Genomic DNA, 144,179 nt, shown 5'->3' with positions numbered 1-144,179 from the left:
AAAGGTCCATTTGTGATTGGTCTGTAGTTGTTGGGGTCTTGCAGGTCTAGGTTTGTTTTCTTTAATAACGGTCGTATGTATGCCTTTTTCAGGTCTACAGGAAACATTCCTGTAGTTAAAGAGTAGTTGATGATTCTTCTTACAGGTGTGGCAGCAGAAGTAGATAGAAGAATGTTCTTGAAGATTTGTGGTGGACAAGGGTCCGAAGGGCAACCAGAAGGCCTGCTTGCTTTGACCAAATTGATCAATTCACCTTGGGATATTTGTTTGAAGGACTGTAGAGGCTGGGTTGGTTAATTCTTTGAGGATATTTTAGGAAAGGGGTTGGTGCTGATGGTTTTCTTCTGTTTTAAATATGAGTCCCCTGTGTCTGCCTTTGTTGTGTAGTGAGTTGCCAATTTGTTTGTGAAATCTTGAGTAGTGGGATGACTTCCTTCCATGCATGTAGGTTTTCGAAATTCATTGAGAATTTTATAAAATTCCTTGGTTGTAGATTTAGCATTTTGAATTCTGTCTGAGTAGTACCCTTTTTTTAGCTTTTTTGATTGGTGATTCGTATATTCTGTTAAGTTTGTGTAGCTGCAGTTTGTCTTGACTGCTCGTTGTTTTGAGCCAGGTCCGCTGCAACTTTCTGATATGTTGCTTTATCTTTTTAAGTTCTGTGTTTCTCCAAGGTGTTGGTTTTCTTTTGTCGTGTTTAGTTTTTCTGAGTGGTATTAGGGTATCAAAAGCTTCCTGTAGCCACTCATAAAGGTTTGGCGCAGAATTAATTGTATCTAGATCTGTGTTGACTGTTATTTGTGTTTCCAAGTCATCCAAATTGAGTTTGCTCCATGGCCGATAGGTGCATGTATGTAAGTAGTTGTGGGGTGTGTTGATGTGTGGAGTTTTATGTCAGAAAGTTATCAGATGGTGATCTGACCAAGTGATTGGTGTGATGCTATGAACGGTAACTAGTTCAGGTTTAGCAAAAATGACATCTAGGATGTGTCCTGCAATGTGTGTGGGATTGTGTACAATCTGATGTAGGTTAAATGCAACTAGGCCAGTGGTGATAGCTTTTGGATGGGGCATATTGGGTTTGTCAAACCAAATGTTTAGATCCCCAAGAATACATAGGTTGGAGTATAGTGTAATAAGGTTTGAGCATGTATCTGGAAAAGCATCTGGGAATGTGGAGTTGTTAGGTGGAGGTCTGTAAAGGAGGAGAAAGTTACAGGAGGAAGTTGGAGTAGGGTGGCATCTGGTGAGGAGGGCTTCACAACCTTGTATGGAAATGTCTGTTTTTCAGAGCTTTATTGCATGTTTGAAAACAATAGCTAGTCCACCTCCTCTCTTGCCTATACGGTTTTGTGTCATGGTTTGATAGCCCGGAGGAAGGGCTTCGTGCAACACTGGGGCCATGTCATCTCCCAACCAGGATTCAGTTATGAATAGTAAGTCAGGTTGTGTGTCTGTGAGCAGGTCGTAGATGTGGTGCTTGTTTTTTTAGAGTGATCGAGCATTCATGACCTGGCAGTTTAGAAAAGGTGTGTTAGTGGTAGTGTTGTTTTGTTTAGGAGAAGGGTTACTAGTATGATATGAGCTTGAAGCAGGAGTGTTGTTAGTTGTGATAACTGTGTGAGGCTCACCATAGTCTTGCTTTTCAATATAGTGCTCCTCTTCCAGCAGGTTAAGGAGGCATTTTGTTGGGTCTGTGTGTGTGGGTGGTGGACTTGGTGGCTGAGAGAGACATGAAGAGTGTACTGTTTTTTTAGGGTAGACTTATTATGTAACAGACAAGGGGATGCAAGGTTGTTAAGAGTGACATGTTGTTTATTTTGTTTGCGTCTGTTTAGTGTGGATGGAGTATGGGTTAGGGGTGGTGGAGGAGCATGTGGATCATGATGTAAGGCTCTAAATTGTGCAATGGAGGAGAGGCGAGTGAATTAAAGTTGCTGGGTTGGGGTGCTTGTGGTAGGTGTTTGTGAGGAGTGAGAAAGCAGGGGTAAAGATAGGATGGGACTTGTATTCTTTGTGTAGTCCTGAGGGTGGGAGTGGGTGTGACGATAAGTATATTGAGAGTTTGTGTTGATTTGATGTGCTGATGTATGTGGTCTGTATTGTTTTGTGGAATAGTGAGAGGGGATATTGATGTAGATGTTTTTGGTGAGGGATTTGTATGTGATTTAGTGCTAGTGAGTGGAATTAGAGTGTTAGATGGGGTGTTGATGTGTTTTGGAGATAAATGTATGAGGTGTGTAAGAGGTGATAGATGTGTGTCAGGGGATTTAGTGTTAGTTGTGATGACTAGAAAAGGTAATATGTGTGCTGGAGTGAAGTGTGGGGATTGTATGGTTGAGTGCAATTGGTAAATGATGTTCCAACTTAAAAAGAGGTGAAAAGAATCCCCAAATAATTTAAGGTTTTTATTTTTACAAGCTGTCCACCCCCATACAATACGTTTTGGACTTAGTTTTAGGGTGCCCATAGGTCATAACATATGACTTAGAATAATTCATTTTCAAGTCCAGGTCTTCCATTAAGGCTAAAAAAGAATCATTCACTTCATGGGCCATAATGGATCACTATTGATGTATCCTGATGCAGGCATCATGTTAGGGTAAGCTGTTCTTTGTCCACCCATCTATTCCCTTAAGGCCCAGAGTTTTGAATGATTTACTAAATCAAATGCAATGGAAAGATACATGAAAGGCAGGTGCAGGGCGCCCACCTTACCGTCAGTGTATTTCCTGCCGTAAGATAGAGGTTAAGGCACTGCTCTACAGTATGAATGAAAGGTCCGCTTTATAGGTCAAGAGCATTTCAATTAGGTTGAGTAGATTATTCACCTTATTACATCTACAGGTCTAACTGTTTCATGAATTTTCAAGGCCTGCTATGGCCAGCTAGGGAAGCAAAGGGACTTCCTTAGTTCTAGCGGGGGGCAAATAAAAAAAGGTACTTATGTTGTCGACCTGTTAGATGCCTTTCAACTCCTCTATGAAATTGCTATCATAAAGTGTGCAGTCCACCGGCCTCCATATGATGAAGTTATTTGTGAAAATGTCCTAACTAATTCAACAGCCAGAGATGCAGCCCTTTCATGCCCCCAAGGGCTACTCTGATGTTTCCTCTCCTCCCCCATTGTGAGTCCCCAAAACGTTTAAGAAGTAAGAACTACACTACAAGTTAACACATCAAGAACAGGAGGAACAACAGGGGAGGCAGAGCAGATATAGGTTATATTTGGGCCACTTACAGCATACCTAAGACAGCAGCATAGTAGTCCCAGGGTCCTGCTCCCATACCTTAGTCACGTACATCATGGACCGGCTCCTTTTAGCGAGGGGTAGTGATTGTTGTTGTAAAAATGGGAATGACATTGTTTTGGAATACTGCTGTGCTTTAATAAGTTGTGTAAAGACCTTCCATTCACAGGTATCAAGGGTTTTGCCCAAGGAACCCAGTCAACCCTTCGATCAACTTCAACCAGGAGACTGGGTGCATGTGAAAGTGCACCAGGGAGAAACAGCTTTCCAGCCTTGGTGGAAAGGACCCCTCTTGTTCCTACTCACCACCAATAGAGCGGTCAGGTGTCAAGGCCTCCCATCATGGGTGCACACCAACTGTAAAAAACCTTGTGATCTGGCTGAAAAGTAGAGAAAATCTTAGGAGGCAAGTGCTGGAAGCCTCTCCCCTACAGAAGAGGATGATTTGCCATTACATGCCAAAGAGGATGTGCTGTTACAAAAATTAAAGTGTTGTGCGGACTCAGCCGTACCAACTCCGACTGAGTAAAACAAGCGCGTTAGTAGGGCCAGGATGGAGCTGGGTAGAATGGCTGTTCTAGTGGAATGTTTCTATAAAAGAATAATGTTCATTGTAAATAGGTGGGTGTATAAATGTTGGGAGCCATATACGTGTAAACAATAATACTTCTGTTAATCATTCTGTCATTATCTTTTATGATGATACACGTAATGATGATGTAGTTAAGTCAAGGTTGAAAGTAGATGTTAAAGATCTGGTAAATGCTGCTGAATTGGTACAATGCTTTTAAGCCCGAAACACTTCAAGCAGGGTTCCTGAGTATTGGAGAAAAAAGGTTCCCTGGTCACACGATATCTGATCATTAATTTTCCCACACTGTAGCAGCAAGGACAAAAACATACTTGCCCCTCCATCACAGAACCCCCATCCTGTGGCATTGTATCCATCTCCTAGCCCTACACAGTATTTTTCTCTGCAACAAAAACAGACATGTACTTGGTGGCCTACACTGGTAGACAAAGGAATAATTCACATTGTGCGTATCATGCTTATTTAATAACTGGTGTACAAAAGATACTGAAGGGGACTGTAAAGTAAATGAACATGACTAGCTATCTTTGAGTGTGAAGACATATATTGGGAGATGTGGGAGGAGTTTTTGGCAGTACAACTTCACTGGTTAACACTAATGCACTGGGTGAGGAAGTGAATATATGGCAAAGAAATGAGGACAGGCTAGCCGAGGGAGAAATTTAGGGAGGGGAAGGTGAGAGGGAGTTAGTAAATTATGACAAGATAAATCTAGGGTTGCTCCATTTGTTTGAAGAAACTGATCAACTGCACTTACAATTCACCTCGGAAATAGCAGACACCATTGTAGAGAGCATTAGAAGAACATTTAACACAACTACATACCGATTAAGCTGTACTTTGCCTTTTAGAATTGCCTTCTCTTTAGCAAAGGACACTGAATTTACCAATGGCCATGTGCCTCATGGCCTGGTCAAAAGTGTGCATTCTGCTGCAATAAAAAGGTTACCTGTGATTCAATCAGGCTCTTGGCTTAATTCAGTCCCCTCACACCTTGCCATCATCAATGATCAATGCCCTACCTGGAAATAGGCATGGAAGTGGGCAATTAATTTTCCTGGTCACAGTGCCCAAGGCAGCTTCTGTTGATGTCCCCATTGCGGTTTGGAAATTGTACCCACATGGTCACCTCCAGGGTGCCGCAACACTGTCATCCATCTACTGCACCCTGGAGACCACACAGGGTGTGGATGTGCAGTTACCCCTGGAGCAAGCTTCCTGGATCCAGAAGCCACCACAACTTCCCTATATGATTCGGAAATTACACATCTTGTGGGAATACACCTAAGAGGGCAGTGTGTTCTCAACAGGGAGTGTGAGGTCCCAGAGAATTTCTGTCTGACGCCCTACTCCCTTATGTATTGAGGCACTCTTTTTCCCTTGGTACCCAGGTGAATGGCGTGACTACATGGCAGCTTCCCTTAGACACCCTTTTGTACAATGATGGTGAAATAATGAACACAGAGAAAGAAGTTAGGAAAGATGTAAAAACGATAAGCACTAAACTAGGTGCCAGTATGAAAGCCATGGCCCTTAACCACCAGTCCACGAGTCAATCATTAAATGTGTCTATGGGACACTTTTCAAAGCAATTAAAAAAACAGATGGTCATTAACACAATTCAGAAGGAAATGTTGTGAATTCCTTCTTATCCTGGGAGGATTTGGGGTTTGTGTTTGTCCTAAAAATGTGTTTCTTCATAATGCTCTGCACAAGCCCTGTGATTTGGGTAGTAAAACTACATATATGCTATATAACAAAAATAAATTTTCAGGAGGCGAGGTGAGCACTTTATTGAAGAAACAGCGGACAGGATGTGGAAGGAAAAAGAGGGGTATAATAAACCGATATAGAGACTAAGGGCCTCATTATGAACATGGCGGTCCAGACCGCCATGCCGGCGGCGGCGGTAATTACCGCCACAGGAATGGTGGTCTGGACTGCTATATAATAAACAAGGGAAGACCGCCACAGACGGCCCTCTGCCACCGCCAGGCTTCAGTCGACAGGCAGGCTGACAATGGCGGATTTCTCTATTCGACAGGGCAGCGCTGCTAGCAACGCTGCCCTCCGGATAGAGAACCCTTGTTCCTCCAGCCTTCACTGGTGGTTTCCCCCGCCAGTGAAAGGCTGGCGGAATGGGTGCTCCAGGGCCCCCGTGCACAGCCCCGTCGCACAGGTCACTTCCTGATTTACAGGCAGTGATCTGCGCGACGGGTGCTGCTGCACCTGCCGCTCTGCAGCATTGACGACGACTCCATGTGGAGCTATCTGCAATGTCCAGGCCCATCATACTGCTGGGCTGGCTGGCGGAAACACTGTTTCCGCCTGCTGACCCAGCGGAATGTTGGTTATACGGCCGGCGGGGTCCTCAACAGGCTGGGATTCCCGCCGTGTTCATAATGAGGGCCTAATTGCCCTTGAGGAGGATTTTAATTGTGCTTGAAGAAGCAGAAAAGAGAGAAATTGTAGAAGTTAAATGAAAATCAGGACAGTTCATATGATAACACAACAGTGGCCATGATGGGAAAACAAAAATAAAATGTGTGTGTGTGAATGTGTGAAGATGACCTCCTAACCAGTGCTCCTGTCATCAACATGAACAATATCTGTGCAGGTCATCTTTTATCTTGTGGACCCTGGAAGAATGCAAAATATCAGTTTCTGTTCTAAGACGAATACTATCCTGCACATTGCTTACCATATATCACTGCACAATGCTGTACTGTTAAGCATTTTGCTTACTATTGTGCTTTGAGAAGCTGGATCCATTTCTAATTGCAGTAAGCCTTGCTTACATTATAATGCACGCCTGTTAAGGCTGTAAGACGTTATTTTTGTACAGACCTATGGGGAACCAGATGAGCCTTGGTCATGAAGATGTATACATATACTGCCTCTGTTTTCATTCTCAGGAGGAATCTGGTGGCTGGTGAGCTCTATCAATCAACACACTACCTAGTAGCATGTAAATAAATGTGTATTCTGGTATTACCTGAGGAAAGTGTTTTTTCTCCATTCTGCAAGATTACTCTGGAAACTTGCAATAAGTTTATTAATTTAACACTAATTTATTAAGGGAAACAACTTTAGGAGAATGCAGCTTTTTGCATCACAAATAGCTTATTCCTATCACAGTGCATAAATGCAGTCAGGACATAATTGATCAGTGTCCCAGATGCCAAGGATTAGTGGACTGAAACACATGGTATGCCCATGTCTGGAAATACAGGTGGCAGTTGCTTTCCATACAATCAATTACGTCAAAACAGATGTAACTCTTGATGCCCTTGCCACATTATTGGTGAGCACTAGACACCTGGGGATTATTCCCCCTGGAGACACCAAGTGGTGGTGCACCACAATATTAGTTGCTTGGTCTAAATTCACAAGCTTTTGAAAAGCTACGGAACCCACGTCCGCAGAGTCATGGCTAAAAAAACAGAAGAAAGTTCGCTTTTTGGAAAAACTGTATTTTGAAACAACAGCACTACACAAGTTTGAAAAAAATGGGCTTGGGCCACAACTTACATAGATTTCAAATTGGGTAACTATTCAAGTTTAACCTTCTCCCTCAGAATCTTCTTGAGCTTTGGGACGGGAAAGACAGGATGAGAGGCATTCTGGACACCTACGATCCATACAAAGGATACAGTGACCATACCACAGGCCTCCCAACCCCACACCTTTGAGCAAAATCAAGTGAAAAGACCATCTAACTTGGACAAAAGGCGGTCCAGATGGAAGAACTACAACAGAGGCACCAGAACCTTAAACCGATCTGGGAGAAGAAAAAGCACATTAATTTCAAATGATCTGCCTGTGTGTTACTGTGATCCCCCAGATAAGCTGTTAAGGTCGCTGTAGCCTAAACCTACCAGGAGTCGGTGTTCAGCTCCTGTGGGTTGCACTGTATCCCTCACCTGTAGAAAGAATAAAACAAACAGTGTTACAAATAGAAGACAAACTAGACAAAGGAGAAAGTAAGGAAAGCAGAAAGAGGTTACAAAAGAAACAATCAACAGGGAAAAAGACTATTACAAACTAGCACAAGCCGGCCTAAGGAATGATTCCAAACAGTAGGAGGAGCAACAAAACATCAAGGAGGAAGAAGACAGACTCTCTAGGACAATGCTGCATTCCTTGCTAAGCATCCAGAAGAAGCTGAGCAGGACCACCACAGATTAGAGAGTAGAATCCATGGATGCCATCACAGGGAGAGTGGATTGCCATTTATATCACCATCACCAAACAAGACATAGAGGAAGGGAGCGCCAGAAAGCTGGCTGCAAAGATGGTTGGCTAAGTCAATAGTTCTGGCAGCCTGTCATTAATACAGCAGCATATGCGCCATCATCTGGCCTTAAAGTGACCCCATAGTGAGACTTCACTTACAGGGGCAGCGGGGCTACCAAATGAGGTCCTTCTGAGACCTGCTGAGGCTGTAACAGTCAAGTAGTGAAGAGACAGTTTGTCCTGGGTGGGCACTGTGGGTCTTGTTCTGGTTGGGGCACTGCCCTGAAAAGGGTGGAGGTCCGTCAGGGCTCTCGCTGCAATCGAGTGGCTGAGCTGGTTATGGTGGAATTGTGTGAGAGAACGGTGTGACATTCTGACCCTTTATTCTACTGGGTGCCTACACATCGGGCCTCCGTGTATGTGAGGAGTGCGGCAGCAGGAACCCAACGCTCTTGATTTCCTGCACCTGCCTACTGAAATGACAGTGCTGATGCTGACATGCTGGTTCCGGGGCAGGTTGAGGCCTGTGACTGATGCCAGGTGGTAGACCTGGTGTGCTTGCGCTCCAACTGGAGTCCTAACCCGAATCCTGTCCAGTCTCCTGCGGCCTCGCAGCACTGCAATTGCGAAGGTGATAGGGGAGACACTGCTCTCTGCTGCTGCCCCTGCGGCCCCTGCGGCCCCTACAGAGCTATGATATTATCAGAGACCCGCCGAGGAGCCTGGAGACAGCTGAATAATATGTTGGATTCCTCCAGTTCTCTGTTGCCAGCTCTGGATGGAAGACTCTGGGACTGCTGCTATCCTGCCTGTCGTAGCTCATGGCATTTACCCTTGCCCTTGTGTGTGGAACTTAGGATTGGTGTCCCTGCAGGAGTGGTGAACATTGGTTGTGAATTATGCCATAGCTGACATTTTTGGATTGCCTCCTAGCCCAGTTCCTGGCTCTTGATGGGGTGAGGTTCCCAGAGTTTTTTTATTTGCCAACCTTTGGGCTCTAGAACCTGTCTGGGTAATTGCAGCCACTATCACCTCTATCACCTCTTCTGTGTTTGCTGCTACCATTGTGTGGCCTCTAATTGCTGCCCTCCAGTGTTAAATTTGTAAATAAAAAGTGCTGGTGCCCAAAGACCTCCTCTGGAACTTGCGGCTGCTGCAATTACATGTGCGAGCACAGAATACTGAGGCAGCGTAACCCTGAAGCCATCTGGGCCTTGTTCATCCATTTAAAGACACTCCGTGCTAATTTAGCTCACTCTTGCAGCTTACTTCTTTCTCCCTTTGTGGTGCTTTTTCATTTTTCTCTTCCTCCATCTTTCCCATATGTGTCTTTTGCCCGCAATGCTTGAAGCTGAAAAATAAGTGCCGGCCGTCAAAAATAAGTGCTGGTGCTCCACACCGAAAAAAAACAAGCACAAATTAAGCACTGCTGCCCTCCTAGTGTGGGGTGATCAATAATATTAACCTCTTGCAGTGCCTGGGTGGAGAGCACAATGGGGGAAAATGACCACTGCCAAGCTTAAAGATTTTGAAAAAAAACCAAAACTATGACACATGCAGAGGGTCTCCAACAGTCCCTCTCAGAAAATGATACCGTAGACATTGCAGCTATCTTGATGAAGGAGAGCCTACGATCCATACATGGTAAAATAGACACCCTCACCTTCAGGATGGATTGCTTCCAGGAGCATACCTATAAACAAGAAGCCAGACTTAACCAAGTGTAAACATGAATATCTGATATTGAGGGCTCACTATAGCACTCTGAGACCACACTCACCTCATTCATGCATGCATTTATGGTGCTTGAAAGCAAATAATGACGATTAGGGGGAATGTTCATACTGCAATATTATTAGAATTCTAGGCATCCCTGAAACCAGTCAGATTACAGACATGGAGCTCTTCGTAGAGGGCCTACTGGAATCCCTTTTTGGTCAGAGTGCCTTGTCTGAGGTTTGTGGTGGAAGGAGCTCATTACTCCCTGAACTTCTGGGCTCTAACGGGCAAAACCATAGTCCAATCATTGCACATCGCAAGCTATAAGGATCAGGACCAATATGAGGGTTCCTCCTTCTTCTATCCTTACTTCTCCCCTGTGGTGCGGGAGACAAGGAATTCATTTCAAGAAGTTAAGCAACTACTTCGATTGATATCTGTTAAACACTCTATGCACTTTCCTGCAAAACTGTGGGTGGAACATGGTGGAAAAACGTTTTCCTTCACTCAGCCGGTGCTGTTGCTGGAATTTATTGAACTTCATCTGAAACATCCCTATGCACCTTGACTGGGCTGGGCTAGGCTGTGGCAGTCCTGCCTTTGTGGCCTGTCCGATCTTAGTGACAGATAACAGCTAACCTTCTGTCCATGGTATTTTTTGCACTTTCTAAGTGTGCATTACTGTCTCCTGGCCATGCCTCCTTCTGATCAATGCATGCTTCTGAGGATCAGTAGTGATGCTGAATGCCCCTGTTGAAATAGTCAGTGAGTGAACTGATCTATTTTCAGGTATCATCTAGGTGTTGCGATTGTATTGTACTAAGCTTCTACAATACCATCCATGTGCCTTCATAGTTGTCCCACACATATTTTACATTGAAGCCAATATTGTTGTTGTGTTAGTTGGATGGCTGGTGGTTTACAATATAGTTTCCTTGTTCAGAAATGTGCTTCAGAGTGGTTATGCGTCGAGGATTTGCTGGCACAGCACCCTGTTTTTCGGCAGTTGTCCCAGCAGATTTCGGGAAATTTAGCTCATGACCTGTTTTTTAAGCAGGGTGAACCTAAAACGGTGGAAGGTGCCTTTTCGTCTTTTCCAAAGCAGCGGTAGTTAGCAGCAGTGATAAGAAAGGAATTTAATAAGAATCATGATACTGGCATTAAATATTGCACTTTATTTGTGTCCTTAGGCCCTGATTTATACTTTTTTGGTGCAAAACTGCACTAACACAGTTTTGCACTAAAATGTTTAGCACCGGCTTGCACGATTTCTGTGCACCAGCCGAGCACCATATTTATGGAATGGTGCAAGCCGGTGCAAAGGGTAGGCTAGCGTAAAAAAAAAATTGACATTAGTTGGGTGGGGCTGGCAGTATGGAAGAAGGGAGTTTTGCACCAAAAAAATAACGTTAGGCAGGTTAGAGTAAAAAAAAAAAGACTCTAACCTGCCTAGAGTCATTTTCTGATACAAAACCATTCATACCACATGACTCCTGCCTTAGAAAAGACAGGAGTCATGCCCACCATCTCAATGGCCAGCACAGGGGACCTGGGTGCCCTAGGCATGGTCAGTGCACCCAGTGTCATGTAGGGGGCCCCATTTCAGGGCCTCCAATGGCACCTAAAACAAAATACTTACCTGTACTTACCTATACCCACCTGGGAAGGGGTCCCCCATCCTTCGCTGTCCCTCTGCTGTGGGTGGGAGTGTCCCTGGGGCCTGGGGAGGGCACCTGTGGGCTTATTACATGGTGTTCCACCATGGAAATAGGCCCACAGGTCCCCTAGTGCCTGGCCTGACCCACGCATTAAAAAATGGTGCAAAGCACCCCTTCTCCCTCCCGTGCGTGATTTTAGCACAGGGCGATAAATATGGCGCTAAGGCCATAGAGTTATTTTTTGGACGGGAACGCCTACTTTGCATCTCATTGACGCAAAGTAGGTTTCCACGCCAAAAAAATGACTTTAACTCCATAAATGTGGTGCTAGACAGGTCTAGCGCCAAAGTATCAATATAGAGTTAGTTTTGCACCAAATTTGCGTTAAAAAACATGATGCAAATTTGTCGCAAAACAAGTATAAATATGCCCCTTAGTGCCTCTTCTATAATTCTATGCTGATGATTGCCTTCATTCTGTGTGCTCCATTGAAGTAAAATTCTAGTCCTCTTATTTTTGTGAAATGTCCTGATTTTTGGCCTTAAACTTCTGGTCACCCTATTCATTGTCCTTGGCACCCCCATGCGTAGTACACACGCATGGCGTGTTATTCATGCGCCATCACTGCGGAAATACCCTATTTTCTTGTCGACACATGGAAACTCACTGACAATTGGGATTGGCCTGGTGAGGGGCAGGGGGTGTGAATGTTGATGTGCTCCTTGGTGTGTTTTTTTTATATTATTTTGCACAGCAGTAATTTGTTTTCAATTGATTCAGCCAGAGCTACCTGCAGTGACTTTGGGAGCAGCACTGAGACTCAGGCCAATAAAGTGCCCACATTGTATGCTTTGTCCGACGAACGGTGCAACTATTTAACTGGATTGTGCGTAGCATTAAAAAAAACTCATAAGGCGAGGCATGTGTTAACTTATCTTAACATGCATAATACTGATATCGCAATGCTGCAAGAAACTACTGCTCATCATTAAGCCCATCTACGTTTGCCTCCTCGTGGGACCGCCGTCAACACTTTTCCTCTTATTCAGCCTACTGTACAGAAGTTGTCACTATTATTAGGAATTAACTCAATTTCGGTTAAATAGAATTCCTACTTGATGTTTCTGGTGAGCCGCTATAATTGTGGACATTTTGGAGGAGCCACAATTGCTACTCATGGGCCTAACATAGATGTTCTTGATTTTTCTGATGAAGTACTGCGCATGTGTGGGTGTAATTTAAAGACTGGGCATTTTAGGCGGGAGTGGGGCGTTTAACATCGCATTGGCTGTTCAAGAACGTCCACATCTACACATAGGGCTATATTTATACTTTTTGACGCAAAACTGCGCTAACGCAGTTTTGCGCCAAAAAAATTAGCGCCGGCTAACGCCATTCTGAAGCGCCATGCGGGCGCCGTATTTATTGAATGGCGTTAGCCGGCGTTAGCCGACCGGCGCTGCCTGGTGTGCGTGAAAAAAAAACACGTACACCAGGCAGCGCAGGCGTAGGGAAAAATGGCGTTTGGGCGTCCAAAAATGGGGCAAGTCAGGCTGAGGCAAAAAAATCGTCTTAACCCGATTTGCGCCATTTTCTTTTGGCGCCCAGACGCCATTAACATGACTCCTGTCTTAGCAAAGACAGGAGTCATGCCCCCTTGCCCAATGGCCATGCCCAGGGGACTTCTGTCCCCTGGGCATGGTCATTGGGCATAGTGGCATGTAGGGGGGCACAAATCAGGCCCCCCTATGCCACAATTTTTTTAAAAAAAAAATACTTACCACAACTTACCTTTTCTTCCCTGGGATGGGTCCCTCCATCCTTGGGTGTCCTCCTGGGGTGGGCAAGGGTGGCAGGGGGTGTCCCTGGGGGCTTGGGAGGGCACCTCTGGGCTCATTCTGAGCCCACGGGTCCCTCAACGCCTGGCCTGACCCAGGCGCTAAAATCTGGCGCAAATGCGGGTTTTTTAGTCCCGCCCACTCCCGGGCGTCATTTTTGCCCGGGAGTATAAATCCGACGCAATAGCATCGGAGTCATTTTTTAAGACGGGAACGCCTACCTTGCATATCATTAACGCAAGGAAGGTGTTCACGCAAAAAAATGATGCTAACTTCATGAACTTTGGCGCTAGACGCGTCTAACGCCAAAGTATAAATATGGAGTTAGTTTTGCGTCGAATTTGCGTCGAAAAAAACGACGCAAATTCGGCGCAAACGGAGTATAAATATGCCCCATAGTCCTTCCACAGCTAGTATTGCACTCACCCACATTACGCAGCATTATGATCTAGTGGACACCTGGCGCACATTACATCTACAAGTGACCGAATTCACATTTTATCCGCCTGTGCACGATATGTGCTTCTGTATTGATAAGTGGCTACTCTCCCGGCAGCTGATGCTGCTGGTGGAAGATGTAAACATTCCTCCAATACATTTTTATCATTCACCAGTCTCTTTGGCTTTGGAAACTCCTGCACATCCACCGTAGTTAATTATTTGGCAGCTGAAAGGCGCAGAATTACTTGATTCATTGTTTGGTACAGAAGTGTTCAAAGCCATTGTTGATTATTATAAGCTGAATGACCCCTCTGTATCAGAAAATGCCATACTGTTGAAAGTATTTAAAGCATATGTTAGGGGAGTTTGTATTTCTAAATGCTTAGGTATACTTAGGTTGCTGCACTAGGCTGAAAAGTCGTGAAAGGGAACTTAAGTAGTTGGAGCCCACCTTTTCATCCCCCAAAAGCACAACCGTTCTTGCTAAGCTACAGGAAACTCTGAGAGAGCTTGGTGAGGTAGCGGATAGGGAATTCCTCTATCTTGGTAAACAGGCACAGGTGCGGCTTTTTGGGATGGAGACAGACCAGGCAGGACTCTAGCATGGGTGACCCCAGCTACTAGGAACCAGGAACAGATCTCTTGTGTCCGCACTGGGGAAACCAAAATTACTCGGCACCTCTGGACATTCTGGATACTTTTCAAAAGTTTTATGTTCACCTCGGCTCTCAGGTGGGAATGCAAATGCAGCAGATATATTGTCATATGAAAGCACACGTTTGAAAATGGTCACAGCAATGAAATGAAATAATATACAAATGATTCTCCACTGCAATATACCCAGCAAATATATGTATCTATATTCTAATGCAAAGCAAATAAGGAATTAAAAAATATGCATCACCATGAGAAAAGGGCATCACTGCTTCATCTCCCTCCTATTCAGCATCAGATTGCCAGATCCCAGAATCGATCAAGGAGAGAGAGATCAATTATTCCCAAGGGAAGGATGGCACACTCCAGCGTCATGGATGTGCCTGAGATCTGCAAACACTCTCTGTCCCTGGTCCATCTGGTCTTGGCCTCTTACACTTTGAACAAACAAGAAAGGAAAAGTCTAGAACTTCCCTTTCCTTGCAGAAGTTTATTTATTCAAAAAATGCTGATTGATTTAGGTTTGCTTTGAAAATAACATAACAGGTCGGGACGTGGCCCCAATCCCAAGGTGCCATACCAAAACAAGTCTGTTCCCTGCCGTCTGAGTACATTCTTATCAACCTATGCCCTTGGTGGGAAAAAAAAACACGAAGAATACAAACATGTGCACATTGTACAATGTGGAAAACTACTTGCAGCTTTTAACGTAGCAGTGTCTAATGCTAAGATAAAGTCCATAGTCAAAATGAAGCTGGTGGTCACTAATGTGACAGTGTAGTGCTGGCCTAAGTGCACCATGGAGTCAGTGGTCAAAATTCACATATCAGTACAGATGGCAAGGCCAAGGAGCTGCTGAATTCACTCATGTCCCTGGAAGATGTCAAAATTGCCATCATGAGTCTCCCTAATGGGAAGAATCTTTGAGGTCACGACCTCACAGTGGAATATCACAAAGTATATATAGACCTGTTGGCACCAAGATTATTACATCTTTATATATAATATTAGAGGTTGTTTGACACCTTCCACGATAGAGGCTACACTCACTGTCTTACTGAAGCCCTGGAGAGATCCCACTGCCTGTTGCTCAGGCAATCTTGCTATTGAATTTGGGCAACAAAATATTAGCTAAAATACTGATGCAATGCTTATTTCACCTCATACAGTTTGTTGTCTTACCAGAACAATCTTATTTTATATTCCAGAGGTCAACAGCCTTTAACTTGCATATGTTTATGGCTGTCCTGCACAGGGTGGATCCACAACTTCTATTCATAGCAACATTTGTAAATGCTGAAAAGCCTTTTGACACACTTGTAGGAAAGTACCATCTTTCCTGGAATGTTGCCCCCAATTTTTGCTTGTTTGTCAGTGTGTTTTTACTGTCTCACTGGGATCCTGCTAGTCAGGACACCAGTGCTAATAGTTTGTGGCCTATACCTGTTGTCAGTATGCTTGACTGTGTCACTGGAGTTCTGCTAACCAGAATTCCAGTGCTTATGCTCTCTCTGTTTACCAAATTTGTCACGAAAGTTTAGTGACTCCATATTTCAATTCCGACTGGCACACTGGAACCCCGCCTCATGGGTCCCTAGTATATGGTACCTAGGTACCCAGGGCATTGGGGTTCCAGGACATCCTTATGGGCTGCAGCATTTCTTTTACCACCCATAAGGAACTCATACAAACACTCTTTCACAGCCATTTTCACTGCACCAGGTAATGTATAAGTCACCTATATGTCTAACCTTCAGTTACTGAAGGCTAGTTGCAAAGTTACTGTGTGTGAGGGCACCCTTGCACTAGCAAAGGTGCCCCCACGTTGTCCAGGACCAATTTCCCGGACTTCGTGAGTGCAGGGACTCCATTATAAGCGTGCACTACATATATGTCAATACATATATGTAGCTTCACAATGATAACTTTGAATATGGCCATGTGAGGTGTCTAAGATTGTGAAATTGAACCCCCAATCCAAATCTGGTATTGGGGGGCCAATTCAATGCAGCCTGGGGGCTCCACCATTGACCCCCCAGTACTGCCAAACCAGCTCCGGGAGGTTTCCACTGCAGCCCCAGCTGCTGCCACCTCACAGACAGGTTTCTGCCCTCCTGGGGATTGAGCAGCTCAATCCCAGGAAGGCAGAACAATGCATTTCCTTTAGGAGAGGGGTGTTACACCCTCTCCCATTGGAAATAGTTGTTACAGGCATGGGAGGGGTATCCTCCCAGGGCCTCTGGAAATGCTTTGAAGGGCACAAACCATGCCCTCCTTACATAATCCAGTCTACACCGGTTCAGAGACCCCCAGTCCCTGCTCTGCCACAAAACTGGCCAAAGGAAAGGGGAGTGACCACTCCCCTGTCCATCACCATGCCACAGGTGGTGCCCAAAACTCCTGCAGAGTGCCCCTGGGGTTAGCAATCTTGGATTCCAAGGTGTGGGGACCCTCTGGGAGCATCTGAGTGGCCAGTGCCAGCCAGTGACATCAGAGACCCCTCCTGATAGGTGCATACCTGGGTAGGTAGCAAATCCCCCTCCCAGGGCTATTTAGGGTCTCTTCTCTGGGTCTTTCCTCAGATTCGATTTGCAAGACTCCACCAGGACTCCTCTGCTTCAGCATCTGACTGTCGGATAAACTGCAGACTGCTCCAGGAACCGCTGTAACTGCAACAAAGTATCCAGAACTGCTACTGTGACCCTGCAACTTCAGCTCCAGCCAGCAACTGCAACATTTTCCAGGTTGTGCATGTTAGGAGGACTGCACCAGAAGGACCAAAGGAATCTCGCGTGGAGTGACGGGGTCACTTCCCTGCTTCAGCAGGCACCTCTCTGCAACGACAATGGTAGTCTGGGACTCCTCTCCAGTCGACGAGTGTGATCCCTGGAACACAGGAGGTGGACCGAAGTGATCCTGACTGTTCAAAGGTCCAGCTATCCCAATTTGTGGAGGTAAGAGCTTGCCTCCCCCTGCAAGCCAGTACCCCTCTGCACCGTGTCTTCTGCTGCTCCTTGCACTTCTATGCACTTCTTCTAAGAGTTCTTAGTGCACAGCGTTGCTCAGGTCCCCAGCACTCTATCCTGTGATGCTCAGCTCTCTGAGTTGTTCTCCGGCGACGTGGGATCCCTTTGTGTAGTGCTGCAATGACCGCACTTTGCAACTTCTTTGTCCCTGTGTCCTGGGACTCTTGTGGGTGATGCCTCTTGCACCAAGCAGGAACCCGCAGCTGTCTTCTTTGTTGCATTTCTGTACTTTTCTTCTAACCAGAGGATCCACTTTTGCACCTTCATCCAGGTTGGCAGGGGCTCCTGTTCTTCCTGGACTCTTCAACGACTTCTGGACTTAGGGGGTTATTACAACTTTGGAGGAGGTGTTAATCCGTCCCAAAAATGACGGTAAAGTGACGGATATACCACCAGCTGTATTACAAGTCCATTATATCCTATGGAACTCGTAATACGGCTGGTGGTATATCCGTCACTTTACCGTCACTTTTGGGACAGATTAACACCTCCTCCAAAGTTGTAATAACCCCCTTAGTCTCCTCTCTCCACAGGTTTTCAGGTCCAGGAATGCATCATTAGTTTCTTGCAGTCTTGCTTGGTTCTTGCGTGGTCCTTTACCACGCCTTCTAGTCTGATGAAACTTGCTGTACTTTACTCCTGTTTTCCTGGGCTCTGGGTGGGTTATTTTACTCACCTTTGGTGTTTTCCCACAATCCCAGTGCCCCTCTACACACTGCACTTGCCTAGAGGGGAAACCGACATTTGTATTCCACTATTTTAGTATATGGTCTGTGTTGCCCATAGGTCCATTGCAATCTATTGTGTTTTTCACTGTTTGCACTATTTCCTGACTGTTAACTTACCTGATTTTGGTTACTAGTGTATAAATTGTGTATAATACTTACCTCCAGTAGGAGTATTGCCTCTAAGATATTTTTGGCCTTGTGTCACTAAAATAAAGTACCTTTATTTTTGGTAACACTGAGTATTGTCTTTTATTGTGTATAAGTACTGTGTGACTATAGTGGTATTGCAGGAGCTTTACATGTCTCTTAATTCAGCCTTGGCTGTTCTGCTACAGCTACCCCTAGGCAGCCTAAGCTGCTAGACACTGACTACATTTCACGAAGGCGGATCACTGGACCTTGTATAAGGTGTAAGTACCTCTGGTACCCACTACAAACCAGGTCAGCTTCTCACAACACTGGATTTGCCATTCTTGATGGAGGTTCTCCAGCTAAGTATTTCTTGAAGTTAATCTCTCTTTTACAAATTACACCAGTGGCCAGGATCAAGATTCATGGGATGTACTCTGGGCAGATTTCAATGGGCAAGCAAACACAACTAGGGTGTCCCCTGTTGTTGCTCATTTTTGCATTAGCTATTGAACCACTGGCCTCTTTTGTTCAGGAATTTCACCCTATCCGAGGCCTACAAAGAGGGGGTAAGCCTTTTGTTTTTTTTCTCTACAAGCAGGCACCCTTGTATTGTCCCCAGTTATCAGCGAAGTCATGCATTTTGGAGGCCACTTGGGTTTACAAATATACTGGAACGGAACAAGTTGAAAAATTACCTCTCACACACTGCCTTGCTGAACTCGCAATCTAATATTCTCTCAGACGGTTCCCTGGTGGCATCAAATACTTGTGCATGTTTGTTACCCTTGATGTCCCTGAACTAATTAGGAGTAACTTTAGGTTGGTGCTGGACTAGCTTAAAGGCCACACGGACCGCAGGTTACATCTCCCACTATCCATGATGCGGATAATGTCGCTCATTAAGATTATTGTATTATCACAGTTACTGTATCTATTTGCTGATATTCCACGGGGCTTCTCCATGGGGTACTTTCGGCAAGTAAGGCAAGCGCTCCTTCAAGTGATCTGTTAGCGGGCAGCCTTGGGTGAAATGGGAGGTTCTAACACACCCTGTGAGAAATGGAGGCTTTGCTCTATCGGACCTTTGTGTTTATTACCTGGTTGCCCAGGGACTCTATTTATAACACTGGGGTGTACCTAATTCTGTCCCATTGCATGTCAGGGTTGAACATGCAATAGTTAGCTCTTAGTCAGTTCTGGACTATGTAGTCCCACAACCTGTCATTGTGGTCAATGATGTCAATGTCATTGGCACAACCCACTGAGCTTGGTGGTGTCTTGCATGCCACTTGAGGCTCGTCATGCCCTAGTCACTACTGCTCTCCATAGTCCAAACTCCACTTTTAACTCCTACAGTGGAAAATGTCCCTGAAACAGCTATACAGGTTGGACCTCACAACTATTGGCGATCATTTTGCAGGATGTTTCTTTTTGTCCTGCCAGACCTTTAAGAAAAAGGGAGGGCATTCAGCATTAGCTATCTTACTCTACCATGGGCTACGCTTGCCAGCCAAATCTGCTTTTAGGGATTTCCCCTCACCCCCTACTTTGAGGATACTAAAGTCCTCTACTGTACAGCACTGAGATACAGGAAAATCCATTTCCATTCTGTACTCATGTTGATCACCAGCATATCTACTTTAATATTTGAAGCTAGACAGAAATGGGAAGACAACATGGGATAACAGATTTCGGATAGGAGCTCAGTGTACTGCTGTGTGCAGGTCAAGGAGACCCCATTTAACTACAAACACAAATTCATACCGTTTAAATTCCTTCATAGATATTATAGTACTCTGAAAAAATTGGCCAAGATCATGCGGAGAAGCCCAGTTGTATGTGAGTGGTGTGGTCTCCCAAATGCTGCCTTTTTCCACTTAGCATGGGAATGCCCCAAGGTCTTGCAGTACAGGGACAATGTGTTTGCTTTATTAGGCGTAGCAGTTGAGGATGTAGCGCAGCGGTCAGAACAGCCGGCTCGGGAGCTGGAGACCTGGGTTCAAGCCTTGGGCGGTCATTATGAATACAGCGGAAACAACCGCCATGTTGATGCTGGCGGTCAAAACACTGACCGCCAGGGTCCCTGGAACCCCGCCGGCCAGATAATTAACTTTTCTGTGAGCCGGCAGGCGGAAACCTTGTTTCCGCCCGCCGGCTCACAGAAAGGATCAGCCAGGACATTGACGGCGGTTCCACATGGAGCTGGCGTCAATGCATCTGTGTGGCAGGTGCAGTTGCACCTGTCGCGCAGATCACTGCCCGAAAATCGGGCAGTGATCTGCGTGACAGGGCTTTGCACCGGGGCCCCTGCACTGCCCATGCAAAGTGCACCCCCTCCGCCAGCCTTTTCCTGGCGGGATAGGTAAGGCCTGGCAGTGGGTGACGGCTGCCACTGATCATAAGGAGGGCCTTGGTGCAATGTCCTGTGACTCTGGGTAAATCACTTAGGCCCTCATTACAACCCTGGCGGTTGGTGTTAACGTGGTGGTAATACAGCCAACGGGCTGGCGGTCACTACTGCCAAATTATGACCATGGCAGAAAGATCTCTGATAGACAGCCAAAATACCACAGAGACTGCCAGGGTGCAAACAACAGCCACCAAGGCCGTAGCTGCCTACAGCCAGGTGGAAGTCAATGTTCCACCCACCAAATTAAGACATTTCAATCTACCACCTGTCCCGGGGCGGTACCAACAACATGAAAAGCCTGGCGGAAACTGAGCTCAGAAGGGAAAGAACTCACCATTGGAGACACAGGGAACATCCACACCGCCATGGAGTCTGAACTGCGTGTCTTCCCCATAACCTTCTATGTGTTGCTCCACCACAAACACCAACGCTGGTGAAGACGACGATGATGGTGAGTACAGACACCTAGCACACAAGGGAGGGAGGAAAAAGAGAGAGACACGCACACCCCCAACACCATACACACAATCAGCTGCATTACTAAAACATTTTTACCCCGTAACTCGGATGAATAATGCAAGGACAAAGTAATTTTGAAAAAGTGAATGTAATGAGATCAACACATCAAGAAAAATAAGTTAGGCAAGATAATAGATATATACATATGTGCAGAAAAAGGGACACAGCCCAGTCCACAATGTTCTAGGCCACATGGCCACAGGCCAAAGTCCAAGGCCACACATGTCACCTGCCTCAACACTGAGAGAACACTCAATCAGTTAGTAAATAGGCAGGCACCTCAGGGGACGGGGGCACCTCAGCCGGGAGATGGAACAAGACCACTGGTTTTGGAGGGGCCAACATGCCCTGTGCTTGGTCCTGGGTAGTGCAAGGCCACAGTCTCTCGAGTGGGTGACTTTCCCACTTGCTCTGGAGAGGGCAACGTGCCCTGTGCTTGGTCCTGGGGAGTGCAAGGCCACAATCTCTTGAGTGGTTGACTTGCCCACTTGCTCTGGAGGGGGCAACGTGCCCTGTGCTTGGTCCTGGCGAGTGCAAGGCCACAGTCTCTTGAGTGGGTGACTTGCCCACTGGTTCTGGAGGGGGCCTTGTGCCCTGTACTCTTGATCCTGGGGAGTTTTGGATATGTGGGTGTCTTCCCCACTGGTTCTGGAGGGGGCCTCGTGCCCTGTGCTCTTGATCCTGGGGAGTCTTGGGTATGTTGGTGTCTTACCGACTGTTTCTGAAGGGGGCCTTGTGCCCTGTGCTCTTCATCCTGGGGAGTCTTGGGTATGTTGGTGTCTTTCCCACTGGTTCTGGAGGGGGCGTCCTGCCCTGTGCTCTTGATCCTGGGGAGTGCAAGGTCACCGTCTCTCAGGCAGGTGTCATACCCACTGGATTTGCAGGGGCAAGGCCGCACAGCAGCCCATGGAGGCAGGATTGTATACCGTCCGCTGGCAGTGCCGGCTGCTCACTGGAGGTGGTGGTGCTGCTGGTGGGGGGGCCTCCTGCCCATCCCCTGCAACCTCGGATGACTGCACAACCATGGTTGGTGGTGGGGGCTCCGTCACAGTTCCTACCCCAGGCCCCTTGCTCTTCCTGCCTGCTGGTGCAGGCTCCTTGCTCTTCCTGGCAGCTGGGGAAGGCTCCTTTCTCTTCTTAGCAGCTGCTGCAGGCCCCTTTGTCTTCCTGGCAGCTGGGGCAGGCTCCTTTCCCTTCTTACCTGTTTCGGCAGGTTCCTTGCTCTTTCTGGCAGCTGGGGAAAGCTACTTTCCCTTGAGGCTGACTGGTGCAGACTCCTTCACCTTCAGGCCATGCTACAGAGGTGAGCTAAAAAGGGTTGTGGAAGTGTTGGTTCAAACTCTACCTTCAGTGGAATTAGCTGCATGCCCACTCATAGATGTGCATCATTAGAGAAACACACAGGTGTTGCACCAGTGCTTCCTTACAACAAAGGGCTACATGATTCCCTATTGGGAGCTTAGGTTAAGCCTGATACAGGGGCCCCTGTTGACGGGCTATATCCCATAGGACCAGACCTGCCCCTGGTGATCCGCTGTGTCTAATAAGACATCCAACTCATCGAAATTTGGAGGCATAGGCTGCATTAGCTTTCCATGATATTGAGTCTCTTCTGCATGTTGCGCTTGATAGAGAGTCCAGGAGTCTAGACATCTGTGGTGGGAATATATTTTTCTCCACAAGTTCTGCTCTGCACTTTGGGAACACATCTTGTGTTCTTGGGCATTTCTCTCATTCTTTATGAGACTCATTAGTGACCATTTTACTTTCGCTTCCAGAAGACATCAGGAGTACTATTACTCCTATTGTTCAGGACGGACGGCACGCAACTAAATTAATCATTTTTTTCGGCATGAATACCACTGACTCTGTGGGTCGAGTTGTGGCTTCCTCAATTGCCCTGCTTTGCTGTGTCTGGTTACATACCTCAGGGTTTTCTGAACCAATCTAATCTACATTGATTGACATGCTATTTGATGGTGCCCATTAATATGGTGCACAAGTTGATTCAGCTTTAATGCTTTTTCGAGACAGTAGGGGTAGAGCACCAACTTAGTTGGTTCCTCTCTATCTTTTGGTAGTTCATAACTTCTGAATGGAGTTATGGTGTTCCTTGTTCTTACAAAATTCCTCAAAAGAGTCTTCCTTCCGCAGGGCCGTGAGACTTTTCACTGATATGTCTGTTATAACCTACTTGGTACGCCTGGTGGGTATTTTGTTATTGGAGTAAGTATTACCACAGAAACATATGGAGCTTTCCAAGCCTGATATTCAAACTACTTGATGTACAGTAATGACTTTCTACTTCAAGTTTGTCAATAATACCCTCTTAGAGGGTTATTACGTTTTCCTACCCCTGAATCAAGGTGATATCATTTACTTTGAAGAAAAGCTTGTGCTTAAGAGCTGTTACCTTTATGGTATATACTATAATTTAGGTGGAGTGTTTGAATGTTTGCTAATATGCTAGAGAGCATTTATTTATGATGTGCAACCCTTAACTTGTGAGCTATTACGCCTTCAATGGAGAGTACAGAATTGCTCTCTTTGCACAGAGTTAGTTTTTCTAACTTATGAGAGTATGGAATATACTAGTTTCCTTTATAGAGAACTGGAAATATTACCAGCTCTTTGGGATTGTCAGTATATTGTTTATTCTCTAATCAGGGACATTTCTTAAAATGATTCTATAACACTAAAGGTGTTTGTTTACTAAGTACCCTTTGTACTATCATTAACTTAGCTGTTGATCTACACTAATTGAAGGGTACATGCACTTCTACCTGTAATATTGTGATATCAGTTTTGGTAAATTAGATACTGTATAAGCAGAAAGTATCTTCTTGAGGGCTTTAAGACTTTCCTTATTTAGTCTTAAAGGGTTCATAATAGATACTTATCACTGTTTATGCATTTTATACACATAGTGTAGATTTTTCTATGGTGCAACATGTTCTTTAAACATCATTATTTCTTTTCACGACTTACTTCAGTTGATAATGGGCCTCCATGGCAAAGTATCTCTTTGTAGATTTTCTTTAGCCATTTGTATAGACTAATTTATATATGGACTGTTTAGGAGTTGTCCTACATTTTTGCAATTGCATTCAAGACTTCCTTCTTTTCGGAAGGGTTTTACCCGTTTCAGGGGTACTTCTTCTTCTTTTCTATAAAGATATTTATATCTGTTTTGTTTGATAATGTTCATTATTGATATCTTATATAGAAACACCTGTTCATCTTTATATGACTCTACTGTTGTAAGTTGGGTTCACACTTGGAGAAGTGTTTTCATAGGATGGATTCATCAAACTCGGACAGATTCTTTTTGTTTACTAATCTGGTCAATTTTCTAGCTATTTCCTCATTTATACCCTTCCTAGTCATCACTAGATGAGTCTTATTTATTATTAGAGTCATACATTTACCTTTGTTTCTGCTACTCAACCAAGGCCCTTTTTACAGTAAAAAAAACACAAAGTTTTGTGTATGTATATATATATATATATGTGTGTGTGTGTGTGTATATATATATATATATATATAGAGAGAGAGATATATATATATAATCAGTTTCCTCTTTACTGCCAAAGGAGTAACTGCGCCTCTAACACAGCGCGCACAGCGAATGTGAGGGAGGTCTCACGATATTTCACGATATTTCATTTTATCCAAACCAAGGGTCGGACACCCTGGAGAGATTGTAACAAAGTATTTATTGGGTTATACAACAGAAAACAGGCTTTGACTGATGTGTTTTGGCATAGGGCCTTCTTCCATGTCAAAAAATGGCTACATCTCTGTCATTTAAATAAAGAAAACATGGTCAGCTTCTTCTGGCAGCTTGCTCCTGGAAATGGAAGATGCACTATTGCTGCAAGGTACTGCTGCCCTGCAATCACACCTTGGCGGCCATATTATTAGAACAAAATGCCTGTATTAGATCATCCCACTGTGGTAGATAATATCCAAAGAACATGTAATGCTAATTATACAGTCCCCACAATTTTCACCCTTCATAATTCTCGGGTCATACCAATCTTCATTGTGAATAACTAATGAAATTACGAAAACAAAATCTGGCCGCCATGGCGAATCATTCCATTGTGCAAGTAAGCACCAGCAACATCAGATATGCATAAACAAATGACTATCCAAAATACATATTCTATTACTACACAATTGAATAATTCATCACCGTCCCTGCCAGATTTCCCTGGTTAAATCAGTCAAGCCCTGAATATGCATAATGGTTACATTATCTACTGCTGGGCAACAGTCAGTCCTCAAAAGACGTCCCCGTTCACCTGACACTATCCATTATGTGTCCACATCTCCTCATCAATGTTTAACCCCCTTGCGGTTTTAGTTTGCATTTCAACATATATTGTGATTCAAGTTGTCTTAATTTGCTTGTTCTGTCCCCCTCCCCGCTCATCTTTAAGGACCTGATCCACACAAAAAAGCGAAACAAATTCCTGTTACTCTTATGTGTCGTTGTCTCGCCACTGCGCGTGGCAAAAGCTGTACATTCGGCTGGGGCTGTGCCATGCAAGACGTGCCGCATCCCCAGCCTTCTCTGCACCTTACGAGGCCCCAAATTGGGCATGGGGCCTCGTTCTTTTTTAGTGCACCGCTTTCAGGCAGGTCTGGCCTCCCCCACTCACCTGTTCTTCTTTTCTTCTTCTTCTTGTTCCTGTTGTCTTATTGTGCCTTCCTTTATGTTTTCTCCCTTTCCCATATTACCCCTCTCTTCCCAGCATTCCTTGTTTCCCTACTCTCTATGGCTCCTAGTCCATTCTGTTCTATGTGTTTTTCCCTATCTAATATGGTGTCCTTGTACTTCCTGTTGGTCACTTCCTGTTTGTTGGTATTTAAGGGCTGTGATTCTTTCTCTCCTTGCACTGCAACTCTTTCTGATTGGATGGTGTCTTTGCTCCTGCTTCCTTGCATCCTGTGCTGGTTCTCGTTTGTTCCAGTGTTTTTTTCCTGTATTTTGCTCCTGTTGTTACCTATTCATTTTTTTCCTGTTGCAGGAACCTATCTTTTTGGAGGTTTTTTTCCCCTTTCAGGGGTTTTACCCTCTGGCACTACTTCTGAGAGACACGGCCTGCTCTTGGCGTACCCATTGCCTGCAGCACCGTGGCTACCAGAAAGTGTCGCCCCTACCTGGGCCAAGGCCGAGCATTCAGAAACAAGATCCTAGCCACTCGTTCTGCGGACTCCAGGTTAAAGCAGCACGTAAGTCGTGACAGATTGCAGCGCCAAATACTCCCGACGTCGTCTAATACCATGGATGATTCAGTGGCATCTGCTGCAGATCTTGATCAATCTCTTCTGGCAACCATTCAGCAACAGGCTCAGGAACTGCAACAATTACGCAATGAGAATGCTGCTTTACGACAGGCTTTGGCTTTCTGCAATGCAGATGTTCCCGCCATCTCCACCTCTACTCCTCGTTTCTCCGGTGAACCAACTAAACTGCGAGAGTTCCTCGTTGCATTAACTATGTATTTCGCCTTCCGACCTACCCAATTCTCCCACGACAAAGCAACGGTGGGATATCTTATCAGTGCGCTGTCCGGTCCTGCCTTGTCCTGGGCAACCCCAATGGTATCATCCAATGACTCAGTATTGTCGGACTATCCCACCTTCGGTAATCGGTTTAAACAGATGTTTAGTCGTCCAGGATTGGAGGCCTCTGCGGAAGAAGATTTATGTGACATCCAACAAGGCTCACAAGATGTCCTCCAATATATTATCCGCTTTCGACAGCTAGCGGCTGAGACCACCTGGGTGGAACGAACTCTGGTGACTTTATTCCGTAGAGGGCTTAAAGAGGAGATTAAAGATGAGTTTGTACACTCCACCCGAGTTGAAGATCTTCGTGGTCTGATGGATCAAGCTCCTTCCATCGAATACCGTCTCCAAGAACGACATATGGAGAAGAGAAAGAATAGAGGATCTTCCCAGGCAAGCACTTCACGTTTCTTTTTGCATCGTCCCGAGGAACCTCGTCCTCCAGCCAGAGACACAGAAAGTGAACCTATGCAGGTGGATACCACTCGAGGCCCACTTTCCGTTAGCAAGCGGGAAGACAGACGTAAGAAAGGATTGTGTCTGTATTGTGGTGCTGCGGGCCACATACTTCGTACCTGCCCCGTTGGTCCTCAAAGGCCATCGGGAAACATCACTTCCCGTCCTCAGTAAGAAGGGAGGGGACGGGATCATCTGCTATACCTTCCATCAGTTCATCAAGGACAATGCCACAACTTTGTTTATGTTACCTGTGACATTGCAGTTACCGGACGGCCGTCAAGAAAGAACAATGGCTTTACTTGATTGTGGTGCTAGGGGCATATATGTGGATAAGACTTGGGCCACAACTCAACAAATACCAACACGAACCAAAGAAGTCCCGGAACATGTTCACACAGTGGATGGATCCTTAATATCCTCTGGTCCAGTTGATACTACCACCCTGACACTAAGTTTACAATTTGAGAACCATCAAGAACACATCTCATTTGATCTAATATCATCCCCCAATCATACTATCATTTTAGGAATTCTGTGGTTCATAAGACATAACCCTTATATAAATTGGGAAGCCCAGACTATTTCCTTGTCCTCACAGTTTTGCCATGAGAACTGCTTTGCTTCAGACACTTATTGGTCACCCAAGAGGTTGATGCCTACTGAAATTACTTCTGGATGTTCCATCAATACAGTCCAAGGAGTCCCCGCTCACTATCTAGAATTTCAAGATGTGTTCCAAAAACCATCCAGAGCTGTGTTACCCCCACATCAAGATTACGATAGTGCTATTCCCTTGGAACCTGGAGCGATCGTTCCCTTTGGGAGGATGTATTCACTCACGGAGCCCGAAAGGGAAGTTCTCAAGGAGTATCTGCAAGAAAACTTACATAGCGGTCTTATTGTACCATCATCCTCTCCAGCAGGGACTCCCCTCTTTTTTGTACCCAAGAAGATGAAGGATCTTCGTCCCTGTCTGGATTTTCGAGGTCTAAATAAGATAACTATAAAAGACTGTTATCCTTTGCCCCTCATCAAGGATATACTAGAGGCAGTCAGAGAGGCTCAACAATTTACCAAAAAAGATCTTCGTAGAGCCTACCACCTTCTGTGTATTAAAGAAGGAGGCGAGTGGAAGACTGCTTTCTGGACCCCATTTGGTCATTATGAGTACAGAGTTATGCCCTTTGGTCTCACTAATGCCCCCTCAATTTTCCAAAGATTTATGGACTCTGTGTTCTCTGATCTCTTGAAACATACGGTCGTCATCTACTTAGACGATATCCTTATTTATTCTAGACGTCCTGAACTTCATTTCTCTCACGTGAAACAAGTCCTCCAAAGACTCCAGGAATATCAACTGTCCTGTAAACCAGAAAAGTGTGAGTTTGACAAGACCAAAGCCAAATATTTGGGATATCACCTTAGTCCCACTGGAATACAGTAGCAATGGACCAGGAAAAGGTACATGCCATCCTAGACTGGCCTTCCCCTTCCTCTATTAAAGAAACGCAATGTTTTCTAGGATTGGCAAATTTTTATCAGCAGTTTATCTTAGACTTTGCAGAACAAACCAGTCACATAACTCAAACATTAAAGAAAGAGAATTTAAAGAAAGGCTTTGTCTGGACAAGGGCGGCTGAAATAGCTTTTCAGAGTCTAAAAAAGGCCTTCACTCAAGCACCGACATTGAGACACCCAGATACCAACAAACATTTTATAGTTGTTACTGATGCTTCCGAAAGAGCCATCGGAGCTGCCTTACTCCAACAACAAGAAGATGATGATCTTGAACATCCTGTTTTCTAATAGTCCCATGTACTCTCTGCGTCGGAACAACATTACTCAGTACTAGAAAGGGAGTTATTAGCTCTGAAAACAGCCTGCCTAGAGTGGAGACAGTTTCTTATGGTTTCCAAAGAGCCCTTTGAGGTGAGAACAGACCATCGTAATCTACAATGTTTACGTAATTGTTTATGCCAGAACAGTCGTCAGGCTCGTTGGGCCTTTTCCTTCAGTCAGTATGACTTTTATGTCACCTATATTCCTGGATCCCAAAACATTCTGGCCAATGCTCTGTCTCGCCGGTATCCAGATGGGACTCCTACCCCATCACAATATCTACTTGAGCCCAGTAAAATTATCGATGTAGCTCAATCTTTCCTGGATGAGGTACAACTGGAATATTCCAACCTGTTTTATCAAGAGTTAAAGAACCTAAACCCCCTAATACGTAAACAGAAGGGGTATTATTATTATAAGAACCTGTTGTTCCTCCCTACTAATGGAGTAAGAGAAAAGGCACTACAAATGTGCCATGATTCTCCGGTTGCTCATCATAGAGGCATCAAGGCCACACAAGAACTACTCTTGCGGTCTTTCTGGTGGCCTACCTGGAAATTGGATGTCGAAAGATACGTTCAGGCTTGACCCATATGTGCTCAAGTAAAAATACCCTGTACCAGACCTGGAGGATTACTACAACCATTACCTGTTCCACCGGCTCCCTGGCACACCATTTCTACTGATTACATGTGTTTACTACCTCCATCAGTAGGAAACTGGGTTATCATGGTCACCATAGATTCCTTTACTAAGATGGCTCACTTCACTGCCCTGAAAAAATTACCTACTTCCCAAGAACTAAGTCAGATATTTATCCATCATATTTTCCGTCTCCATGGACTTCCACACAGCATTGTATCTGACAGGGGACCTCAGTATATCTCCCGGTTTTGGAAACATTTCTGTAGGACACTGAATATCAATATAGCACTATCATCGGGTTTCCATCTTCAAACCAATGGACAGACTGAGCGTCTCAACCAAGGGTTGGAGCAATACCTTCGCTGCTTTTGTAATTCTACCCAGAGCAACTGGAACACTTACCTTACTATCGCTGAATTCTCTTACAATAACACTGTGCATAGTGCCTCTAAGGTCACTCCTTTTTTCTGTTCTTATGGTTATCATCCTACCTCTTTTCCTACTACTCCTGAGTCTACCTCTTCTCTTCCTGCTGTTACTTCATTTTCCAGATGACTTTTACAGATCCATAGATTGATTCGATCTAACTTGTTGAACACCAAGAGATACATGAAGAGAATAGCAGACAAAAAGCGTAGGGATGCTCCAGAATATCACCTTCAGGATAAAGTCTGGCTTTCGTCAAAATTTTGTCCTTTACGCCTTTCTCAGAATAAGTTCACACCTCGTTACTACGGTCCTTTCCATATCCTTCAGCTGAATAATCCTGTCACTGTCCGTCTTCACTTGTCTCGTACCTGGAGGATTAATCCGGTCTTTCATGTTTCCCAGCTCAAACCCCATGTACCTGATCCTTACTCTCGACAGTTTCCTTGTCCTCCTCCTTTATTAGTGGATGATGTACCTGAATATGAGGCACAAGAGATTTGTGACCCTCGTATCTTTCACAAACGTCTTCAGTATCTCATTCATTGGAAGGGTTACCCTCTCAGTGAATGCTCTTGGGAAGATGCATCTTCTGTTCACGCACCTCTTCTGATTCGTCATTTTCACCGCTGATTTCCGCACAAACCTGGACCTTCGGGGGGGCTACTGTCACGCCGCTGCGTGTGGCACGAGCCGTAAATTCGGCTCGGGCCGCCGCATGCTGTTTAAAGACACGCCGCATCCCCAGCCTGCTCTGCACCTTACGAGGCCCCAAATTGGGCATGGGGCCTCGTTCTGTTTTAGCGCACCACGCTCCCAGGCAGGTCTGACCTCCCCCACTCACCTGTTCTTCTTCTTCTTCTTTTTCCTGTTGTCTTATTGTGCCTTCTTTTATGTTTTCTCCCTTTCCCATATTAACCCTCTCTTCCCAGCATTCCTTGTTTCCCTACTCTCTATGGCTCCTAGTCCATTCTGTTCTATGTGTTTTTCCCTATCTAATATGGTGTCCTTGTACTTCCTGTTGGTCACTTCCTGTTTGTTGGTATTTAAGGGCTGTGATTCTTTCTCTCCTTGCGCTGCAACACTTTCTGTTTGGATGGTGTCTTCGCTCCTGCTTCCTTGTATCCTGTGCTGGTTTTCGTCTGTTCCAGTGTTGTTTCCTGTATTTTGCTCCTGTTGTTACCTATTCATTTTGTTCCTGTTGCAGGAACCTATCTTTTTGGAGGTTTTTTCCCCTTTCAAGGGTTTTTTCCCTCTGGCACTACTTCTGAGGGATACGGCCTGCTCCTGCGTACCCATTGCCTGCAGCACCGTGGCTACCAGAAAGAGTCGCCACTACCTGGGCCTAGGCCGAACATTCAGAAACAAGATCCTCGCCACTCGTTCTGCGGACTCCAGGTTAAAGCAGCACGTAAGTCGTGACAGTCGTTTGGAAATGTCCTGCCATGGGGTATGTTGGATCCCCCTTCACTATTGCGTGCATATGCTCCAAAATTCTCTTCTTGACTGCATTTACTGTGCTGTCTATGGATTTCTTGCTGCAAGAGCAAATTAGGCCACATAGTCAGAATTTCAATTCAGCAGCTTGGTAATGTGTTTCTGCCCTTTTATCCCTGGCACATAATCCTTCACTTTGCTACAGTATTCACATGCCTTACAACACATGCATAGATAAAAACCAATCACCTTAGGTCTGTCAATCTTGGTCTCAGCATAATGACTGTGGACTAACACATCCTTCATGAAGGTGCTCCTCCTATAGGTCACCTGTGGGGTAGATGATAAACTTGCACCAGTGACCTGTTCTGTCTTTAAGATTTTCCAATGCTTTCTTAGTACCCCATAGAGATGTGTAGCTTCAGCGGAAAAGTTAATAATTAACCTCACTGTATCATCATTCTTCTCAGGCTTTCATAGTGCCAAGGTATAGGATCACCTCAGGAAAGGATTTGCCACTACAGAAAAGTTGGGTATCCACTGGCCCCAGTAGCCCACCTTTCGCAAAAACATCCTGACTTCCCTCTGTGTAATTGAAGGTTCATTTTCAGAATAGCAGATTTCTTTTGTGACACCTTCCTTGATCCTTTCTCAATATGATGTCCTAGACATGGGACTTCCTTCTGACAGTATCATAACTTGATTAGGGACACATCATGTCCAGTCTCAGCCACATTATTTAACAGAGCAGTAGTCTCTTGTTTGCATGCTTCCTATGAGATTGACACCACTAATAGGTCACTGATACACTGGATTAGAACTGAACTGCACAGTACCTTCAAGGTCTACAGGTAATTTTTCAAGATCTGGTTGAAGATTGAGAGGCTGTTTGTGTACACTTGTGGAACTCAGCGCCATGCCAGAATTCTATTTTGGAACCGCAACGCAAAGTGAAATTACATCTCTTTGTGCAGTGGAGTGGAAAGGAATGCTTCACATAATTCAATCACTGTGTCCCACTCGCCTTCACAGGGTATCTGAAACAGTATTACACCAGGATTCAGCAACATCAGAATTACAGCAGGATTTGGCACCAGAGGACAACATGGGACAACAGTATTATTTGTTTTTCTTAAATCCTGAACTAGTTGATATTTGCCATTGGGTTTAAGCAGGCTCATGCTCAGGGAATACCATGGACTTTCCAAACTATTATTAAAAATTCCCTGCTCTATCATGGACTCAATCACTGGGGTGATTTCAGCCACCATCTCTGGTGAGAGCTTATACCGGGGCATTAAAGGATAGTCTGAATTTTGTTTGACTGTGATTTGCCCTAGTTCTACACCCTTTATAGCACCAATATCTTTACCAGCGAAGTCCCTAGCCTCAGGTTTAACAGAATATTTCACATCAAGGAGCAAATCATCTGTGGTCATCAGAAGAAACGAACCAACAGCTGTTCCTTTTTTGGTCAGTTTAAAGTCAGCATCTTCATTCTGTCTGAAGCTCAACACCATCCAGTGTACAGTAGATCACATAATTAATTTTGCAGAGTAGATCCCTGACCGGTAGATTCAATTTGCTTGAGTCATACATCAAGAACTGGTGATCCGCTGCAAATGGACCTATCTTTTTGGGAGCCTTAGCTGACACTGTGTTTACAATCAACAATGTCTACAACTTGGAATTGTTTCCTGAGCTGGGTAGGTTTGGAACTTTCACTGATCTTATAGCAAAACAAGTAACACTGGTGTTGATTAAAATGACACTTGGTGCCCCTTTACTTATCCATCTACAAATGGCCCAATCTGGTCTACCTCCAAAACAACACCAAGCATGCATTCCTACTCCCATCTCAGGCACCATCATTGTAACTTGTCAGACCCATAGTCTCTGGAAATGTCAAAGATTGGGAACTGTTGGAAGTTGCCAAGAATTTCAAAGGAATGCAAGTTAGATCGAGGAGCTGAGCGTGCATTGGATCTTGGGTTCCCCAAGCTTTGTGGAGCCACTGGGGCATGGGATACCTGCATTATTGGGAATTGGGACATACGAGGGTTCTGAGGTCTCTGCATTTGCTTATTTTTAGCTGGCATCAAATTTACATTTTGCATTCGACCATCACTTGATATTCTATATGGATTAAGCTGACATTCCCTTTTTCAGTGTCCTAGCTTATTAGAATGATGATACGCATTAGACCTCTTGAGAGTCGCCCCATCTATTCCAGTATCTGGATCAAAGGGCACACCACAACCTCTACCCTTCTGAACAACATTCCCATTATGCATCATCTGTCCTCCACCTTGAAACCCGACTTCTGCATTCCACCAGCAACACTGTGACTTGCATTACCCACGTATGGACCATTCTGGAATCTTTTCTGTGCTTACTTTGTTTGCACCAACATTCATTTTTTGATCCTTTTCTGTTTCATTTCAAATTCATCGTTCCAGTACTTCACATAACAAAGTGTTTCATCTGATGGTTTACAGTGCCAACAGATAAAAACATTTGAATATGGGAACTAATCTCCAGACACAACCCAAGACCAAACTGGGACACACAGTTGCTCAAATATCTTCTCTCTGGATTTTTGACACCACCTTCCTGCCAGAGCACCTGTATAAGACCTTCATGGTAGGCATTCACTGAATCTTTAGTCCCTGTGTGGTTCGATTTATCTTTAACTGATCAATCTCTTTCAGCTGGACCTTAGTTTAAAAAAAACACTTGGTCATACTTTTGCATAACCTCAGGAGCTGAAGCCTTTGTTTGAGGTTACCTTGGGGGATTCTGCATTTGTCCAAAGTATTGGCGCTTTACATTCAGCCCACAGATCACTAGGAACCACAGTGTTGAAAAAGGTCTTCAAGTCTTCCCACAACACTTTTGAAATCTTCACATATCGCTCAACCTGTGTGTACTGCTAATCAGGATTCTCTCTAAATTTCGGAAATTTATTTGTAAATGTACCAGGATCACTGTGACTCCAGAGCACATGCACATACCCCTTCGTGCACCTCTTTCAGAGGATAAGCACCGATTCCAAAGTCATTATAGTTACTCTTTTGTCTGTCCCCCCATTGTGAATCCTCTGTCTTTTTTCCTCTTTTCTCTTTGAGCCCACTTATCTGTAATTTTCTCCAGAGTCCTACATTTCTCTACACTAATCACTAACTCCCTCAAGTGTGCTTTCAACCCAGCAGTTCTCATGAAATTTAGCATATCATGCTTTATGTGCACCTTAAAATTATTTCACAAGGTCTGATTCTTAGGTAACTGGGCATTACATTCAGCAGTTTCCCCTTCTAGCATTGCATAGGCTTCAATAGTACTTTGAGTAACTTCTTTACAAAGGGACAAAAGTTGTTCCTCTTGATATCCATCTACATATGCCTCAACCAGATTTTATTTGATGAACTGATTCAATTCTACATTTAGCCTGCCAACATCTAGGGGCCTTGTGACGGCTTGCCCTATGGGCTATCATTAGTCTCCTCTGCTGTTACACTTCCACTTGTTGTCCTCTCTGACTGAAGTTGTGCTCCCAGTTCTAGAAGTCTAGTAACACCCAGAGTGCCAGGCATTGAAAATAGTATGGATGAATCTGGTGTTGTATCACCTCCTTGTGTAATTGGAACCCATACAATTCTTTGTGATTCTGGGCTGTGTGACAGTAGTGATAACTGGGGCCCCTCATTGTTACCAGGACAATATTCCTCAAAAGAGTCCTCCGTCCGCAGGCCCGTGAGACTTTTCACTGATATGTCTGTTATAACCTACTTGGTACGCTTGGTGGGTATTTTGTTATTGGAGTAAATATTACCACAGAAATATATGGAGCTTTCCAAGCCTGATATTCAAACTACTTGATGTACAGTAATGACTTTCTACTTCAAGTTTGTCAATAATACCCTCTTAGAGGGTTGTTACGTTTTCCTACCCCTGAATCAAGGTGATATCATTTACTTTGAAGAAAAGCTTGTGCTTAAGAGTTGTTACCTTTATGGTATATACTATAATTTAGGTGGAGTGTTTGAATGTTTGCTAATATGCTAGAGAGCATTTATTTATGATGTGCAACCCTTAACTTGTGAGCTTTTATGCCTTCAATGGAGAGTACAGAATTGCTCTCTTTGCACAGAGTTAGTTTTTCTAACTTATGACAGTATGGAATATACTAGTTTCCTTTATAGAGAACTGGAAATATTACCAGCTCTTTGGGATTGTCAGTATATTGTTTATTCTCTAATCAGGGACATTTCTTAAAATGATTCTATAACACTAAAGGTGTTTGTTTACTAAGTACCCTTTGTACTATCATTAACTTAGCTGTTGATCTACACTAATTGAAGGGTACATACACTTCTACCTGTAATATCGTGATATCAGTTCCCTCTAATTTTGGTAAATTAGATACTGTATAAGCAGAAAGTATCTTCTTGAGGGCTTTAAGACTTTCCTTTTTTAGTCTTAAAGGGTTCATAATAGATCACTGTTTATGCATTTTATACACATAGTGTAGATTTTTCTATGGTGCAACATGTTCTTTAAACATCATTATTTCTTTTCACGACTTACTTCAGTTGATAATGGGCCTCCATGGCAATGTATCTCTTTGTAGATTTTCTTTAGCCATTTGTATAGACTAATTTATATATGGACTGTTTAGGAGTTGTCCTACATTTTTGCAATTGCATTCAAGACTTCCTTCTTTTCGGGAGGGTTTTACCCTTTTCAGGGGTACTTCTTCTTCTTTTCTATAAATATATTTATATCTGTTTTGTTTGATAATGTTCATTATTGATACCTTATATAGATACACCTGTTCATCTTTATATGACTCTACTGTTGTAAGTTGGGTTCACACTTGGAGAAGTGTTTTCATAGGATGGATTCATCAAACTCGGACAGATTCTTTTTGTTTACTAAACTGGTCAATTTTCTAGCTATTTCCTCATTTATACCCTTCCTAGTCATCACTAGATGAGTCTTATTTATTATTAGAGTCATACATTTACCTTTGTTTCTGCTACTCAACCAAGGCCCTTTTTACAGTAAAAAAAAACACAAAGTATTGTGTATGTATATATATATATATATATATACACTGGAAGATGCAGGATCACAAGAAAACAACAGCCAGCCAGGGCAAAAATCTGGATCCCAAAGGATACAAAGAGCCACAAGAAAATGTAATATCCAAGAAAGAAGTGACTCAAACAGATGATCTCATTAAAGAACAAAAATATATTTCTACTACAACGTTTCAGCTTCCGCCTTCCTCAGGTAGTACAAGATGGTTTGCTCAGTGGCTGCACAGCTGACACTGGTGGATTTTCAAAAAGCATCATGAGTGAAGATTCCAATTGGAATGTGGAATCAATGCAGTCCTGAGAACTCTTCAGATATGTAGAAATCAAGTGGTATTGTCAGTGATGTTCAGTCCATCTGGATGCAGAGATTTTAAACAGTACATCCAGAAATTTTCTCTGATGTCCAGTAGTTCTTCCTTTAAAACATGCTCCACAAGGAAAATCTTCAAATCTGATAGTAAATGGTCCACAAGGTTAAAATGGTTGGCTACAGGCTGGTCAAGTTTCTTGTTAATTATTGACGATTTGTGGTTCCTGAATCGTGTACGGAGGTCATTCACAGTTTGACCTACATATTGTTTTTTACAGCTTTGACGTTGGCACTCCATTCCAAAAGGTGCATCACATGTGAATACCTTTTACAAACATCATCAGTAACTAGCTCTGTAACAAAAAGGACCTATGGAATAAGACAGCATCTCACATGTCGCTCTAGATGCATTATTTATGTGATTCAGTGCCAACGTCAAAGCTGTAAAAAACAATATGTAGGTCAAACTGTGAATGACCTCCGTACACGATTCAGGAACCACAAATCGGCAATAATTAACAAGAAACTTGACCAGCCTGTAGCCAACCATTTTAACCTTGTGGACCATTTACTATCAGATTTGAAGATTTTCCCTGTGGAGCATGTTTTAAAGGAAGAACTACTGGACATCAGAGAAAATTTCTGGATGTACCGTTTAAAATCTCTGTATCCAGATGGACTGAACATCACTGACAATACCACTTGATTTCTGCATATCTGAAGAGTTCTCAGGACTGCATTGATTCCACATTCCAATTGGAATCTTCACTCATGATGCTTTTTGAAAATCCACCAGTGTCAGCTGTGCAGCCACTGAGCAAACCATCTTGTACTACCTGAGGAAGGCGGAAGCTGAAACGTTGTAGTAGAAATATATTTTTGTTCTTTAATGAGATCATCTGTTTGAGTCACTTCTTTCTTGGATATATATATATATACATATATATATATATATATATATATATATATATATATATATATATATATATATATATAAGTTTCCTCTTTACTGCCAAAGGAGTAACTGCGCCTCTAACAAAGCGCGCACAGCGAATGTGAGGCAGGTCTCACAATATTTAATTTTATCCAAACCAAGGGTCGGGCACCCTGGAGAGATTGTAACAAAGTATTTATTGGGTTATACAACAGAAAACAGGCTTTGACTGATGTGTTTTGGCACAGGGCCTTCTTCCATGTCAAAAAATGGCTACATCTCTGTCATTTAAATAAAGAAAACATGGTCAGCTTCTTCTGGCAGCTTGCTCCTGGAAATGGAAGATGCACTGTTGCTGCAAGGTACTGCTGCCCTGCAATCACACCGTGGCGGCCATATTATTAGAAAAAAATGCCTGTATTAGATCATCCCACTGTGGTGGATAATATCCAAAGAACATGTAATGCTAATTATACAGTCCCCACAATTTTAACCCCTCGTAATTCTCGGATCATACCAATCTTCATTGTGAATAACTAATGAAATTACGAAAACAAAATCTGGCCGCCATGGCGAATCATTCCATTGTGCAAATAAGCACCAGCAACATTAGATATGCATCAAAAAATGACTATCCAAAATACATATTCTATTACTACACAATTGAATAATTCATCACCGTCCCTGCCAGATTTCCCTGGTTAAATCAGTCAAGCTCTGAATCTGCATAATGGTTACATTATCTACTGCTGGGCAACAGTCAGTCCTCAAAAGACGTCCCCGTTCACCTGACACTAGCCATTATGTGTCCACATCTCCTCATCAATGTTTAACCCCCATGCGGTTTTAGTTTGCATTTCAACATATATTGTGATTCAAGTTGTCTTAATTTGCGTGTTCTGTCCCCTCCCGCTCATCTTTAAGGACCTGATCCACACAAAAAAGCAAAACAAATTCCTGTTACTCTCATGTGTCGATGTCGCGCCACTGCGCGTGGCACAAGCTGTACATTCGGCTGGGGCTGTGGCATGTGGTTTAAAGACGTGCCGCATCCCCAGCCTTCTCTGCACCTTACGAGGCCCCAAATTGGGCATGGGGCCTCGTTCTTTTTTAGCGCACCGCGCTCCCAGGCAGGTCTGACCTCCCCCACTCACCTGTTCTTCTTTTCTTCTTCTTGTTCCTGTTGTCTTATTGTGCCTTCCTTTATGTTTTCTCCCTTTCCCATATTACCCCTCTCTTTCCAGCATTCCTTGTTTCCCTACTCTCTATGGCTCCTAGTCCATTCTGTTCTATGTGTTTTTCCCTATCTAATATGGTGTCCTTGTACTTCCTGTTGGTCACTTCCTGTTTGTTGGTATTTAAGGGCTGTGATTCTTTCTCTCCTTGCACTGCAACACTTTCTGTTTGGATGGTGTCTTTGCTTCTGCTTCCTTGCATCCTGTGCTGGTTCTCGTTTGTTGCAGTGTTTTTTTCCTGTATTTTGCTCCTGTTGTTACCTATTCATTTTGTTACTGTTGCAGGAACCTATCTTTTTGGAGGTTTTTTTCCCCTTTCAGGGGTTTTTCCCTCTGGCACTACTTCTGAGAGACACGGCCTGCTCTTGGCGTACCCATTGCCTGCAGCACCGTGGCTACCAGAAAGAGTCACCCCTACCTGGGACAAGGCCGAGCATTCAGAAACAAGATCCGTGCCACTTGTTCTACGGACTCCAGGTTAAAGCAGCACGTAAGTCGTGACAGATTGCAGCGCCAAATACTCCCGACGTCGTCTAACACCATGGATGATTCAGTGGCATCTGCTGCAGATCTTGATCAATCTCTTCTGGCAACCATTCAGCAACAGGCTCAGGAACTGCAACAATTACGCAATGAGAATGCTGCTTTACGACAGGCTTTGGCTTTCTGCAGTGCAGATGTTCCCGCCGTCTCCACCTCTACTCCTCGTTTCTCCGGTGAACCAACTAAACTGCGAGAGTTTCTCGATGCATTAACTGTGTATTTCGCCTTCCGACCTACCCAATTCTCCCACGACAAAGCAAAGGTGGGATATCTTATCAGTGCGCTATCCGGTCCTGCCTTGTCCTGGGCAACCCCGATGGTATCATCCAATGACTCAGTATTGTCAGACTATCCCACCTTCGGGAATCGGTTTAAACAGATGTTTAGTCGTCCAGGATTGGAGGCCTCTGCGGAAGAAGCCTTATGTGACATCCAACAAGGCTCACAAGATGTCCTCCCATATATTACCCGCTTTTGACAGCTAGCGGCTGAGACCACCTGGGTGGAACGAACTCTGGTGACTTTATTCCGTAGAGGGCTTAAAGAGGAGATTAAAGATGAGTTTGTACACTCCACCCGAGTTGAAGATCTTCGTGGTCTGATGGATCAAGCTCTTTCCTTCGAATACCGTCTCCAAGAACGACAAATGGAGAAGAGAAAGAATAGAGGATCTTCCCAGGCAAGCACTTCACGTGTCTTTTTGCATCGTCCCGAGGAACCTCGTCCTCCAGCCAGAGACAAAGAAAGTGAACCTATGCAGGTGGATACCACTCGAGGCCCACTTTCCGTTAGCAAGCGGGAAGACAGACGTAAGAAAGGATTGTGTCTGTATTGTGGTGCTGCCGGCCACATACTTCGTACCTGCCCCGTTGGTCCTCAAATGCCATCGGGAAACGTCACTTCCCGTCCTCAGTAAGAAGGGAGGGGACGGGATCATCTGCTATACCTTCCATCAGTTCATCAAGGACAATGCCACAACTTTGTTTATGTTACCTGTGACATTACAGTTACCGGACGGCCGTCAAGAAAGAACAATGGCTTTACTTGATTGTGGTGCTAGTGGCATATATGTGGATAAGACTTGGGCCACAACTCAAAAAATACCAACACGATCCAAAGAAGTCCCGGAAAATGTTCACACAGTGGATGGATCCTTAATATCCTCTGGTCCAGTTGATACTACCACCCTGACACTAAGTTTACAATTTGAGAACCATCAAGAACACATCTCATTTGATCTAATATCATCCCCCAATCATACTATCATTTTAGGAATTCTGTGGTTCATAAGACATAACCCTTATATAAATTGGGAAGCCCGGACTATTTCCTTGTCCTCACAGTTTTGCCATGAGAACTGCTTTGCTTCAGACACTTATTGGTCACCCAAGAGGTTGATGCCTACTGAAATTACTTCCGGATGTTCCATCAATACAGTCCAAGGAGTCCCCGATCACTATCTAGAATTTCAAGATGTGTTCCAAAAACCATCCAGAGCTGTGTTACCCCCACATCAAGATTACGATTGTGCTATTCCCTTGGAACCTGGAGCGATCGTTCCCTTTGGGAGGATGTATTCACTCACGGAGCCCGAAAGGGAAGTTCTCAAGGAGTATCTGCAAGAAAACTTACATAGCGGTCTTATTGTACCATCATCCTCTCCAGCAAGGGCTCCCCTCTTTTTTGTACCCAAGAAGATGAAGGATCTTCATCCCTGCCTGGATTTTCAAGGTCTAAATAAGATAACTATAAAAGACTGTTATCCTTTGCCCCTCATCAAGGATATACTAGAGGCAGTCAGAGGGGCTCAACAATTTACCAAAAAAGATCTTCGTGGAGCCTACCACCTTCTGTGTATTAAAGAAGGAGGCGAGTGGAAGACTGCTTTCTGGACCCCATTTGGTCATTATGAGAACAGAGTTATGCCCTTTGGTCTCACTAATGCCCCCTCAATTTTCCAAAGATTTATGGACTCTGTGTTCTCTGATCTCTTGAAACATACGGTCGTCATCTACTTAGACAATATCCTTATTTATTCTAGACGTCCTGAACTTCATTCCTCTCATGTGAAACAAGTCCTCCAAAGACTCCAGGAACATCAACTGTCCTGTAAACCAGAAAAGTGTGAGTTTGACAAGACCAAAGCCAAATATTTGGGATATCACCTTAGTCCCACTGGAATACAGTAGCAATGGACCAGGAAAAGGTACAGGCCATCCTAGACTGGCCTTCCCCTTCCTCTATTAAAGAAACGCAATGTTTTCTAGGATTGGCTAATTTTTATCGGCAGTTTATCTTAGACTTTGCAGAACAAACCAGTCACATAACTCAAACATTAAAGAAAGAGAATTTAAAGAAAGGCTTTGTCTGGACAAGGGCGGCTGAAATAGCTTTTCAGAGTCTAAAAAAGGCCTTCACTCAAGCACCGACATTGAGACACCCAGATACCAACAAACAATTTATTGTTGTTACTGATGCTTCCGAAAGAGCCATCGGAGCTGCCTTACTCCAACAACAAGAAGATGACGATCTTGAACATCCTGTTTTCTAATAGTCCCATGTACTCTCTGCGTCGGAACAACATTATTCAGTACTAGAAAGGGAGTTATTAGCTCTGAAAACAGCCTGCCTAGAGTGGAGACAGTTTCTTATGGTTTCCAAAGAGCCCTTTGAGGTGAGAACAGACCATCGTAATCTACAATGTTTACGTAATTGTTTATGCCAGAACAGTCGTCAGGCTCGTTGGGCCTTTTCCTTCAGTCAGTATGACTTTTATGTCACCTATATTCCTGGATCCCAAAACATTCTGGCCAATGCTCTGTCTCGCCGGTATCCAGATGGTACTCCTCCCCCATCACAATATCTACTTGAGCCCAGTAAAATTATCGATGTAGCTCAATCTTTCCTGGATGAGGTACAACTGGAATATTCCAACCTGTCTTATCAAGAGTTAAAGAACCTAAACACCCTAATACATAAACAGAAGGGGTATTATTATTATTATAAGAACCTGTTGTTCCTCCCTACTAATGGAGTAAGAGAAAAGGCACTACAAATGTGCCATGATTCTCCGGTTGCTCGCCATAGAGGCATCAAGGCCACAAAAGAACTACTCTTGCGGTCTTTCTGGTGGCCTACCTGGAAATTGGATGTCGAAAGATACGTTCAGGCTTGACCCATATGTGCTCAAGTAAAAATACCCTGTACCAGACCTGGAGGATTACTACAACCATTAAATGTTCCACCGGCTCCCTGGCACACCATTTCTACTGATTACATGTGTTTACTACCTCCATCAGTAGGAAACTGGGTTATCATGGTCACCATAGATTCCTTTACTAAGATGGCTCACTTCACTGCCCTGAAAAAATTACCTACTTCCCAAGAACTAAGTCAGATATTTATCCATCATATTTTCCGTCTCCATGGACTTCCACACAGCATTGTATCTGACAGGGGACCTCAGTACATCTCCCGGTTTTGGAAACATTTCTGTAGGACACTGAATATCAATATAGCACTATCATCGGGTTTCCATCCTCAAACCAATTGTCAGACTGAGCGTCTCAACCAAGGGTTGGAGCAGTACCTTCGCTGCTTTTGTAATTCTACCCAGAGCAACTGGAACACTTACCTTACTATCGCTGAATTCTCTTACAATAACACTGTGCATAGTGCCTCTAAGGTCACTCCTTTTTTCTGTTCTTATGGTTATCATCCTACCTCTTTTCCTACTACTCCTCAGTCTACCTCTTCTCTTCCTGCTGTTACTTCATTTTCCAGACGACTTTTACAGATCCATAGATTGATTCGATCTAACTTGTTGAACACCAAGAGATACATGAAGAGAATAGGAGACAAAAAGCGTAGGGATGCTCCAGAACATCACCTTCAGGATAAAGTCTGGCTTTCTTCAAAATTTTGTCCTTTACACCTTTCTCAGAATAAGTTCACACCTCGTTACTACGGTCCTTTCCATATCCTTCAGCTGAATAATCCTGTCACTGTCCGTCTTCACTTGCCTCGTACCTGGAGGATTAATCCGGTCTTTCATGTTTCCCAGCTCAAACCCCATGTACCTGATCCTTACTCTCGACAGTTTCCTTGTCCTCCTCCTTTATTAGTGGATGATGTACCTGAATATGAGGCACAAGAGATTTGTGACCCTCGTATCTTTCACAAACGTCTTCAGTATCTCATTCATTGGAAGGGTTACCCTCTCAGTGAATGCTCTTGGGAAGATGCATCTTCTGTTCACACACCTCTTCTGATTCGTCATTTTCACTGCTTATTTCCGCACAAACCTGGACCTTCGGGGGGTGCCTACTGTCACGCCGCTGCGTGCGTCACGAGCCGTAAATTCGGCTCAGGCCGCGGCATGCTGTTTAAAGACGCGCCACATCCCCAGCCTGCTCTGCACCTTACGAGGCCCCAAATTGGGCATGGGGCCTCGTTCTGTTTTAGCGCACCACGCTCCCAGGCAGGTCTGACCTCCCCCACTCACCTGTTCTTCTTCTTCTTCTTTTTCCTGTTGTCTTATTGTGCCTTCCTTTATGTTTTCTCCCTTTCCCATATTACCCCTCTCTTCCCAGCATTTCTTGTTTCCCTACTCTCTATGGCTCCTAGTCCATTCTGTTCTATGTGTTTTTCCCTATCTAATATGGTGTCCTTGTACTTCCTGTTGGTCACTTCCTGTTTGTTGGTATTTAAGGGCTGTGATTCTTTCTCTCCTTGCGCTGCAACACTTTCTGTTTGGATGGTGTCTTCGCTCCTGCTTCCTTGTATCCTGTGCTGGTTTTCGTCTGTTCCAGTGTTGTTTCCTGTATTTTGCTCCTGTTGTTACCTATTCATTTTGTTCCTGTTGCAGGAACCTATCTTTTTGGAGGTTTCTTCCCCTTTCAGGGTTTTTTTTCCCTCTGGCACTACTTCTGAGGGATACGGCCTGCTCTTGGCGTACCCATTGCCTGCAGCACTGTGGCTACCAGAAAGAGTCGCCCCTACCTGGGCCTAGGCCGAACGTTCAGAAACAAGATCCTCGCCACTCGTTCTGCGGACTCCAGGTTAAAGCAGCACGTAAGTCGTGACAGTCGCTTGGAAATGTCCTGCCACGGGGTATGTTGGATCCCCCTTCACTATTGCGTGCATATGCTCCAAAATTCCCTTCTTGACTGCATTTACTGTGCTTTCTATGGATTTCTTGCAGCAAGAGCAAATTAGGCCACATAGTCAGAATTTCAATTCAGCTGCTTTGTAATGTGTTTCCGCCCTTTTATCCCTGGCACATAATCCTTCACTTTGCTACAGTATTCACATGCCTTACAACACATGCATAGATAAAAACCAATCACCTTAGGTCTGTCAATCTTGGTCTCAGCATAATGACTGTGGACTAACACATCCTTCATGAAGGTGCTCCTCCTATAGGTCACCTGTGGGGTAGATGATAAACTTGCACCAGTGACCTGTTCTGTCTTTAAGATTTTCCAATGCTTTCTTAGTACCCCATAGAGATGTGTAGCTTCAGCGGAAAAGTTAATAATTAACCTCACTGTATCATCAGTCTTCTCAGGCTTTCATAGTGCCAAGGTATAGGATCACCTCAGGAAAGGATTTGCCACTACAGAAAAGTTGGGTATCCACTGGCCCCAGTAGCCCACCTTTCCCAGAAACATCCTGACTTCCCTCTGTGTAATTGAAGGTTCATTTTCAGAATAGCAGATTTCTGTTGTGACACCTTCCTTGATCCTTTCTCAATATGATGTCCTAGACATGGGACTTCCTTCTGACAGTATCATAACTTGATTAGGGACACATCATGTCCATTCTCAGCCACATTATTTAACAGAGCAGTAGTCTCTTGTTTGCATGCTTCCTATGAGATTGACACCACTAATAGGTCACTGATACAGTGTATTAGGACTGAACTGCACAGTACCTTCAAGGTCTACAGGTAATTTTTCAAGATCTGGTTGAAGATTGAGAGGCTGTTTGTGTACACTTGTGGAACTCAGCGCCATGCCAGAATTCTATTTTGGAACCGCAACGCGAAGTAAAATTACATCTCTTTGTGCAGTGGAGTGGAAATGAATGCTTGACATATTTCAATCACTGTGTCCCACTCGCCTTCACAGGGTATCTGAAACAGTATTACAGCAGGATTCAGTAACATCAGAATTACAGCAGGATTTGGCACCAGAGGACAACATGGAACAACAGTATTATTTATTTTTCTTAAATCCTGAACTAGTTGATATTTGCCATTGGGTTTAAGCAGGCTCATGCTCAGGGAATACCATGGACTTCCCAAACTATTATTCAAAATTCCCTGCTCTATCATGGACTCAATCACTGGGGTGATTTCAGCCACCATCTCTGGTGAGAGATTATAATGGGGCATTAAAGGATAGTCTGAATTTTGTTTGACTGTGATTTGCCCTAGTTCTACACCCTTTATAGCACCAATATCCTTACCAGCGAAGTCCCTGGCCTCGGGTTTAACAGAATATTTCACATCAAGGAGCAAATCATCTGTGGTCATCAGAAGAAACGAACCAACAGCTGTTCCTTTTTTGGTCAGTTTAAAGTCAGCATCTTCATTCTGTCTGAAGCTCAACACCATCCAGTGTACAGTAGATCACATAATTAATTTTGCAGAGTAGATCCCTGACCGGTAGATTCAATTTGCTTGAGTCATACATCAAGAACTGGTGGTCCGCCGCAAATTGACCTATCTTTTTTGGAGCCTTAGCTGACACTGTGTTTACAATCAACAATGTCTACAACTTGGAATTGTTTCCTGAGCTGGGTAGGTTTGGAACTTTCACTGATCTTATAGCAAAACAAGTAACACTGGTGTTGATTAAAATGACACTTGGTGCCCCTTTACTTATCCATCTACAAATGGCCCAATCTGGTCTACCTCCAAAACAACACCAAGCATGCATTCCTACTCCCATCTCAGGCACCATCATTATAACTTGTCAGACCCATAGTCTCTGGAAATGTAAAAGATTGGGAACTGTTGGAAGTTGCCAAGAATTTCAAAGGAATGCAAGTTAGATCGAGGAGCTGAGTGCGCATTGGATCTTGGGTTCCCCAAGCTTTGTGGAGCCACTGGGGCATGGGATACCTGCATTATGGGGAATTGGGACATACTAGGGTTCTGAGGTCTCTGCATTTGCATATTTTTAGCTGGCATCAAATTTACAGTTTGCATTCGACCATCACTTGATATTCTATATGGATTAAGCTGACATTCCCTTTTTCAGTGTCCCAGCTTATTAGAATGATGATACGCATTAGACCTCTTGAGAGTCGCCCCATCTATTCCAGTATCTGGATCAAAGGGCACACCACAACCTCTACCCTTCTGAACAACATTCCCATTATGCATCATCTGTCCTCCACCTTGAAACCCGACTTCTGCATTCCACCAGCAACACTGTGACTTGCATTACCCACGTATGGACCATTCTGGAATCTTTTCTGTGCTTACTTTGTTTGCACCAACATTAATTTTTTGATCCTTTTCTGTTTCATTTCAAATTCATCGTTCCAGTACTTCACATAACAAAGTGTTTCATCTGATGGTTTACAGTGCCAACAGATAAAAAAATTTGAATATGGGAACTAATCTCCAGACACAACCCAAGACCAAACTGGGACACACAGTTGCTCAAATATCTTCTCTCTGGATTTTTGACACCACCTTCCTGCCAGAGCACCTGTATAAGACCTTCATGGTAGGCATTCACTGAATCTTTAGTCCCTGTGTGGTTCGATTTATCTTTAACTGATCAATCTCTTTCAGCTGGACTTTAGTTTAAAAAAAACACTTGGTCATACTTTTGCATAACCTCAGGAGCTGAAGCCTTTGTTTGAGGTTACCTTGGGGGATTCTGCATTTGTCCAAAGTATTGCCGCTTTACATTCAGCCCACAGATCACTAGGAACCACAGTGTTGAAAAAGGTCTTCAAGTCTTCCCACAACACTTTTGAAATCTTCACATACCGCTCAACCTGTGTGTACTGCTAATCAGGATTCTCTCTGAATTTCGGAAATTGATTTGTAAATGTACCAGGATCACTGTGACTCCAGAGCACATGCACATACCCCTTCGTGCACCTCTTTCAGAGGATAAGCACCGATACAAAATTCATTATAGTTACTCTTTTGTCTGTCCCCCCATTGTGAATCCTCTGTCTTTTTTCCTCTTTTCTCTTTGAGCCCACTTATCTGTAATTTTCTCCGGAGTCCTACATTTCTCTACACTAATCACTAACTCCCTCAAGTGTGCTTTCAACCCAGGAGTTCTCATGCAATTTAGCATATCATGCTTTATGTGCACCTTAAAATTATTTCACAAGGTCTGATTCTTAGGTAACTGGACATTACATTCAGCAGTTTCCCCTTCTAGCATTGCATAGGCTTCAATAGTACTTTGAGTAACTTCTTTACAAAGGGACAAAAGTTGTTCCTGTTGATATCCATCTACATATGCCTCAACCAGATTTTATTTGATGAACTGATTCAATTCTACATTTAGCCTGCCAACATCTAGGGGCCTTGTGACGGCTTGCCCTATGGGCTATCATTAGTCTCCTCTGCTGTTACACTTCCACTTGTTGTCCTCTCTGACTGAAGTTGTGCTCCCAGTTCTAGAAGTCTAGTAACACCCAGCGTGCCAGGCATTGAAAATAGTATGGATGAATCTGGTGTTGTATCACCTCCTTGTGTAATTGGAACCCATACAATTCTTTGTGAACCTGGGCTGTGGTGACAGTAGTGATAACTGGGGCCCCTCATTGTTACCAGGACAATATTCCTCAAAAGAGTCTTCCTTCCGCAGGGCCGTGAGACTTTTCACTGATATGTCTGTTATAACTTACTTGGTACGCTTGGTGGGTATTTTGTTATTGGAGTAAATATTACCACAGAAACATATGGAGCTTTCCAAGCCTGATATTCAAACTATTTGATGTACAGTAAATGACTTTCTACTTCAAGTTTGTCAATAATACCCTCTTAGAGGGTTATTACGTTTTCCTACCCCTGAATCAAGGTGATATCATTTACTTTGAAGAAAAGCTTGTGCTTAAGAGTTGTTACCTTTATGGTATATACTATAATTTAGGTGGAGTGTTTGAATGTTTGCTAATATGCTAGAGAACATTTATTTATGATGTGCAACCCTTAACTTGTGAGCTATTATGCCTTCAATGGAGAGTACAGAATTGCTCTCTTTGCACAGAGTTAGTTTTTCTAACTTATGACAGTATGGAATATACTAGTTTCCTTTATAGAGAACTGGAAATATTACCAGCTCTTTGGGATTGTCAGTATATTGTTTATTCTCTAATCAGGGACATTTCTTAAAATGATTCTATAACACTAAAGGTGTTTGTTTACTAAGTACCCTTTGTACTATCATTAACTTAGCTGTTGATCTACACTAATTGAAGGGTACATACACTTCTACCTGTAATATCGTGATATCAGTTCCCTCTAATTTTGGTAAATTAGATACTGTATAAGCAGAAAGTATCTTCTTGAGGGCTTTAAGACTTTCCTTATTTAGTCTTAAAGGGTTCATAATAGATACTTATCACTGTTTATGCATTTTATACACATAGTGTAGATTTTTCTATGGTGCAACATGTTCTTTAAACATCATTATTTCTTTTCACGACTTTCTTCAGTTGATAATGGGCCTCCATGGCAATGTATCTCTTTGTAGATTTTCTTTAGCCATTTTGTAATAGACTAATGTATATATGGACTGTTTAGGAGTTGTCCTACATTTTTGCAATTGCATTCAAGACTTCCTTCTTTTCGGAAGGGTTTTACCCTTTTCAGGGGTACTTCTTCTTCTTTTCTATAAAGATATTTATATCTGTTTTGTTTGATAATGTTCATTATTGATACCTTATATAGATACACCTGTTCATCTTTATATGACTCTACTGTTGTAAATTGGGTTCACACTTGGAGAAGTGTTTTCATAGGATGGATTCATCAAACTCGGACAGATTCTTTTTGTTTACTAAACTGGTCAATTTTCTAGCTATTTCCTCATTTATACCCTTCCTAGTCATCACTAGATGAGTCTTATTTATTATTAGAGTCATACATTTACCTTTGTTTCTGCTACTCAACCAAGGCCCTTTTTACAGTAAAAAAAAACACAAAGTATTGTGTATGTATATATATATATATATATATATATATATATCAGTTTCCTCTTTACTGCCAAAGGAGTAACTGCGCCTCTAGCACAGCGCGCACAGCGAATGTGAGGGAGGTCTCACGATATTTCATTTTATCCAAACCAAGGATCGGGCACCCTGGAGAGATTGTAACAAAGTATTTATTGGGTTATACAACAGAAAACAGGCTTTGACTGATGTGTTTTGGCATAGGGCCTTCTTCCATGTCAAAAAATGGCTACATCTCTGTCATTTAAATAAAGAAAACATGGTCAGCTTCTTCTGGCAGCTTGCTCCTGGAAATGGAAGATGCACTATTGCTGCAAGGTACTGCTGCCCTGCAATCACACCGTGGCGGCCATATTATTAGAAAAAAATGCCTGTATTAGATCATCCCACTGTGGTAGATAATATCCAAAGAACATGTAATGCTAATTATACAGTCCCCACAATTTTCACCCTTCATAATTCTCGGGTCATACCAATCTTCATTGTGAATAACTAATGAAATTCCGAAAACAAAATCTGGCCGCCATGGCGAATCATTCCATTGTGCAAATAAGCACCAGCAACATTAGATATGCATCAAAAAATGACTATCCAAAATACATATTTGTGACGGGTTCTTTATCCCGAGTTGAAGAGATATTGGAAGAAGGCGACAGACTCGGCTTTTATGGGGTTAGTGAGTTTATTTCTGTTCGTTTGCGCTAGACAACTATATTACTTTTCAAAGTTGTCTTGTGGTCAGACTCCAAAGAAATTAATATGAATCCCTTAATTCTTTTTCAGGGTTCGGTGGTGCTCCGGGAATAGCCTGGTCCGGTTTGGAGAGAGGTCTCGTTCTCCCGACTCTCAGTGACACCGGGTTTCCCAAAACAAAGAATGAGAAAGGAACAGGTAAGTGGGGGAAAAAGTAATTAAACACAGTTAATTAAGGTTAGTAGGGTGTGGAGGGGGGGGGGTTGTGAGAGTGGAGGTAGGTGGGGGCTACTTTTCCTTCGTGGTTTATTCTTTGTGAACTCTTCGTGCTCCCCTTTTATTCTATCCCACTGCTTCCTGTTTGCGGCACTTTGTGCTATTATAGTCAGTTAGTCTCGGTCTTATTTACACCGTCTCCCCTTCTCTGCAGGATCTCAGCCCTTTCCCCTTAACGCCCCGTAATCCAGCTAGCCACCCGGAACCCCAGTCCCACTGTCGGTACGCGCGTACCTTGGTTGGCCACGCCCCTCCAGGGACGTGGCCGGCTTCCAGGTGATCTCCCGACTTCTCTCGAGCAGGGGCGGGAGGCTCCCTGAGCTTTCAGCTCCTCAGCAATGCTTCTTCCTTCGTGGCGGGGTTTCCCTTCCCGGTCGGCGGCCCGCGGCGTTCCTCCTCTCGGCTCCTCGTCGATCCAGCGTCTCTCTCTCTCCTCCTCGCGTCGTCGTCTCCTGGTCCGTTTTCTCTGTCGGGTATTTCTTCCTGACAGGTGGCGTTGGACGTCATCACGTCCGGAGTTTCTCGGGTGCCCCCGGGGTATCCCTCGGCGGTTGTCCTATCTGCATATGAACCGGCGTCAGGAGGCACCCGGTTACACATCCCCTCACATGAATGGGGCTGGTCGAGCCCCACAAGACCCGGAAACCGGGATAAATAGTCAGCCTGACCCATAAGGTCACCAGGGAGATGGCAAACCTGGAAGGAGAAAGGTTGGAGCTCTATAAACCATCTCAATATACGATTGTTGGTATTCTTATATCTTGAGAGCCAGGTAAGGGGTGCATGGTCTGTATACAACAGGAAGGGCCTGCCCAAAAGGTAATATTGGAGACTTTCGATTGCCCACTTAATGGCAAGACACTCCCGCTCTATAATGGGATACTTCTGTTCTCTGGGAAACAGTTTACGACTGATGAAGACGATGGGATGGCTTATTTCGTTTTCATCTTTTTGAAAAAGGACGGCTCCCACTCCGACGTCGGAGGCATCAGTCTGGAGATGAAAGGGTTTATCAAACTCAGGGCATTTTAAAATCAGTTCAGTAGTGAGACACCTTTGTAAGGTATGGTAACTATGAAGTTGAGTCGGGTTTAGTTTCGTGATATTGTTGGGCTGCCCTTTTCTTAAAAGGTCGGTTAGGGGGGCAGCCAAACTGGAATAGTGTGGGATGAACCTTCGATAGTAACCTACTAGGCCTAAAAAGGAACGAACCTCCTTTTTCGTGGTGGGAGCATTGGTGTGCAGGATGGCTTCGATTTTATTCATTTGGGGTCGAAGTATGCCTTTCCCAATGTGATATCCCAGGTAGGAGATATCATTAAAGGCCAGTCGGCTTTTGGCGGGGTTGGCTGTCAGTCCAGCCTTCCGTAAAGCCGAAAAGATTTCGTCTAGGTGTACCAAATGGTCTTCCCAGGTCTCACTGAAAATAACGATGTCATCCAGATAGGCCGCCGCATATCTGTTATGAGGTCGTAATATAGTGTCAATGAGACGTTGGAAGGTGGCGGGTGCCCCGTGTAACCCGAAAGGGAGAACATTAAAGTGATACAATCCTGAGGGAGTAGAGAAAGCCGTTTTTTCTTTGTCTTCGGGGGCCAGCGGGATCTGCCAGTATCCTTTGGTCAAGTCGAGGGTAGACATATATTTAGCCTTTCCCAACTTTTCTAGGAGTTAGTCTATCCTCGGAAGGGGATACGTATCAAATTGCGATATGGAATTGACCTGTCTAAAGTCAATACAAAAGCGTATAGACCCATCAGGTTTGGGCACCAATACAACTGGCGAGCACCAGGGACTTTGGGAAGGTTCTATGATGTCGAGGTCTAACATTTTCTCGATTTCATTTTCTACCAGGGCTTTCCTAGCTTCAGGGATACGATAAGGCCTTAATCGTACTATCTTCCCAGGTGGTGTGATGATTTGATGATGTACCAGTCGTGTTCTACCGGGCATCGAGGAGAACACCCGGATATGATTATCGAAGAGTTTGTTTAACCGTCTATTTTGGTGAATTGAGATATCTGCATTTATGGTAGGAACTTCCCTCCCGCCAGGGGGATCAGTGGGACACCACCCTATCTCTAATTCCTTAACGGTGTTAACTAGACAGCCTTGTCTCTGGTCACTCAGAGGTTCTTCCCATCGCTTTAATAAATTAACATGGAAGATCTGTGACCTATTGGGATTATCTTTGAGCTGAACTTTATAGGCTACGGGGTTTACAATTCCTATTACGGGGTATGGTCCTTGCCATTTTGCTAACAGTTTGTTGTCTGAACTGGGAAGAAGCACTAACACCTTATCTCCTATGGAAAAAGATCTTAATTGGGTATTCCGATCATAATTCCTCTTCTGTTTGTCTTGGGCCCTCTCCATGTGTTCCCTTACGCTTTCCCATACTGTGTGTAGGTGGGTTTTTAACTCACCGGCATATTTCAGAATGGTCTTTTCTCCGTCTTCCTCTTCCCATATTTCAGCTGCCATATCTAGTAGGGTCCGGGGTTGTCGCCCAAACAACAACTCAAACGGACTATGGCCCGTAGAGGCTTGTTCATGGGTCCTAATTGCGTATAATACTAAGGGAAGTTTTCTATCCCAGTCTTTACCTGTCTCAGAGATAGATTTCTTTAGTAGTGTCTTTAGGGTACGGTTGTACCTCTCCACCAAACCATCGGTTTGTGGATGATAAACCGACGTCCGCAATTGTTTAATCCCTAATAACTGACATATTTGTGTCATCAAGTTGGACATGAATTGGGTACCTTGGTCCGTTAAGATTTCCCGAGGAAACCCGATTCGGGAGAAGAACCCTATCATGGCGTGGGCAACACTCTTGGTGTTAATACTAGAGAGGGGGATAGCCTCAGGGTATCTCGTGGCGTAATCAACTAATACTAATATATAACGATAGCCTCTAGAAGAGGGCAGAAGGGGCCCAACCAGATCCATCCCTATTCTGGAGAAGGGAACATCAATGATGGGAAGGGGTTGTAAAGGGGCCTTTCTCCGCGAGCCTGGATCAATCAATTGGCATTTAGGACACTGTTGACAGAATCTCCTAATCTGGGAAAAAAAAACCGGCCAATAGAATTTCCTCAACAAATACTCTTCTGTTTTCTCCCTTCCATAGTAGCCACCCCCTGGCTGGCTGTGCGCTAAGTGTAGGACTTGTTGCCTATAAGGTTCGGGAACTATCAATTGTTTCTTTTCTTCTTGGTCTTTGTTAGTGACTCGATATAATAGGTCCTTAACTATGGTGAACGAGGGACCCTTATCCTGGAGGGTCCGGGGTCGTGCACTCTTCCAGGCATGAACCAAACTGGGGTCTTCTCTTTGGGAGGTCCGGAAAGGGGGAAGGGTAGTGAGGGCAAGAACCTTTGTAATTACCCTCGCGGGACTTGAGTTCTCTTGTGTGTAGGCTTTCTTAATTTTTCTTTTCTCATTCCGGGAGGGTTTAGGTCGTACCCTCGGAGGTGACAGAGGTATGTTGGAAAAGGGGGCGTCTTTCCACCAGGTATTCGTCTCTTCGACCTGTCGAACACTATCCAAGAGTTTCGAGAATTCCGAAAAGTCAGTTCCTATTATGGCTTCTTCAACTAGCCGTTCTACTAAACCCACCCTTATGGGGGTTTCTTTTCCTTCCCATGTGAGGGTTGTCCAGATTAGGGGATATTCTCTGGTTTCCCCATGGATACAACAGATTGATACCGTAAGTCCTGAAGTGAAGTGAGGTTTATCGAATAAACCAGCCCTGACTACAGATTGACTGCACCCTGAGTCGATGAGGGCCACTGTGGTTTTCCCATTGATAACCAGTCTCTTTTTATAAGGGGTTTCTCTTTTCCCAGTATAAAAGACTCTCCCCCTAGTAACTCCTATTTCCATGGGTTCTGTTTTTTCTGTTTTCAGGGGGCAACCGCGAGCTATGTGCCCCCATTCTCCGCAGCTATAACACTGAGGTTGTTGTATGTATGGCCGTTCAAGTCCTCGTGTCTTCCCTATGTCCTCATTGATTCTTCGCCCCACTGACGAGGATGCCCCAGAACCCTGACGCAGGGGACTAGGTGCTGATCGAGGAGGTGGGATCTTGAATTCGAGGGAGCGATGAAAGGCACAGGCTAACTCGATGGTGGTGTTGGTATCTGGGTTTGGATGTTGTTTGATCCAGTTGCGCGTAGTAGGGGGTAGAGCGTCTAGGTATTGTTCCAAGAGCACGATCTCAATGATGTCTTCCCGGTTAGTCCCTATGGGACCTAACCATTTGAGACCCAGATCTTTAATCCGGAAGTATAGGGCCCGGGGATTTTCGGAGGGCCCCCACTTGGCTTTTCTAAACCGGACACGATAATGTTCAGAATCAAAACCCACCCGTTCTAAGATGCTCTTTTTAATATCCCTATACGGGGTTGTTCCGCCTGGGTTTACCGCTTGATAAGCAGATTGGAGAGTTCCTGTTAATAAGGGGGCGATATATTGGCCCCATCGCTCCAGAGGCCAGGTTGCGGAAGTAGGGACCCGTTCAAAATTGGTGAAAAAGGCATCAGGGTCTTCACCTTCTTGATATCGTTGTAAGACCGAACTGGGCACATTCGGGTGTACTCGGGTGGCAGCGATTGTATCCGTGAGATTTTTGATGGCGGTCTCATGAACCAACTGGTTGTTGGCCATGATGGTGGCCTGACTTTTAAGGGCATTTTGTAGGGCCTCTCTTTCCAACCTAGCCTCTTTCTGTTGCTCTTCCCACACTATTTGCAGGTGCCTCTGTCCTGCGGCCAACTGTTGCATCATATCGGACATTGTTGGCTTTTCTTCCATGGTCTAGAAGTCCCTGTCGCCTGTTCCAATATCCCACTTCTGACACCACTGTGACAGGTTCTTTATCCCGAGTTGAAGAGATATTGGAAGAAGGCGACAGACTCGGCTTTTATGGGGTTAGTGAGTTTATTTCTGTTTGTTTGCGCTAGACAACTATATTACTTTTCAAAGTTGTCTTGTGGTCAGACTCCAAAGAAATTAATATGAATCCCTTTATTCTTTTTCAGGGTTCGGTGGTGCTCCGGGAATAGCCTGGTCCGGTTTGGAGAGAGGTCTCGTTCTCCCGACTCTCAGTGACACCGGGTTTCCCAAAACAAAGAATGAGAAAGGAACAGGTAAGTGGGGGAAAAAGTAATTAAACACAGTTAATTAAGGTTAGTAGGGCATGGAGGGGGGGGTTGTGAGAGTGGAGGTAGGTGGGGGCTACTTTTCCTTCGTGGTTTATTCTTTGTGAACTCTTCGTGCTCCCCTTTTATTCTATCCCACTGCTTCCTGTTTGCGGCACTTTGTGCTATTATAGTCAGTTAGTCTCGGTCTTATTTACACCGTCTCCCCTTCTCTGCAGGATCTCAGCCCTTTCCCCTTAACGCCCCGTAATCCAGCTAGCCACCCGGAACCCCAGTCCCACTGTCGGTACGCGCGTACCTTGGTTGGCCACGCCCCTCCAGGGACGTGGCCGGCTTCCAGGTGATCTCCCGACTTCTCTCGAGCAGGGGCGGGAGGCTCCCTGAGCTTTCCGCTCCTCAGCAATGCCTCTTCCTTCGTGGCGGGGTTTCCCTTCCCGGTCGGCGGCCCGCGGCGTTCCTCCTCTCGGCTCCTCGTCGATCCAGCGTCTCTCTCTCTCCTCCTCGCGTCGTCGTCTCCTGGTCCGTTTTCTCTGTCGGGTATTTCTTCCTGACAGGTGGCGTTGGACGTCATCACGTCCGGAGTTTCTCGGGTGCCCCCGGGGTATCCCTCGGCGGTTGTCCTATCTGCATATGAACCGGCGTCAGGAGGCGCCCGGTTACAATATTCTATTACTACACAATTGAATAATTCATCACCGTCCCTGCCAGATTTCCCTGGTTAAATCAGTCAAGCCCTGAATATGCATAATGGTTACATTATCTATTGCTGGGCAACAGTCAGTCCTCAAAAGACGTCCCCGTTCACCTGACACTATCCATTATGTGTCCACATCTCCTCATCAATGTTTAACCCCCTTGCAGTCTTAGTTTGCATTTCAACATATATTGTGATTCAAGTTGTCTTAATTTGCGTGTTCTGTCCCCTCCCCGCTCATCTTTAAGGACCTGATCCACACAAAAAAGCAAAACAAATTCCTGTTACTCTCATGTGTCGTTGTCGCGCCACTGCGCGTGGCACGAGCCGTACATTCGGCTGGGGCTGTGGCATGCGGTTTAAAGACGTGCCGCATCCACAGCCTTCTCTGCACCTTACGAGGCCCCAAATTGGGCATTGGGCCTCGTTCTTTTTTAGCACACCACGCTCCCAGGCAGGTCTGACCTCCCCCACTCACCTGTTCTTCTTTTCTTCTTCTTCTTGTTCCTGTTGTCTTATTGTGCCTTCCTTTATGTTTTCTCCCTTTCCCATATTACCCCTCTCTTCCCAGCATTCCTCGTTTCCCTACTCTCTATGGCTCCTAGTCCATTCTGTTCTATGTGTTTTTCCCTATCTAATATGGTGTCCTTGTACTTCCTGTTGGTCACTTCCTGTTTGTTGGTATTTAAGGGCTGTGATTCTTTCTCTCCTTGCACTGCAACACTTTCTGTTTGGATGGTGTCTTTGCTCCTGCTTCCTTGCATCCTGTGCTGGTTCTCGTTTGTTCCAGTGTTTTTTTCCTGTATTTTGCTCCTGTTGTTACCTATTCATTTTGTTCCTGTTGCAGGAACCTATCTTTTTGGAGGTTTTTTTCCCCTTTCAGGGGTTTTTCCCTCTGGCACTACTTCTGAGAGACACGGCCTGCTCTTGGCGTACCCATTGCCTGCAGCACCGTGGCTACCAGAAAGAGTTGCCCCTACCTGGGCCAAGGCCGAGCATTCAGAAACAAGATCCTAGCCACTCGTTCTGCGGACTCCAGGTTAAAGCAGCATGTAAGTCGTGACAGAATGCAGCGCCAAATACTCCCGACATCGTCTAACACCATGGATGATTCAGTGGCATCTGCTGCAGATCTTGATCAATCTCTTCTGGCAACCATTCAGCAACAGGCTCAGGAACTGCAACAATTACGCAATGAGAATGCTGCTTTACGACAGGCTTTGGCTTTCTGCAGTGCAGATGTTCCCGCCATCTCCACCTCTACTCCTCGTTTCTCCGGTGAACCAACTAAACTGCGAGAGTTCCTCGATGCATTAACAGTGTATTTCGCTTTCCGACCTACCCAATTCTCCCACGACAAAGCAAAGGTGGGATATCTTATCAGTGCGCTATCCGGTCCTGCCTTGTCCTGGGCAACCCCGATGGTATCATCCAATGACTCAGTATTGTCGGACTAACCCACCTTCGGGAATCGGTTTAAACAGATGGTTAGTCGTCCAGGATTGGAGGCCTCTGCGGAAGAAGCCTTATGTGACATCCAACAAGGCTCACAAGATGTCCTCCAATATATTACCCGCTTTCGACATCTAGCGGCTGAGACCACCTGGGTGGAACGAACTCTGGTGACTTTATTCCGTAGAGGGCTTAAAGAGGAGATTAAAGATGAGTTTGTACACTCCACCCGAGTTGAAGATCTTCGTGGTCTGATGGATAAAGCTCTTTCCATCGAATACCGTCTCCAAGAACGACATATGGAGAAGAGAAAGAATAGAGGATCTTCCCAGGCAAGCACTTCACGTGTCTTTTTGCATCGTTCCGAGGAACCTGGTCCTCCAGCCAGAGACACAGAAAGTGAACCTATGCAGGTGGATACCACTCGAGGCCCACTTTCCGTTAGCAAGCGGGAAGACAGACGTAAGAAAGGATTGTGTCTGTATTGTGGTGCTGCCGGCCACATACTTCGTACCTGCCCCGTTGGTCCTCAAAGGCCATCGGGAAACGTCACTTCCCGTCCTCAGTAAGAAGGGAGGGGACGGGATCATCTGCTATACCTTCCATCAGTTCATCAAGGACAATGCCACAACTTGGTTTATGTTACCTGTGACATTACAGTTACCGGACGGCCGTCAAGAAAGAACACTTGATTGTGGTGCTAGTGGCATATATGTGGATAAGACTTGGGCCACAACTCAACAAATACCAACACGACCCAAAGAAGTCCCGGAACATGTTCACACGGTGGATGGATCCTTAATATCCTCTGGTCCAGTTGATACTACCACCCTGACACTAAGTTTACAATTTGAGAACCATCAAGAACACATTTCATTTGATCTAATATCATCCCCCAATCATACTATCATTTTAGGAATTCTGTGGTTCATAAGACATAACCCTTATATAAATTGGGAAGCCCGGACTATTTCCTTGTCCTCACAGTTTTGCCATGAGAACTGCTTTGCTTCAGACACTTATTGGTCACCCAAGAGGTTGATGCCTACTGAAATTACTTCCGGGTGTTCCATCAATACAGTCCAAGGAGTCCCCGATCACTATCTAGAATTTCAAGATGTGTTCCAAAAACCATCCAGAGCTGTGTTACCCCCACATCAAGATTACGATTGTGCTATTCCCTTGGAACCTGGAGCGATCGTTCCCTTTGGGAGGATGTATTCACTCACGGAGCCCGAAAGGGAAGTTCTCAAGGAGTATCTGCAAAAAAACGTACATAGCGGTCTTACTGTACCATCATCCTCTCCAGCAGGGGCTCCCCTCTTTTTTGTACCCAAGAAGATGAAGGATCTTCGTCCCTGCCTGGATTTTCGAGGTCTAAATAAGATAACTATAAAAGACTGTTATCCTTTGCCCCTCATCAAGGATATACTAGAGGCAGTCAGAGGGGCTCAACAATTTACCAAAAAAGATCTTCGTGGAGCCTACCACCTTCTGTGTATTAAAGAAGGAGGCGAGTGGAAGACTGCTTTCTGGACCCCATTTGGTCATTATGAGTACAGAGTTATGCCCTTTGGTCTCACTAATGCCCCCTCAATTTTCCAAAGATTTATGGACTCTGGCCCTCATTCTGACCTTGGCGGGCGGCGGAGGCCGCCCGCCAAAGTCCCGCCGTCAGGTTACCGTTCCGCGGTCGAAAGACCGCGGCGGTAATTCTGACTTTCCCGCTGGGCTGGCGGGCGGTCTCCTTCAGACCGCCAGCCAGCCCAGCGGGAAAGAGGCTTCCACGATGAAGCCGGCTCGGAATCGAGCCGGCGGAGTGGAAGCTGTGCGACGGGTGCAGTTGCACCCGTCGCGTATTTCACTGTCTGCGCAGCAGACAGTGAAATACATTTAGGGGCCCTCTTACGGGGGCCCCTGCAATGCCCATGCCAGTGGCATGGGCACTGCAGGGGCCCCCAGGGGCCCCGCGACCCCCCCTACCGCCATCCGGATCTCGGCGGTCCGACCGCCGGGATCTGGATGGCGGTAGGGGGGGTCAGAATCCCCGCGGCGGTGCAGCAAGCTGCGCCGCCGCGGAGGATTCAATGGGGCCGCGGTACACTGGCGGGACCCCGCCAGTGGTGCCGGTCCGACCGCGGCTTTACCGCCGCGGTCGGAATCCCCATTGAAGCACCGCCGGCTTGTCGGCGGTGCTCCCGCGGTCCTCCGCCCTGGCGGTCAAAGACCGCCAGGGTCAGAATGAGGGCCTCTGTGTTCTCTGATCTCTTGAAACATACGGTCGTCATCTACTTAGACGATTTCCTTATTTATTCTAGACGTCCTGAACTTCATTCCTCTCACGTGAAACAAGTCCTCCAAAGACTCCAGGAACATCAACTGTCCTGTAAACCAGAAAAGTGTGAGTTTGACAAGACCAAAGCCAAATATTTGGGATATCACCTTAGTCCCACTGGAATAGCAATGGACCAGGAAAAGGTACAAGCCATCCTAGACTGGCCTTCCCCTTCCTCTATTAAAGAAACGCAATGTTTTCTAGGATTGGCAAATTTTTATCGGCAGTTTATCTTAGACTTTGCAGAACAAACCAGTCACATAACTCAAACATTAAAGAAAGAGAATTTAAAGAAAGGCTTTGTCTGGACAAGGGCGGCTGAAATAGCTTTTCAGAGTCTAAAAAAGGCCTTCACTCAAGCACCGACATTGAGACACCCAGATACCAACAAACAAATTATTGTTGTTACTGATGCTTCCGAAAGAGCCATCAGAGCTGCCTTACTCCAACAACAAGAAGATGACGATCTTGAACATCCTGTTTTCTAATAGTCCCATGTACTCTCCACGTCGGAACAACATTACTCAGTACTAGAAAGGGAGTTATTAGCTCTGAAAACAGCCTGCCTAGAGTGGAGACAGTTTCTTATGGTTTCCAAAGAGCCATTTGAGGTGAGAACAGACCATCGTAATCTACAATGTTTACGTAATTGTTTATGCCAGAACAGTCGTCAGGCTCGTTGGGCCTTTTCCTTCAGTCAGTATGACTTTTATGTCACCTATATTCCTGGATCCCAAAACATTCTGGCCAATGCTCTGTCTCGCCGGTATCCAGATTGTACTCCTACCCCATCACAATATCTACTTGAGCCCAGTAAAATGATCGATGTAGCTCAATCTTTCCTGGATGAGGTACAACTGGAATATTCCAACCTGTCTTATCAAGAGTTAAAGAACCTAAACCCCCTAATACATAAACAGAAGGGGTATTATTATTATAAGAACCTGTTGTTCCTCCCTACTAATGGAGTAAGAGAAAAGGCACTACAAATGTGCCATGATTCTCCGGTTGCTCGTCATAGAGGCATCAAGGCCACACAAGAACTACTCTTGCAGTCTTTCTGGTGGCCTACCTGGAAATTGGATGTCGAAAGATACGTTTAGGCTTGACCCATATGTGCTCAAGTAAAAATACCCCGTACCAGACCTGGAGGATTACTACAACCATTACCGGTTCCACCGGCTCCCTGGCACACCATTTCTTCTGATTACATGTGTTTACTACCTCCATCAGTAGGAAACTGGGTTATCATGGTCACCATAGATTCCTTTACTAAGATGGCTCACTTCACTGCCCTGAAAAAATTACCTACTTCCCAAGAACTAAGTCAGATATTTATCCATCATATTTTCCGTCTCCATGGACTTCCACACAGCATTGTATCTGACAGGGGACCTCAGTACATCTCCCGGTTTTGGAAACATTTCTGTAGGACACTGAATATCAATATAGCTCTATCATCGGGTTTTCATCCTCAAACCAATGGACAGACTGAGCGTCTCAACCAAGGGTTGGAGCAGTACCTTCGCTGCTTTTGTAATTCTACCCAGAGCAACTGGAACACTTACCTTACTATCGCTGAATTCTCTTACAATAACACTGTGCATAGTGCCTGTAAGGTCACTCCTTTTTTCTGTTCTTATGGTTATCATCCTACCTCTTTTCCTACTACTCCTCAGTCTACCTCTTCTCTTCCTGCTGTTACTTCATTTTCCAGACGACTTTTACAGATCCATAAATTGATTTGATCTAACTTGTTGAACACCAAGAGATACATGAAGAGAATAGCAGACAAAAAGCGTAGGGATGCTCCAGAATATCACCTTCAGGATAAAGTCTGGCTTTTGTCAAAATTTTGTCCTTTACGCCTTTCTCAGAATAAGTTCACACCTCGTTACTACGGTCCTTTCCATATCCTTCAGCTGAATAATCCTGTCACTGTCCGTCTTCACTTGCCTCGTACCTGGAGGATTAATCCGGTCTTTCATGTTTCCCAGCTCAAACCCCATGTACCTGATCCTTACTCTCGACAGTTTCCTTGTCCTCCTCCTTTATTAGTGGATGATGTACCTGAATATGAGGCACAAGAGATTTGTGACCCTCGTATCTTTCACAAACGTCTTCAGTATCTCATTCATTGGAAGGGTTACCCTCTCAGTGAATGCTCTTGGGAAGATGCATCTTCCGTTCACGCACCTCTTCTGATTCGTCATTTTCACCGCTTATTTCCGCACAAACCTGGACCTTCGGGGGGGTGCCTACTGTCACGCCGCTGCGTGCGGCACGAGCCGTTAATTCGGCTCAGGGCGCGGCATGCTGTTTAAAGACGCGCGCATCCCCAGCCTGCTCTGCACCTTACGAGGCCCCAAATTGGGCATGGGGCCTCGTTCTGTTTTAGCGCACCACGCTCCCAGGCAGGTCTGACCTCCCCCACTCACCTGTTCTTCTTCTTATTATTTTTCCTGTTGTCTTATTGTGCCTTCATTTATGTTTTCTCCCTTTCCCATATTACCCCTATCTTCCCAGCATTCCTTGTTTCCCTACTCTCTATGGCTCCTAGTCCATTCTGTTCTATGTGTTTTTCCCTATCTAATATGGTATCCTTGTACTTCCTGTTGGTCACTTCCTGTTTGTTGGTATTTAAGGGCTGTGATTCTTTCTCTCCTTGCGCTGCAACACTTTCTGTTTGGATGGTGTCTTCGCTCCTGCTTCCTTGTATCCTGTGCTGGTTTTCGTCTGTTCCAGTGTTGTTTCCTGTATTTTGCTCCTGTTGTTACCTATTCATTTTGTTCCTGTTGCAGGAACCTATCTTTTTGGAGTTTTTTTCCCCTTTCAGGGTTTTTTTCCCTCTGGCACTACTTCTGAGGGATACGGCCTGCTCTTGGCGTACCCATTGCCTGCAGCACCGTGGCTACCAGAAAGAGTCGCCCCTACCTGGGCCTAGGCCGAACATTCAGAAACAAGATCCTCGCCACTCGTTCTGCTGACTCCAGGTTAAAGCAGCACGTAAGTCGTGACAGTCGTTTGGAAATGTCCTGCCATGGGGTATGTTGGATCCCCCTTCACTATTGCGTGCATATGCTCCAAAATTCTCTTCTTGACTGCATTTACTGTGCTGTCTATGGATTTCTTGCTGCAAGAGCAAATTAGGCCACATAGTCAGAATTTCAATTCAGCAGCTTGGTAATGTGTTTCCGCCCTTTTATCCCTGGCACATAATCCTTCACTTTGCTACAGTATTCACATGCCTTACAACACATGCATAGATAAAAACCAATCACCTTAGGTCTGTCAATCTTGGTCTCATCATAATGACTGTGGACTAACACATCCTTCATGAAGGTGCTCCTCCTATAGGTCACCTGTGGGGTAGATGATAAACTTGCACCAGTGACCTGTTCTGTCTTTAAGATTTTCCAATGCTTTCTTAGTACCCCATAGAGATGTGTAGCTTCAGCGGAAAAGTTAATAATTAACCTCACTGTATCATCATTCTTCTCAGGCTTTCATAGTGCCAAGGTATAGGATCACCTCTGGAAAGGATTTGCCACTACAGAAAAGTTGGGTATCCACTGGCCCCAGTAGCCCACCTTTCCCAGAAACATCCTGACTTCCCTCTGTGTAATTGAAGGTTCATTTTCAGAATAGCAGATTTCTTTTGTGACACCTTCCTTGATCCTTTCTCAATATGATGTCCTAGACATGGGACTTCCTTCTGACAGTATCATAACTTGATTAGGGACACATTATGTCCATTCTCAGCCACATTATTTAACAGAGCAGTAGTCTCTTGTTTGCATTCTTCCTATGAGATTGACACCACTAATAGGTCACTGATACACTGGATTAGGACTGAACTGCACAGTACCTTAAAGGTCTACAGGTAATTTTTCAAGATCTGGTTGAAGATTGAGAGGCTGTTTGTGTACACTTGTGGAACTCAGCCCCATGCCAGAATTCTATTTTGGAACCGCAACGCGAAGTGAAATTACATCTCTTTGTGCAGTGGAGTGGAAAGGAATGCTTGACATAATTAAATCACTGTGTCCCACTCGCCTTCACAGAGTACCTGAAACAGTATTACAGCAGGATTCAGCAACATCAGAATTACAGCAGGATTTGGCACCAGAGGACAACATGGGACAACAGTATTATTTGTTTTTCTTAAATCCTGAACTAGTTGATATTTGCCATTGGGTTTAAGCAGGCTCATGCTCAGGGAATACCATGGACTTTCCAAACTATTATTCAAAATTCCCTGCTCTATCATGGACTCAATCACTGGGGTGATTTCAGCCACCATCTCTGGTGAGAGCTTATACCGGGGCATTAAAGGATAGTCTGAATTTTGTTTGACTGTGATTTGCCCTAGTTCTACACCCTTTATAGCACCAATATCCTTACCAGCGAAGTCCCTGGCCTCAGGTTTAACAGAATATTTCACATCAAGGAGCAAATCATCTGTGGTCATCAGAAGAAACTAACCAACAGCTGTTCCTTTTTTGGTCAGTTTAAAGTCAGCATCTTCATTCTGTCTGAAGCTCAACACCATCCAGTGTACAGTAGATCACATAATTAATTTTGCAGAGTAGATCCCTGACCGGTAGATTCAATTTGCTTGAGTCATACATCAAGAACTGGTGGTCCGCCGCAAATGGACCTATCTTTTTTGGAGCCTTAGCTGACACTGTGTTTACAATCAACAATGTCTACAACTTGGAATTGTTTCCTGAGCTGGGTAGGTTTGGAACTTTCACTGATCTTATAGCAAAACAAGTAACACTGGTGTTGATTAAAATGACACTTGGTGCCCCTTTACTTATCCATCTACAAATGGCCCAATCTGGTCTACCTCCAAAACAACACCAAGCATGCATTCCTACTCCCATCTCAGGCACCATCATTGTAACTTGTCAGACCCATAGTCTCTGGAAATGTCAAAGATTGGGAACTGTTGGAAGTTGCCAAGAATTTCAAAGGAATGCAAGTTAGATCGAGGAGCTGAGCGCGCATTGGATCTTGGGTTCCCCAAGCTTTGTAGAGCCACTGGGGCATGGGATACCTGCATTATTGGGAATTGGGACATACTAGGGTTCTGAGGTCTCTGCATTTGCTTATTTTTAGCTGGCATCAAATTTACATTTTGCATTCGACCATCACTTGATATTCTATATGGATTAAGCTGACATTCCCTTTTTCAGTGTCCCAGCTTATTAGAATGATGATACGCATTAGACCTCTTGAGAGTCGCCCCATCTATTCCAGTATCTGGATCAAAGGGCACACCACAACCTCTACCCTTCTGAACAACATTCCCATTATGCATCATCTGTCCTCCACCTTGAAACCCGACTTCTGCATTCCACCAGCAACACTGTGACTTGCATTACCCACGTATGGACCATTCTGGAATCTTTTCTGTGCTTACTTTGTTTGCACCAACATTCATTTTTTGATCCTTTTCTGTTTCATTTCAAATTCATCGTTCCAGTACTTCACATAACAAAGTGTTTCATCTGATGGTTTACAGTGCCAACAGATAAAAACATTTGAATATGGGAACTAATCTCCAGACACAACCCAAGACCAAACTGGGACACACAGTTGCTCAAATATCTTCTCTCTGGATTTTTGACACCACCTTCCTGCCAGAGCACCTGTATAAGACCTTCATGGTAGGCATTCACTGAATCTTTAGTACCTGTGTGGTTCGATTTATCTTTAACTGATCAATCTCTTTCCGCTGGACCTTAGTTTAAAAAAAACACTTGGTCATACTTTTGCATAACCTCGGGAGCTGAAGCGTTTGTTTGAGGTTACCTTGGGGGATTCTGCATTTGTCCAAAGTATTGCCGCTTTACATTCAGCCCACAGATCACTAGGAACCACAGTGTTGAAAAAGGTCTTCAAGTCTTCCCACAACACTTTTGAAATCTTCACATATCGCTCAACCTGTGTGTACTGCTAATCAGGATTCTCTCTGAATTTCGGAAATTGATTTGTAAATGTACCAGGATCACTGTGACTCCAGAGCACATGCACATACCCCTTCGTGCACCTCTTTCAGAGGATAAGCACTGATTCCAAAGTCATTATAGTTACTCTTTTGTCTGTCCCCCCATTGTGAATCCTCTGTCTTTTTTCCTCTTTTCTCTTTGAGCCCACTTATCTGTAATTTTCTCCAGAGTCCTACATTTCTCTACACTAATCACTAACTCCCTCAAGTGTGCTTTCAACCCAGGAGTTCTCATGCAATTTAGCATATGATGCTTTATGTGCACCTTAAAATTCTTTCACAAGGTCTGATTCTTAGGTAGCTGGACATTACATTCAGCAGTTTCCCCTTCTAGCATTGCATAGGCTTCAATAGTACTTTGAGTAACTTCTTTACAAAGGGACAAAAGTTGTTCCTCTTGATATCCATCTACATATGCCTCAACCAGATTTTATTTGATGAACTGATTCAATTCTACATTTAGCCTGCCAACATCTAGGGGCCTTGTGACGGCTTGCCCTATGGGCTATTATTAGTCTCCTCTGCTGTTACACTTCCACTTGTTGTCCTCTGTGACTGAAGTTGTGCTCCCAGTTCTAGAAGTCTAGTAACACCCAGCGTGCCAGGCATTGAAAATAGTATGGATGAATCTGGTGTTGTATCAACTCCTTGTGTAATTGGAACCCATACAATTCTTTGTGAACCTGGGCTGTGGTGACAGTAGTGATAACTGGGGCCCCTCATTGTTACCAGGACAATATTGGTTGTCCCATTATGAAGCATTCACTTTTCGCATCTCTAAAAGCAACAGAAAGTGCCCCAAATAACTAACCTCAAATATCCAACTGGGGTTGAAATTCCAGGTAGCAGGTATTACTGGTTCAGAATGTAGATCAGAAAATGCGTTTTGTTTTGGTTTTCTTGCAGGAGATTCCAGCCATTAAAAATAGCAAAATCTTTACACAGTGCAGGTTGGGGGCAATAGTATTGCTGGTCCTACAGCTGGAGACTCCAACCCACATGGTAAGGACTGTAACAAGGATGACTGTTGAGGAGGTAATTGCAGAATCCCCAGATACATTGAATTTTTATAGCCCAGGCACAATCTTATACTGGCAATAACCACAGCCTTTTTTGACATAATAGAAAAAATGAAAATATTTTACTTAGAAAACATAATTTAACAGCCATTGGCAAAGCTAATAGGTATTGCCCTTTTGTAAAAAAAAAAAAAAGAAAAAGCCAACCAGTGGTATGGAATGTGATGGCCGAAAGTCCAATGTTAGTCTTGGTATTGTCCACAATAGATCTAAAACCTGTCAAGACCAATAAAGCATGACACTTCAGCGTGGTGCTTCAGCAATTAATTGGTCATTCATATAAATTCCGTGTTCCAATTTAGCCAATGAAAATGAGTCTTGATAGAGCGGTCCGTACTAATAATTTACCTGTATTCGGACGCTCTTTAGGCCGATGAATCTTTTGACTAAGTGGGACTCTCCGTACTCTATATCGGTCAATTTAATAAAATCAATAATCAATAACGAACATAAGCAATACCTTGATCGACATAACACTTAACAATTAATCCAGAATAAATTTCGGCGAACCCTGACCTTTCAGTCAGGAATAACCACACCAGTTTATTCAAAGTTAGTGAATTTTATTTCCCTATATTAACAAAGCTAGCACAATATAAATGTGTCTCAACACCAAATGATAAACGTAAATGAACATTAATAGCTGTCCATAGCGGCGAAACAAGTGCAATCTATGCAGCATTTGAATAACAAGGCATTTGATCATAGCAATGCAAATCACTAATACGATAATCTGTAATGAACTAATTGCATACATTTAGTCAGCATAACAAGATCTCAAATTGCATCGTGCGACATAAGGAATCCTCGTCTAACCTCAAATTAGCATCGGCATGTGGGACTTCATGCAAAAACAATTTAGCAACATTAATTTAGAAAACTCCTAACTAGGGCTCTTATCAAAATCAGCAGTTGGTTACCTAAAAGAAACACAATGCAATTTTAAAATGTACTTTCATATTTACCAATTGCGATCAGCATACAAGGAAGTCTTCGTCTCACAGGTACCGCTTTTCGGTCAGCATGGGTACTGTTTCGATCAGCATGCAACGGGGCAAAGGGGCAGGGGTGGACGGGGCAATTGCCTCACGGCGGCAATATAAAACTACTACTTCATGCAAAGGGACAGTTCAAAGTTAAAGTCTCTAGGGCCAGAATCATTAAAGTCTCTTCCTCTCGATTAGAGAAAGCATCAAAGTCTCTTTCAAAATGGCGTCGCAGCAAAGTGGGCCATAATAGCTGCAAAGTCTACAAAATGGCGGGATGTCCAATAATGGCTGCTTTCCTCTCGTGCACCTGATTTTTATAGACACGAGTTCGAATCCAGTAGGGTCTTCCATTGGAGGGTTCATAGGTTAGCTTCAAATTGTCCAATCAAAAACGACAGTTCTCAAGCTTTTACTTAAGCATACATTATCCTTGGAGATGGGTACGCAAGTTGCAACATTTTATACCAATTAACTCACTTTCAGAGCTTCCATTGTCCGCACCTGCAGATTGACCTTGGAGTAAAGAGAAAATATGCCAGGCTGGTACGAAACCTTAAGATAAGCATGTGAACGATCTCAGTGGAAAAGTACAGCTTCAAGCAAAATACACGTTTATTAGCACATTGGAAAAATACAAGCATCTAAACCGTGAGACCAGGCAACTAGGCCAAAGCCTCCATTAAAGTTATGCTAAGCTAAACATTTCAAACAAGCAAATCATAGCACACGTTTATGATTATGTCGGATTAGTGCAATTCTAATACATCACGTTATATAAAGCACGCTTATAAATGTTGGCAAACTACTCTGAGGGCACATTTTGTCCCCGTACAATCTTTATTAGTTCGGTTAAAGTCACACATGATTATTTCACTCTACGTTTATGCGCTAATAAATGTAAAACCTTCATTTTCTGCTTCATCAGTCTCATAGCCAGTAAGTGCGGTCTTTGTTTATTTAATCAATGGTTCAAGTAATATGTATTGGTCAATGGTTCATACTTAATATTGCCAATGATGAATTGCTGTGTCTTCACGTGAAAATATCACCTTTGGTCATTGGTCAATGGTGAATAACTCGTGTGCTTATTGATCAATAAGCAGTGTGTCCACTCACCGATACCCATCAATCTAGTTCAGATACATTGCAATAACCATTGCACAATAGCTGCCGAATATGTGTGAATTGACAACAGTTCCTGTTTTAATTAATATACTTACCGGTAAGATTAGCCATTTAATTTCAATCCCTTCATGTTTTACTAATAATGAGCCTTTAGTGGCACTGTTTATGGCATCAACGTGTAATAAAATGCCTTATCTTACATTATGCCTTGACTGGCGAGCGGTTTCTAGGCTGCTTGAACCCCCCACTCCCTTTACCCTTTGATCATAAACTAATGCGCCCTTTGGTTCAGTCCACTGTCTAGGTCTGCGAAAACGGTATTTTCACGCTTGCGGCATATTTTCTGTTACATTCAGTTCTGCAAATTCCTTCCGCCCCAACCCCTCTGAGGATTAGGGATGACTCACTGCTTTTGGCAGGACAAACATTAAGCATTGCAAAAATATGTAAGTATTAGAGCAAAGAATCGTGTAACCCAGTGGGGAGCATGAAGGGAGAAGGCCAGTGCTTGCTGTGTAACGATATCGAAAGAAAACCCGGTTTAAGGGCGTCGGACGGTCATTTCTGGGGAAAGAGGCATCGCAGGACCAGCTGTACCGGAGAACAGAAAATAAAACCATGGGTCAGTAAAACTACCCAATGACACTTTCTGACAGTCGTCCTCAGGGTTGCACTTTTTCACAGGGTGCTGAGTGTCACATCCTGAGAAACACTTTCAGGGTATCACTGACACAATGCCACTCTGTGAGAAACTCTCAGGCTTCAACCCTGCAAAACGGCCCTCATTGTCAGAAACTCGCGGGTTTCAACCCTGCCAAATGTCCCTCGTGGTGTAGTAATCCTGGTGTCACACCACTTCCATAGTTCGTCACACCACTTCCATAGTTCGTCACACCACTTCCTTAGTTCGTTTCGCCCACATGTTGTCACTGATGAGAGATGCTTGTTATTTCCCTGTGCCCAAGTGATCGTCATATACTGGCAAAAACACAGCCTTTATAAGGGAAGTTCAAGGTTCATCACTGCTAAAGACCTTCTCTGCTCAGTGCTCAGTTTCAGCCCTGCCCAATGGGTCTCAGTGGGTGGCGGGGCAGAGTGCAGGGGGACGGGACAGGGCGGGTTGGAGGTGGGGAACGGAGTGAAAATAAAACATTATTTAAAAAAAAAGCTTACCTGTGGGGGGAAATGCGTTCGTCTCCTCTTCGTCCTTGGCCTCTTCCTGTTCCCAAGCTCCTAGCCAATCATGAGGCTGCTGTCAACAGCAACAGCAGCGTCGTGATTGGTTTGAGCAGCCTGTTTCGCCGCTCAGACTGGAAGTGGGAGCCTGGGCATGTTCTCCACTAGGCTGTGCAATACAGTTGGGTAGAGAACATGCAAAGTGTGCATGTCTGTTTATTTTTCCTTTCCTCACAATCCAGTGGGGCAACGCTCCTCCGCCTTAGCGGAGGGGCTGCTCCTAATGGGCCCTACTTTGACAGTGGAGTAGCAAGAGTTCCCTGGGCAGGAATATGAATAGGGAAAATAAAGCCACTGCCTCATAACAGGGCAGGAAACAACAGTCAGAAGTGGAGGCTGAGTATCTCAGATCCCCTGGACTTGGGTGCCTCTGCACCTGCTGCACTTGTGGTAGCTACATCTTGTATTGTGAGAAACTCTTTGTGGCATATTTATACTCTGTCTGCACCAAATTTGCGTCAAAATGTTTGATGCAAATTCAGCGCAAACCCAACACCATATTTATACCTTGACTCCCGAGCCAACGAACGCCAAAAATTCCTCTGTGTGCATCATTTTCTGGATGCATGAAACCGCCTTGCGTCAATGACATGCAAGGTAGGCGTTCCTGTCTAAAAAATGACTTAACCACCTGTGCGCCATATATAACCTACCATGCAAAAATCCTGCACAGGTGGGAGGCAGAGTCGGAAAATGTCGCACAGCCCAATTTGCGTAAAAAATTAACGCCTGGGTCAGGACAGGCATTAAAATGGGGCAAACACACCAGTACTTAAGGAAAACACACAGAAGCAACATCAGAGCTCCAAAAGGAAGACATGGAGGTGCTATTCATCCAGTATGCACGGTGACACAGAGCACAGGAGCAACACTAGCAGCTTCCACCACACCAGCAGGGACCCCAAGGGCAACGCAGAAGGCAGGAGAGGATATTCCAGACCAGGACAATCCTTCTGGGCCTCAGGGAACATGACATCATCCAGAGGTACAGACTAAACTGGCAAGCCATACAGCAGCTGCTGCGCCACATTGAGCCACAGTTGGCACCCAGCTTGCAGACACCCCATATCATTTCACCAGAGACCAAGCTGCTAGCTGTCCTCCACATGTTGGCAAGTGGCTCTTTTCAAACCACTGGTGCCCTGGTTGCCAGGATCTCACAGCCCTCAATCTCTGCCTTCCTACCCAAGGTACTGGATGCCACCATCTCTCTCACACCCCGCCACATCAGCTTCCCCAACAAACAGCAGAAGCAGCAGGAGACCAAACAGGGCTTCTACCAAATCAACGGCTTCCCACACGTGCTTGGTGCCATTGACTGCACACATGTACAGATTGTGCCACCTGCTGCAACTGAGCATCTATACCGCAACAGGAAGCACACACACTCCATCAATGTGCAGGCTATTGTGGATCACTGGGGTTTGATCACCAACATCATGGCAAAGTATCCTGGGAGTGTACATGATTCATTTACCTTCCGCCACTGCACCATCAATCAACATTTCCAGGATGGACGATAAGGAAATGGTCTACTTGTTGGTAAGTACAGAAACCCAGGGCCAGATGTAGCAAATTTGGAAATTGCGACTTGCAATTTGCGAGTCGGAGCGACTCGCAAATTGCAAGTCGCAATTTCCAATGCAGAACGGTGTCTCAGACACCGTCTGCGAGTCGGTATGGGGTCGCAGAGACCCACCTCATTAATATTATTGAGGTGGGTCGCAAATTGCGGCCCCATACCGACTATAGGCACTCGCAAACATGGAGGCCAGCTGTAGTCAGCAGACCTCCATGTTCGTGACTGCTTTTAAATAAAGCAGATTTTTTTTTTTTAAGTGTAGCCCGTTTTCCTTAAAGGAAAACGAGCTGCACTTAAAAAAAAAAACGAAACCTTTAGTTTCGGTATTTTTTCAGGGCAGGCAGTGGTCCCTTGGACCACTACCTGCCCTGAATTTTTTTTTTTGGGTCCATTCACAAAGTGGAAGGGGTCCCATGGGGACCCCTTCCTATTTGCGAGTGGGTTACCATCCACTTGAAGTGGATGGTAACTGCGACACCATTTGCGACCGCATATGCGGTCGCAAATGGTATTGCATACCACTCCGAATCGCAAATAGGAAGGGAACACCCCTTCCTATTTGCGATTCTGAAATGCATATTGCGAGTCGGTCCCGACTCGCAATATGCATTTCTGCATGGCAAAGAGGCATTTACACCTCGCAAACGGCGATTTTCGCTGTTTGCGACGCGCAAATCCTTTGCTACATCTGGCCCCCAGTTACATACACACAGCACAGCAACCCTGTAGGACACACAACACATACACCACTACATTGACACGTGACCAGGAAGACACTGAGGTTGTGACACTGCTAGTCATGTTTGATATCCTGACCCAATGGGATACACACCTATGGACACATGACAGATGCAAATAACAACAGATGCCACTCCAGAGACACAAGGGAACAATTTTAAACCACACAGTGACAATGACATGGCCTTAACTGGCAGTACAACTTGGAAGCTGAATCTTCCAACATCACATCAATAACACTAAATCACACACCCTTCCAACCAATACTGTTGCAAGGGGTGTGCAATGTGTTTCGCTGCAGGTCAAACTCCATGAGACACATAGCATGATGATGATGACTCTAATGAATGAGACATGAAATCATTGAGGCTGTACCAACATCTCACACCAATCATGGGCTGACATTGCCCACCACCAATAAGCAAGTGGACTGTGCAAAGAACACATATTGATGAGACAATATTGCAAAGTGCACATTGCTACACATACGGATTGAGACAATTATACATACACACAACAGATGTACCAGCATATGGACCTTCTTACAATTAAACCTTCACCCCCACAACCAAGTTAGCCACATTACGTGGACCAGGTTCAGTAGGGTAGGTACAAGTTTGAACATGAGCCAACTCGGTGAGGGCAGAAAAATAGGACCAGGTTCAGTAGTGTAGGTACACGTTTGAACATGAGCCAACTCGGTGAGGGCAGAAAAATAGGTTTGCATAGAACTTGTCACACATGGGATATTTGTGCCTTGTCAAATGTCAACACTTCAGTGCTGCCAACGTATGGAGATGTGTTGTACATTGTCACCTAGCCAAATCAAAGGGCCTCACTGATGTTTAACAAATTCTATTGCATATGTTAAATTGGATGGGATGTTCAGGCCATATAGATGCAACCATGTTACCGCCACTGTGGAATTGATTCTGTGTATGGGAGTATCATGTCACCCCCAATTAAGACACATGGACACCTCTTTCATACGACATAATGCATGGGAGTACACAATGTACTGCAACTGTACAAAAATAACGCTGACATCCGGTCAATCAGCCAAATACCAGTTCAGATAATGAAACAACCCAATGCTGATGGTACATCCTTGAATCCTAGGATTCCACACAATAACACAAACACAAGTTGAGTCACAGACAACACAAGATAACAACTGCCATGCAAAGTGATAATCATGGTGCAACTCCATCAAACTTTTTCACTCATTTTCTCTTTCAGCTGATCAGGGGTATCGGATCCAGCCATTGATCATGACCCCATTTGCAAACCCAAACTGCAGCAGAGCGTGCCTATAATGAGGCACATCGGAGGACACGCACCATAGTAGAGAGGACCTTTGGCATCCTTAAGTCCCATTTAACCATTTAACCATTAAGTCAAGAGTTAGGTGCCTCAACATCACCGGAGGCAGCCTCTAATATTCACCAGAAATGGTCTGCAAGATCATTCTGACCTGTGCCATCCTGCACAATATAAGTGTAAGGAGGAACATTCCCCTCTATGAACCAGACCCACAAATGCCTGAAGAGGAGGAAGAGGAGGATACTGTCCTTTATCATGAGGGGGACCATCCAAACACTGCTGCAGGATTGCGTCGGAGACAACACATTGTACAAAACTTCTTTTAACTATAGTCAACATCACCACTTTCTTACCATATCTCATTAAACACCTAATCTAATCACTAAATCACGGTCTGGGTAATTATTTATGCATCACATGATCCCTAGGAATCACAATCAGAGTTTAGCCTCATGGAGCAGTGCAGTAATACAAATTAGGATACTGAAAAAGCCATATCACAGTTGTTGGGTATGAAAGTACACCCAACTTCACATACAGTGTAAATTACATATATGGTGTTCATTTCACATTTGAAGGGCAATGTCAGAGTAGCACAACTATGGGACACATCCATGTTGGCAACATGGTTCATTGCAGCATATGGCACACAACTAAGACACCATCATTCACAAGTAAAAAACCTTCTTCACACATGAGGCAGTGGATTTGCTATTCCATTAGTAACAGGAATGTATGACCACACCCTTGATAGCAGTAAGTGTGACATCAGCTATCTCTACAAGGAGCATGTGTGACAAGAAGTCCATGTAAGCTGCAAATGGATAGCACGAGTGCCCCAAGTATGACAAGCATTGCTCACAAGACATGCCCTGTACATGCCATCCCAGGTTATAAGTTCTGTCACAGGCATTTATTCAGTTTATCCCCACCCTTCTCTAGGTGGCCCTGTAACAGGACTAATTGTACCCTGATAATCCATCATCTACACACACCCAGACTCAAATTCCGACTCCAGTGTGCTTCTTTAGAATGGCATGCCATAGTCCTAGTTCATCTGACTGCATGTACTGCAGGTCCAAAAATGCCCTGCCTGGTAGTCTGTAGTACCTGTAATCACATGTCCATTGTCTCCCATGTGAAAGGTACAGTTGGTCCTTTGAGCTCGATTCACACCTACAGGACTTCTGAGAGACTGAAGCTGCACACACATGTGAGCACTTCCATGATTACCAGCCATTTGAACCTGCACTGCCATTGCTGCTGCCTTGAACTGCTTAGAAGCTGCCATTTTCTGAATATCCTTGCTGTGCATTGCCATATAAACCACTTGTGTAAAGCAGCCCTTGGGTTATTGTGTAATGTTGCAGCTGACAGCACAAATCCAGTTTTAATTTTCCTCAGTGTTGTTCAGGCTTTTCCCAGTCTGAGTCTGCTCACTGTGCATTTGCCTTGTTTATGTTAGTTCCTGACAGAGCGTGTATCATGTTAGCCTGATTGTTACCTGTCTTTGTGTTACCATAGAGGTTCCCTGTGGCTACATTTCTCTCATAGTTGCTTTCCATGCCCTAACTTTCATCCTGGGGTATTGTGTCTGGTAGGTCTACGATGAATCCACAAATATATTGTATAGTTTAATCAGTTTACATATGGTATCAAGGTCGGGGACATGTATTCAAATAGCCTAATCCCGGCACTATCCCTTGCCTGTGTTTCATGTATGCATGAGTGACAAACAGTGACAGTGTGCTATGGCTGTATGCATGGATTGGGAATGGTGCCTCCAGCACAAAAAACAACGTTTGCTAATGTGCATGAATGGAAAAAAACATGTTTGTGCCCTCACTGTCCACACACAGATTCACATTGGCTGCAACCCAGTGATGGTGGTTGCATGGTGACTAGCTGTGGGATTAATCTGCACAGAGGCACTGATGTTCCCTGTTGCAGTCCTGTGTACAAATGTTGTGATGAAAGCTGCTGGGTTCTATTTACTGATCCATTACGTTTGTGAGCACACCAAGGTTGCCCTGTTGTCAGCCTCATAAAACTTCTGCAGTGCCATAGCTCAAATATCCCCATGTGTGTTGTCGATTCCCCTTTGGCTTTCGGTCAATTCTGCTTTGAAGGATACTCAATTAATGCAGGGAATGGATTTACAGACTCATGAGTAGACATGCACGTAACAGTGACAACATGGAGGACAATAATGACACAGGGTACACATGGCCACACACTTGAACTGGGCACCTTTGTGCTATTAACTACTGAAAATATGTGAACACATGCAGCTTGGTCTGCTGGTCCTCCACTGCCACATGAGAAACATAGGTCAAATTATAGGACTCAAAATGTGGAGAGACATTACATTTTTGGATTGTTTTCTGATTCTGTGCCACAAACACTGTACATACATAGTATTTTCAAATGACTGGCTCATGGCTAGTATACAAACAAGTTACCAGGATGTGGTGTCCAACATTCCTGTACATGTGATGGCTTACTCATTGCCATTACCAACCGTCCTCTATCTATCCTGTGCATAGTTTGTCATGGGAGATGTATTGTCCCAGAAAGTCAGTGCAGTTCACACAGCATTAAATGCTACGTGTATGACAAACACATATCCTGACTCATATCGACACTGAATAGTTTCTGATGGTTATCCACATTTACAACACATGCATGCAAGCACATTAATGAAAGCACGTCTTGTGACGTTGTAGGAGGCTGGACTGGCTTGTAGTGGGTACCAAGAGGTACTTACACCTTGCACCAGGCCCAGGTATCCCTTATTAGTGTAGAGGGGTGCCTAGCAGCTTAGGCTGATAGAAAAGGTAGCTTAGCAGAGCAGCTTAGGCTGAACTAGGAGACAAGTGAAGCTCCTACAGTACCACTAGTGTCACTTGCACAATATCATAAGAAAACACAATACACAGATATACTAAAAATAAAGGTACTTTATTTTTATGACAATATGCCAAAGTATATCAGTGAGTACCCTCAGTATGAGGATAGCAAATATACACAAGATATATGTACACAATACCAAAATATGCAGTCATAGCAATAGAAAACAGTGCAAACAATGTATAGTCACAATAGAATGCAATTGGGGCACATAGGGATAGGGGCAACACAAACCATATACTCTAGAAGTGGAATGCGAACCACAAATGGACCCCAAACCTATGTGACCTTGTAGAGGGTCGCTGGGACTGTAAGAAAACAGTGAGGGTTAGAAAAATAGCCCACCCCAAGACCCTGAAAAGTGGGTGCAAAGTGCACCTAAGTTCCCCAAAGAGCACAGAAGTAGTGATAGGGGAATTCTGCAAGGAAGACCAACACCAGCAATGCAACAACGATGGATTTCCTGACGAGAGTACCTGTGGAACCAGGGGACCAAGTCCAAGAGTCAAGATCAAGTCGGGAGTGGGCAGATGCCCAGGAAATGCCAGCTGTGGGTGCAAAGAAGCTGCCACCGGATGGTAGAAGCTGTGGATTCTGGAAGAACGACAAGAGCTAGAAACTTTCCCTTTGGAGGATGGATGTCCCACGTCGTGAAGAGTTGTGCAGAGGTATTTCCGTGCAGAAAGACCGCAAACAAGCCTTGCTAGCTGCAAGGGTCGCGGTTAGGGTTTTTGGACACTGCTGTGGCCCAGGAGGGACCAGGATATCGCCAATTGCGTGAGGAGACAGAGGAGGCATCCAGCAAGACAAAGAGTCCACTCAGAAGCAAGCAGCACCCGCAGAAGTGCCAGAACAGGCACTACGAAGTGGAGTGAACCGGAGCTCACCCGAAGTCACAAAAGAGGGTCCCACGACGCCGGAGGACAACTCAGGAGGTCGTGCACTGCAGGTTAGAGACCTGGGGACCTAGGCTTGGCTGTGCACAAAGGAAATCCTGGAAGAGTGCACAGGAGCCGGAGTAGCTGCAAAACACGCAGTTCCCAGCAATGCAGTCTAGCGTGGGGAGGCAAGGACTTACCTCCACCAAACTTGGACTGAAGAGTCACTGGACTGTGGGTGTCACTTGGACAGAGTTGCTGAGTTCAAGGGACCTCGCTCGTCGTGCTGAGAGGAGACCCAGAGGACCGGTGATGCAGTTCTTTGGTGCCTGCGGTTGCAGGGGGAAGATTCCGTTGACCCACGGGAGATTTCTTAGGAGCTTCTAGTGCAGAGAGGAGGAAGACTAACCCCACAGCATGCACCACCAGGAAACCAGTCGAGAAGGCGGCAGGATCAGCGTTACAAGGTCGCAGTAGTCGTCTTTGCTACTTTGTTGCAGTTTTGCAGGCTTCTAGCGCGGTCAGCAGTCGATTCCTTGGCAGAAGGTGAAGAGAGAGATGCAGAGGAACTCTGATGAGCTCTTGCATTCATTATCTAAGGACTTCCCAAAAGCAGAGACCCTAAATAGCCAGAAAAGGAGGTTAGGCTACCTAGGAGAGAGGATAGACTAGCAACACCTGGAGGAGCCTATCAGAAGGAGTCTCTGACCTCACCTGTTGGCACTGGCCAGTGTGCCAGCAGCACCTCTGTTTCCAAGATGGCAGAGGTCTGGAGCACACTGGAGGATCTCTGGGCACCTCCCAGGGGAGGTGCAGGTCAGGGGAGTGGTCACTCCCCTTTCCTTTTTCCAGTTTCGCGCCAGAGCAGGGCTGGGGGATCCCTGAACCGGTGTAGACTGGCTTATGCAGAAATGGGCACCATCTGTGCCCATGAAAACATTTCCAGAGGCTGGGGGAGGCTACTCCTCCCAAGCCCTAACACCTTTTTCTAAAGGGAGAGGGTGTAACACCCTCTCTCTGAGGAAGTCCTTTGTTCTGCCTTCCTGGGCCAAGCCTGGCTGGACCCCAGGAGGGCAGAAACCTGTCTTAGGGGTTGGCAGCAGCAGCTGCAGTGAAACCCCGGGAAAGGTAGTTTGGCAGTACCCGGGTCTGAGCTAGAGACTCGGGGGATCATGGAATTGTCTCCCCAATGCCAGAATGGCATTGGGGTGACAATTCCATGATCTTAGACATGTTACATGGCCATGTTCGGAGTTACCATTGTGACGCTATACATATGTTGTGACATATGTATAGTGCACGCGTGTAATGGTGTCCCCCACTCACAAAGTCCGGGGAATTTGCCCTGAACAATGTGGGAGCACCTTGGCTAGTGCCAGGGTGCCCACACACTAAGTAACTTAGCACCCAACCTTTACCAGGTAAAGGTTAGACATATAGGTGACTTATAAGTTACTTAAGTGCAGTGGTAAATGGCTGTGAAATAAGGTGGACGTTATTTCACTCAGGCTGCACCGGCAGGCCTGTGTAAGAATTGTCAGATCTCCCTATGGGTGGCACAAGAAATGCTGCAGCCCATAGGGATCTCCTGGAACCCCAATACCCTGGGTACCTCAGTACCATATACTAGGGAATTATAAGGGTGTTCCAGTATGCCAATGTAAATTGGTGAAATTGGTCACTAGCCTGTTAGTGACAATTTGGAAAGAAATGAGAGAGCATAACCACTGAGGTTCTGGATTGCAGAGCCTCAGTGAGACAGTTAGTCATAACACAAGTAACACATACAGGGCACACTTATGAGCACTGGGGCCCTGGCTGGCAGGGTCCCAGTGACACATACAACTAAAACAACATATATACAGTGAAATATGGGGGTAACATGCCAGGCAAGATGGTACTTTCCTACACAACCGCCCCCCCCAAACGAAGGACAATAAGACTAGCCATGCCTTGATGAGTCTTCATTGTCTAAGTGGAAATATCTGGAGAGTCCATCTGCATTGGAGTGGGTACTCCCAGGTCTATGTTCCACTGTATAGTCCATTCCCTGTAGGGATATGGACCACCTCAACAATTTGGGGTTTTCACCTTTCATTTGTTTTAGCCAAAGTAGAGGTTTGTGGTCTGTCTGAACAATGAAGTGAGTGCCAAAAAGGTATGGCCTCAACTTCTTCAGTGCCCAGACCACAGCAAAGGCCTCCCTCTCTATGGCAGGCCAACGCTTTTCTCTAGGGGTCAACCTCCTGCTGATAAAAGCAACAGGTTGATCCTGGCCCTCAGAATTAAGTTGTGATAAGACTGCCCCTACCCCTAATTCAGATGCATCAGTTTGGACAATGAATTTTTTTGGAGTAACAGGGGCTTTTCAGGACAGGTGCAGAGCACATGGCCTGCTTCAGCTCCTCAAAAACTTTCTGACAGTTTGCTGTCCACAATACCTTTTTAGGCATTTTCTTAGATGTGAGGTCATTAAGAGGGGCTGCAATGGAGCCATAGTTCTTTATGAACCTCCTGTAATACCCAGTGAGGCCTAAAAAGGCTCTCACCTGAGTCTGAGTTGTAGGGGGAACCCAATCTATAATAGTTTGGATTTTCCCCTGAAGTGGTGCAATCTGTTCTCCACCTACAAGGTGTCCCAGATAAACCACTTTCCCCTGCCTTATCTGGCACTTTGAAGCCTTGATAGTGAGGCTTGCCTTTTGCAGGGCCTCCAAAACTTTCCATAGGTGGACCAGGTGATCATCCCAGCTGGAGCTAAAGACAGCTATATCATCTAGATATGCTGCACTAAAGGCTTCCAGCCCTTGCAGGACTGTATTCACCAACCTTTGAAAAGTGGCAGGTGCATTTTCCAATCCAAAAGGCATTACCGTGAATTGGTAATGGCCTCCAATGGTTGAAAATGCAGTTTTTGCTTTTGCATCGTCTGATAACTTGATCTGCCAATACCCTGCAGTCAAATCAAAGGTGCTTAGATACTTGGCAGATGCCAGTGTATCTATTAGCTCATCTGCCCTCGGTATAGGGTGAGCATCAGTTTTGGTTACCTGGTTGAGACCTCTGTAGTCAACACAAAATCCCATTTCCCTTTTACCATCTTTGGAATGAGGTTTTGGTACAAGTACCACAGGAGAGGCCCATGGACTTTCAGAGTGCTCAACCACTCCCAGTTCAAACATTTTCTGCACCTCTTGTTTTATGCAGTCTCTGACATGGTCAGGCTGCCTATAGATCTTACTTTTGACAGGCAAGCTGTCTCCAGTATCTATAGTGTGCTCACACCAAGAAGTGGTGCCTGGCACAGTAGAGGAGTTCAGAAAACTGACCCAGGAGATTTATGCAGTGGTCTTTGTGCTCAGCAGTAAGACAATCTGCCAACACTACACCTTCCACTAGAGCATCTTGTTCTGTGGAAGAGAAGAGATAAGGGAGAGGGTCACTCTCTTCTTCCTGTCCTTCATTTGTTGCCATGAGCAGGGTGAGATCAGCCCTGTCATAGCAGGGTTTCAGGCGATTGACATGGAGCACCCTAAGGGGACTCCTGGCAGTGCCTAAGTCAACTAAGTAGGTGACTTCACCCTTTTTTTCAACAATAATGTGGGGTCCACTCCATTTGTCTTGGAGTGCTCTTGGGGCCACAGGCTCCAAGACCCACACTTTCTGCTCTGGTTGGTACTGAATCAGAACAGCCTTCTGGTCATGCCATTGCTTTTGGAGCTCTTGGCTGGCCTGAAGGTTTTTACTGGCCTTTTTCATGTACTCAGCCATCCTACATCTTAGGCCAAGTACATAGTCCACTATGTCTTGCTTAGAAGCTTTTAAAGGTTGTTCCCAACCCTCCTTTACAAGTGTTAAAGGACCTCTCACAGGGTGTCCAAATAGGAGTTCAAAGGGGCTGAAGCCCACTCCTTTTTGGGGTACCTCCCTGTAAGCAAAAAGGAGGCAAGGTAATAGGACATCCCATCTCCTGCGGAGTTTTTCAGGGAGTCCCATTATCATTCCTTTGAGAGTTTTATTAAACCTCTCAACCAGTCCATTTGTTTGTGGATGATAGGGTGTGGTGAACTTGTATGTCACACCACATTCCTTCCACATGGCCTTTAAGTAAGCAGATATGAAATTGCTTCCCCTGTCTGATACCACCTCTTTTGGGAAGCCCACCCTGGAAAAGATTCCCAGGAGGGCCTTTGCCACTGCAGGAGCTGTAGTGGTCCTTAGAGGAATTGCTTCAGGATATCCGGTGGCATGGTCCACTACCACCAAGATAATCCTATTGCCTGAAGCAGTAGGAGGGTCAAGGGGGCCAACTATGTCAACCCCTACCCTTTCAAAGGGAACCCCAACCACAGGCAGTGGAATAAGGGGTGCCTTTGGGGTGCCACCTGTCTTGCCACTGGCTTGACAGGTTTCACAGGACTTACAAAATTCCTTTGTGTCCTCTGACATTCTAGGCCAATTGAACAAGGGGACATGCCTGTCCCAAGTTTTCATTTGCCCCAAATGTCCAGCTAAGGGAATGTCGTGGGCTAGAGTTAGGAGGAACTTTCTGTATTGCTGAGGAATCACCAATCTCCTGGCAGCTCCATGTTTTGGATCCCTAGCCTCAGTATACAAGAGATTGTCCTCCCAGTAAACTCTGTGAGAGTCACTGACATCCCCATTTGCTTGTTTGACAGCTTGCTGCCTTAGACCCTCTAGTGTGGGACAGGTATGCTGTGCCACACTCAGCTCCTCCCTGGCAGGCCCCCCTTCACCCAAAAGCTCAGCAGTGTCTGCTTCCAGCTCCTCTGGTGTAGGTTCTGCACAGGGTGGAAATTCTTCTTCCTCAGAAGTTGAATCCACTGTAGAGGGAGGGATAGTAGGTAGTGTTTTACCTTCACTAACCCTAGCTTTAGGGAGCACTTGGTCCATTCTTCCAGGATCCAAGTCACCCTGTCCTTTTTGCTTTTTGGCCTGAGCCCTGGTTAAAGCAAAAATATGCCCTGGAATGCACAGCATTGCTGCATGAGCCTCCAACTCCACTTCTGCCCAAGCTGATGTCTCTAAATCGTTCCCTAGTAGACAGTCTACAGGTAAATCTGAGGCAACCACAACTTTCTTTGGACCAGTAACCCCCCCCACCCCCCAGTTGAGATTCACAACAGCCATGGGGTGGCTAAGAGTGTTGTTATGAGCATCAGTCACTTGGTACTGGTGACCAAGTAGGTGTTGTTCAGGGTGGACCAGTTTCTCTATTACCATTGTAACACTGGCACCTGTGTCCCTGTAGGCCTGAACCTCAACACCATTTATTAGGGGAAGTTGCTTGTACTTATCCATATTAAGGGGACAAGCAACCAAGGTGGCCAAATCAATGGCCCCCTCAGAGACTAACACAGCCTCTGTGGTCTCCCTAACAAGACCAACCCCAACTAAATTACCAAACGTGAGCCCAGCTACTCCCTTGGATTGGCTATTAGTAGGTTTGCTCCCACCACCACTGCTATTACTAGGGGCACTAGGTGTAGCAGCAGGGGTTGTAGTGGTAGGAGGCTTGGTGCTTTTCTTTGGGCAACTGGGATCAGTTGTCCAATGGCCTTTTATTTTACATAAATAGCACCATGGTTTCTTTTCTTTGTTTTGATTTAAAGAGGATTTGGGCCCACCACCCCCACCAGAGTGTTTTTGTGGGCCTGATGAAGACTCATTTTTAGATTTGTCCCCACCCTTGTCAGAAGTCTTACCATCCTTCTTCTTGCCATCCTTGTCACCCCCTGTATGAACTTTTCTGTTCACCCTTGTTCTGAACCATTTGTCTGCCTTCTTTCCCAATTCTTGGGGAGAGGTCAGATCAGAGTCTACCAGGTACTGGTGTAACAAATCAGACACACAATTATTAAGAATATGCTCTCTCAGGATTAAGTTATACAGGCTTTCATAGTCAGAAACTTTACTGCCATGTAACCACCCCTCCAAGGCCTTCACTGAATGGTCAACAAAGTCTACCCAGTCTTGTGAAGACTCCTTTTTGGTTTCTCTGAACTTGATCCTGTACTGTTCAATGGTTAAGCCATAACCATCAAGGAGTGCATTCTTAAGAACTGTAAAAGTATTGGCATCACTTTCCTTTACAGTAAGGAGCCTATCCCTACCCTTTCCACTGAAATATAGCCATAGGATAGCAGCCCACTGCCTTTGAGGGACCTCCTGTACAACACAGGCCCTCTCAAGTGCAGCAAACCACTTGTTAATGTCATCCCCCTCCTTGTAAGGGGTAACTATCTTGTGCAGATTCCTAGAATCATGCTTTTTTGCAGGATGACTATTTGGAATACTGCTGCTGCCACCATGGGGTCCTAACCCCAACCTCTGTCTTTCTCTTTCTAAATCAAATGCTTGCCTATCTAAATCCAACTGTTGCTTCTTGAGCTTCAGCTTGGATTCTTCCACTCTCAATCTATTGAGCTCCCTTTCTAACATTCTGTCTTCAGGGTGGGTGGGTTGGGCATGCCTTGACACAGAAGAATGGTGAGAATGAACAGAGGGAGACCTGTCCCTAACAGATGGCACTCTAACAACCTGGCTAACAGAAATAACACTCCTACTGTGATGAGAACTCACATTAGTACCAGCAAGGCTAGGTGGTCTGCTAATGGGCAGGTTGGGAAGGTTCCCTTCTAAATCCTTTACTGGGGGTTCCCCAGAATCAGAGTGGGAACCATCAGCTAATTTCTCAACAGAAGTGCCAACTAAGGTCTTATCTTGTTCAACGAGCATGTTAACTAATAGTTCTCTAGAGGGATTCTTCCCTACCCCTAAACCTCTTTCAATGCAGAGACTCCTTGCTCCTTTCCAGGTAAGGTGATCATAAGCAAGTTTGGTCAGATCAACAGTTTGGCCTGTACCAGACATTATAGAAAAGGTTTAAGGGACAGAAAAAGAAAGAAAAAGTTTTCAGAACTTTTTAAAGGACAGAAAAAAAAACATTTTTAACTTTTTAAGAACTTTTTGAAAGTTTTAGAGGTACTTTTCAGCACTTAGCAAAGAAGTGAGAGGAGAAAAGCAAAACTTTTTGGTTAGGTGTACATACACTGAGCTTGTTTTGTATATTTTTCTCTTATGAAAAGTACAAAATGACAAAGTAGTAAGCAGTTGCAAGTACTTATCCCACCACTGCACAACCAATGTAGGAGGCTGGACTGGTTTGTAGTGGGTACCAAGAGGTACTTACACCTTGCACCAGGCCCAGGTATCCCTTATTAGTGTTGAGCGGTGTCTAGCAGCTTAGGCTGATAGAAAAGGTAGCTTAGCAGAGCAGCTTAGGCTGAACTAGGAGACGAGTGAAGCTCCTACAGTACCACTAGTGTCACTTGCACAATATCATAGGAAAACACAATACACAGATATACTACAAATAAAGGTACTTTATTTTTATGACAATATGTCAAAGTATCTCAGTGAGTACCCTCAGTATGAGGATAGCAAATATACACAAGATATATGTACACAATACCAAAATATGCAGTAATAGCAATAGAAAACAGTGCAAACAATGTATAGTCACAGTAGAATGCAATGGGGGCACATAGGGATAGGGGCAACACAAACCATATACTCTAGAAGTAGAATGCGAACCACAAATGGACCCCAAACCTATGTGACCTTGTAGAGGGTCGCTGGGACTGTAAGAAAACAGTGAGGGTTAGAAAAATAGCCCACCCCAAGACCCTGAAAAGTGGGTGCAAAGTGCACCTAAGTTCCCCAAAGAGCACAGAAGTAGTGATAGGGGAATTCTGCAAGGAAGACCAACACCAGCAATGCAACCACGATGGATTTCCTGACGAGAGTACCTGTGGAACAAGGGGACCAAGTTCAAGAGTCACGATCAAGTCGGGAGTGGGCAGATGCCCAGGAAATGCCAGCTGTGGGTGCAAAGAAGCTGCCACCGGATGGTAGAAGCTGTGGATTCTGCAAGAACTACAAGGGCTAGAAGCTTCCCCTTTGGAGGTTGGATGTCCCACGTCGTGAAGAGTCATATGTACAAAGTTCTTCCTAACCTCAGGTAATATCTTAGGCAGATATTTTTCTTGGTTTGTGCCGCAATTAAATTAGGAATGGATGCCAAAGTAATGCACAAGGGTTCATATCTAAATATTTGGTGCTACTTCCCATAGCTGTAGCGTAAAACATGAAGCAAATGTTACAAATTGAGGAATAACAAATATCTCTTTTGTTCCACATTGTTCCTGTGTGTTTTAAATTGGCTTTCGGCACAATAGCGGGAACTGAGCTGATGCATTTGCCATCTGTGTTACTTCATAGCCATGCACTTCTCATAAGTTATTGGGTCATCATGGGATACCTGAAGTTGGGGAATGCATGGTCACAGTGTACTACTTGCATGATGTTGTGCAAGGGACCCCTGACCAATTTCATCATACATATAAAGTCCCCAAATACTTTGCTACTTTACATTTGGCACACCCCTGCTGATCTAGTGCAGTATATATACAATAGCTAACTTCCATCAGAAGACCAGCATTCCTGTGACTGCTGCCATTCCCAAGGTACATACAAATTCAAACCTACATCATCATGATTGACACAGTAGGACATTTGCTAAACCATGTTTCAATAATGGGACAGTGTCAGTTTGCTGTATACCCACTGATCTCCCAACTTGGCTAATGTAAGATGCTGAATGTGGCTAGAGTCACCAGATCCTCGGGGTCTGCGCATGTTCCCAACACGTCCACCACTGAACAGCTCCAAGACTCTGATAGATAAATCACAGAGGCTGAGAGAGTTCAAGAGGGGAAGAGGGGATTAGGAAGGGAACAGCTGGGAAGGAGACCTATAGTAAGAAAACAGGTTAGAACACACAATATGACCTGAAATCAAAACTAGACTAAGGTTTTAAGCATAGTCATTCTGAAAACATGAGCAATCTAAGAATGAAGTTTAAAATGACTTGTTTTCAAGATGGTCAGATACCTGTAATGGAATCAAGATGAATTAAATGAAAACTTTCTTATTCAAGCATAAATCAGAAAAAAGAACATGCATAATAGAAGCATACAATATTACATTTAGAAACTCTGACCATTTGTGTTTTCTTGAAATGTTTTCAGCACAGATTACACTCTTTACAGATATATATATATATTTATATATAGTAAACACTATGGAAGAATTGTGTTTCAATGACTTAATACTATATGAGTTCAAGAAATAAATCACACACTTGTCAACTCGAATACCACCAAACAAATGTCCTAGAATGGTAGTATACAATGAACAACATAAAATAAACTCAAGGAGAAAATCGCACGTCCTACTGACTCGAATGCCACTATGCAAAATGTCAAGAAATGGTAGCGCGTGATAAACAACAAGGTTTAAATCATCATGAAATTAATCGTGTGTTTTTCCGATTTGCAAACCTTCATGTAAATGTCAAGAAATGGTTGCGCACAATAAACAACAAGCTTTAAAATTATCTTGAATCGAATCGCACGCCTTGCCGTTTCGTAGCCTCCATGTAAATGTCAATAGATGGTATCGCGTAATGAAACACAAGTTTTAAAGCTTCATAAAACGAATCGCGCTTCTTGCCGATTCGTAAGCGTCCATGTATATGCTAAAAAATGACAGCGCGCAATGAAACACAGGTTCCAAACGTCCACAAAACTAATTGCGCGTCTTGCTGATTCACAAACTCCCCTGTAAACACTACAAAACACTCAAGTGCACTTTTTCTGAGCTCAAAACAATATGTTAATCAAATAAATAATTAGACCCTAGAATACGATAGCTCTGAAAATAAACGGTGTTGGGAATAAACCTAACTACCGTCTTTCTGCCCAAGAACAAGATTCACCAATGAAGCATGAAAAGCAGAGGACTGGAAAATCAAATAGGCCACTGGGATAGGAACTCTGGAAATAGCTGCTGTTCTGCACCGGGACCTCTGAATAGTGAGCACTGGGATTTGGGCTGGCTCTTCTTTTATAAAGTCTTGGCCCAGCCCACAACCACGCCCAGGCATGCTGCAGGGAAAGTCTCTGGAAGACCCTGGAAAGGGCCACACCCTAACACACTTTGAAAACCTGCAACAATACATTGCAAAGGAACAGTATTTGTAAGCATATTCACAATCAGTCTTCAGGATTGAACTCTGCAATGCAAAAGGTTAAACCACAACATATCAGCAAAATGCATAAATTAAGGTGTTTTGAGAGTGCTGGGTTTTTGCTTTCTAGTCGCCAATAGAGCGCGCAATGCTCTGGTGTTGACAGTACTCCCCTCTCCCAGGAGCGCTCTAGGGCCTGGTTTGCCTGGATTAAGATGATGAAAACGTCTCACAAGTACTGGAGCATGAACATCAGAGGTGGAAACCCATGAGTTACTTTCAGGACCATAACCTTTCCATGAGATTAAGTACCATAGATTACGCCCTCTCAGTTTGGAATCCAACACTTTCTTGACTTTGTATTCTTCTTCCCCTTGTACTAGAACAGGAGCTGGATGAAGGTGGATCTTTTGGACTGCCTTTTTCAAGAGGGAAGTGTGGAACACTGGATGAATCCGAAGTGATCTGGGTAATTGTAGTTTATAGGTCACCGGATTGATTTGCTGAAGGACAGTATAAGGACCTATGAATTTGGGGTTAAACATGTGCTTCTTTTTGAAGTCTATATGTTTTGTGGAAAGCCACACTTAGTCAACTGGTTGATATTGCGGTCCCTCACAATGTTTCTTGTCATAATGCCTTTTGTATTTTTGTTTGGCTTTTTCTAAATGCTGTTGAATCAGTTTCTGGGTTTGATGCAAATGCTGAATGGTTTCTGACACAGCTGGAGTAAGAGAACTTTCTTTAGGAATTGTGATGGGCAAAGTGTCAGGATGATAGCCAAATAAACTAAAAATGGGTGTAACGCCAATAGAAGTGTGGAATGAATTGCTAAAGGTGGGACGCGCATTGCTACAAAAGAAAATAAGACGGGACGCGCATTGCTGGTGCCGGGGGCGGAGCCACTTGCTACAGGGCAGGATCCCTTTAAAATCTTCATCGCGACGCGAGCTCCCGCCATCGCGAGACGCGCATTGCTGGTGCCGCGGGCGGAGCCACTTGCTACAGGGTAGGAGCCCTTTAAAATCTTCATCGCGCTCCCGCCGTCGCGTGACGCGTATTGCTGGTGCCGGGGGCGGAGCCACTTGCTACAGGGCAGGAGCCCTTTAAAATCTTCATCGCGCTCCCGCCGTCGCGGGACGTGCGCGGGCGGTGCCCGGGCAAAGCCCGGGCCAAGTGCGGCCCCGTCCTTCGCCCTTCAGCGCCCGGAAGAGGCTGGGCTGGGCCATACCCCTTAATCTCTCGGTTTTTGTGTTTTGCGTTGTCCAGCGGTGACCTGCGGTGCTGAGTAAGTTTCCTTCTTTTTTCTCTTCCCCATTCTCTATTCAGCATGGGAAAGCGCAAGGTTCGTTCTAACCCTGACCTGGCTATAGCCAAATCCAAAAGCTCTAAATCTAGCAGAGCAACGCAATTCCACACCAATTGCGTTTCTAGAGAAATTGGTAACTTAATTGAGGAAGTGGAATCCATCCTCAAGGAAAAAGAGGGCAACGCCTGTAAGAAACTGAAATCAGGATCCTTACTTCCATTTCTAACGACTAGTTCCACTAAATCTACTGACACTTAGCCTCAGAAAACTTTAGTCCAGGTTGCTGTACCTCCCAGCTCGACTGGCCTGGCTAATTCCTCGCTTTCGCCTGGCACTAGTTCTAATTTGGATGTAATCCGTTCTGTTCCCATTGTCAATGGGATTCCATGCACAAATCGGTTTTCGGTCTTGGGTCAACCAGAATTAGCAAGTGCCATACAGCCTTGGCTCCCTGTGCCTGTGCCTTTTAAACCCACTTTTGATCCTCCTAGTGATGATGTCTTAGCTCTGGTATCTAGTCTAAAGCGTGAAGTCGGGGAATTGAAGAGTCTCTTACTTGAGGTCCTTAAATTACTCAAAAAACCTGACCTAACTCCTCAGCTTATTCCGAATCCAGCCACTGCACAAGCTTCTCGGCCATTGGCTCCTGTTGCTCTGCCAGTTGATTCCCCACTGCCACGGGAAACGGTCAAGGGTTCCAGTTATAGTCATCATCATGGAAATCACTCGACTTCTGCTCAAGCGAATTCGACATTCTTTTCTCTTAATCCGGGCCAATCTGTGGCCCATTCTACTCATGCGCCCAACCGAAACTGCATCGACATGTGTAACGTCCCTCGACTTCCATCTCATACGAGGGAAGACACTTCTTCTCTTATTAACAAGGTGTCATATTGGATTCGCCACACTAGGGGCTGTGGCTCTATCATCCACGCGGACATTGCCTTTGCTTCTCGTGTGCGAGGCCCTGGTGGGCGGGACACTATCAAACTTCATCTTGCCAGCCCCGCTTTAGTTAAAGGGATCTTGCAGATGGAAGCTCGTAATTTATCAAGATCTGACTCTGACATTTTTTTTAGAGAAAGTTTGCCTGCTATGGGTCTTAAGATCACGTCCTTGCGTCCACCCGGAGCCAACCCAATTCCTCGAAATGGCTCTGTTTCAACTGTCTCCCCTGGCTTGTTGCCTTTTCCAGGCGACGGGGCTGCTTTGGTTTGCAACAATAAAGGTACCCTCATACAAGACCCCGTCACCTCAGGGGATACATCTGATGTGGATTGACTATGTCATTCTAATTCTTGCAAACATAATGTTCCACATGTCTGGGCAACGACACTTACAAGATCTTCGCTCGCTTTGGGTGACAATACTATAAGGGCTTTACCCTGCTCCACTAATGGGACTTCTAATTCTGCTCTCGATGCCGACTCTTGTATGTCAGCTTGTAGCATTACAAAAAGGAAAATATTGTCTTGGAATGTGGCTGGCATCAAGAACAAATTATCTGATCCGGACTGGGGGGCTTATGTTGAATCTTTTTCCATATGTATGTTTCAGGAAACTTGGGCTATGGATTATGCGTATAGGCAAGGCTATTGCTGTTTCACTAAAAAGGCGACTCCGTCCACTAGGGGAAGGGCGATTGGGGGTCTGTGTACGTGGGTCAAGTTGACTGACGTGGGTAGGGTAAAGGAAATCACTATTGACTCTTGTGACATCCTTGCAATAGCAATATGGCCTATCACAGGCACTCCGGTGTTATGTATTAATATTTATAATAGGCCAGGTCCATCTAACCGCCAGTCTGGTACTATTCATCTGTTGCACAAATTTTTATCCGATCTTAACTCTAAATATTGTGTTATTATTGCAGGTGACCTCAATGCCCAAATTGAATTCGATTCAGCTTTTGTCGAGTCTATCCAGGCCGAAGATGAAGTATGGAATCTTCCCCCGCTTTCAATCCAACCAGTGTCATGTACTCCTCCCCTTAGGGTCATGCAGATAATAGACCTTGTAGTAACTTATGGCCTGCGTTTGGGAAATGGTTGTTTTTTAAATGACAATTCTAGATCCACCTTCTATAGAGGCCACTATAGTAGCACTCTGGATTACGTTATTTTTGATCTGCGAGTCTGGCATTTTATAATCAATGTTGAGGTTGGTTCTCGGTACACTGGCGACCATGCCCCCTTACAAATTGAATATAATGCAACTCTTTTTTCAGGGCTCACTCCACCTTCTGTTCTGGATGCTCCCAATGATTGGCTGGAATTATCCAGCAATAGGCGTGTGGTGAGATGGTCTTCGTTTTTGAAATCCAACCTGCTTAATGATAAGCTTTATGACCTAGTCTCTTGCCAACAGCTTTTTGATGACTCTATTGTCTTATCTCCCTCAGAAGTTATGTCCTCTCATGCGACTCCTTTTATGGATCTCAAGGAGTTTTTTACTAAACCCCCCTCAACCCAAAACAATTCCTCCTTGTCCAATTGTAAGTGGTTTGATAAGGAGTGTCAGAAGGCTAAGAGCCTTTTTTCCAAAGCTCTAAAGCTAAAGAGCCGGGATGCTATCATACATGCAAGAAGGAACTATGCTTCTACTTGTAAGTCATCTAAACTCAAACACAAAGAAAAATTGTGTGAGCGTCTGCTGGAGGCAGCTAGTGCCTGTGACCTTAAAAAATTTTGGACCCTGGTCTCACGTAGAGAACCCGCCCTTTCACCTACTCCTGAATGTCACATTGATGCAGAATCCTGGCTCTCCCATTTTCGGGAACTTTATGGGTCTTGCCCCAATCCGAACAACTCTCCTATTGATTCTTCACTGTGCTTTTCCCCTCTGCCACCCTTTACCCTAAAAGAAACTGAGCTGGCAAATCCGTGCTCAAAGAACAGGGAAGGCTCCTGGCTTAGACAGTGTCCCATCGGACCTGTATAAATCAGATTTATCTGTTTGGACCCGGTACATTAATAGGCTATCGAATATTGTTCTGATAACTCGTTCTTACCCAGATACGTGGAAGGTGGCTATTATCGTCCCCATACACAAAAAGGAGATAAGAGCTCCCCTGGGAACTACAGACCGATTAGTCTATTAGATAACCTGCAAAAAATATTCTCTTTCCAGTTGTTATCCAGATTAAAACACTGGATAACAAAAAATAAGGTTTTAAGCCATCTCCAGGCTGGTTTCCGGGACAAGGTCAGTACCATCGATCAGGTCTTCCGATTTACTACCATCAAGTGGAAGACAGTAGATGCAGACAAAGGCCATTTATTTGTGGCCTTTGTCGATTTGAAATCTGCGTTTGACCTTGTCCCGCGTGCTAAACTCTGGGAGGTCTTGAGCAACATTGGAGTTCCGGGTTCTTTGATTAATGTTATCCAAGATCTTTACTCTGACAATTACGCCAGAGTGCGCTGGGGTTCGGCTGGTGACTTGACCCCAGCTTTTTCTACAACGCGAGGTGTGAGGCAGGGGTGCGTCCTTGCACCCACCCTATTCCTATTGTTTATTAACGCTTGCATCCCATACCTCTTAGATTGTTATGGTGATGCCCCGAATTTGGGTGGCCAGAAGTTCCCCTGTCTACTGTTCGCAGACGACACCCTGTTACTCTCGCGAACTGCCGTGGGCCTTTCCAGATTGCTATCACGATTTTTGGAGTTTTGCAAAGACCATGGGTTGGAAATCAACTCAGCAAAAACAAAGTATATGGTCTTTGGGGACAGTAGGTGCAAAATGAAGAGACCAGTATACCTAGATGGTGCTCCCGTGGAAAGAGTGGGCACTTTTGACTATTTAGGTATCAAACTGGAAGACTCACACCTTTGGCATGCACACCACCAGAAATCCTTGTTGTGCTTGAAGCAAAGGGCGGGTGGCATTGTAAGATTTGCTCCTAGATCTCCCAAGTTTGCAATGTCTCCCGCCCTTGAAATATATAAATTCCAAGCCCGCGGGGGGGCTTATATGGTGCTGAACTTTGGGGGCATTGTAACCTGGTGGATTTGGAAAGGGCGGAAAATCAATTTTTGAAATCATTGTTAAAAGTTCCTTCTAGCACTCCTTCTCTGCCCATCCGTATGGATCTAAATCTTTTTTCTATTTAGCAGATTGCTGCTTTAAGGCCCTTGCTATATTGGATCCGGCTCTGGATAACAGATGCCCTTTCTCCATTTCGTTGTGGGCTTCTCAAATTGGTGGGCAGTAACACTATCAGTAAAACAAAATGGTGTACTTATGTCAAAGAATCCTTATTCCATCTAGGTTTTGGGTCCTATTGGTTGGACCCTTCTTCTATTCCTAAAAATGCTGTGCAGCTACTGAAGGATGCTTTTTGGCACAACGCTCAGATTGTGCAATTTACTAAGATTGTTCCGCTGTCAATGTCTGATAATTATTTATTACTCAAATTCCACTATGAATTTGAGCCTTATATGGATATAGCATTATCTCCATTTACGCGAGCTCTTTTTGTTAGATTCAGAATAGGGTCCCTCCCTTTGTGTTCCCTAACGTGCAATTGGCATTGTTCCACTAATAGTTCCAATCTCTGCCCGATGGGCTGCCAACGTGAACAGTCTATTTCACATGTTCTCTTTTATTGTCATGCATATCACAAACAAAGAGTTTGTTGGATTATCCCGCTCTGCAAATCTATAGGCGCCAAGTCTCATTTGTATGCTGAGAGAATTTTTAAATCTGATCCATCTGCCGAGGTAGTTTTACCAGTGGCAAAATTCCTCGAATCAATCTGGCGCCTCAGACTAGCAACTTTAAAGAATAAGACTGGGTAGCTAGGGGCATATTTATACTCCGTTTGTGCCGCATTTGCGTCATTTTTTTCGACGCAAATTCGACGCAAAACTAACTCCATATTTATACTTTGGCGTTAGACGCGTCTAGCGCCAAAGTTCATGGAATTAGCGTCATTTTTTTGCGTGAACACCTTCCTTGCGTTAATGATATGCAAGGTAGGCGTTCCCGTCTTAAAAAATGACTCCGATGCTATTGCGTCGGATTTATACTCCCGGGCAAAAATGACGCCCGGGAGTGGGCGGGTCTAAAAAACCCGCATTTGCGCCGGATTTTAGCACCTGGGTCAGGGCAGGCGTTAAGGGACCTGTGGGCTCAGAATGAGCCCAGAGGTGCCCTCCCCTGCCCCCAGGGACACCCCCTGCCACCCTTGCCCACCCCAGGAGGACACCCAAGGCTGGAGGGACCCATCCCAGGGACATTAAGGTAAGTTCAGGTAAGTATTATATATATTTTTTTTTGTGGCATAGGGGGGCCTGATTTGTGCCCCCCTACATGCCACTATGCCCAATGACCATGCCCAGGGGACAGAAGTCCCCTGGGCATGGCCATTGGGCAAGGGGGCATGACTCCTGTCTTTGCTAAGACAGGAGTCATTGCAATGGGGGATGGGCGTCGTAAAAAAATGGCGCTAATCGGGTTAAGACGATTTTTTTGCCTCAGCCTGACTTGCCCCATTTTTGGACGCCCAAACGCCATTTTTCCCTACGCCGGCGCTGCCTGGTGTAAGTGTTTTTTTTTCACGCACACCAGGCAGCGCCGGTCGGCTAACGCCGGCTAACGCCATTCAATAAATACGGCGCCCGCATGGCGCTTCAGAATGGCGTTAGCCGGCGCTAATTTTTTGGGCGCAAAACTGCGTTAGCGCAGTTTTGCGTCAAAAAGTATAAATATGGGCCCTAATTTTTAGATCTATGTATGCACTTTAATTGACCTTTTTATGTCTGATTTTAGTATTTAACTTTTAATACTAAGACACTGTTTTATTGCATCATTGAACACCCATGGCCATAGGGAATAGGGTCCTTGTTGTGTGGAACACTCTAAATTTAGGGGATATATATTGTGATCATTCTGTTCGAATTTTAACTCTTTATTATCTCTTTTATATTTTTACTGTGCTTATATTTTTTAGTGTTTTACCAATTTCAAAAATCAACAATTTATGATGCTTGTATTGTACTTTTATGGTATGTTTTTACTTACCGAAATAAAGTTAAATGATGATGATGATGAATTATTATAAGCTAACTCAGCTAACCAGAGCATAGATGTCCAAGAATGAGGTGCCTTTTCAGCGTAGGCACGTAGGTATTGTTTCAAAGTCTGATTTAGTCTCTCCGTTTGGCCATCTGTTTGAGGATGGTGACTAGTAGATAGCGTAGATGTCACTTGGAGTGTTTTACACCATGTCTTCCAGAAATTGGAGGTAAATTGCGACCCTCTATCAGAGAGGATAACCTTTGGCAGTCCATGATAACGAATTACTCTGTTCAGTAAAATAGTTGCCAGTTCACTAGAAGTGGGCAGTTTTTTACAGGCAATGAAATGTCCATATTTTGTGAGACTATCTACTACCACCAGAATTACTGAATGCTGTTGAACCACTGGCAAACTGGTAATAAAGTCTAAAGAAATGTGCTCCCATGGACAACTTGGGGTTGGAAGTGGATGTAACAACCCTTTTGGTTTTGAATGACTTGTTTTAATGCGAGCACAAACTTTGCAGTTGTTTACCATTGCTTTTAAACCTTTTGTTAGGGTAGGCCACCAAAAATAACATTGGATCAGTTCAAGAGTTTTAGGAGTACCTAGGTGTAGGAAGTTGGCTCTGTATGCACTATTTCAAAGTAAGGAATAGCATGCACAGAGTCCAAGGGTTCCCCTTAGAGGTGAGATAGTGGCAAAAAGAGATAATACTAATGCTCGATTTTGTGGTAGAGTGGTCGAGCAGTAGGCTTATCAAAGGAGTAGTGTTAAGCATTTGTTGTACATACACACAGGCAATAAATGAGGAACACACACTCAGAGACAAATTCAGCCAATAGGTTTTGTTATAGAAAAATATATTTTCTGAGTTTATTTTAAGAACCACAGGTTCAAATTCTACATGTAATATCTCATTTGAAAGGTATTGCAGGTAAGTACTTTAGGAACTTTGAATCATTACAGTAGCATTTATACTTTTTACATTAAACACAATAAGCTGTTTTAAAAGTGGACACAGTGCAATTTTCACAGTTCCTGGGGGAGGTAAAGTATTGTTAGTTTTCACAGGTAAGTAAGTCACTTACAGGTTTCAGTTTTGGGTCCAAGGTAGCCCACCGTTGGGGGTTCAGAGCAACCCCAAAGTTACCACACCAGCAGCTCAGGGCCGGTCAGGTGCAGAGGTCAAAGAGGTGCCCAAAATACATAGGCTTCAATGGAGAGAAGGGGGTGCCCCGTTTCCAGTCTGCCAGCAGGTAAGTACCCGCGTCTTCGGAGGGCAGACCAGGGGGGTTTTGTAGGGCACCGGGGGGGACACATGTCAGCACAAAAAGTACACCCTCAGCAGCGCGGGGGCGGCCGGGTGCAGTGTGCAAACACGCGTCGGGTTTCCAATGGTTTTCAATGAGAGACCTAGGGGTCTCTTCAGCGGTGCAGGCAGGCATGGGGGGGGCTCCTCGGGGTAGCCACGACCTGGGCAAGGGAAAGGGCTTCCTGGGGGTCACTCCTGCACAGAAGTTCCGTTCCTTCAGGTGCTGGGGGCTGCGGGTGCAGGGTCTTTTCCAGCCGTCGGGACTTTAGGTTCAGGCAGTCGCGGTCAGGGGGAGCCTCGGGATTCCCTCTGCAGGCGTCGCTGTGGGGGCTCAGGGGGGACAACTTTGGTTACTCACGGTCTTGGAGTCGCCGGAGGGTCCTCCCTGAGGTGTTGGTTCTCCACCAGTCGAGTCGGGTTCGCCGGGTGCAGTGTTGCAAGTCTCACGCTTCTTGCGGGGAGTTGCAGGGGTCTTTAAATCTGCTCCTCTGTAACAAAGTTGCAGTTCTTTTGGAGCAGTGCCACTGTCCTCAGGAGTTTCTTGTCTTTCTTGAAGCAGGGCAGTCCTCAGAGGATTCAGAGGTCGCTGGTCCCTTGGAAAGCGTCACTGGAGCAGGTTTCTTTGGAAGGCAGGAGACAGGCCGGTAAGTCTGGGGCCAAAGCAGTTGGTGTCTTCTGTTCTTCCTCTGCAGGGGTTTTTCAGCTCAGCAGTCTTCTTCTTCTTGTAGTTTCAGGAATCTAAAGTTTTAGGTTCAGGGAAGCCCTTAAATACTAAATTTAAGGGCGTGTTTAGGTCTGGGGGGTTAGTAGCCAATGGCTACTAGCCCTGAGAGTGAGTACACCCTCTTTGTGCCTCCTCCCAAGGGGAGGGGGTCACATCCCTAATCCTATTGGGGAATCCTCCATCTGCAAGATGGAGGATTTCTAAAAGTTAGAGTCACTTCAGCTCAGGACACCTTAGGGGCTGTCCTGACTGGTCAGTGACTCCTCCTTGTTTTTCTCATTATTTTCTCCGGCCTTGCCGCCAAAAGTGGGGGCCGTGGCCGGAGGGGGCGGGCAACTCCACTAGCTGGAGTGTCCTGTGGTGCTGGCACAAAGGGGTGAGCCTTTGAGGCTCACCGCCAGGTGTGACAGCTCCTGCCTGGGGGAGGTGTTAGCATCTCCACCCAGTGCAGGCTTTGTTACTGGCCTCAGAGTGACAAAGGCACTCTCCCCATGGGGCCAGCAACATGTCTCGGTTGTGGCAGGCTGCTGGAACCAGTCAGCCTACACAGATAGTCGGTTAAGGTTTCAGGGGGCACCTCTAAGGTGCCCTCTGGGGTGTATTTTACAATAAAATGTACACTGGCATCAGTGTGCATTTATTGTGCTGAGAAGTTTGATACCAAATTTCCCAGTTTTCAGTGTAGCCATTATGGTGCTGTGGAGTTCGTGTAAAACAGACTCCCAGACCATATACTCTTATGGCTACCCTGCACTTACAATGTCTAAGGTTTTGTTTAGACACTGTAGGGGCACAGTGCTCATGCACTGGTGCCCTCACCTATGGTATAGTGCACCCTGCCTTAGGGCTGTAAGGCCTGCTAGAGGGGTGACTTATCTATACCTGCATAGGCAGTGAGAGGCTGGCATGGCACCCTGAGGGGAGTGCCATGTCGACTTACTTGTTTTGTTCTCACCAGCACACACAAGCAGGCAAGCAGTGTGTCTGTGCTGAGTGAGGGGTCTCCAGGGTGGCATAAGACATGCTGCAGCCCTTAGAGACCTTCCCTGGCATCAGGGCCCTCGGTACCTGAGGTACTAGTTACAAGGGACTTACCTGGATGCCAGGGTGTGCCAATTGTGGATACAAAAGTACAGGTTAGGGAAAGAACACTGGTGCTGGGGCCTGGTTAGCAGGCCTCAGCACACTTTCAATTCAAAACATAGCATCAGCAAAGGCACAAAGTCAGGGGGGAACCATGCCAAGGAGGCATTTCCTTACACTAGGTGACCTGTCATGGGTATTACATGCAACCAATGAAAGACTATCTTGCGAAGTTTGGTAGTGGGTACAAACAAACGAGCGATATGAAAGGGTAGCCCTTGCTTGATTTACCTTTTGGGATCTGATTGGGCCCATTTTTGCCATCTTTCAACAGTGAAAGAAGTGCGAATTTCTTCAAAGAAATCTTCAGTTTTTATGATACATAGAACCTTGTCAGGAGCAATGATAGCTCTGGAGGCTTGAAATGCAGGCAATGTGGTAGACTCTTGACGGGACAAGGCGTTGGCTTTGCGATTATCTTTACCAGGCTGGAAAGTTACTACGAAATCAAATTTGGCAAAAAACAGCATCCAGCGTAATTGCCGAGGGGTCAAAAGTCTGGCGGAACTTATGAATTGAAGATTACGATGATTAGTATATACTGTAACCGTGTATTAGGCACCCAACAAATCATGTCTCCATTCTTTAAAGGCATTGTGAATCGCCAGAAGTTCTTTTTCAGCAATGACATAGTTCTGTTCGGCTTTGTTCAACTTTCGAGACATATAAGCTACAGGATGAAGTTGACCAGTGTCTTTATTTCATTGTGATAAGACGGCTCCTATTGCTACATCTGAAGCATCAGCTTCCACTATGAAAGGTCGATTTGCATCAGGATGAATCAAGACTGGGGCAGGGGAGAAAGCTTCCTTCAAAGTTGAGAAGGCTTGATCAGCTTCTGGGGACCATACACACTTTTCTTTCTTTCTTAGTAGCTTAGTGATTGGAGCCACTGTCTGGGAGAAATGATTTATGAACCTCCGGTAAAAACTTGCAAACCTCAGAAAACATTGTACATCACGAACATTCTTTGGGGTGGGCCAATCAGATACTGCTTTCACTTTCTTTTCTGCCATCACCATACCTTGAGGGGTAAGAATAATCCCTAGAAACTCAACTGTGGTAAGGTGAAACTCACACTTGGTTAGTTTGCAATATAAGTGATGCTTTCGAAGGGCTGCGAGAATTTTCTTGACATGTTGGACATGTTCGTTTTCATTGTCTGAGTAGATCAAGATGTCATCGATGTAGACTATAGCCAATATGTCAAGGTACTCTCTAAGAATGTCATTCAAGAAAAATTGAAATGCTGCTGGAGCATTACACAGACCAAAAGGCATGACGGTGTATTCAAAAAGGCCATGTCTTGTCTTGAATGCTGTTTTCCATTCGTCACCCTCTCTCATTCTGACCAAATGATAAGTACCTCGAAGGTCAAGCTTCGTGTAGATTTTGGCTCTCTTTACTTGTTCCAATAAAACCGGAATTAGGGATAAAGGATATTTATTCTTGGTGGTGACTTTGTTCAAGCTCCTTTAATCGATGCAAGTTCGAAGTTCTCCATTAGCTTTTGAAACAAAAAACAAAGGCGAAGCTGCAGGAGACTTAGAGGGACGAATAAAGCCATTCTCCAAAAAATTGATCTAGGTATTTTCGTAAATGTTGGTTTTCATGTTATGACAGGGCATATACACGACAGTTGGGAAGTATCGCACCTGGGGCTAGATCAATTTGGCAGTCATAAGATCTATGAGGAGGTAGATTCTCTGCTCCTTTCTCATCAAATACATCTTTGTAAGTTGAATACTGTTTGGGAAATTGGATTTCTTTCTCCGTGGCAGTAGCTATGGAAGATTTGCAAATTTTTGCTACTTGAATCTTTTGGAGACATTGTTCGTTACATAGCGCAGATGAGAACACGATTTTTCGTTCTGCCCAATTGATCTCTGGATTGTGATGAGTTAACCATGGCAAGGTGAGGATAATCCCATATTGGGGAGCATGAATCACATCAAAGATTATTTTCTCATTATGTTTCTTTCTTCGATTCTTATCTTCACAAATCATTGAGAAGGGGATAGTCTGCAGAGTTACTGGGGCTCCAGTCAAGAGTTTTCCATCGACTGCCTGGATGATTTCTGGGGTTTTCTTTTCAATACATGGGATCCCCCATGCACAAACAATTGGATATCAACAAAGTTTCCAGTAGCCCCAGAATCGACTAGAGCCTTTTTGAAATAACTCTTTTTCTTGACCGGAACTCTTATTTCCAGTTTAAGATGCCTAGATTGTGAAGGGTCCACGGTGACACCCAAGAGAAACCTTCTCTGCATCTCGGGCGTTTTAGTTTCCCAACTCGACTGGTGTATTGGCTGCGACCTTCTGAACCGGACCTTATTGTTCTTTGGTTTGATTGGACAATCTTTGGCAAAATGCCCTTCCGCCCACAATAAAAACATTGTCCATTTTTTCTGCGTAAATCCTTTTCCTCTTTGGTCAAAGGTCTTCTGTTGGTTCCGATTTCCATTGGTTCCGGCGTTCTCTCTTCCGGAATTCTTGAGTCTCTGTTATGAATACACCATGAATATTTTTAAATTTTGTTGCGCGTTCCTTTACGTTCTGCTAAACGATGATCAAGCCTCAAAACAAGGTTTATTAATTCTTGACAGTCTGTCGGTTGTGGGTCAATTTGCGCTAAGATATCTTTTAATTCTTCTTTGAGTCCCTTGTAAAACAAAACCGCTTGTTTTTCTTTAGGCCAGGATGTCTCGGCAACCAACCGATTAAAATTGGCTAAATACGATACTAGATCTTGATTCCCTTGGTGTAAATTTAATAATTCACGATCTGCTGACTGTGTTACAGTTCTACGATCAAAAACTCTCTCAAACTCACGAACAAAATTTCTCCAGTTGTACAACAAGGGACTATCTTTAGGCACAAGAGGAATAGCCCAAGTAGCTGCATCTCCTGCCAAATATGATAACAAGAAAGCTACTTTGGACTGGGCATCGGGGAAAGTATGTGGTCTGCAGGTGAAATGTAGTCCCACTTGAACCAGGAAAGATTGCGCTTTCGAAAGGTCACCTGAGAAACGTTCTGGGGGAGCTAAAGGAATTGCGGAAGGAACATTTAGAGAAATGTTTGTTGGATTACTTCCAGAAGCCTGAGAAGAAGTACCTGGCCAAAACACACCTGTGGGACTTTGTTCCTTCTTCTCTACCTTATCTTGCAACTGACTCACTTTCGCAGCTAAGCTACTTGTTTATTCTTTGGATGATACCACTTCTGTCTGGAGCTGGGTGATAGCCTTGACTAACTCGTCCAACATGGCCATGCTGAGAACATACACAGACTAGGAGGATAATAATTTGTGGGCTCACTATTCTGTCAGAGTCACCAGATCCTCGGGGTCTGCTCACGTTCCCAACATGTCCACCACTGAACAGCTCCAAGACTCTGATAGATAAATCACAGAGGCTGAGAGAGTTCAAGAGGGGAAGAGGGGATTAAGAAGGGAACAGCTGGGAAGGAGACCTATAGTAAGAAAACAGGTTAGAATACACAATATGACCTGAAATCAATACTAGACTAAGGTTTTAAGCATAGTCATTCTGAAAACATGAGCAATCTAAGAATGAAGTTTAAAATGACTTGGTTTCAAGATGGTTGGATACCTGTAATGGAATCAAGATGAATTAAATGAAAACTTTCTTATTCAAGCATAAATCAGAAAAAAGAACATGCATTATAGAAGCATCCAATATTACATTTAGAAACTCTGACCTTTTGTGTTTTCTTGAAATGTTTTCTTGAAATGTTTTCAACACAGATTACTCTCTTTACAGATATATATATATATATATATATATATATATATATATATATATATATATATATATATATATATATATATATATATAGTGAACACTATGGAAGAATTGTGTTTCAATGACTTAATACTATATGAGTTCAAGAAATAAATCACACACTTGTCAACTCGAATACCACCAAACAAATGTCCTAGAATGGTAGTATATAATGAACAACATAAAATAAACTTGAGGAGAAAATCGCCCGTCCTACTGACTCGAATGCCACCATGCAAAATGTCAAGGAATGGTACCGTGTGATAAACAACAAGGTTTAAATCATCATGAAACAAATCGTGTGTTTTTCCGATTCGTAAACCTTCATGTAAATGTCAAGAAATGGTTGTGCACAATAAACAACAATCTTTAAAATTATCTTGAATCGAATCGCACGTCTTGCTGATTCGTAGCCTCCATGTAAATGTCAATAGATGGTAGCGCGTAATGAAACACAAGTTTTAAAACTTCATAAAATGAATTGCGCCTCTTGCCGATTCGTAAGCGTCCATGTATATGCTAAAAAATGACAGCGCGCAATGAAACACAAGTTCCAAACTTCCACAAAACAAATCGCGGGTCTTGCCGATTCACAAACTCCCCTGTAAACACTACAAAACACTCAAGTGCACTTTTTCTGAGCTCAAAGCAATATGTTAATCAAATAAATAATCAGACCCTAGAATACGATAGTTCTGAAAATAAACGGTGTTGGGAATAAACCTAACTACCGTCTTTCTGCCCAAGAACAAGATTCACCAATGAAGCATGAAAAGCAGAGGACTGGAAAATGAAATAGGCCACTGGGATAGGAACTCTGGAAATAGCTGCTGTTCTGCACCGGGACCTCTGAATAGTGAGCACTGGGATTTGGGCTGGTTCTTCTTTTATAACGTCTTGGCCCAGCACACAACCACGCCCAGGCATGCTGCAGGGAAAGTCTCTGGAAGACCCTGGAAAGGGCCACACCCTAACACACTTTGAAAACCTGCAACAATACATTGCAAAGGAACAGTATTTGTAAGCATATTCAAAATCAGTCTTCAGGATTCAACTCTGCAATGCAAAAGGTTAAACCACAACATATCAGCAAAATGCATAAATTACGGTGTTATGAGAGTGCTGGGTTTTGGCATTCTAGTCGCCAATAGAGCACATAATGCTCTGGTGTTGACAAATACCCAATATGGATACACAGGTCAATCAGTGACACATTTCAGGTGCAATGACTACACCTGTGCCCATGCATTCTGTCATGGATGACCAAAATATACACTGTCAGCATATATTTCTTTGTTGTATTAATTTCGATAAATGGCCAATCCATGTTTAGCGTCGGATTTTCATCAAGTAACGCACAGGATCCCTGCCATTATGGTCTCATAAGGGGCATATGTGGCTCAGGGTACACTGTAACTGTAGCATATGTAACCTACACACAACACAGGCCCACATGTAAGGGACCATAGAAAGCATAATAAACCATGATCTTTACTCAAACTACATGAGCATCACACAGTAACTGATTGTCCCTTGATGCACAAGCCACAATACCTTAGTGACTGGTAATGAGGTGCACCAGGAATGTGGCTTTGCATGTCTCTCATAACAACAAATGATGAAATGGAGTACACTCTATAAATTAGTCTGCAACCAATTGAGGAATCGTGTTTGTCACCATAAGATAGTTAGGGCCACTGCATGTGTGCAAATGTATGTGTATCACTCACTGGAGTGACAGGGTCTTTACATGTTTGCAGTGGGGCTGGACTTTCAGATACAATGTCACACACAGTAATTTTACTTTAAAGTGTTGTACAGTGCACAGACATTGAGCACATTTCACCCTTCCATGCTTTACAGGTGGACTTGCCCCTTACACAATTGGAGTAGTGGCTCGATTTTATGGACCCAGACATATCCAGTAAGTGTTGATATTTCAGTTCTGTGTTGTGTTTGCAGCTGTTGTGTGATTGACTCCTGTGTGTTGGACACATAGCAAGGTATGATGTGCTGGCACATGATCTGATATATAACTTGACTGGAGTTTGACTTATTTTTCCATATTTGAGTTGGACAATCAGTGGCATAGAGTCATATTTTGGGATTGTAGTGCAGCCCTGTAGGCATGGCCATGTGAATAGGGTGACATTTGTTGTCACATTTCTTGTAATGAAATATTTGGAGAGGGCCATTTTCATGATTTAGTCAGCAAGTCATACCCTGAATCACACAGAATAGGGATGCCAAAGTATTACCCACAGACTTGAGCCTCCCTGTTCACTAATGAACATGTAATACTGTATGTTTGACTTCCTAGCAGCATTTAGCTCCACATGTTGTGCTACATTTATGTGGCACTTGAGAACAATGTCATAGGTGTGCATGCTCATGCCCAGATCGGTGCTTGCATCTATGTGCTTGTTGTAGGACAGGTATTGGTGGTATCAAATTATGTTGACAATTGTCTGCAATTGCAAACATAAATGTGGATGGGATTGTCCAGTGTTTGTGTCTATCCTAGTTGGACACCCTCCTTACCTGTGGTGGACTGACTAAACCCATGTACAGCTGTCCAAAGCTTCCTGGCTGTCCTTGATGTTTGAAAGTATGTGTTGCTTTTCCACCCCCCCGAGGCACAGGCTTAGGGTTATGAAATATGTGTACCTAGGTGTGAGGATCCAAGTGTAGTACACAGACATGTAAATCTGTAATTCATTTGTTCCAACCTAGGATACCTATTCTTGATTAGCAACTGCATACCATCCTGGCAATTCAATTTACAAATCACAGATCTTGTGTCCCTTGATTGTCATCCAGAAGATAGTCATTAGTTGGCCTGTCACATGTGGAGGACATGTAGCATTTGCTATGTGACTAATGGCAGAACAATGATACTTAGAGCAATTAAGCATGTACACATCTTTTTGAGCATTGCTGTGCTATTAGATAGGACATGTGTAGACTGCGTTGGCATGTACTTCCTCAGGGAGAATCTGTGATCTGTACGGTGATATAGCCTGTTTCAGCTTCATTAGATGTATTTTTTGATTATCATCAGTACCTGTACCACACAATGATGTAACTAATGTTTGGCTTTATCTTTTTTAACAGACGCCAATATGGATGCCAACCAGATCCACGAGTTTCAGAGGAGGGCGATGTGTTGCCGCCACATTCTGGATGTAGAGTCTGGGTTCCGCCACATGGCACAGCGTTATCGCCATGAGAGAGCCTCAGGGGTGTGGAGGGCATTTGCCCAAGGGGGCCCATCTGTGTCCACAACAGCCACCAGCACCACCACTATGACCCAAATGGCAGTAAAGGTGACAGCCACCACTGCAGGTCCATCAACATCCTCCGCTCCTAGACCACTGACAGCAGCCCCTGCACATCCCAGTCCAAGCATGGCACCAGCAACTGCACAACCCTCCACAACTGGCACACAGACCACCACTGCTGCAGTCATTGACAATGTGGAATTTCGTTCAATGCAACATGACGTGCAATGGATGTTGCGCAGACTGGACAGGCTGCAGCAGGAGGTGTCCGAGATCAAGACGAGAGTGCATGGGATTAAGAAGACCCTACAGAGGGCAAACTTGTGACTTGGAGACCCTCAGCCATGGTTCCCTCCCCTCCCTCCTCTTTTCTGGTTTAGTGGGTTTAGGGGGCTTAGTGTTAAGTTAGAATAGGCTGTTAGTTTAGCTAGTATTAGTGGGTTGGGGGGTGGAGGGTATGATATTTTTACATGTGTTTTTTTTGTGGGTTGGGGTGTTGGGGTGTTGGGGTTTTTGTGTATTAAAAAAAAAAAAAATATATATATATATATATATATATATATATATATATTTGTTTAGTATAAGATAGTATGTGTTTAGGTTAGTATATGTTGTCCTCCATGTGTCTCGTCATATAAGGGGGGTGGGGGGGTTGATGTTTAGAGTGTTTAGTTAAATGTGATAAGTAAGTTTAGCTTAGGGTAGTTGGGGCCAGTTGTGGGGAATGTGTAGTTAGGGTAGGTTAGGTTAGTTAAGGTGTTTACCCTAGTTTTCGCATCCTATTTTTACAGATAAATAAATATTTAGGTACTCCTTTACAGTATGTATCATATGCTTGGGGAACAGGGCCTTGGCATGGGTGAACAGTGTCAGTTTAGTATTTGCATTTGTGTTCCATCCTGCATCCAAATCCCAATTGAGCTGTCACATTGGCAGCTACACCAAAGCTACTTCTCTAGGAATCTGCCCATCCATTGCATCCACCACTCAAGGGTACTATGGTTCCCAATGTGTATTTACATTTGGATGTATGTTTTCAATCTGTCATACTTTGAGACCAGATTTGGTATTGAGGACACTGTGGTACGTCTGCCTGCAGCCTGATGTTCATGTGAACCCTGATAAGGTGAGTGATGATATAATCTCATGTAGTATAGTATACATAACTCACACCTATCATTTCTTACATTGTACTGCCAGGTAACTTATTTGTACCTACAGTCATACACATCCATTCCTGCAGTATGGTGTGTTTGATGAGAATTTTGAGTCAAACGTCATATACCTAAAGATTGTATGGAAGAAAAATTTGAAGACAATGATTTGCTGCCCTTGAAGAAGACTTATTCTGTCCTACACAGTATTATACTGTAATGTTTCTATTTACTTCAGATTTAACCCTCGTGAAGGGCAGATGATGGTACAATCCAGACCACAGTCCATAGTTATCAGCCCACAATCTTTCAGGGCAGTTGTATTGACATTCTATGGGCATTGACATGAGGCAAGCATCACTAATCTCCCTTACGGTTGATGTATCACATTACACAGAGACAAAGTGGCTGTGTAAGTGCTATTTATTTGAAAGTGATGCAGTGCTATATTTACATAGTCCAAGGTTGTGAGTCCATTAGTGTGACGCCTTCTATTGTGATACTACACAAGTGCAAAAGGACATGTCATTGGACATGCTGGGGTGAAGTGTCATACAGTGCAGAGGGACATGAATTGCCAATAAGGTACTGAGAGACAATCACAGAGCATAGTGTCAAGGTAAACAGCGGGCTGGAGAACAGTGCTTGTGAGCAGCTGTTGAAAGACTGGCATGTTACAAAGCATAGGACCTTGGTTATAAGTGCCCATGTGGCAGGGACTAGTGCTACTGAGTACTCTTACAGGTGAAGGTGATCTGTTCCACGTCTTCACCTTCTGATGCGTGTGTCGTCTCCTCTGTCCTTGGTGGTGGTGGGTTTGAAGGGGCAACACACACTTCAGTGTTTGAAGACGTGGAGTCAGAAATCCCGGTAGCTGCCAACTGTGGGGCTATTAAGGGCACTACTGCAGCAAGGAGGACCTGCTGGTTCTTAAGGATAGCAGCTACATTACTGTGGTAGGCAGCCAGGTCGGCCCTGAGGGGGTCAATATTGCATTCGTGCACGCGTTGAAAGGTTAGTTGTTGGAGGTGTTGTGTCAACTCCCTTACTGCTGTGCTGATTTCCTTCACACTTTGTTGAAATTCTTGCAAGATTGATGTTCGCCCTTGCATGGCTGCTGCCTGTTCTGCAGATGACATCATGCACGAACACACCCCCTCTAGGCTGGCTGCCATATTTTGCATCCCCACCCGCACCTCCTTGGCCAGCTACCGCTGTATTCCAACTACAGTCCTCTCAAAGCTGGTGCCAGTGTCGTCAGAGTCCTCAGCTGGGTTGGAGCTGGCAAGTCATACAATTGGGGTGGTGGGTGGTTCCTCTGTGATGGCTGCTACTCCTGTGCTCCTCCTTGCAACTGAAGGTGGGGTCTGAAGGGATCCGAGGACATCTTGGAGGGTCTGCTGGCTGATGTTTCTCAGCTCGTCATCCATTTCATCAGGGAAGGTCAGGACAGGCATATCCCCAGGAGAGCCATCGTCCTCTGCAATGAGATATAGTACAATTAGTGTGTCTGTGTTGTGGCATTTATAACGTGACATGCCTGACTTCCAATTAGTTGCACATTGTGATCTTGGTTCCTGTTCATTGTTCCTGTCTTTAATATTAGCATTCTACCAGGCCTATGCCCCACCTGCATGTCAAATGTAGTGTGGGCAGTTTGGGGAATTGTCTGCGTCACATCTTCTAGGTGTAAGTTCTGCCCAAATTGTATGTTGCCACCTTATTGTACAACTCAACCCTCCGTCTACTTCCATTCTCATGTTGTGGCCTTGCACTGGCTGTGGGTGTTCTGATGGCACTTGCATCACACTTAACAATCTGGAACTTCCCCAGTCTCTGATATTTCACATCCAGCTATATGTTGCTGAGACCTAGCATATACTATGGATAGCATGTGTACCTCATAATGTTAATGACAATGGCTGATGTTTGTAGCGAATATGGACATTCACATTTGACAGGATTAGCACATTTTTATTGATTACAGGGGATTGATAACGTTGTCATCCTGAACCCTCTAATTTGGGTGTGTTTGATCCATGGGCACGTAGCTCCCATTAGCTACTTGACCTGCACACACAGCAGAGATGGTAGTGGCAACTGTTGTCAATGTTAAATTCCACTTGCGGATATGGCCTGAGACTGTTAATTGAGCCCTAGTTCATGTAGCGAGAAAACCAGCTGTCGTGTGACAGCAGGCCAGTTTTACATTGTACCCTACCATCCTGGACTGGCTTTACCTTTCCAACATCCTTGGCATGGCAGCATACCCCAATACAAAGGTTGTTGGTGTAGTGTTGTACTGTACCCCAGGTTTGCCCTGCACAGGCCATGCCCCCGTGCCGTGCCTCTTTGCCCTTTACACTCCCTGATTATCATGACTTACATGCATTGTGTAGTAGGTATGCCCCCCACTTACAGTTAACATTTAGGCATTTTAGTTCCTCATGCCATTTACCTTGCATCTGTGTTGTCTCTTGATAGTCTGCGCTGTCCTTGAATCCCTGTGACGATCTCCTCAGGGATGACGGCTGCCACCATCTCCTCCATGTGGTCCAGGGCCTCCTGCGGTGCGGGACTCCCACCTCCAGTCTGCAGTGCTGCCTTCATGTTCCTGCCCATCTTTTCCTTTGTCTTGCGCTTGCAGTCAGGCCCGCGTTTCTTGCACTCGATGACTGTTCTCCGTACTTCTGCCACACTGTTTATCTTGTCAACAATTTGTTGCCAAATTGCCTCTCTCCTACTTATTGGCAATTTAGAGGTGACAAAAAGTTGGTGCTGGTGTTCCGTCACCTCTTTCACCAGTATTTCCTGTTCCTCTGCACTGAACCAACACTTCCTTTTCTTCTCTCTCTCCTGGGTCTTGTGTGGGTCCTCCTGGCTGGTTCTTGGTCCGTCATCATCTTCCTGGGGTCTCTCAAAGCTTCTGGGATCCATTTTGGCTCTCCTTTGCACATTTTGCTGTGTTTGTGCTGCTTTTTGACACAATTGCTGCAAAAGGCACGTATCCGGTTTGCAACGTCGTAAACCGGATCAAAGTCATTTTTGCTGCGTTAACGTTTTTCTTTACGACGTGACGCATTGGTTTGACTCACACCAGTGGTTTGCGCTGCTGAGCTTCAACGTATAAATTTGACGCCCAAGCGGTGCAAAGAAATGGCATTAGCTGGCATTAAAATTTTGGGCGCAAAACTGCATCGGCGAAGTTCTGCGTCAAAAAGTATAAATATGGGCCTTTGTATCAAGAAAATCCAATGTCACTTGAGAGACACTTTTATCAGATCAACCACCTAAATTCATTAATTATGAGACATTTTAAGGGGCTGATTTGAGAGCCCCTAGCGCCTCCTTGCATCACATTAGCATCATTTTTGTTGCGCTAATGTCGCCCAACAACGCCAAAATCGCTGCTGCGTCAAATGTACAAAGTGGTGTAATGTGTGCATTGCGCCACTTTATAACCCTTTCGCTACATTATGGCTGCGCCGGGCATAAGGTATGCAAAGGGGGAGCTCCCCCATAGGGGACTCTGAAAAAATGGGACAAAGAAATCTAAAAGATTTCTTTGCACCATTTATTTCGGTACATTTAGTGCCTGCTCAGAGCAGGAGTTAAAAGGAGGCACACAATTGTTTTTAGTGGGCCTCAGTGGGCTTTGCAGGATTAGCGTCAACATTTTTGACGCTAATCCTGCAAAGCTCCGAACTTAGTAGTTAGGGGAGCTAGTTCCCCTAACTATCGCCATGGTGCGCCGCATCTTAGATATGGTGCACACATGGTGGCATTAGGGGGGAGCTAAGAGGCACGAGAAAACTGATGCTGCACTGGGTGCAGCGCCACTTTTCTTAAATCAGAGCCTAAGGCCCGTATTTATACTTTTTTTAGCGCCGCATTTGCGCCGCTTTTTGACGCAAAACGGCGCAAACCTACAAAATACAATGGCATTTTGCAAGTTTACGCCGTTTTTGCGTCAAAAAACGACGCAAATGCGGCGCAAAAAAAGTATAAATACGGGCCTAAGTGTCTGCCCAGGGCTTTCCCCAGCCAATCATGTTCAATATAAGACTCCTCGAATTTCATTACGATTGGTAGGGAGTGGTGGCTCCTCGGTTTTTCTCTGAAATGTCTTTCCTGCACAATTACAGATTTTAATCGGTGAGGGATTGCACCCAGCAATATGACATGCACGTCTGATCATACTGCCTACTTAATGAAACCGTTTTTTCAGGAAAAGTTGGTGAACGGCTCGGTTATTTTGGGACCCGCAGACCGTTCTTTTTTTCCAGGTCTCAAACTTGTAATGTCCAGTAAATAGGTTTATGATAGCGATACCACATGGCGACAGGAATACCGGACCAGGTATTACTACCCCGTTACAATCCAACTCATAAGGGGCCCTTAGTAGGATGGTCTGTGCCAAATCACCCGACCCATGGACGGCAGGGCTTCTCATGTAGAGGTGAATCTACCACCCAATTTAGAGAAGAAAGTAGAAACGTTTTTCGGCATAAGCATCTTCACGTGTAAGACTCTACAAAACTTTCCACAGTTAGAACAAATATTACCTTCACACCAATGCACACAAACCAGTAGTCTGCTAAACACTGAATAAACTCTTAGCTAAACTCAAACAAACAAGACATTTGAATGATGGCATTCCCAGTTTTGAACATAAGTACACCCGAATAGAGAATGAAATGTACCACCATGACCGAATAACTGTGGTTAGTGCAATACAAAGACAAATAACTTACCTACCATAACATTCATGCCTGCACTGCGAACTGGGGGTCAGCAGTCTCTCTTGTGCAGAAATTACTGGCCACTGGGCCAACAAAAAAGTGAGTAAGATACGGAGGAGAGACAGTGGAAATGGGCAAGAGGAAGACCGGGGCGGGCTGCAGAAGACGGTTTTAGGTACAAAGAGTGGGATAGTATGAGGTTGGAATTTCAGAAAGAGATATAAGCATTACACAGGAATGGGTCACATGATGGTGTCAGTTTGTTCATAGCGTTTGCATGAATTATTCAAAGGTTGTGCCACTGGGCGAAAGTAGGGTGCAAAGTCCAAGCATTTTGCACAGAGTTTAAAAAGCACGGCTCAAGCATCTAAATAAGTCCACTCGAATGATACGGCAGGAGAGGGCCAAATTATGAGACAGCATTGAGTACATTATGTGGCAAGAAACCACAAATTATGCTGCTTAACGCAGCATAACGTGTAATACTTTTACATTTTGTAAACTTTGTAACACTGTATGGGCATTGTTTGCATCTCAGTTGTACCAGTTTAATACCCAAATATAGCAATAAGCCACAGAAAAGTGCCCAGTCCAGGTTTGTAACAGGCCTTCTACTGCACTTCAACACTTGTCACTGTATTTTTAATAACTTTTGAACTGTTTGAGCTAGAAAAAAAATTGGTGAAAATCTGCAGAATATGTGGCAAATGAGACTCAACTATAATTATCCCAAAATCGCTGAAACACAGTTGCATAATTCCATTGCCCCATGCGTATAACACCTACCACTAATTTTTAGCTACAATTTGTTATTTTAGGAGGAAACTGATTCTCACCTGTAAGACTCTATTATAGTTTTAGTGGCCATCGGGTCCGGCCAGGAACTGGACTCCATTGAACAGTATGCACCACTCTTTCCAACCAGGAGTGATACAGCATTAACACGTGTGGGGCTACTGAAAAAAGTTCCAGTCAGTCAAATAAAGATTTTAGGGCCATTGGGAATGGTCAGGAGTGGGACTGCATTACACATCTTGAGACCAATGAGATTGGCAGAACTAAAATTGCATTAAAGTTTCTGGCTCCGTAGAGCATACCCAGGAAGACTAATGCATTCATGCCTGGGACCATTAAGAAAGGCCAGCAGTGAGGCTGCATTATAGTCTGTGGGATCGCAGAGAACTATTTTGAAGCCCAAAGCCTCATTGGAAATGGCCACGAGTGGGACTCTATTGTTCGAGTGGCTATTTTAGTTATAGCTTCATACACGTTATTTTAGCAAACTGAGCCTGCCGCTGTGCACTTTAACCCAGGTATATTTTATTCAGCTTTGTTTTATTATCTTAACAATAGCCACATTTGTGGTCTTGTTTTATTTTCTCTATCTAGCTGTTCCTTGCCTAGGCCAGCACTGCGTTCTTAAACAAGACATTTCTTTGACTCAAGACTGCAGAAAGATAGGTTGCCAGCAAAAGTGGTATGCTTTGTTTGTAATGTTCACAGAAACATATACACTCTTACGTGGGGAACCTATCTTGGAACATCAGCTGTTTTATTATAAAAACACTACTTTGACCCATGTATGTTAGAGGGAGATTCCAGCCAGATGACCACGGCTGTATGCTAATTGCTGAGTGCTTTGCTGCAGCTGCTTATGTAGACTACAGGCCTTGTGCTCAGGTATGAGGGATGATGTCTTCCCAGGGGAACCTGAAGGGCAGAATTAGAGCTTAACATGCTGTGCTCTAACATAGCCTAGGTAGGAGCTATTTTTAATGATCTTAGTGACAATATGATAGCGTTATTTTTATGTTTCACTCTCCTTGTGACAATTTTAATCCTGTCATGCTTCATCGTCCTAGTTATTGCAATTCATGCTTTATTATCTGACATGCTGTAGGAGGCTGGACTGTCTTGTAGTGAGTACCAAGGGGTACTTGCACCTTGCACCAGGCCCAGTTATCCCTTATTAGTGTATAGGGTGTCTAGCAGCTTAGGCTGATAGATAATGGTAGCTTAGCTGAGCAGCTTAGGCTGAACTAGGAGACGTGTGAAGCTACTACAGTACCACTTAGTGTCATATGCACAATATCATAAGAAAACACAATACACAGTTATACTAAAAATAAAGGTACTTTATTTTTATGACAATATGCCAAAGTATCTTAGAGTGTACCCTCAGTGAGAGGATAGGAAATATACACAAGATATATATACACAATAACAAAAATATGCAGTATAGTCTTAGAAAACAGTGCAAACAATGTATAGTTACAATAGGATGCAAGGGGGAAACATAGGGATAGGGGCAACACAAACCATATACTCCAGAAGTGGAATGCGAACCACGAATGGACCCCAAACCTATGTGACCTTGTAGAGGGTCGCTGGGACTATTAGAAAATAGTGAGAGTTAGAAAAATAACCCTCCCCAAGACCCTGAAAAGTGAGTGCAAAGTGCACTAAAGTTCCCCTAAGGACAAAAGAGTCGTGTTAGAGGAATAATGCAGGAAAGACACAAACCAGCAATGCAACAACTGTGGATTTCCAATCTAGGGTACCTGTGGAACAAGGGGACCAAGTCCAAAAGTCACAAGCAAGTCGGAGATGGGCAGATGCCCAGGAAATGCCAGCTGCGGGTGCAAAGAAGCTTCGACTGGACAGAAGAAGCTGAGGTTTCGGCAGGAACGAAAAGGGCTAGAGACTTCCCCTTTGGTGGACGGATCCCTCTCGCCTTGGAAAGTCGTGCAAAAGTGTTTTCCCGCTGGAAGAACACCAACAAGCCTTGCTACATGCAAATCGTGCGTTTGGCGTTTTTGGACGCTGCTGGGGCCCAGGAGGGACCAGGAGGTCGCAAATTGGACCTGAAGAGAGAGGGGACGTCGAGCAAGACAAAGAGCCCTCACTGAAGCAGGTAGCACCCGGAGAAGTGCCAGAAACAGGCACTACGAGGATGTGTGCAACGGTGCTCGCCGAAGTTGCACAAAGGAGTCCCACGTCGCCGGAGACCAACTTAGAAAGTCGTGCAATGCAGGTTAGAGTGCCGTGGACCCAGGCTTGGCTGTGCACAAAGGATTTCCGCCGGAAGTGCACAGGGGCCGGAGTAGCTGCAAAGTCGCGGTTCCCAGCAATGCAGCCCAGCGAGGTGAGGCAAGGACTTACCTCCACCAAACTTGGACTGAAGAGTCACTGGACCGTGGGGGTCACTTGGACAGAGTCGCTGGATTCGAGGGACCTCGCTCGTCGTGCTGAGAGGAGACCCAAGGGACCGGTAATGCAGCTTTTTGGTGCCTGCGGTTGCAGGGGGAAGATTCCGTCGACCCACGGGAGATTTCTTCGGAGCTTCTGGTGCAGAGAGGAGGCAGGCTACCCCCACAGCATGCACAAGCAGGAAAACAGTCGAGAAGGCGGCAGGATCAGCGTTACAGAGTTGCAGTAGTCGTCTTTGCTACTATGTTGCAGGTTTGCAGGCTTCCAGCGCGGTCAGCGGTCGTTTCCTTATCAGAAGGTGAAGAGAGAGATGCAGAGGAACTCGGCTGAGCTCATGCATTCGTTATCTAAAGTTTCCCCAGAGACAGAGACCCTAAATAGCCAGAAAAGAGGGTTTGGCTACCTAGGAGAGAGGAAAGGCTACTAACACCTGAAGGAGCCTATCAGCAGGAGTCTCTGACGTCACCTGGTGGCACTGGCCACTCATAGCAGTCCAGTGTGCCAGCAGCACCTCTGTTTCCAAGATGGCAGAGGTCTGGAGCACACTGGAGGAGCTCTGGACACCTCCCAGGGGAGGTGCAGGTCAGGGGAGTGGTCACTCCCCTTTCCTTTGTCCAGTTTCGCGCCAGAGCAGGGGCTAAGGGGTCCCTGAACCGGTGTAGACTGGCTTATGCAGAATTGGGCACATCTGTGCCCAACAAAGCATTTTCAGAGGCTGGGGGAGGCTACTCCTCCCCTGCCTTCACACCATTTTCCAAAGGGAGAGGGTGTCACACCCTCTCTCAGAGGAAGTTCTTTGTTCTGCCATCCTGGGCCAGGCCTGGCTGGACCCCAGGAGGGCAGCTGCCTGTCTGAGGGGTTGGCAGCAGCAGCAGCTGCAGTGAAACCCCAGGAAGGGCAGTTTGGCAGTACCAGGGTCTGTGCTACAGACCACTGGGATCATGGGATTGTGCCAACTATGCCAGGATGGTATAGAGGGGGCAATTCCATGATCATAGACATGTTACATGGCCACATTCGGAGTTACCATGGTGAAGCTACATATAGGTAGTAACCTATATGTAGTGCACGCGTGTAATGGTGTCCCCGCACTCACAAAGTTCAGGGAATTGGCTCTGAACAATGTGGGGGCACCTTGGCTAGTGCCAGGGTGCCCTCACACTAAGTAACTTTGCACCTAACCTTTACCAGGTAAAGGTTAGACATATAGGTGACTTATAAGTTACTTAAGTGCAGTGTAAAATGGCTGTGAAATAACGTGGACGTTATTTCACTCAGGCTGCAGTGGCAGGCCTGTGTAAGAATTGTCAGAGCTCCCTATGGGTGGCAAAAGAAATGCTGCAGCCCATAGGGATCTCCTGGAACCCCAATACCCTGGGTACCTCAGTACCATATACTAGGGAATTATAAGGGTGTTCCAGTAAGCCAATGTAAATTGGTAAAAATGGTCACTAGCCTGTTAGTGACAATTTGGAAAGAAATGAGAGAGCATAACCACTGAGGTTCTGATTAGCAGAGCCTCAGTGAGACAGTTAGTCACTACACAGGTAACACATTCAGGCACACTTATGAGCACTGGGGCCCTGGGTTACCAGGGTCCCAGTGACACATACAACTAAAACAACATATATACAGTGAAAAATGGGGGTAACATGCCAGGCAAGATGGTACTTTCCTACACAACCCCCCCCCAAATGAAGGACAATAAGACTAGCCATGACCTGATGAGTCTTCATTGTCTAAGTGGAAATATCTGGAGAGTCCATCTGCATTGGAGTGGCTACTCCCAGGTCTATGTTCCACTGTATAGTCCATTCCCTGTAGGGATATGGACCACCTCAACAATTTAGGATTTTCACCTTTCATTTGTTTTAGCCAAAGTAGAGGTTTGTGGTCTGTCTGAACAATGAAGTGAGTGCCAAACAGGTATGGCCTCAACTTCTTTAGAGCCCAGACCACAGCAAAGGCCTCCCTCTCAATGGCAGACCAACGCTTTTCTCTAGGGGTCAACCTCCTACTAATTAAAGCAACAGGTTGATCCTGTCCCTCAGAATTAAGTTGTGATAGGACTGCCCCTACTCCTAATTCAGATGCGTCAGTTTGGACATAGAATTTTTTAGAGTAACAGGGGCTTTTCAGGACAGGTGCAGAGCACATGGCCTGCTTCAGCTCCTCAAAAGCTTTCTGACAGTTTGCTGTCCATAATACCTTTTTAGGCATTTTCTTGGATGTGAGGTCATTAAGAGGGGCTGCAATGGAGCCATAGTTCTTAATGAACCTCCTGTAATACCCAGTGAGGCCTAGGAAGGCTCTCACCTGAGTCTGAGTGGTAGGGGGAACCCAATCAATAATAGTTTGGATTTTCCCCTGAAGTGGTGCAATCTGTTCCCCACCAACAAGGTGTCCCAGATAAACCACCTTACCCTGCCCTATCTGGCACTTTGAAGCCTTGATAGTGAGGCCTGCCTTTTGCAGGGCCTCCAAAACTTTCCATAGGTGGACCAGGTGATCATCCCAGCTGGAGCTAAAGACAGCTATATCGTCCAAATATGCTGCACTGAAAGCTTCCAGCCCTTGCAGGACTGTGTTCACCAACCTCTGAAAAGTGGCAGGTGCATTTTTCAAACCAAAAGGCATTACAGTAAACTGGTAATGTCCTCCAATGGTAGAAAATGCAGTCTTAGGTTTAGCATCTTCTGACAATTTGATCTGCCAATACCCTGCAGTCAAATCAAAAGTGCTTAGATACTTGGCAGATGCCAGTGTATCTATGAGCTCATCTGCCCTGGGTATAGGGTGAGCATCAGTTTTGGTTACTAAGTTGAGACCTCTATAGTCTACACAAAACCGCATTTCTTTCTTTCCATCTTTAGAATTGGGTTTTGGTACCAGTACCACAGGAGAAGCCCATGGACTGTCAGAGTGCTCAACCACTCCTAGTTCCAACAGTTTCTGAACTTCTTGCTTTATGCAGTCCCTGACATGGTCAGGCTGCCTATAGATCTTACTTTTGACAGGTAAACTGTCTCCAGTATCTATAGTGTGCTCACACCAAGAAGTGGTGCCTGGCACAGTAGAGAAGAGTTCTGAAAATTTTCCTAGGAGATTTATGCAATTGTCTTTCTGCTCAGCAGTAAGACAATCAGCCAAAACTACACCTTCCACAAGAGCATCTTGATCTGTGGAAGAGAAGAGATCAGGTAGAGGATTACTGTCTTCTTCCTGTCCCTCATCTGTTGCCATGAGCAGGGTGAGATCAGCCCTGTCATAGTAGGGTTTCAGGCGTTTGACATGGAGCACCCTAAGGGGACTCCTGGCAGTGCCTAAGTCAACCAAGTAGGTGACTTCACCCTTCTTTTCAACAATTGTGTGGGGACCACTCCATTTATCTTGGAGTGCTCTTGGGGCCACAGGCTCCAAGACCCACACTTTCTGCCCTGGTTGGTACTGAACCAAAACAGCCTTCTGATCATGCCATTGCTTCTGGAGCTCTTGGCTGGCCTGAAGGTTTTTACTGGCCTTTTTCATGTACTCAGCCATCCTTGATCTGAGGCCAAGTACATAATCCACAATATCCTGCTTAGGAGCTTTTAAAGGTTGTTCCCAACCCTCCTTTACAAGTGTGAGTGGACCCCTAACAGGGTGTCCAAAAAGAAGTTCAAAGGGGCTGAAGCCCACTCCTTTCTGGGGTACCTCCCTGTAGGCAAAAAGGAGGCATGGTAGAAGGATATCCCATCTCCTGCGGAGTTTTTCAGGGAGACCCATAATCATGCCTTTGAGAGTTTTATTAAATCTCTCCACCAGTCCATTTGTTTGTGGATGATAGGGTGTTGTGAACTTGTAAGTTACACCACACTCCTTCCACATGGCCTTTAAGTATGCAGACATGAAATTGCTTCCTCTGTCTGATACTACTTCCTTTGGGAAGCCCACCCTGGAAAATATTCCCAGGAGGGCCTTTGCCACTGCAGGAGCTGTAGTGGTCCTTAAAGGAATTGCTTCAGGATATCTTGTGGCATGGTCCACTACCACCAAGATAAACCTATTGCCTGAAGCAGTAGGAGGGTCAAGGGGGCCAACTATGTCAACCCCTACCCTTTCAAAGGGAACCCCGACCACAGGCAGTGGGATAAGGGGTGCCTTTGGAGTGCCACCTGTCTTGCCACTGGCTTGACAGGTTTCACAGGACTTACAAAATTCCTTTGTGTCCTCAGACATCCTAGGCCAATGAAACAATGGAACCAATCTGTCCCAAGTTTTCATTTGACCCAGGTGCCCAGCTAGGGGAATGTCATGTGCCAGTGTTAGGAGGAACTTTCTGTACTCCTGAGGAATCACTAATCTCCTGGCAGCTCCAGGTTTAGGATCCCTATGCTCAGTGTACAAGAGGTTGTCCTCCCAGTAAACTCTGTGAGAGTCACTGACATCCCCATTAGCCTGTTTGACAGCTTGCTGTCTGAGACCCTCTAATGTGGGACAGGTTTGCTGTGCCACACTCAGCTCCTCTCTGGCAGGCCCCCCTTCACCCAAAAGCTCAGCAGTGTCTGCTTCCAGCTCCTCTGGTGTAGGTTCTGCACAGGGAGGGAATTCTTCTTCCTCAGAAGTTGAATCCACTGTAGAGGGAGGGATAGTAGGAAGTGGTTTGCTTCTACTAGCCCTAGCTTTAGGGAGCACTTGGTCCATTGTTCCAGGATCCAAGCTTCCCTGTCCTTTTTGCTTTTTGGCCTGAGCCCTTGTCAAAGCAAAAATATGCCCTGGGATGCCCAGCATTGCTGCATGGGCCTCCAACTCCACATCTGACCAAGCTGATGTCTCCAAATCATTCCCTAATAGACAGTCTACAGGTAAATCTGAAGCTACCACAACTTTCTTTGGACCAGTTACCCCCCCCCCCAGTTGAGATTTACAACAGCCATGGGGTGGCTTTGTGTTATGTTGTGAGCATCGGTTACTTGGTACTGGTGTCCAAGTATGTGTTGTTCAGGGTGCACCAGTTTCTCAATCACCATTGTGACACTGGCACCTGTGTCCCTGTAGGCCTGGACCTCAACACCATTTATTAGGGTTAGTTGCTTGTACTTCTCCAAGTTATGGGGGCAAGCAACCAAAGTGGCTAAATCAATAGCCCCTTCAGAGACTAAAGTAGCCTCTGTGGTCTCCCTAATCAGACCAACCCCAACTAAATTACCAAAAGTGAGCCCAGCTACTCCCTTGGATTGGCTATTAGTAGGTTTGCTCCCACCACCACTGCTATTAGTAGGGACACTAGGTGTAGCAGTAGGGGTTGTAGTGGTAGGAGCTGTGGTGCCTTTCTTTGGACAACTGGGATCTGTTGTCCAATGGCCTTTTATTTTACATAAATAGCACCATGGTTTCTTTTCCTTGTTCTGATTAAAGGAGGATTTGGACCCACCACCCCCACCAGAGTGTTTTTGTGGGCCTGATGAAGACTCATTTTTAGATTTGTCCCCACCCTTGTCTGAAGACTTACCATCCTTCTTTTTGTTGCCATCTTTGTCACCCCCTGTATGAACTTTTCTGTTCACTCTTGTTCTGACCCATTTGTCTGCCTTCTTTCCCAATTCTTGGGGAGAGGTCAGATCAGAGTCTACCAAGTACTGGTGCAACAAATCAGACACACAATTATTAAGAATATGCTCTCTCAGGATTAAGTTATACAGGCTGTCATAATCAGTAACTTTACTGCCATGTAACCACCCCTCCAAGGCCTTCACTGAATGGTCAATGAAATCAACCCAGTCTTGTGAAGACTCCTTTTTGGTCTCTCTGAACTTTATCCTGTACTGTTCAGTGGTTAAGCCATAACCATCCAGGAGTGCATTCTTAAGAACTTGGAAATTATTGGCATCATTTTCTTTCACAGTAAGGAGCCTATCCCTACCTTTTCCACTAAATGATAGCCATGGGATAGCAGCCCACTGCCTTTGAGGGACATCCTGTACAACACAGGCCCTCTCAAGTGCAGCAAACCACTTGTTAATGTCATCCCCCTCCTTATAAGGGGGAACTATCTTGTGCAGATTCCTGGAATCATGCTCTTTTGCAGGATGACTATGGGGAATACTGCTGCTGCCACCATGGGTATCTAAACCCAACTTCTGTCTTTCCTTCTCTAATTCAAAAGACTGTCTATCCAAATCCAGCTGTTGCTTTTTAAGCTTCAGTCTGGTTTGTTCCACCCTCAACTTATTGAGTTCCCTCTCTAACATTCTGTCATCAGGGTTGGTGGGAGGGACATTTCTAGAAACAGAGCTATGATGGGAATGAACAGAAGGAGACCTGTCCCTTACAGAAGCCAACTTAACAGCTTGGTTTACAGAAACATTACTACCAGTATGGTGAGAGTAAATGCTTTTGCTATGATGTGAGACAACACTATTTCTTTGGTGTGGCTCATCATCATTACCATCTATGCTAGATTGTCTAGTAATGGGCAGGCTAGAAAGTTTCTTTCCTGAATCTTTTCCTGGGGGAGTCCCTGAATCAGATTGGGAACTATTAGGTACTTTTTCAACAGATGGGCCACCTCTGGCCTTATCCTGTTCTCTAAGCATGTTAATTAACAGTTCCAAGGCACGATTCTTCCCTACACTCAAACCTCTCTCTATACAGAGACTCCTTGCTCTTTTCCAGCTAAGGTTGTCATATGCAAGTTTGGACAGATCAACACCTTGGCCTGTGCCAGACATTTTTTAGAGAGAGTTAAAGTGATAGAGAAAGAGACAAAAGTTTTCAGAACTTTTTGGAAAGACAGAAAAAAAACTTTTTAAACTTTTAAGAACTTTTTGAAAGTTTAGGAGTACTTTTCAGCACTTAGAAAAGAGTGAAAAGAGGAAATGCAAAACTTTTTGGCTATGTGTATATACACTGACCTTGTTTTGTATATTTTTCTCTTATGAAAAGTACAATGACAAGAGTGGTAAGCAGTCTCAAGCACTTATCCCACCACTGCACAACCAATGTAGGAGGCTGGACTGGCTTGTAGTGAGTACCAAGGGGTACTTGCACATTGCACCAGGCCCAGTTATCCCTTATTAGTGTATAGGGTGTCTAGCAGCTTAGGCTGATAGATAATGGTAGCTTAGCTGAGCAGCTTAGGCTGAACTAGGAGACGTGTGAAGCTACTACAGTACCACTTAGTGTCATATGCACAATATCATAAGAAAACACAATACACAGTTATACTAAAAATAAAGGTACTTTATTTTTATGACAATATGCCAAAGTATCTTAGAGTGTACCCTCAGTGAGAGGATAGGAAATATACACAAGATATATATACACAATAGCAAAAATATGCAGTATAGTCTTAGAAAACAGTGCAAACAATGTATAGTTACAATAGGATGCAAGGGGGAAACATAGGGATAGGGGCAACACAAACCATATACTCCAGAAGTGGAATGCGAACCACGAATGGACCCCAAACCTATGTGACCTTGTAGAGGGTCGCTGGGACTATTAGAAAATAGTGAGAGTTAGAAAAATAACCCTCCCCAAGACCCTGAAAAGTGAGTGCAAAGTGCACTAAAGTTCCCCTAAGGACAAAAGAGTCGTGTTAGAGGAATAATGCAGGAAAGACACAAACCAGCAATGCAACAACTGTGGATTTCCAATCTAGGGTACCTGTGGAACAAGGGGACCAAGTCCAAAAGTCACAAGCAAGTCGGAGATGGGCAGATGCCCAGGAAATGCCAGCTGCGGGTGCAAAGAAGCTTCGACTGGACAGAAGAAGCTGAGGTTTCGGCAGGAACGAAAAGGGCTAGAGACTTCCCCTTTGGTGGACGGATCCCTCTCGCCTTGAAGAGTCGTGCAGAAGTGTTTTCCCGCCGGAAGGACGCCAACAAGCCTTGCTACACCCAAATCGTGCGTTTGGCGTTTTTGGATGCTGCTGGGGCCCAGGAGGGACCAGGAGGTCGCAAATTGGACCTGAAGAGAGAGGGGACGTCGAGCAAGACAAACAGCCCTCACTTAGGCAGGTAGCACCCGAAAAAGTGCCAGAAACAGGCACTACAAGGATGCGTGAAACAGTGCTCGCCGAAGTTGCACAAAGGAGTCCCACGTCGCCGGAGACCAACTTAGAAAGTCGTGCAATGCAGGTTAGAGTGCCGTGGACCCAGGCTTGGCTGTGCACAAAGGATTTCCGCCGGAAGTGCACAGGGGCCGGAGTAGCTGCAAAGTCGCGGTTCCCAGCAATGCAGCCCAGCGAGGTGAGGCAAGGACTTACCTCCACCAAACTTGGACTGAAGAGTCACTGGACCGTGGGGGTCACTTGGACAGAGTCGCTGGATTCGAGGGACCTCGCTCGTCGTGCTGAGAGGAGACCCAAGGGACCGGTAATGCAGCTTTTTGGTGCCTGCGGTTGCAGGGGGAAGATTCCGTCGACCCACGGGAGATTTCTTCGGAGCTTCTGGTGCAGAGAGGAGGCAGGCTACCCCCACAGCATGCACAAGCAGGAAAACAGTCGAGAAGGCGGCAGGATCAGCGTTACAGAGTTGCAGTAGTCGTCTTTGCTACTATGTTGCAGGTTTGCAGGCTTCCAGCGCGGTCAGCGGTCGTTTCCTTATCAGAAGGTGAAGAGAGAGATGCAGAGGAACTCGGCTGAGCTCATGCATTCGTTATCTAAAGTTTCCCCAGAGACAGAGACCCTAAATAGCCAGAAAAGAGGGTTTGGCTACCTAGGAGAGAGGAAAGGCTACTAACACCTGAAGGAGCCTATCAGCAGGAGTCTCTGACGTCACCTGGTGGCACTGGCCACTCAGAGCAGTCCAGTGTGCCAGCAGCACCTCTGTTTCCAAGATGGCAGAGGTCTCGAGCACACTGGAGGAGCTCTGGACACCTCCCAGGGGAGGTGCAGGTCAGGGGAGTGGTCACTCCCCTTTCCTTTGTCCAGTTTCGCGCCAGAGCAGGGGCTAAGGGGTCCCTGAACCGGTGTAGACTGGCTTATGCAGAATTGGGCACATCTGTGCCCAACAAAGCATTTCCAGAGGCTGGGGGAGGCTACTCCTCCCCTGCCTTCACACCATTTTCCAAAGGGAGAGGGTGTCACACCCTCTCTCAGAGGAAGTTCTTTGTTCTGCCATCCTGGGCCAGGCCTGGCTGGACCCCAGGAGGGCAGCTGCCTGTCTGAGGGGTTGGCAGCAGCAGCAGCTGCAGTGAAACCCCAGGAAGGGCAGTTTGGCAGTACCAGGGTCTGTGCTACAGACCACTGGGATCATGGGATTGTGCCAACTATGCCAGGATGGTATAGAGGGGGCAATTCCATGATCATAGACATGTTACATGGCCATATTCGGAGTTACCATGGTGAAGCTACATATAGGTAGTGACCTATATGTAGTGCACGCGTGTAATGGTGTCCCCGCACTCACAAAGTTCAGGGAATTGGCTCTGAACAATGTGGGGGCACCTTGGCTAGTGCCAGGGTGCCCTCACACTAAGTAACTTTGCACCTAACCTTTACCAGGTAAAGGTTAGACATATAGGTGACTTATAAGTTACTTAAGTGCAGTGTAAAATGGCTGTGAAATAACGTGGACGTTATTTCACTCAGGCTGCAGTGGCAGGCCTGTGTAAGAATTGTCAGAGCTCCCTATGGGTGGCAAAAGAAATGCTGCAGCCCATAGGGATCTCCTGGAACCCCAATACCCTGGGTACCTCAGTACCATATACTAGGGAATTATAAGGGTGTTCCAGTAAGCCAATGTAAATTGGTAAAAATGGTCACTAGCCTGTTAGTGACAATTTGGAAAGAAATGAGAGAGCATAACCACTGAGGTTCTGATTAGCAGAGCCTCAGTGAGACAGTTAGTCACTACACAGGTCACACATTCAGGCACACTTATGAGCACTGGGGCCCTGGGTTACCAGGGTCCCAGTGACACATACAACTAAAACAACATATATACAGTGAAAAATGGGGGTAACATGCCAGGCAAGATGGTACTTTCCTACACATGCAGTTTCTTCAATAAAACCTTATTGAACTATACTATCCCTCTGATTGTCCTTGCATACGTGAGACTAATGTAACTGAGAAAAACGGATGAGATCTGAGCGACCACGATTTCCTTGAGGAGTCATTTGTGTCATGCGCTCGGTTGACCAATCATCCCTGCTCTTGGGTGGAGAAGAGGCACTGCTAGTTAGCTGGAACAAAACCTGTATTAGGCCAACAGGTGTCACCTGTGGTGGGTTCAGACTCAGTCCCTCACAGTGTAAGTCATTCTGCTGCCCGAGTCCAGTAGTCTCATTAGGATAATGACAGCCTACGTGACACTACTAAAGACTTTTCTAAGAGTAGGGTTGTCTTACTCGAGGCTAAGGACTTACTGGTGGATTTCCAGGAGTAAGTCTTGCTTACTCACACTTTCTGTGAGTAAGCATGCCTTACTACAAGAATGAAAGATTCAAATGTATCCTATATGGCTGCAATACTACAATGGGCCTACCTGACACCAACCAAGTTGAACCGCATATTCCCCACAGCTGTCCTCACATGTCTCAGATGCCACTCCGACATGGCAGATCTCCGGCATATGCTATGGGAATGCTCTACCCTTGCTACACACTGGCAGGCAGTTCATGACATGCTTGCCTGAGTTACAGGACTCATGCACTTCAACACGTCGGAGCCGACGACTCTGGCGATTTACAAATGGGATAGAGGCACTAATCCAGCCCACTTGGCGAACCTAGCTCTATTACTTGCTACACTAGCCCTCACTCTACATAGGAAAGCTCCCCAACCTCCATCCCCAGAACAGTGGCATAAGGTGCTTCTCCACGGTGGCGAAGCCGAAAGTATGAACCTCCACCACAAAGATGAATGTCATCTCCATAATCAACCCATAGTAGCAGCATGGAAGAAGCCCCACCTCCCCCATAGTGCTAACCATCCATGATCAGTCCCCGTAACCCTCTGTCAAATATGCTATTTAAACATTCTACTCCGCTGAAACCACTGCCCTGGGTCCCTCCTTTACACCGCCACCTCTGACATCTACAGAGAGTCACCCTGACTCAACGCATGATTCCCCTCCTTCCGAAACTCTCACTGTATCTCACAATCAATACCATCCTTCCGCCAGAATTCTAAACACCACAGTTTGAACTGCTGTATACTTTACCCCCTCCTCATAGTTACTGTTTTAGAGGTGCATACCTCCACAGACCCAACACTGTATATGTGGCATACAGTGCTGTCAAGCACAGGCCACGCAACCAACATGTACACCCCAAGCCACTGCATGGCCACGACTCCTCAGTTGCTACACTGTTTTATTGTCATCCCCGACACTAAAGGGGATGCTCTCCTGTGGTCTATGTAATCATACCTGACTGTAACAGTTGTTATGTGTATACTGCACTGGCTCTACCAAGTTGTATAACTGTATAAAACGTCAATAAACAGAGTTTTAAAAAAACACTACATGCCTTATTACCAGAAACTACTCACAGAAAATAATTTGTGAATTGGCCTTGATATTCAGATGTAACTTGCATCATAAACAGGACAAAGATTCATTGAAAAAAATGTGTGAATCAGGCCTATCTGTAACTTCTGCAAGGCTGTAAAGTACTTTTTTGAGGCTTGACTGCTTATGTATTTTTTTTTCCATAAAAGTTCTGCAATATTATTCTCAGTGGCGGCTGCCAGGTATCGGGAGTGGTAGAGGGCAAATGGGTGGAGGGTGCATGCACTACAAAATTATGTTAACCTCATTCATGTCGACATGCATTACATTATCGTTTTAAAGTTAAAATGTTTAACTTTAAAAAGGTAATGTAGTGCATGTGGGGGATTAAGGGCATACATACAAAATATAAACACACATAAAATACATTTTAAAAAAAATATATATAAGTGACTTACCTTGCTGCACGTTCTCGCTCCGGTCCCGGTATCCCTTCCTCCAGAATGGACACAGCCAACTCCCATAATCAATCCTGGCACCGCTCTCATAGCATTGGAGCAGCGGCAGGATTAAGTGGAGCGGGCTCCCTCCGTGCTCCAAAGGGCACTGGGTTGAGAGATTTAAATTGTGCATGTCTGACTGGCAATCGCGAGACAGCCGGCCAAAGAGAGATGCGCACTTTAAACAAGTGCTCAGGCAGCCCACCACTATTCTCTGCTGCTGCCACGAGACAGCAGGCACTCCTCATCCTGACACTCGGCTCCTGATGTGGGTTTGCTGAGTTAATGGGAAAAAATGGTAATAATGTTTATTACCATTTTATTTTTCATCTGGGGGCGTTTTCATCAGTGGGGTGACAGTCCTCCGCCCTAATGGAGAAGCCACCCCTGATTCTTCTATTAGGTTGTTGAGCATGGCCTTTACGAGTGCGGTGTCCATATATCATTTCAATTGACACGCTGAGCGCCTTCTTTCTACAGTTAAGTTCCACATATGATTATATAAAATAATGGAAATGTGATATATCGTACTTTTACACTATTTCATTTCCATTAATTCGAGTTGAGCTTCTGTCTATTACATACCATCTAGTGCCTGATTACTCATACACAATGGATGGCATTTCTTCAATTTGGTGTTCGAGTAGAATATTTGGCAACTTATTTTGCATATTTTTTTCAGAAGCTTTAGGCGCCATCTTAGATATAAAAAAATAAGGGTTATACATGCTGCACACAACGCAGGATCTTGAAGTGTGACTTCATCTTCAAAGAGGTTAGCAGAGAAGGGCAATTTTGGTCCATATAGGCAGAGAAGGCATTAAAACATGTTTGCCCTTTAATAAAAGATATTTGGGTCTCTTTTCACTCCGTCTCCCAACGTTTTATTTTAGAAAAAAACATTTTTCCGCAACACAGCGTTTTTATTACGAGGTCCCTGTGAAAGAGACATAAAGGGACAAGCACTCTTTTCGTAGAAGTATACGTGGGTCTTTACAACCCGGAGTTTAAAAGAAATTTGTTATTAACGTATTTGATATTGTGACATCAAAATAATGTAGAAATATGAGCAGGACTGACTGACCTGATTCTTGCCCTCTCTCTCTTTGCTCTTGTTAGGTTACACTGCGGTATAAAATACACTGTTGTCTGGCAATGGCCTTCGATGGGCCGCCACTGCAAGATACATGGATACCTTAAAACCATCCTATCAAACTGAGGAAAGAAAATGTATGATTTCATTTTAATTGTATAAATCAATATACATTCCTATTCTTTATTTTAGGGATGGTAACGTCTGGCCCCTTCAAAAAAAATAATGAATATTGTTGCAGTGAAAGAAGTGACACTACTTGCACTTCATACAGATGTAAGAATAATGTATGATTGAGATTGCATAGTGTATGGTAATATTGCACATACAGTATAAATGCCATCTTTAACTATATTGACTACATCATTGCTTGTAAAGGGCCCTAATATAATCCCTTGATAGGATTGGTTTTAACTTCTCAAAACAAATATATTGGATCATTTTTTTCTAAAATGATTATAGGACCTCTTCAGTTGTCAACAAAACACATTTTGTTGTAAGAAAACTACACCAGATCATGAAGATGCTTGTACTGTACACTGTATTTCATGTTAAAAAAAAAATGAAATGATGTACACAAATTTAAATATTGTATATCCATTTATACACAGGATTATAGTTGAAGATTAAGGAACATTGTTTAATCTATCACTGAAAAACGTGAAGGTGACTAACATGTTAAAGAACATATTCACTCCCACAATAAGCTACCAAAATGAACCGAATAAGCAGAGTTCTAATGTAGACTACGAAGCCTAAACTCGGCTTCAACAGGGAGAGAGACGTCTTATGACTGTACTATTTAGCAACACAACTCTTGGTGAAAAATAATGGCTGTTGTATATAAAAAGGGAGAAATTAAGTCTGAAAAATTAAGAGAGATAGCCTGAAGTTATGTGAAGAAGAATCAATGGTTAAAGGGCATCGACTGAGTTCCTTGTATGTTTAATACTCAGTAGCATCTTTGTAACACAATGACACATTTTTCAAAATTAAAATTAAATTATATAAGAATGTAAAAAAATACAGTGTGCTATTGTACTTTTAAACTCGAGTAAACCAAATTATTTGAGTGCTCTTTGTATTTTCAATTTAATTTTCCGCAAAACCTCACCCATTATAGATGTTTCTTTTCTTGATATTATAGGAACGATAACCATAATAGTAACCTTGTACAAAACACATCCTATGCCTCGCCATACCAGTCTTAAGCTACCTAATTTCTGATCGTCATCTGAAGCATTATTTGTATTGGATTCTGATCGAGGTTTCTATTGTTTTCAACAGTTCTGAAACGTGCAAAAGCCAGTGGTTTATTGCACAGTAAAATACTTGGATAGTATTCTTCCTGAGTTTTAGTTTTATTATTATTTGCTTTCTGAACTGAGAGTGCACGATCTATCTATCTATCTATCTATCTATCTATCTATCTATCTATCTATCTATCTATCTATCTATCTATCTATCATGCCCAAACACACATTTTGAACAATACACAGAATTCATAATATTTTATGTATATTTTTCTTTTCCAATTTTTTAATTTGGTTCCTAGTTATGGTAAACACATTTCAGAGTTATTTTACCATTTAATTGTAGAATTCTGTACAAAAAATCAGATTGCAAATTCCAGAAAATATTCTTCTTTGAATTTCGTTAGTGCTAATATGTGTGCCATCCTCAGCATCATAATGTTTACACTTACTTGGAATTCTGCGTGTTATTCTGTATCTGCTGGACCCATGAGCAGTGTCACTGCCTAAGTTTATCATAAAAAAGTAGCTCCTTCGATCAGTGATTGGGATTAAATGCGTAAATTAGTGAAGGTTTGTGTACTCCTTTTACCACACAAAATACACAGCTATTGGCATTGCTTGAGATTGATTTTATATTGAAGGATACAAAGAAAATAACTATTATTAGCAGCAATATCAACATCGTACTCATAACAATATCACCATCATGTGTTTCTTCAATTTCTCTTCCATGTTACAAAAATTACACTGCAGATGATGGTCGGAATCCAGGGACCCCGCTGAATCAGTATTGGAACCCTGGAAGCATGGACTTCGATTCACCAAAATCTCAGGGGTAGTGGAAGTGGCATCAGCTGCCCTTTTACCCATCAATTACATCACAGGGAGTGACATCACATGACTATTTACCCACTGTCATCCTGGGAAGTGATGCCACATGACATTTTACTCTGAAGACCTAATTAGAAGTGACTTAATTATAGTTACAATAATTGCAAGGCTGAATAAAAAGAAACAACAGTTAAAAAGCAGATAAACCCATATTTCAATTAGGATTCTACCAAACTAAGCCAGAGGAATAGATATCACCTCCACGGCTACAACAGGTGGTGAGATGCAAATGTAAACACATTTTGTAACACAGACCACATGATTAGCACTCTGATTGGACTTATATGATCTACATCAGAGGTAACTACAAGATACGAAAGTTTAAACATGGCTGCAAATGATCCATTAAAACCTTAAAAAATCCCCAAGTAAGACAGCCACCAGGGGACGAAACACATAAATAAATAAATCTTAATTCCCCAAAAGCAAGCGCAGGTACCATACTCGGTGGGACCCATTGTGTATGTATTAGTGAACAGGCATCTATTCAGTGATGCTCTTGACAGGGCCCAACCAATAAAGACAAGTTTCAAACCAAGGCCTTTTCAGGCACAAATATGCAGAAACAAGGCCTGCAAATGCACATTCATCATCTAAACTTAGACTTTTTTATGGTGATACATTTTGAAAAACTGTAAGAAACGTTTACTATACAAACAACATATTTGGTCAAACTGTCAAAGGATATTTAGTAGTTTTAGTGCAAAATATTCACACATCAATCTTCTGTAACATTCAGTTCAACCACACACTTATGTTATATAGAAAGGGTTCCTCATGCATGAAGAACCCCTTGTTTAATGCCCATAGCTGAGGTGCACATTTCACTCTTGTCGAAGAGGGCAATCCCTCATTTCATTGCTGGCGTGCCCCATTCAAATGAAGAAAACCTTTGCACCTCAGCTTGACCAAATTGGGCCAAGTAGAAGTATCCTACAACTGTTGCACTCCTCAGGGGATATGAAAGGTAAATGGGAGTCCCAGGGCACCATCCAAAAGCAGAACAGTCCATAACCAGTGAAACAGGTAGCTGCAGTTTGAAACCACCTTTTCGTCTTTTACTGCCTCACTCTCTCCAGTGCAGAATAAGACTTTCTGTTCCCACAAGTGCCTGATTCATACATGCACGCAGACCAATTTAGGCGGAAGGCTCCATATTTTTTAAGCCAAAGAAGGCTTTATTTTAGCAGTCTCCCACCTAAACGTGCCTCACTTTCATAGTTAGTCAATGGGGAAAATAAATTCCCCCTCTTTTATTCACTATCTACCTCTTTCCTGTTTGGAAATGTTGGAGTGTATGATGATAAGAGTATTTTTTAGGATCTACTTGATAGTTATTACAGCACTGGACACACCCAGAAAGGTGCACATTAGCATAGAGAGGGACTCCCCTTTGTTTTTATAAAGTTGTACAGAGTACATGCCCATCATCTCGTAATAGAGGAAGGTGCAACTGTACTTCTGCGCAAGATTATGATCACACTTTTCTTGTCAGGTTCTGTGGTTTTAGATTTCTTCCTCACCTCTTTTCTCAAATCTCTCTTTCCTCCCTTGTCAACAATCTTGTGTGTCTCACACATGCTCTTGCTTTTTAGTCCTTTTGTGGTTTTTCTCAATTCACTTTGCTCTCCTGCCCCCTTCATCTCTCATGGCATGTTTCACTTATCTCTTGTCTGTCCCTTCTAACTGGTCACCTTTCTTATCTCCTTTTTTCAATACCACTTGTTACTGCATCTCCTGCCTCCCTCTCTACATCTTTCTTGCTCAGCTGGCTCTTTATCACATTTCTCTATTCCTCATCCATGGCAAGGGGCTCTTTCTCAAATGTATCTGTATTTTTCTATTTTTTATCATTCCTCTTTCCTTCAGCTACCTCCTTATTAGTTATTGCTATGCCTTAACTACCTCTCTATCTCCTCAGTTTCATTGTTGTTACTTCTCTATCCAAATCCCTTTCTTATAGGTTTCTCACCTGTCTCAATTCCTCAGCCATCTCTTTCTTACCTGTCATACATCTGCCTGTCTGTATGTCAGTTCTCTATCTCCCACCTGCCCTAACCTTTCTTAGTTGTCTCTTTCTAACATCGCTCATTATTAGTCCTGTCATTCACATTCTCAGTCTTTCTTTCAGCTATCTTTGTCATCTTTCTATCACAACTCCTTTTCTTTTTCTCATCTTTCTCTCTACTGTTTCCTGTGACTTTTTACTGTCTTCCTCTCATCTCTCTCACTCTCTAGTCCAGCTATTTTTTCCTCACCTATCTGCATCTTTATCAGTGCCCTCATATGTCTTTCTCTCTCTACACTCTCTCGACGCACTCCATTTTTGCCTCTGTTCTCATCTGTCTGCCCTCTCTTTCAGCTGTTTCTGTCACCTACATCTCACCTATTAATCCTCCCTACCTCTCTAAGCTATCTTTATCCAAGCTACTGTCTCGTTATCAACCCTCATTCTGTCACCTGTCTCCCTCTCTCTAAGCTCCTGCATCCATTTCTTTTTCCCCTTAAACTACCTCCTACTTTATTTTTTAACAGTCTTTCCCACCCGGCTTAACCTTTCTCTCCGCTATCTCTTTTTGCCTGTGTCTCTCACCTGACTCCTTATTACTTCTCTCGTCTGTCTCAAACTTGTTTCTCACTCACTGACTCATCTTTCTCACCTCTCTCTATATCATCTACCTTTCAACTTTCTCTGTACCTACCTTTCTCTCAGCTGCCTCTCATCTTTCTACGACTTCTCTCTAGATTGTCTCTCCCTACCCCCTCTCTGCAGTCTCTTTATAACTTTTTTCACTTTTACATTCACTCGCTCTTCAGTTGTGTCTTTTTCTCTGTCTCATTATTACTACCTCTTGCTCTCTAACCTGTATGCTGTTTCTTTCTGTTTCTCTCTGAGCTATCTCGCACCTTGCTTTCTTTGTCACCTTTGTTACACGCATCTCCTACTGCCCGTCTCTGTCTCTCTTACCTATCTCTTTTTCGCCTGTCCCTCCTCACTGCTGTGTCTTTTCTTGACTATCTCTTTCTCACACCTGTCTCCCCTCTATTTCTCTAGTTTGCCTTTTCATTTTTCTGCCTGCCACATCTTTGTCTTTCCATCGGTGTGTCAGCTGTCTCTTTTTTGCCTGTCTTAAACTTCTTTCTTGTATCTCCCTCTCACACCTGTCTGTCTCTTCAACATATATCGCTTCATCCTTCCATCTCTCTCTGTTGTTTCTTTATTTTTATTTTTCTGTATAGCTCTCTCTCTCCCACTCACACACAAAGACACATCAACCTTATCCTCTGTGTCTCATCTATCTGTTGTGTCTTCCTCTTTTTTGGTCCCTCTGTTGCTTCCGTCCTCTCTAAACTATTCTTTTCTCCGTCCTCTCTACCGTATTTTCCCTCTACCTGGCTTGCCTGGAGACTTCAACCAGCAACAGTAAATTATGTTGCAAGTTTGTTCTTTTCATTTGGGTGCTGGGTTCTTCCTGGAGATGCATACTGCAAAAGCAGCTCAGCTCATGTCACTCATGTCGCAAAAGGCAACATTTGGTTTATGTGCAGTTCCGTTTCAGGAACTTCATATTAAACATAATTTCACTAAAAGCTAATGAAAGCCCTGTTTTAACGTCCTGGCAGTGCATCTGCGATCTGTAAGGATAGTGTGGGGTGACTCCAAAATATCATTTCTACAAAAGCTAACCTCGCTCTCTTTTCTCTAGCGTGGCAACTCTAATGCTTTTCAAAAGCGCCCTCCGCTGCTAATGCCCTGGGTACACTATTTTTTTCCAGAGTTGTAACATCTTTTGGCACCTTGCACCGTTACTGTCTTTTGGTGGCAGTCTATCTATTACATATCCGTGGTAGAACTCTTGTCAGTGACTTGGGGTAAGGCCTTTTTACGTCCTGGTGTTAAATCTATGTACTCTGCCACAGCAAGACTTTGGTCCTTATTTAGAGTTTGGCAGATGAGGTACTCCGTCACAAACGCAACGGATATCCCGTCCACTGTATTATGATCTCATTATATCCTATGGGAGTCGTAATAAGTTGTACGGGATATCTGTCAGTCGTAACGGAGTAACCCGTCCGCCAAACTCTATGTCAGACCCTTTGTCTAGATTCAAAATTGGTCGGTAAGAAGCCTGTAACAAAAATAACCTAAAATCGCTGCTGTAGGGATAGGAGTCCCTGCAGTACTGTAGTTCTCACCAGAGTTTCAGGCTCTTCCCTTCTACAGTCTGGTCTGACTGGGAATACATATCGCATCTGGCCAGGTCAACCTTTCCAAGCATTTCCAAGAGACTGCCTCTGGCCTCTTCTCCCCAAGTGGTGAGAATATTTGCAAGTTGAAAAAGGCTCCATTTCCATTGGTGATCAGTTACACCTTTCAAGCAATTACCTTGACTTGTCAGCTTGACAATGTCTTTGGGACATGGTCTGTGTGGTGCCTGTTCCTTTTCAGTTAGGTCCAAGCTGGAAGAAGTGATCTTGCTGGACCCTGACTTGATTGAAGTCCTTTTCTGTCTGCAAGGGGCACTCATCAGTGAAAAGAATACATCAGCCTTTGTCTAATACTAGCCCACAAGCCACAACAGAGACTATGGGCTGTATCACACATATGGCGCAATTTCCTGGTTTGTGCCAGGCGCACCTTTCAAAACATATGCTCTGCCTAAACAAGGAGAATGCGCCATGTTAGCATGAATTCACTGCCCCTAGGGCAGCTGCGAACTTACTTTACTCTGGGGGCAGCGCATTCATGTGAAAAAAGGAGCGGCTAATTTAAAGTTGCTCTGTTTTTCACTGTGCAGGCGCCAACCCACCTGCACTTTTTAAAGGTTTTAGAGATCCTCCTGCAGGCGGGTGCAGTGAGTGACTTTACCCAACTGCAAGGGGATGCCTGGGGGGGGTTCATGCCTAGGCAGACAATGGCAAGCATAAGTACTCAGGAATGTGTACTCTGAGAGAGTCCCAGGGGCACTCATCCACTTCTTGACCTTGGCTAGGCAGTTTGTGTTGTGGCATAGCAACCAGTAGCTTTTCTACAGCAGACAGTTTTGGTGAATATTAATGCTTGTCTATTAAAGATCTGAAGTCTTCTGAACTAGTAGCCCTTGATCAAGTCGGACAGACCACAAGGGGATGAGAGACCACCAGGCAGACAAAAATGTCTTTCATAACTAGTAGCAGTCATGTGTGTCTTCCTTGGGACCCTAAACCCTAAGCGCAAGGCTAAATCAGCACACAAGACACAGTGATGTTTTGTGTTCCAATGCCATCGACGGTGATCAATCGCTGGATGAATCTCTTGGCATTCAAGGGGACCAGAAAATCAGGATTCCAGCATTCGGGAATGGAGATGTGGGGAGGTTTCCACTGTCTTGTTACTTTAGATAGTGTCATAATCTCAACCATTCACCGAAACAATCAAAACCAGTGCTACATTTAGTAGAACTTTGATTCACTTAATGTTGGTTTTACAGCAGTGGTGCACCGAGTGAAACCAGGAATGTCTGAAGCATGACAAATTGTCAGTATTACTGATATGTGATTAAGTTCCTTTTAGCTTTTTTGTATGTAAGGTTTTTGTTTGAACTTTTTTATTTCGATTTGTCAGCAATTAAAAACTAGTGGTACAGCAACTGATATCCATGTACGTAATAATCACTCATGTGGATAGCATGAAAGTATGGCATAGGTACAGTCATCCTGGACTGAAGTTGGACACCGCCGAGTTAGGAAAACTGTGTGTGACTTTTTGCCACTGTTCACAGTTAATTTTTATCAGTTGTTTGTAGCATTATTAGTAACACTTAGGCATCCTGTAAGCTAGCATGCCCTATTTCCTTCCCCTGGTGCCTCAGTCTGCACTAGAGGGCTCCGGAGGTACTGCGCGCCCTATTCGTTCTGACTACAAGACGACCAGTCCGACATGGATCTGTGGCTGTTGCATGGCTGAGGCAAAAACGACAGCGGCGATTCTGTGACCTCCTCTCAGCTGGGACGCCCGCTGCCTGTTCTAGAAGTAGGCAGCAATGCAGGCTTTGGATGGTACCGCAGTCCCTCACAGGCATGCTGTAAAGGAGGAGGCCAGCACCGGTCTGCAAAGGAGCTCTGGTGGGGGCGTGGGAGTGTGGCAGCTTCATGACGGTGGCTGTAACCGGACGCAGGACTCGGGTTTTAAATGGTCATGTGGAAATCTGAATTTGAAGCCAACTTGACCAACTGATCGAGTGCCTTGCGCCTATGCACAAGTGCCTGTTCTTTGAGAGAGACTGTGGAAATTGGTACTGTGGCGGATGGACCTAGGACACAGAAGAACATTGATTGAGGACTTACTGGCGGCACCCCAGAGTGCAGGCCTGGAGGCACTGTTGTGATAGCGTGTGGAGCACTGCATTGAGGCCTGCCATCTGAGCCACCTGAGGAGACACATAGGGGAGCAATGCTGTGGGAGCTGGCAGTCAGGGCAACAGATAACCTTGGCATCTGAACTGTCACTGTGGTGCAGATGCTAGGTCAAGCCAGATCTACCTAGGCACTGGCCCTGCCCATAAGCACTGTATGCCATCACTGGTCCTGGTGAAGTGCATAATGGATGCATGAGTTGCCGGCTCTCCCCCTCTCACTCATCCCCCCTGCTGCTTTGTTGATACTCAGAATAGATAATTGGGAGTAAGAGTGTATCTTCTGTTTGCTATCTCCAGGTTCCAGCATTAGAGAGATCTGATGGGATATGGCCTGACTTCTCGTGCTTCCCGTAGCCACCCTGGAGTTTGCAGAGCAAGCAAATTGGGTCCAGATTGGGACTGGGCCTCGTCCCATTCCCCGGCCCTCAGGGAGTCACAATGTTTTTACTGAAGACTGGAAGACCAGGGACTGTAACCGGAGAGGATCCTCTGGCCTCTAAGTGGGAGGAGGCTTTGATAATCTGGCTCTGGACCATCTGATTCGATCTCTGTGTGTTGACTAGCAGTGGTGTTCTACTGTGGTGGGACGATGCTGAGAGGTGTGTGGCCCTGGGATCTTCCTTGAGATGATGGGGTGAGATAAACCCTCCACCTCCTCAGTGTAAACTAAAATGCAAATGTTCACGGCCTCCGCAACAGGCACACAGGGAGCCTCTGGAGGGAGAACTCATCCAGTCATCTTCCAGAGACTGGAGACAATAGCGTGATCCTGCATGCCAATCAAGATTCTAAATCAGAATTGAAGACTGAATCGGAGAAGCATGAATCGATGTTGATCTCCTGCTGCAGGATCTCTAGAATGTGGTCGATAGGGTGTCTAATGCTGAGGGCCGTATCTCGGAGCTCAAATACACATTGCGAGGGGGCGTGGCTAGGCGTCAAGGTGGCCGCACACTAAGCAGGCTCTGCGGACGCTGCACAAAAATCCCTGCCAATAGTACCAATCTCTGACCATACCTGCCACTACAATGCATGCAGTGGTACTGGTGCTTGTGGGGACCCTCCTGTCGTGTGAAAGCTTGGCCTGTGATCTTTACAGTCGCTCGATCGATGGGTGTGAGACAGTGGTCCAAAATGAGTGCGGCCCTGAAGACGGAGGCCCTGAGGAGCTGAGAAGGAGACCTACACAGCTCTCCCTGTTAACCCCCTCTACCCCTACGATGCTGATAGAGGTGTAGCCGTAGACGGGGGATCCCAAGGCATCACAAAACTGATGGGCACAGATGTGGTCTGAGGTAAAATAACCAAGCAGGCTAAAGGTCCGGGTGGACAAGCACCTCTGATCGGGTCCCTGAGGAGATGAAGCAAGAACAGACACTACCATGCAAGGCCCAGAGGCCGCTGGTAGTGTCCGCGGTGGCAGATTGTGGCTTGCATCGGTGCAGCACAGCAGTGTCCCAAGGGACAGGTGAGTGTGAGGCCAGGTGGCTGAGGCCTACAGAGCCCCCAGACCGGAGGAGGCGGTGCGGCAGCTGATGGGCAGCTAGTGAGAGCCTTACAAAGTGGCCTGCTGTCTATTAATATACTGTCTGTGGAGTAGGCTGAGGATTTGGTCCCTTTCAACCCCTGACTATTGGTAAAATGGTGAGGACTGTGTCTGTGAGACCTGTGGGGGCCCTGAGGGCTCTGGGTGCCAACAGTCCATTGCATAACAGCAAACTTGGGCCTGTCTGTGCTATCATTCAACAGGATTGAGAAGGGGTGCCTGCGTGCACCCTCAAAGAGTGCCGTTGTTGGGGGCCTTGAGGTGGCCCACTGGCCAACACTTGTTTTCCCTGACCCATTGAGGAGGAAGAGGTGCTGCTGGGGAGCTATTGGAGCACTTCCAAGGTGGCACAAAGCTGGCACCTACTAAAAGCCAATGAACACTTACCCCAGCGCCCAGAACGAACACACTGAGGTGACTGGGAGCCCTCGCTTCTAGTGGCGGGAGAGACTGGCCTGGGGGCCCACCCTGACCTGAGGTGACTCCTTTCCTGGTGCTTGGGTTGACTGAGCATAGAGGAATCCACAGTAGAGAGTGACTACCACAGAGGACAGATATCGATTAGGTGCGGGGCCGAAGCCAGGGTGAGGATTAAAGAGGCCAGGCTTCTCCAGGCAAAAAGAATGGACAAATTTGCAGTGGTCATACCGGCACCCGGGGCGATGACGGAAGAAGGCACAACCGATGGACTACAGTCTGAGCCTCGCCTGAAAGGTGAACCCTCCTTGAGCACAATTATGGCTGCCATACAGGACATTATTGGAACAATTGAGCCCAAGCTTGACACTGTTACAGTGGACATCATCCTCCTCCGAGCCGTCTTTAAAAAGATTGCAGAAAAAGTAACGGCTGCCAAATCACTTTGCTTCAATCTTAGACCAAGAGGTGAGAAGATCACTTACAGTTTCTCACAAAAGAGAACACTGTCATTTTCGCCAAGCTCGAATATCAGGAAGGGAGAGCGAGAAGAAATAACTTTAAGGTCATAGGGGTCCCAGAAGGGGCAGCGCAGCCGAGTGTCAATCTCTTCCTAGAAGACCTCATCATAAACACCCTTCGCCTAAATTGCCTCTCCAACTTTTTCTCAATTGAGAGGGCTCATAGGGCCCCAATGCCTCCACCAAAGCCCGGGGTTCCGCCAAGGACAATTATTGGTGGGGTTTTTAACTACGGGGATCGGGATGCAATCCTGCAAGTGCCCAGATCGCATGGAGATTTAAAATATGAGAATGCCAGAATATGCTTCTTCCCAGATTTTATGTTCCAAGTACAGAGGCAAAGACAGTTTTGAGGAGGTCAAAAAAACACTTAGGGTGAAAGAGCTTAAATGCATGATGCTGTGCCCGGCTCAGCTTTGGGTGGTGGCGAAGAGCATGTCATGGCACTTCACCATACTAAAGGAGGTATGGGACTGGAATGAGGGGCGGCGCACAACTTGACAGTGGAACAACCAGGAGACACGAGAAGAGTGCTGCGGTGATGAGCTGGGGCTCAGACACGTCGACCCCCACCAGATCGGCAGCTGAGTCAAAATGCCTCTAAAGAACAGTAAACAACCAGCTCTGGGCAGTGATCTACTGCGGACAGCCCCAGGACCAACATTTGCCATTTCTGTAACCACTCAAGACGGAGTGAGAATAGGAATCTGTGACCGGCTTCGACAGCGATGTGCATTCTATTGTCCGTATGAGGGGATTCTGCTTCCACTGGGGAGGGGAAGCCGATTTGACACTATAGAACTTTAAACAGGAGGTATGGATGTAACATAATGCAAATTGGATACCAAACTTCTTCCATATCCTTCCCAGCCAGAAATGGCAGCGCCTGGTGTCCCACTGTTGTATTTGTTAATGTTGGGGGTGACAGGTACTCTGTGTATTGGGGAGGTGGGTAGCTTTAAGTCTACCTTGCAGGGTAGCAGGAAGGGAAGAGTTTGATCATTGGGTACAAATGTTTTGTGCTTTTTACATGGGTGTTTTTTCTTCATTTTTGCTCAGATGCAATGTCACTCAGTGGGTGCAGTCAGGGGTGCAAAGTAGGGTGGGACAGGGGACAAGCTTAAAGTCCACTGGGTGTTCCAGGGTCGACTGGGCAGTCCCAAACACATTTCACATCTATGCGAGTGGCAACAAGAAGTGTTCAAAGTGTCCTGACGTGGAACATCAATGGGCTCAGCAGCCATATCAAAGACAACATATTGCTCCAATACACAGGCATGCCCCAGATGTTGTTCTCCTTCAGGAGACCCACCTCAGAGGCAATCATTACAAATACCCTGGTAGATTTGACTACGCTCCCTTTCAGTACGCTGGTTGCACAGCAGATTTGAGTAGAGTGGGATTCTTGATAAAGAAGTCCATACCTTTCACCCCCCCAGACACACACACACATGGAGCGATCGCCTCCGTAGAAATGTAGTGCTGATCAGAAGCTGGGAAGGTAACACTCTAGACATCTTCTCATTATACATCCCACCACCATTTCACGCAGTGACATTCCCTGATGTCAGTGGCTTACTACTTGAGATGCCACCTGCTATACTAATACTGGGAGAGCCGTGAACGCTGTAATTGACCCTAGAATCAACAAGGAGGGAAGGGCTATGCCAGCGATGAGTTGGGTTCTTTAAGGGCCTTCGAAGACACAATGGTGCTAAACGATTTGAGACGCGATAACAAGAAATCGAAAAGGCAGTACACCTATTATTCAGTGGCACACTGCAACACTTTTTCCACATTAACCATATCTTCATCAAATGCATGTATGCGGCCAGATTCAGGAGCGCGGCACATAAGGAGCACTGTATTTAAGATCCCTCACCGGTGGAGGTGACACTTACTGGCCTATCTTGGAATCATATGCTGGCTCCCAGAATAGATCTGTGGCACCTAAGGGATGATCCCCTCAAGGACAAACTACCAGAGAGAACAGATCAATATTAGGGGAACAGTTAACTCTGTAAGTATTCTGTGGGAGGCCTTCACCGCAGTGATTTCTGAAAACATGCAGGCCCTGATAGGTAGGAAAAAAGGAGCACAGAATACACTCCAAAGCGCTCTAGCATGATATCATGTCTTTGGAGGCTAGATTCTAAGCAGAAGGGACTGAAGACATCGGGCACTGTCTCAATCACAAACAGCACGAACTGTGAGAGCTGGCAGAAGATAAGGCCTGACCCTGTGCACTAACAGCAAAGCGTTGTCTCTGTGAAGTGGGTGACAAGGCTGTGCCAATGACTGGAACTGAGACCTGAGAGGACTTTGGCAGCATTTCCAGCAACCCCAGAAACAAAACCTGCTGCTCTCTACTGATGAAGGGCTAACCACAGAAACTCATTTCTAGAGACATACAGCAGTAGCTGCACCCACTAAGGTGAAAACCTACAGACTACAGATGAAGTATGCACTAATTTGTACTATATTTACCATAATGCAATGGAGCAAACTGCATGCTGGAGTGTGATGCAGTGTGCTCCCAACTATTTCCTGTTTAAAAAGGCTCCCTTGAGCCATCAAGCTGATGAGCTTTGGTTAATGCACCTGTGTGCCAGTGAGTGGTATTGAGACCTGAGAGGACTTTGGCAGCATTTTCAGCAATCCTGCTGCTCTCTACTGTTGAGGGGCTAAACCCAGAAACACATGCCTAGAGATATACAGCACTAGCTGCACCCACTAAGGTGAGAAACTACAGACTACAGATGAAGTATGTACTAATTTGTACTGCATTTACCATAATGCAATGGGGCAAACTGCATGCTCGAGTGTGAGGCAGTGTGCTTCCAACTATTTCCTGTTTAAAAAGTTTCCCTTGAACCATCAAGCTGATGAGCTTGGTTGATACACCTGTGTGCCAGGGAGTGGTACTGATACCTGAGAGGACTTTGGCAGCATTTCCAGCAACCACAGAACAAAAGCCTGCTGCTCTCTACTGATGAATTGCTAAACCCAGAAACATGTGTCTAGAGATATACAGCACTAGCTATACCCACTAAGGTGAAAAACTGCAGATGAAGTACACACTAATTTGTACTGCATTTACCATAATGCAATAGGGCAAACTGCATGCTGGAGTGTGAGGCAGTGTCCTCCCAACCATTTCCTATAGGATGACAAATTGACAGGCCAGATCCCACTCTGAAATAGAGATCTGCAGAAGGAAGTGGGAAGCCTGGAAGGTTTATTGTGCTGGGCCCTTATTGGCATAGAGCGCTTGGGCAACACTGGGAGGGTACAGTCGCTTGTGCCATGCGAGGTCCTACAGCAGGAATATGAGATGGCGATGACTGAGCGTTTCTAGTATGTGCAGTTTGGACACGCCCTGTGGCAACACATTGCCCGAAGCAGCACATTGGAGGATCGCCTTCTCCTGGACCCTGGATCGCCTTCTCCTGGACCCACAGACAGATAAGGCCATTTCCATGATCTATAAAAACTAATGAATAACTCTCCAGACCCTTTGAAATCAGTACAAGAAGCCTGGGAAATAAATCTAAAGATAATTGAGGATGATGCCTGGATGGAAGTATTACAAAGTCCAAGGAAGGTGGCAATACGGGCTTGCTTCAGACTGGTACAGTTGTGGATCTTACACAGATCATACTGTTCTAGAGTGCTGCTGTTCAAGATGGAAAGGGGTGACTCAGAGTTCTACTTGAGGGGGTGTGAATAAGTGGGCACATTATTCCATGTCCTTTGGTACTGCACAATCATACAACGCTACTGGGCGGGAGTGGTGTAAATCATGACCAGGGTACTTGTCCTGATGGTTCCCCAAGATGAAAAATGGATCCTATTAAACATCTCAGGTGAGGAGACATGGCCTAGGTACCAAACAATCTGTCTGGTTTTGGTGGCAATGGTGGCTAAATGCAACAGAACACTCACCCGAGGTACAGTGGCGCCATTGTGAATAACAGACTGGGAGTCGGATATTGACTAGTGCCACAGGCAGAAACAGTGACCTATAAGAGAAGGGGCTGCCCACAGAAATAGGAATAAATATGGGGTGATTGGTGTGCTTACTGAGGCTACTGAGTCTGCATGGATGGCTTTGGAAGGAGGGAGTGACTAGTAACTTTGTACCCCTTGCATTGTGTTATTGTCTCACCAATACGATATGTCTATGCATGCAATAACTGTCATTCCTATGCTCCTATTGTTTCACAAGGCGCTTGAAGTATATACTGTAAGATTGCATTAAATCTGGCACTTATTTTATGCTGAGCAAAGTATAATAAAAAGAGTTCATAAAAATATTTTTAAAACTACACAAAGTGAGAACTAAACCATGAGCTCTCCCGCTTGTCTGCGCATCCAAGACCATAACGAACTGGGTGGAGTATGCTGAAAACGGAGCCCAAAGAAGTAATCTCCAAAGAGCTTGATGCCAGAGAGATTCATAGAGCAGTGGATCATATCACGGATGGCCTAGGATCAACTTTCAACAAGTTTAATAATCGAAAGAGCTCACAGGCCACTCCTGCAGAAACCTTCATCAGGTGTCTCAAAGTGCCCTATGATCGCCAAGCTACTAAACTACATAGAAAGGGGTGCATTCTTGAGAGGGACATGAAACCTGGGGCAGCTTACATACCAGTGTACACATATTCCTATAGTTAAACAATCTCCCTAGAATGGCCTTCAGTAAATTTGTCCAATCTACATTCGCTGTGGGAATGGCCTTGGCTGACGTATGTCTCTATTTTTGGGTGATACAAGCCCTAGTTCTCAATGACTTTCTGAATGGAGGGTAATATGATTGATCTTGCTTCCCCAGGGGAAGTGGCACTGACTGGCTCCTTTTTGGTGCCCGAGGA

The sequence above is a fragment of the Pleurodeles waltl genome, chromosome 10 (genome assembly GCF_031143425.1).
Source record: "Pleurodeles waltl isolate 20211129_DDA chromosome 10, aPleWal1.hap1.20221129, whole genome shotgun sequence".
NCBI lineage: Eukaryota > Metazoa > Chordata > Amphibia > Caudata > Salamandridae > Pleurodeles > Pleurodeles waltl.
The sequence above is the reverse complement of the archived record's forward strand: the minus strand, read 5'-3'. Positions refer to the sequence as shown.